Here is a 121,834-nt window from a genome sequence, read left to right on the forward strand (position 1 = left end):
ACATCTAAACAGTCAACACAAACATGTCTATGTACAAATTGTCTGAAAAGACGACATAATTATCTGACAGGACAACTTAATAATAACAATAACTGCAGTCTGGATATAACCTTGCAATGTTCCTCGCCTACCACAAGGCAGGATGTTTTACAACATATCAAATGTATGTCAGTTTACGATTATTGCATGATAGAGTTACGGTACGTTTTGTCATAATGCAATACTTGTTGTTCATTCATTTTGAAATCTAACAAGCAGGCAAATTAACAGGTTGATTTAAGATGCAACAATACCCATTCGGTTGTTCAAGATCGAACAATCAATATTTGTTTTGAATGATTGTAATTCTTTGATTGACTTTTAAACAAGAAAACTGTCTAGGATATATTTGGGGCCAAATCTAATCATTTTGGACAGTCAAAGTTTTCTTCTAACCAGAAATAATAATTGGTCATTAAATTTGGAAAATATATCTTATTAGAAGTGAAAATAAAAATTATTAAACTTATTTCAATTAGTGGCCAAGCAAGATAATTGGGTCTAGCATAAACACTTGCAGAGTTGCGTGCTAAGTTGCGGCGCTAAATATTGTTAAAATATTCTTAATGATGCCCCCAAAAAAATTAACAAATGGTTTTTCCATTCTCTATATATTTATTTTGAAATCGAATTCCAACAAACGGTAATTTTTCCCATCTCTAACGATTATTATTTTATCGTTTGTGGCCGTAAGAGACATCATTACACGGTCCACGGCACCATGCTGGACAGTAGCTGGATCTCGTGCACAGCACTGCTGATATTCTGTTTGCAAATTTGTGGCAGTTGTTCCTAAATAGCCCATAACGTCCAAACGTACACCTGTAGTTTTTGGCGCACCCCTCGATACAAGCCAGGCTGATGCTGCTGTAACCGGCTGGGCGGCTCTCTATGCCCCCGCTACATTTATCTCCCTCTAAGCGAGAGTTAGAGATGGCAACCTTCGAATTTCCTACAAAGTTTTAGAACAAGGTATCAAATCCAAACGGACGTTGCTTTGGGTAAAAAACAAATACAACATCAAATATATTCCGAGTCTTTTGCTATACATGCAATGTTGTAAAATTATTTTGAAAGAATTCTTCTCTGAGAGTTATAAAGCTTATTTTTGCAAAACATAATTAAACAACAATCGCTTTTTAAACTAGCTTATTGTGAAGATCGAGGACGATTACACTACATCACAAAAAATTAACAATCAATGGGTTTACTTCATTTTAAAAAGAAACCTAAATGATGAATTTCTCACCAAGAAAATCGAAGTATTTCCCTTTGTAGTAAATGAAGCGATGAGAAAATGCCCAAGTACTTCTTGATGGAGCCGACTCTCTTTTGCCTTTCTTTGTCATGCAGAGCAGTTTAGTGGTGCCAAAATAATACGGAGACGCTCCGCCTGTTGGAAAAACGAATAATTGTTCCTGGTATCAGTTTATCTGCAGCATAACTTTTTACTCGTCTCCATCTTTTTCAAATGAGAAATGACAAAACATGATTGGGGTGGAAGAGTAACAGACGTAATACCTATTTTTTAAGGTTACCAATTGTGATCGTTCGGGACAAGTGTGTGGATTTTTATTTAAAATTGTACTTTTAGAGATAATTTACTGGCACATTGGTGACATAGATTTATTCCTTGCAATGTGTAACTAAAATTAAACGAAGGGGTTAATGGTAAAGCGATGCATTTTGATTTTGTTCTCCCTTTTATTTAACTCTCTTTTTCTGAACCTTATATTTTTTAATTTAATTCAGTACATGCCAATATAGAGCTGTGTACAAAATTTAGTTCTTTAGGAATGAAGAATCATTTTTTGTCTTTTATAGGAATATCAATTTATCAAGATTTCAAACCCAGTAACGCTAAATGGGTTTCACAAGATTATTTTGAGTAAAAAAATCAGTAGACGTCATAACTGTTTTTAGAGTAGAAATGTAGGGGTGTACTGACTTCTGGAGGGACATCTTCTTCGACTTGTTCTTCTTCTCCTCCACCACCAAGCATCAGAATCCTCGATGAGGAGCGCACACACCAAGATGGCGACCTGAAAATGAGAAAATCAAGCACTTTATTCACTGGAAAATGCGAAGAGCTAGGTTTATAAGAGGCATAAACTTTTCAAACCCAGTTCAGTTTACGCTCATTGAATTATGTAGCTATTGTATCAAGTTTTACATGTATGTTTCAATTTTCAAAGTACGATATTAATAAATTAAATTAAGTAATAAAAAAATATTAATTGGAACTTTATAAGTCCCCTTTGCATTGTCCAGTACTAAGCACATTGACTATATTATCACATTAATTGATTAAGTGATTTTTATACAATTAATCAAAAGTTTTTTTTTTTTTAAATAAAGATTTGAGTGTTTTAAATATAAATGAATGTAATTTTTTTTAACCAACTTACCAAGAAGAATCGTATTTGCATCTTGCAAGATTTGGATATAAGCAAGAAATAACCTGCAACATGTTTCCCCGCTGATTTTATACTGCTATTAACACCGCGAAAGTGACTCTCCGTATTTCGTGTAGTGCAAGTTACATAGTACAACTCTATCATCAGCACGCAAACATTTGACATTTGCTGGATATTGGTTGTCTATTCATTTTTTTTCATTAAACGTTATTAGATCTTTATTTGTTCCCTTTGTCGAATCTAGCAAAGCCTGAAATCCAGTGTAAGACCACTTTGGTCAGTGGGAATAGATATACATGTATGGTTCATTTGGAACAGTAGTGTATTCAAAGATTACCAATTTAAGTTTTAGTTTAAACTGAGAAATCTTAATCGTTTAAAATAATAGATAAACATTTATTACATTAAAAGATAAAAGATTAGATAACCATTTAAAAAAAAATAGATTTTATACAGTGATACGTACTGATAAAAAAAGCAAATTCATACACAGCATAAATTTGTTCCTCTGGTTGTTTTCTTCAAAAACTAGCTATTTCAAAGTCTTCATATAAACATGTACATTAAGTATAGCAATGGGTATGAAAGGCTCATTCATGTCAAATACATTCTTGAAATAGTTTATTAAGTATATAACCTTTCAAGAAATTCCCGAGTACATGTATGTGTATGCTTAAATTCTTATTTTAAAAGAACAAAAACAATGTAAGCATGCTTCAGAGAGGTTAAATTTTCTACTGTACACGATGTAGTGTCCTTTTTGACATATATTATTTTTCAAATAATATCTGCAATATTACTACTTTACACGACAGTAGGTATATGACTAATCCTACATGCATAGGTGTATGACTAATCCTACATGCAGTTTGTATTGATTTTTGCAGACTACGGTACTCTAACTTAGCAACACCTGCAGCATCTAGGTGTAACGCAACAACCTGCAGTATCATATTTAATTAGCTGTGCGATAAATATGCATTTAAATCATTTTACCTTTCTCTCTCTCTCTCTCTCTCTCTCTCTCTCTCTCTCTCTCTCTCTCTCTCTCTCTCTCTCTCTCTCTCTCTCTCTCTATATATATATATATATATATATATATATATATATATATATATATATATATATATATATTTAAAGTCACTTTTTCAATGAATAATAAAAAAAACAACTTTAAACACTGTTTCAAAATATGTCGACCGTGTTACCAGTCTTCATCAGTCGGTGTTTATTGTCTAAAGCAACACAACGTACAAAAAAATGTAGTATAAATATATAATACAATTTTCTCAAAATGTTACTTGAGCGGTTATATGACACTGATACGTTGCAACGGGTTGATTTGATTTGATTGTTTTATCATTTTCTGATAATTCCTCTCTTAATTTAAAAAAAAAACCAATCTCTGCAGTTCATATTGTTTAAAAAGCTGATCGTATAAATTTACTAACATAAGAATAATGTATGTGAATTTAAAATTTTTCACATAAGCTAAGTTTGTCTATAGACGAGGAGTATTATGATTCATTCAGTATTGACACTACATGTACTCCATTACGATACTACTCCTGAATGAACTAATCATTTCTCGAAATATTAATTGTCATCCATACTATTGAATTGGCACAATATAACGAAATTTTAACATAGCTGTAATAAAGTTGATTCAGTATTGTATATACTGGTGTTTATATTTGTGTTCCTCTTTAATTTTGTTATGAATGGGTTACCGTATGTGAGTGACGAGTGTCGGGTGAGTGTGCTATTTTTAGATCGAGTATTTAAAGTGACCGGTTTGGGTGTAGTGGTCAGTAGAGGGTCCGGTAACGACATCAGCCGGGTGCCACGTTTTGCAGCTCCTGTTTCAAGATATGGTGAATATCTCCAGTTAGCTTAATACTAAGGAGAAATGGGTAGCCATTGAAATTTTGGATTATGTTAGGCGGGCACATGTTTTCCTAGCCGGTAAGGTTGTTTTGTTGTTATTTTGTACATTTCGTTGGTAATTTAGTTCTTAGTGTAATTGGTAGTATGTTTGTATGTTTATCGGGACTTTATTAGTCACAGTATGTTTTTTTCAGTGCGTAAGGGTGTTTGATACAATTACCTGAAATACAGACTGGTGTGCTAGACGGAAATTTTCCTATGGAAGGTCGTGGGGACAATTGACGAAGGTCGGGGGCGCATTCTATGCTGAGTGGGGCGTGGCTTTCTATCCGGGCAGTGTCGTAGACTGGAAGCGAGAGACCTGCGAGTCCGGGGCTTTCGGTTAGGATAGCGACAAGAGGGACAGGAAATTTGACGAGGGCAGGAGCGTCTCGAGTGCATAGTGACCTTGAGTTCATTTTCAGAGAGGTTTTAAGTGTTAAAAAAGCGACTGTTATTACAGGCTAATTTTCATATACATGCTTTTGAGCTGAAATTTGAAGAAATTGTAAATTCACGGTATTTTGAATTATTGAACTTTAATATTTTTTTGAGTAAATTTTTCAACAAGAGTTTTATTGGTTGAAATAGCTTCTAAACAACATTTTGTAGTTTACTTCCATTTTATATCTGATACAGTGTGATTTAATCTTGAATTTAGTAGGATAGTATCAGATATTTGTTCATTTGTTTAATTGAATTATTATTCTTTGTTTTTGTTATGTTCGAATGAGAGTGGTGTGAAAGGGGGAGTGAGAATAATGATTTGTTTTGTTTATTAATTTTTTTTTCAAATTAAACTTGTTTATTTTCTTTACAAAATCTTATTGTTCATTCAGCTGACAAAATCCAAAAAGAACTCATTACAATAGCGATATCCAAAGAAACCACCTTTTGCGGACCCAAACTTAGGACACTGAGAACATGAAGACTGAACGAAATCCCCGAAACAAAGCCCCGAAAACAAATTTTGAACATCAGGTCGTATACTAAAAATCGTTGTCTCATGAGTAACTTGGACAACAAATTTAAAAGAACTTTTGACTGTCGTTTTATGGAAACTATCTTGAATGTATTCATCAAAGCAGTTTACCGATGGTTAAAGCATACTTAAATTAAATCGAGTCTTAGTTAAAATCATCAAATAATCTGAAAGGCATTTATAAATCACTAATTATCAATGAAAAATCAGTCGCATCAGCAAAAATCAACATTGATATATGGAATAATAATTGTAAATCAGATTGAAAAAATATAAAAATTTAATTGAGTTGCGTTTTAAGATTAAAAGAGAATATTCGGGTGTCAGGAAGGTTTCTACGAAACCCCCCCCCTCCCCTTCATATATTGAATGGTAAACAAATTCGAAAGCAATTCCAAATTCAAAAAAATAAAATACTGAAAGTTTATGAAAAGTATGAAAAATTTATCTGCATTAAATTATCACAAGAGGTGAAACTTGCTTCCATTTGTAGGGAAACTGGGAACTAAAAAGTTGTTCACAAAACAGAGCAAACAACCTACAGAAAGAAAGAATATGAGGGTTACGGAATGTTCTGTAATTGTAATGCTGCAGTTGGTCAGAGTCCCAGCCAAAGGACAGAATGTGTTACAAAGTGTTTTTTATGCATAACATATCATCTGATGTACAAAAATTATTGCATAATCAGAAGACCGAAGTCAGAAATGAGAGGGATTAAACTGTTCATGTGCGCACTACAAAATACACACATGGCGTGCTTGAAACTGGAACACAGCAATTGGAATATCCTCTCTCGGAGTACAGAGGCACATTCCAAAGTTAGATTATAAAAACTTACTAAGTGGTTTGAAGTTAATGGTAGTACCTTAAGAGAATATAAATTAAATAGAGCTGATTATAGCAAAAGTATCCCTCGTAATACACTTCCACAAATATTTTCATGTCGTCTAGTCATTAATGTGTTGATGTTATTAAAATATGTTTTCAATTAATTAATGTAGTTTAATTAGTTTGCTTACTGCTTACTATCAACTGTTTACTGCCAAAATGCTTAAAATGCGCATGTGCTAAATATGTTATATAAGCACTGGCAATAAATCTTTATAGTCATTTAAGATTTGGACAGTTAATTAACTTAAAATGAAAAAAGCGAGTTTGATGTTTGTCGAAAATTCTGGAACTGTGGAAAATATTGCTTTATTCTACCGGTCTTAAGAAAAAGCTTCACAACAGCCCCAATATCCCCCCAAACGTGATTTTATAGCTTTAGGATGGTCTTAGGACAAGGTAGGTGATGTCTTAAAGTTAGGACAAAGTTATGGCGGTTCCTAAATTTTAGGAGAGCTTCGAGAAACAGACTTAAGACTAAGACGTATCCTAAGATGTACTTAGGACATACCATAGTCCTAAGACAACTTCGTGAACATGCCTGCAGTACAGTAGAAAGTCGAGTGGCATCCTACCGAGCTACTGTATTCATCAACTCAATCTTTCACAAACAGAGAAAATCTTTGTGTAAAATATTAACATCGATAATCGACGATACTAAAAGAAAAATTGTCGTTATATTTACTTTTTCTATGTATAATAAAATAAACGCATTCGATCAATGAAAATGAGCGTCATATGTTTCCAATAATATGATTCATCGACAAATTTAATTTTTTCAATTGTTTTAAAGCATTCATTCCAACTTCAGTAGTTCAATTATTCAATTTACCCCATAACTACATTTATTTTGAAACGTAATACAATTTCATTATCTGTATTATCTGTATGATTATTTTTTTCAGAGGAAGCTTAATTTAGGCAAAAGCGCTGTCCATTCTCAATGAGTCATTGATGAGTTATGATTTTAGCATGAAAAAAATCATCAGTGATATATTTTACCAGACGATAAGCAAGTTTAGATTTTGTGATATTATAATTAAGATTTTATGCATTTCTAATGCATTTTATGAAAGTAATTATTATAATAGTAAAACATAGATTTTAATTAAACTCTGTCCCAATTTCCTGCTTCTACCATTTTCTTCGTTATAACTAGATAATCATGAATACTAGAATGAAAAAAGTCCAGATTATCTATTTAGAAATACCCCCTCTACCACTTCAGGTTTGATTTGAACATATTTTATTGTATAAGTATATATATATATATATATATATATATATATATATATATATATATATATATATATATATATATATATATATATATATATATATATATATATATATAGATACATATACAAATGGTTCGGACACAAGCTCTGACAACTTATTAGTTGTCACATTTCACATATACACTTTACTTTTCCTGTACTGTGTAAATGATCCTCCATAGATTGGTTATGGTCTTTACCATTAAATAGAAAAATTATACAAAACTTACAACTGTTATTACATGATATAGAATTGTTATAATTACGATAAATGAAAATATATTATAAATGATAAATACGAAAATAAGAAACATGCACATAAACTATATTAAACAAATCTACCAGTTTCGTTGAGATACAATTGAACTAATGAGAATAATTGCTTGTTAATATCAAGGGATAATGACTCATCGCCCCATAATAATAGATGCGTATTAATTATATGAAAATGGTCTAGTTGTAGCAGATTAACACATATATGGTATCAAAACACAATAAACATACCCTGGTTAACATCTAAAGTATACAATATTTTATTAGACCAATTTAAGCAATCATGGTATAGTGAGGTACATAATTCTCCAGTTCAGTTCTTTATTAACTTTAAGCTATACAGCTCATCAGTACAATAAATATAAACAATATACACGTACAGGTAGGTTAACAGGAGAATGTGGCAGAAGTGTACATATGATATCAACATCTAATTTGCATTAAGTAAGTCTTTTCTTAATTTCAAACCAAAGTGAATAAATTTATCCAGATTACATAGTTCCTTTACATTTTCAACATTAAAAAGTTGCAGAAGTTTACATATTGAAGGTTTTTTTCCAGTAATAAGGCTTAATGTATTTTTTGCAATAGCCTTCGTATATGGGACAAACTAAAATGAAATGAAATTCATCTTCAATAGAATTTGAACATAAAAAAACAGTTTCTATTGTGTCTTTGAATATTATAAAATCGACCTGTTTCTATCGACAATTGATGTGAAGACAACCTGAATCTGGAAATACACTTTTGATATTTGTTTGGAATAGGTTTCCTTAAATAAAATTGTAAATTATGGGTTGCAATTAGGTATTTGAAAAAAGAGCATTTACTAGAAATATCTAGTTGAGAAAAAATATACTGTGTAGCTTGGTCAAAAATACGTTGCTTAACAACAATGAGATCTGCAGCTGTTATTTTTTGTTTTTCCCACAATTCAAACATACCCAGATTGCATAAAAAATCATTAACATGATACAATCAGTTTTTTTGCATTATGTTTTTCGACACAGTCATATAGTGTATAATAGCAATGTTGAATAATACAATTATTATGGTACAGTATTTTTTTTCCAGAACTTAACTATGTTGAACATTCTTTGGTACAGCAGAGGACAGCGTCATAATTCAGAATAAACTGCTACATTACAAGTTGACCTTTTAACTCCCAAGATATGTTTACAAAAATCATGATGAAGTTTCTTAATATTATAGGTGCTTTGAGTGAACCCCATACCTCAGAAGCATAGTTAATGACACTGCCAACAAAGCAAAAGGTTTAAATTATAGGATTTTTAAAGAGTCACTGGATTTTGAAAAGTATTTATTGACTTTGCCAACACAATTATGTAAGAAATATTGTAACTTTAGAACTGGTAATGCTAAATTACCTATTGAGATATAGGTAGATGGTTTAATATTCCTAGAGAAAACAGAATTTGTAAATTATGTACCTGTAATGAAATTGGGAATGAATTTCACTACCTTTTCAAATGTACTGATGTATATATATCCAATTCAAATGTTGTAAAATTTGAAAAACTGTTTAATGTCACAAACATAAACCAACTTACCAATATTTGTAAACTATTAGATACTATATTTGAGAGAGTTAGCTCTCTTGGTTAAATTATATCTGTTATCCCTTCATCATGCCTGTACCATTGATTTTCATCTATTATATATATTGTAGTGTGTATATACTGTACATATGTATTTTCTCTACACTGTAAATTCAGTTATGAGAATAAAGTTCATTGTCAACAAAAAAAAATTATTTCTAGCGATAGTAAAAATGGTAAGCATCTTCTGGTGATCCACACCGACAATTACCGCTTTCTCAAGTTCAAGTTCTTTATTCCAAGTGTTTGTGTATTGAGATATACTCTAACAAACAATGCTGAAAAAATATTTCGGGAGTTCTTACCTAGATTTTGTGGTAAAAAGGACAGCCTTAGTTTTGTTTGGATTGAATTTATGTAACCATCGACTAGACCACTGTTCCAAAATGTATAAATCATTATTGATATTATGTTCAATGCTAGAAAAATCATGCGATGCATATTGGATACAATTGTCATCTGCGAAAAGTCGACAAAATGACAACATATTGTTTGAGACATCATTAACATATATCAAAAAGAGCAAGGGTTCTAACACTGAATCTTGCGGTACACCCGATTTTATATTAGTATTAGATGATAAAACATCTTTGTATATTACAAAAATGTGTCTAAAAAATCAAGTTTGTGTACGTCTTATGCTTCTTATATTCAGGTGAATAATGTCAAGTACATGTTCATGTGCAGAACCTGGGTTCAATTCAACATCTCCTGACAATAGTAAAATGAAACAGTAAAAATTGGATGAAAAAATTAAGATCCAGTGAAAAAAACCTAATATTAAGCGAACCGATTTTAAAGCACAGTTGCTTCGATGTCTCAACAGGTTTCTCAATACGACATCATATTGAAGAATTAATGCAGAAGATTTGCAAAAAAATCTCCCAACGTAGTAGAAATTCCCTATTGCAGCACGATATTGGGTGAGAGTATCACCCATTATCTAAAAGTTCAAAATCTAGGTATAGGTAACCAAAGCCATCATAAAAGTGCTGCATATAGGATACTTATTCATATAACATGGTATTTTGATTGATGAGTAACAGTCAATAAGTTGTCATACGTTCATCAAGATTTCAATACACCACCAAAAAAATAGAATTCTAGGGGGGATTTTGCACTGCAAAAGACTTGAAAGTTCAAAAAAAGTTTTAAAATTGTGCGATGTGTTCCGAATTCTTCCGAATGGAGAAAATGTAAGTATTTACCATTTTGAATCTCTTCACGATGTTTGTTTCCGTTCCTGTGAAATTCTTCGGGAAAAAAACAAATAATGTATCGATGAATTTATTAAGAGATCCGGGATTTTTTCCCTTTTATCGATTATTGATAGACCTGTATGTTTGTTTTGATTAGAAACCATCAAAAAGTGATGGAAGCAGTAAATTGGGATAAACCTAAGTACTTAAATGTGAGATTAATACACCTTTGCACGCATGATATAACGCGTGTGGTATATGCGTATAGAGACGAAATTAACGAGACCGGGTCTACTTTGTTCTGCCCTAGATTTTTTGAATGAAATTTTTACATGAATTTCTTCTGATATAATTATTATTTTAAGATAAAAGACATTTACCACACCGTTTGTTTAGGGGTCATCTCGAAGTTTGCTATTTTTTAACATAGGACCCTATGGGATTTTGCTTGAAATGTATCAATTTTGCACCTTTTTTACATTTGATTAAAACTTCTGCCCAAGGGATTTTTTTCTGTTCTACATATTAAAGTTATTGCTAAAAGGCATCAAATGGTAAAAAAAAACAACCTTTTACCTCCTGGTTTGTTCCAGGGGTCTTATCAAAGTTGTTTTTTGTATGCCCAATTTCCCAGATTTGTCAGATAATGGCTATTTTGTATTTGACAAAGGCGGAAATTGTGATCTTTATAGTATTATAATATTAAAACATTCAGACACATTTAAGTAATAAATAAATATATAACATCACATATTAAGGGTAATTAATATAAAATACATTGTTACTGTCTTAAAATATATGAATTAAGCTATATTTAGGCGGGTTAAGAAAACGTGACAGAGGGCTAGGCTTGCTGAACCCTCTTCACGTTTTCGACCCGAGCCCAAGCATAACTTATACTTCGAGACATTTATGTTTATTCCACAATATAATATCAATTTTACGCATCAAACGAGCTATTTTCAACTTTCGCTGAATATCTGCAGTTGAAACTCTCACGCCATGGCGTCAACCAAGCAAAAAGATGACGTCACAATACAAATTAAACGCTGCGCGAAAGCGTGCGTACATGATCTTGGCCTCGTTATAAGGAGATTTCGTATGTCCAGTGTCGTTCGTAATTTAAAAATGTCGTCATTTTGGAGCAAATTCACTCGACCAAAATCGACTATATTTACTAGAATCGGAAACGTTAATATGTTTTACGGTGCGACCGTTGGGGCGAGCGCAGCAGGTGATCAAAAATGAATTATGATAAATCAATAAAAATAAAAGTAGTGACGTAAAGTACACGTAAATGAAGAATGCAAAATAAAATAAATATACCAATTTTCCAGTAAATTTTTTATTCATTTATATACCAATCTGATTAAAATCAGATCTTAATAACGCTCCGAAATTCTGATAGTCGCTGAACAAAGTGTAGCGACATCAGAATTTGTCGGAGCGGATCAAAAATCTGATTTTGATCAAATTGTTTATATACTGGTCGCACGCCAGTATAGAATTTATCTCAGATAAAATGTTGTTGAATAATAAAGATTTTAACATAATGTTTTAACATAATATTTCCTCTTTTCTTGCAGCAGACATTTTTCTTAAACAAATAAAAATTGACTTATCACAGAATCCCCCCTCCCCCGTTTAAAAAGAAATCAAATTTACGTAGTAAAAAAATTTGTTGATCACATAAGGAAAATGGAGCCCCCGGTAGCATTTAACACCGTAAATAGTAGTGAAAATAAAGACACTTTTGAGCAGCTAAAGAGCTAAAGGCATACCACGCACTCCCCATTCCTCACCCCGATTAGAATTTTCCTGATTTTGAGAATTTTATTTTTCTTTTTGCTTGTGAAGATTTTTTGAATGATGTTGCCACGCCCCATTTAAAAAAAACGTTCCTGGAAATTACCGTAAATACAGTGAATAAAATAAATGTGAGCATTCATCCAAATGAGAGCAAGTTACAGCTGTTTCCTATCTCTGAAGAAATGTCTCGATTCGTTAGCTCTGCAAGATTTTGAGAAGATTTTGGTATTATTTACAATAACTACTTAGAGTTGTTTCCCCTTATTGTGACGTCAAAGTTCACGTCGGTCAAGTGTAGTCTGTCTCTAGAAAAAACTACGCGAAAAATTTTGATTGTTCAAAATTTTGATTGTTCAAGAAATCCATTGTGACGTCACTCGAAAGGACGATAACTCCGTTAGTCTTTAAAAAAGTAATGGAAATTGGCGTTGTGTTATTTACAATGCATGTACATAGTCTTTTATCTTGTTCTCGTGAGAGTGTGAAATGGGAAACCATAATTACAGGGAACTACTGGGACGATTAAAACAAGGCATTACTGGTCTGATTTACTGACGCCAAAAAAATCCGTTGAATGAATGTGCAAATAGTCCGAATTTTCTATTCACACACGCCTTGCCGGTAGAGCTCGCTTCGCGCCGGCGCTGCGCGCCGGCGAGCTGCGCTCGCTATTACATGTATTATAGCTATCGGAAACATGATACTTTAAAATTTTGCAATGCACCCCCCCCCCCCTTATGGATTAGGATATTGAGGATTGCCGAAAATGTTATGAATGTGGGTTTTTCTTTTATTATTATTACGGGGTTTTTTCGGTTTCAATCACCCCCATCGGATCAGGATATTGAGGATTGGCGAAAATGATCGAAATATTGAAGGTTTTTTGAGGGTTTTTTCGCTTGTCAAAATTTCGGACAAATCCAGCCTCTCTCCCCTTTCAATTTGCTTCCGACGCCACTGAGCATAATCATCCGGCGTTTCCTTGCCCTTTTAAAACGATATTTTACTTCCCAGCAAGTAATATTTCAAAATCGTCAGAAAAGCCAGGAAAACGTCCTTTGATTGTTTTTATTTTTTTTAATTTTTTTTTTTTTTTTTTGCTTTGGTTTTTTTATCTCAAGTGTTTGCTAGAGTCTTTCGGTTTTATTTTTCATTTAAATAACAGTATACTGCATTACCTTGACAAACTAAACGTGTGCAGTTTTTAATTATTTTTTTTGGGGGGGGGGGGCATCCCGCAAACATTTCTACGTACGAATTAATATACTTTTATAATTCTAGTCATTATAACGTTTAATCATACACAGTCTTCTAAATGCAGAATAAAATCGTAAGATACATTGATGAATAATTTTTTCCTTGCGGAATATTGTACATAATTTATTTCCAGACGTAATCTGTATAGAATTATGCAAAAATATGAAAAATTAGAAAAAATAGGAGAAGGTGAGTGATTTGTTACATTCGTATCAGTATTAAATGATTGCAGATTTGTTTTTACAGCTAAACGAAGAGTAATGTTTTATCCATTTTCTGACTTTGTTAATCAGCTGTTTGTCGTTATGCTAGTAAAATACTGTGTTTGCCTTGAGTTTAAAGTTTTGTTTTAAATTTCATAAACAGAAAGTAATATGTTTTGCGGTGCTACCGTCGTGGCGAGCGCACCAAGAATTACACATACCTTGCATCATTTCAACTTAGTGTTATTTAGCAGGTTGGGACCAATCTCACAAATGGGATATAGGCCTAATAGCCCGTTTGGGATATAATAGCCCAAATGGGATATAAATTTAAAGTGCAATTTTTATTTTTTTCCTGGTTCATAATTTTGATATTTGTTTATTTTATTGTGCATTCTAATTACATACTTTGTATCCATGCCCCCAGATTTGTAGGCGTATAATATCCCATTTTTCAATATAATGACTTGACAATATGCAATATCTGAATAGATTTTTTAACTGTTTATTTTTTTCCCTTTATTCTTTTTTATTCAGTTCAAAATGACCTTTTTTTATTCTTCCCACTGAAGCTATATTTGGGTGAGGGTAAGAAAACGTGACAGAGGGCGAGGCTTGCTGACCCCTTTTCACATTTTCGACCTGAGCTATAATATCGCTAATATTTCAAGACAGTAATTAGAACGTGTATTCAAACCTCAAGGCACCATAAATTACGAGTTAAATGTTAGCCATTTGTGGTATAGCACCACGAGAGAAAACATTAAAGAGCATTATGGGACGTAGACAAAAAAATTTGTTTGATGAATATGTAGGTTAAGCTTGCTCTTTTTCCAACTCACACTGGTTCTTAGAGCTCGCTCGCCAGTGCTGCTGCGCTTGCTATAACTTTATGATAACAGTTTTAACGAGCTGTATTGAACTTATAAAAACATAGAACTGTTACAAAATATACGTGTATCTAGTCTAAACAAATTAGAAAAGGTAACAAATTACAAAAGGAATTGATCAATTTCTACTCAGTTAGTAATGATTAGCTTAAAGATACACAAATGAACATGTTGATGTGAGGCCTAATATCTTTTTCTTCATATTCAGGAACATATGGAACAGTTTTTAAGGCAAAAAACAGAGAGACACACGAAGTGGTGGCATTAAAGAGGGTCCGATTGGATGATGATGATGAGGTTTGAAAAAAATCTGCATTAGAAAATGCTCATAATTTTATTAAAGGTTTTTCATTATTTCATTTATGGTTATTTATATACAGGTTTAGCAATTTGCTCCAACTTGATATATGTTGCAGTTGTTATTTGAAAGTTTTATATTTTTTGTATTTAAATTTGATGCACATTGCCAATTGAGCATGTATGAGAGATAAATAAGTGAATGTATGAATGAGTTTTGGTGAGTCACTTGAGGATGTTGTTTACGGATTTGTGTTGACCACATATTAATTGTTTACTACTGTATTAAAGCTGACCAATAGAAATTTATGAGTGCATATGCAGGATTTACTAATTCACTTTGAATAGCGAAAATCCCACAAATCACCAATCTCACAACTTTTACCTTAAGGGTAGATACAGTTAAGTGTACCTTCACCTGTATTCAAGAAATTCATATACTGGTATTTTGTAAGCCCATAGTTCTGGATACCTGGGAAGCTTACATTTACCTTGTAATTGAATTATATATTCATGTTTATTGTATTTAAAATTACTTTTAATTCATTTTATTCAAATATTCTAAATTACCTTGCAATGTTGTGTAACTGTGAGTATGTTAAAACTGTTTGTACTTATAAGACTTAGTTTTATTTATTAATAAAATCCTTAAAATAAGAGAGCAAGTGTGGCTAAAATCAGTAGCAGGGATTCAGCATTATTTATTCACAAGACCCTGCAACATATATATATAAATACAATGACCCCCCCCCCCCCCAAAAAAAAAAAAATAAAAATATGTAACTATGATATTAAAAACACTATTTGGCTTGGGCATTTGTGAAATATGTAGTCCTTGGAAATAATGATTTGAAAACAATACTTTAAAAGTACATTATCTATATTATCATGAATAAAGAGAATGTTCTTTATTTAAAACTAAACAAATATCATTCAAAATTGTTAATAGTAAATTCTAGCTGCAGGTATTTAGCTCTTTGTAAAATTTGGGTTTATATGCTGTAAAGCTGCAGTCCTTCCCATACAAAGACTTACAAGCTATATAATGGACAAGTTATGGACCTGCAGCTATGTAAATTGAACCTGCCATCCAATATCAGTTTTGAACATGTTGAAGATGTCTATTTTTGAATTGAATTGAATTTTGACCAAAGCAGGGAGAAATAAAGATATTTACCATGATAAATGCATGAACACATTTTGTATCAAATGTTTATTTTTAAGTACTATGAATATTCTGTGACTCTTTTCCCAGGGTGTTCCAAGTTCTGCTCTGAGGGAAATTTGCCTGTTGAAGGAATTAAAACACAAAAACATTGTAAGGTAAATGATGATATATCTTCTTTTAATTACAAGGAATAGAGCATGTTTCAAGTAAATATATTTATTGTTAGTATTATATCAGGCATGTCTCTCTTGGTTGGTACTTGCTTTTCATTATGTTCGTCATAGTAGAAGCTGAAACTTACCGTTTTGGCTCCCTTTTCTGATAAAAAAATGAAGCAAGAAAAGAAAGACTAACTTTGGGTTACTAAAATTCTGGTGATGTTTGATCACAAAATTTTAATCTTAATAACATTATATTACTGTATTAGAAAAAACAGTTAAAAATTAACCAAACTTAGTTCTTCTCTCTTTTCACATAATACAGGCTACATGATGTTCTTCATAGTGAAAAGAAACTAACGCTTGTGTTTGAATATTGTGACCAGGATCTCAAAAAGTATTTTGACAGCTGTAATGGCGAGATAGATCAAGATATTGTGAAGGTGAGAACAAATAAAAAAATATTACTCAGTGTTGAATTAAACCTGTAATTGAGTACTGGAGAATGTTAAAAAAAAACTTAATTTGTACTAAAAAATAAATGTGTATGCAAAACATTGCTGAGGAAGTCTGTGTATATGTGATTGGACATGAAACAATGATCTTGTATAAATGACTGTCTTCTGAATGAATTTTGTTACTTTCTATTATGGGGACTTTTCATTTGTCAATAAACATCAGTATGTTGCTTTTTTGTTACTTATATTACTGGTACTTTTAAAGCTATGTTTTTAATTCTTGGTTGACTTAAGGTGAAATTGGACATCTTTGGATATTTTATTTGGATGAAAGTACATCATATTCAATGATGATTTCATGATGGCTAGTACCGTTTGAAATTTTGAAAGTAAACATTATTTGGTCATAAAATACATGCCAAAAATTCTTTAAAAAGTAAAAAAAAAATGTCCTTACTGTTTAATGATCTTTTTCTCCTTGATTCTACACCCAGTGACTGCTGTAGTTTTTCTGTGCTATTAATTCTTTCATTCTTTCCAGTCCTTTATGTACCAGCTGTTGAGAGGGCTGGCTTTTTGTCACAGCAATAATGTGCTCCACAGAGATCTCAAGCCCCAGAACTTACTGATAAACAAGGTAGGATGTGAAAGCCCAGATTCATAACAAACTGCTATAACAATTATGATAACAAATATTATTTTCACATACCTGTTAATTATCATGTTACATGTATGTTTTTCACAGAATGGTGAGCTAAAGCTTGCTGATTTCGGTTTGGCTCGGGCTTTTGGTATACCTGTGCGATTTTTCTCATCTGAGGTAATTTTTTTCTTCAGTTTTTGAGTAAACTGTATACAGCATTGCTATTAAGCTATTAACGTGTGTTCCATCTACAGAGTATTTTCTCCATTATTTCTTGAATATGTTTGATTCTGATTGTATGCACTTTTATTATAAATAAGTGTTCAGTTCATATACTGACAATGCTTATTAAAATTGCTACAATAAATAATACATGTATTTACAGTACTTGTTGAATGGGGTCTCGATCCATTCATCTTTATTAGGGCCCCGCAAGAATTTGCGGGTGCCCTATAGTAATCACTCTGTCCGTCCGTCCTTCTGTCCGTCCGTCCGTCTGTCACTCTTCTGTCCACAAATTTCCTGTTTTTTTCTAATAACTTTTTTTATGGTTGCCCAATCAAGTTCAAATTTGGTATGGTAGTTCAGTAGGCAGAAATACATATTTTGATGCTAAGTTTGGTTCTCTATGTCTTCTGGTTTGGAGCTGGGGTAGTGGGGTAGATTCCTAACTATGCACAAGAAAAATGGGCAGAGATAACTGCTGAGAATGAATGGGCAAAGAGAGATAACTGCTGAGAATGTTACCATTGTATACATGGAAGGCTGTGCAATATTTTTCCTTTGGGATTAATTAACCTTCCACAGGAAGAAAATCCTAAGCTTTATCTTTATCTGTCACATTGACATTAATTACTGCACTGCCTGTGTCTGCAAATGAACTTTGTTTTGAAGTTAAGGTCAATTTTGAATGATGTGTAGTATTGTGTACATTTTTTGAAATATGGATTTAAAATATAATATTCATATTTTATTTTGGTTAAAATACCGTACACAATGATTTATAATAATTTTATTGAATAGAGGCAAAGCCTAGGTATCATTGCATTGGTATCAATTCTTTGTTTTTTTAACAAATTTTATTTCATCCCATGTTAACCCACTTTATCCCGTGGATATGACTCATTGGATATTTTTTTGATATCCCACAGTTGTGACTTTACAATGGGATTTGCCTAGGCATAATGAAGTAAAATAATGTAGAGTTTTATAAACAGTGTAAACATTGATTGCGGTGTATAAAATATGGGATAAATAGAATCTCATGATTTGTAGTATAATATGATTTTTATCCAACTTGTGTGTTTTATCCCCTCACTAAGGCTCAAGAAAAAAACACTTTAATTGTTGGATGAAAATCATATCCAACTACAAATCACGAGATCCTATATATTCCAGTTCTTTACATCTTCTGCCGGGCATTTATTTTTCATCATTGTTAATATAAAGAGGATGGAATTCAAATTTTTTTTCACTTCTCTATATTAATTGTCATAGCGGGGCCCTTCCTGACTGGTCAGTTTTCTAGTTTCTGTGGTTTACTATGCACAGATTATTTTGTGATTGATCAAAACCACAGATAGAATGAGAAAACAGGCAGAAGTCATATAAAATACAATACAGTATAAAAAAAAACCCACTGATTATATTTAAATGGATTAATTGATTTGAAATGAAATGCAGGTAGTGACCCTTTGGTATAGCCCCCCCTAACGTCCAGTTTGGGGCCAAGATGGTTGGTTACACTTCTCTAACAATAAGAGAAGTGAGATTTACTAAGCTTCCAACAATGACTCATTAAATGGTGTTTTTATTCATATTTTTGTGGTTTACATACACAGATTATTTTGTGATTGATGAAAACTGTAGATACAATGAGAGAACAACAGACTGAATTCATATAAAATACAATACAGGATTGAGTTTTGGGGTTTTTACCCATTGATTTGATTTGAATGAAATGCAGGTGGTGACCTTGTGGTACCGCCCCCCTGATGTCCTGTTTGGAGCCAAGATGTACTCCACTTCAATAGACATGTGGTCAGCTGGCTGCATATTTGCAGGTTAGTTCAAGTAATGAAGTAAATGTAGGTAATAAAAAAACACTGTTTAATTAAAAAAAAACCATTTATTATATATAATTTCAACAGTTTATTATCAGTGAATCCTGGTTTTAAAGTTTATATTGTCTATTAATAAATGAAGAACCTAGTATTTCTTCTTTGAAATGTATTTTAGACCATATTTTTAAATTCACCATTTTAACCAACAATTTAGATAAGCTTTTAAAAAACATGATAAAGAGGTATAGCGCCTTTTCCCATTATTTCGCCTACACCTGTGTTTCGACGGAAAATACCTGTTACTAAAAATAGCTTCAGGTACCTCGCTGTCGCAATATGATTTTTTAAAACTTGGATACACTGTACTGATTTTTTAGTGGTGTCTGTAACAACTGATTTGTCATAAAGTCAGGAAACTTTGTGTATAACAGTAGTTATATATATTCTGAATATTCTGAACCGTGATAAGTTCAAGCAAAGCAATGGATTTAAGTGTAAATGGAGTACATTTACAGTGTTAATGAAGAAAACTGTATATATTGGGTGTACTCATACTCAGACTGAATTAAACAGGATAATTTTTTCAAAAAACCCCAGAAGATTAGATTTGTGTAACTTAACCTCTCTATTCTGTTAATGTTTCTATTTAAGTGAAAAAAAACTTACTTACTTAATTACTACTTAATGGATTCGATCCAGTGACCACAAAATCAAAAAGACCTCTGGGTTACTACTAGGCCACACATCTAACATTTTCAACAGATGCATTTTCAATATATATGGCTATAAACATGATTGTATTAGAAAAAACACTAATTCAAAATATTTGTCTAATGTTCAGTATGAAGACCACGTTAAACCAAAACTAATTCAGTGTAAATGTGTACTACAATACCTGTAGAACATAATTCTAATCGGATGTCTTTGGTTTAGAGTGGTTCAAATAGTCAAATATCCAATTTTTTATCGTATACAAACTACTTTCCTATAAATCCCTAACAAAACCTGAATATTTTAATGATGTCGTGTAAGATAATTAAGACTCTTAGAGCATGGTGATTGTGTAATTTGCATTTCTTTGAATACATTTAAACTAAATATTGAAAAATGTCTGATGTTTGCAAAAGGCTATATTTGAGGCCAAATCGTATATTAAGTGTGCTATACCTCTTTTAGTTTGTTCAGCATGTACAGTTATTTGTAAGGCATGATAAGAAGACATTGTATTGGTGATTTAAAAAAACAACCCAGAAATACTAAATATAATTATAACTTTAAAACTCTTTTGATCAACATGTATGATACGATGTATGTCATTGTCAGAAATTGGGTTTTATTGAGAACCCTCTAAGCATCTACAGTGGAATCATTAGAATTTGTGGTGACTCAATTTTCATGTTTTTCATGGGTAGCTGTCCGGCATGAATTTACATCCTCAACAAAAACAAATTTCTTTGTCATCGAAACCAACGCATCTACGAAATAACATCTCCACAAATAAGAAAAAAATGATTCCAGAGCATTTTCCCATCCACAGATTTTTAGAAACTTTTTATGGTCTCACAGTCTCCCACTATCACTACTGACAGGATTGAAAGATAGAATGACTTTTTTTCTTCCAGAAATGACCAATGCTGGCAGACCCTTGTTTCCAGGCAATGATGTAGAGGACCAGCTCAAACGAATATTCAAGTATCCTTTCCTGACCATAGATCACTTATGATAGAATAAGATGCTGAATCGTATCATGTTTGTGGGATTAGTTTCTGTTCAGTGCGTCTGTGTGTGGGAAGTAGAGAGGGAGACAGCTTTTCCATCAGCAGAAGCAAGAGAGAGAAAGAAAGAAAGAGAGAGCGAGAGAGAAAGAGGGGGTGGGGATGGGGGCTGCATCTGAAGTTACTTGAGAGAGTATACAATGTATTTTACATTCTAAATTGAAGAAATACCGTAAGCACAGTGTACATTATTTACATATTATTTACATATTAGAACAAGACACAATGGTAGAGATCTATGTAAGTTTATGTTCCTGTTGCAATCAAACACTCCTTGACAAGTGGCAGACTACTGGGGACACCTACTGAGGAGTCCTGGCCTGGTATTAGTCAGCTCCCAGAGTACAAGGTACATCATAGCATTCCACTGAAAATGTGAACAAATCTGACGCATAAAAAAGTATTCATTATAGAATAAAATATTCAATTATAGGAATTTTTATCTCTTACAGCCTTTCCCAATGTATCATATCAGTACAACATGGATGCAAGTTGTTCCAAAGTTAAATCCCAAGGGAAGAGATTTATTACAGGTAAATATATACTTTGCAATTTTGCAATTATCATGCACTGGCATTTTTTTTCGGCAGCTTTGTTTTGTGTACAGACAATCTGTGCCATATTTTGAATTGATATTATTTTGATAGTCATTCGTGACCAAGAATTTGTGACAACCCATATTCAAACGACAGATGTTATCCATACAAAATACAGTATTTGATAGACTTGAATTGTGCATGAAAATCATCATAACACAAAATGCTTGCATGGACAAAATAGAATTGAAAACAAAACATGATAGACATGTTACAAACAATGCTGTGTTTTATCCATATAAATATATATATGCTCACTGATATGTATACATGTCTGTTATTTTCTTAATATCCATTTGATATGTGCTTCTGTTAATGCTTGTCTGTCTTATTTTGCCTCTCTCCACACTTCAGCGACTGTTGATCTGTAATCCGTCTGGTCGGATGTCGGCTGAGGAGGGAATGTTACACCAGTACTTCAGTGATCTCGACCCCTCGATAAAACTCGCCACCGACAACTCGCTCATCCTACAGGGGAGATCCTAATAGACGCAGCAGCCTACCGTACACGTCTCCATCCGTTCTAGTCAAATCATGAGCAAATGTGGCCTAATTTGGGCAATTTTACAAGATATATATCTGTACTATGTGACATTTGTTTTACATGAAAGGAAAATGTAATATTATTTGTATGTCTTGATGGGTACATTTCCGTGAAGGTAGCCTCAAAGCTAGTGTACAAAATATCTGCATAGATCCTTGATGTTTATCAAGCTGAATATGGGCATGCATGGCATTCCATGTCTGTGTGCATTTGCTACATGTACTATACCCAGCGTCTACTAAAAGTTGGGGATATCAAACTGGGTTTGTCTTTCCATTTGTCTTTTAGTCTTGTTGTTTGTATGTAACACTTGTTTCCATGCAATAATTTATAGAGCCATTAACCTTTTAAAATGAAATTTGATATCACAACTTCTTTTGACATAAAGAAGACCTTAATTTTGAGGGCTAATGTTCAGAGGGAAAGATCATAAATTTTAACATTCTGTCAGTGTATAGCATTTTCATTATGTGTAATATTTTATAAAAGCCTTTGAACTTTTGCTACGAAATCTTTATTTCCTTTAGGCATAAGGAGACTCATTGATCAAGATCAGAGAAACTAACATCTCAGAGGAAAATCTAGATAAATAATATCCTTTTTATTTTGGTCAAAGTCAGGGTTATGAATTGATACATTCGGTCTGTTTAACACTTTTGGTCCCTTCAATATCCTAGAAAGTTTTTTACTACATGTATTTGCAATTGAATGTTATGCCATACCATGCCATATACATTTGACCCAAAAATTTTCTTTGAGGGCAAGGTTAGAGAAATGTTTATTGATATATGGTTTTCAGATATCACTACCGTTGTCTTTAAACTTTTGCAATTTTCAATGTTTAAAATTCATGAAATTATTTGGCTAGATGATCACACTACTATACTATATGTTTAGATATTTATTTGTCTATGTGATATGTTATATATACATTGTATGGTTATTCAAATTGTGATATATATAGAAGTGTTGTAAACGTTTAATGTGGTCATGTAAAAATATGATCAGGTAGAATTTTTATTTCATGTTTAAAAGTACTCATGTAAAACATGTAAATCTTGTGGAATTGTAAATGTAAATGTTCATGGAAACTGTAAAGGTGTGGAACAAGTAATGTGTAGATATTGTGTGTGTAAATTATGAATAATGTCAAAAAATCACCGAAAAATAGAGCATAATGTGAAATGGGAAGATAACTTCCTGCTTTAAGCTCTTTCATAAAAAAGTTGCTTTTTATGTTTACACGAATACATGGATATTTTATTAACAAACAAAATGAAAAGAGCACACGTTATGTTAATGTGGAAACATCAATATTCGGTAGCATCAGTTTTTGTGGATTAAGTAAAAATCTCAGTTTTAAAGGTACGTAAATCCGTGGCTAATGGTCCAACCCTAATGTGTTAGGAGAAATTGCATTTCAAGGAACTTTTCATTTTGTGTATCGACCAAACAAGGAAATCCGTAAAAAATCAGTTTACAAACAAGGAAATCCGTAAAAAATCAGTTTATTCAACGAATGAAAAAGTGATCAAAAGTGAATCTGTCCAAGTTTTGTAGAACCAAGATATACAAGACAATGGATTTTTTCTTTGAGATAACTTTATACTATTCCCAATGTTAATGAACGCTACGCAGGTGACATACAGTCTTTATTTATACAGTATTTTCAATGTATTCACGTATGCCTAACCAACGTATTCCCTTGTCACCACTGATTGAACAGTGGGAACAATCTGGGATTACAGTTATTTAAAAGTTTATGCGTAGTTCAGAAATATGTTTTTGCACATGCTCACCATTTTGATCAGTTACTGAAGTTCTGGACGGAGTGATCGATTGCTGTTTTCTGTGCTGTCTTTTAACATCGCAATTCTTTGCAGTTGTTCAAAACAGGTAGTACCCAGCAAGTGCCCGAATCATGATACTGATTTCCTATCAGGGGTCGTACCTTTAGTTTGAAGATATGTCTGGTTAGGGTTTTGAGAAAATGTAAGGTTTTGTCAAACTTTAAATATGTCTTTGCACTGAATTGGGATGGAAAACTTTATTTATGTTTGAAACTGTAAAGCATTCAACTCTGTAATACTTTGCCCGAATGGGTTTTATAAACTCTAGGCTGAAGTAAGGCATGTCCTCTATGCTTCAATGAATGGTCACGATTTATGTCAAATTTTAATTTTCTTTTTTCATTGTTTACAACGTTTTAGTTACGTATTTTTAATGATCAACCAAAATTTGAGTGTCAGTCGTAGAGTGATAAGCAAGAAACAGCGCTCACATTTCTTTGTTATGTAAACAAGATTCATGCCATATTTTTTTTTCTACATTAACTCAATAAACCGGGAAAAACTCTTTTTCAAGCTGATATTTCTAGTAATTTCTAGTACATAATTTGAACATAAATAAACAAATCTCGGCCTTTGTCACATTCATTTTAGGTCTAAACCTGGAATTTTCCTATCAACATTCAAAATGTATAAACGAAGACTTGACCTGGCTTTGTTTACGTAACAAAGAACTTTAAGCTCTCTAACTCACTAAAAACTGTACGACTGAAACTCAAATTTTGGTCGACTATTAGAAATGCCTTTCTATAGCATTGTAAACATTAAAAACGGAAAAATCGTAACCATGCCCGTTTACTTCTTTAAGGCAGATATATTGTCAATATGCCGTTCGTCTTGAGTCATTTTGCCATGACATATACATGAAATTATACATTTTTGTCTCGGTGCTCTGATTCATGCACCCATTCCAAAACTTTTCATTTATTTTCAGTACATATTTTCATTCACAAACCTACATGTATTCTGACACCCACTCCCCTGTGGGTTGTCTTTGCATAATGTTTTTAGCTAAAAAAGAAAAGAATTATTTTATACTTTCCGTTACTGTTATTTATGTGATGTTTATATATGGAAGTAAATGACAATAAAAACAATTTTAAAAAGAGTTTAATGATGTGTTTTTAGCACCTTTATATTTTTTACATTAAGACAGATGTTCAGATCTTATTGGTTTTTTTTTTTATTTATTGTTCGTCTTCCACACACATGCGTCTTCTTGCTACTAGTAATTATTCATACAAATTACATGTAGTTTCCGCTTTTGTTTTAGTCGCACAACAATGAATGTTGAAAAATCAAAAAAATGTCGTTTTCTCTTTAAATGCAACTTTGAACAAAAATTACTATAAAGAACTTATTGAAAACATAAGAGAATAGTTAGTCATTATATTTTCAAGACTTGGGTCATTTTGTTAAGCAAAAAATAAATAAATAAATAAAATATTTTAAAAAAGATGTGTCATGTTGTAAATTTTGAATTTACTGGGTGGGTGTAAATACAAAATTTACAACATGACAACGTTATCATGTTGTAAATTTTGTATTTACACCCACCCAGTAAATTCAAAATTTACAACATGACAGATGAATAAAAAATGCCATTTTTGTAAGCAAGGTCAAAAACCCATGCATTGTGTTATAAGACAAAAATTTGAAAAATAAATTACCAGCAAATTGTTGTCAACTGTCAACAATGCTATCCTACCAGTTTTATTGTACCGTGCTGTGAAATTTGAAGTTTTGAAAATTTTAGATATATTTTTTTTTTAATTATTTCTACGCACAAACAATCAAAGCCGAATTTTCTAATAAGTGGAAAAACTGGGAATAATCCCATTCACATCAGAGTTATTTAATAAACTTGAGTTTTCTTAATTCATTTCCAATCTTAGTGCTAATTACAGGTATTATGCAGGTATCTGGAAAAAAGAAATTATACGAGTATACAGATGTATTTTGCAATACACCGGAGTACATATATACTCGTGGTGTGAATCGACTTCGTCGGTCGGCGGAAAATGTTTGGATGCTGCTTACAGATTGAAGAAAAATAAAAGTAAGCACGCATGCCATTGGTCCATAATAATTGTGACGTTTCCTGGCTTTCTTAACGATTTTGATACTTATAAATACTACGCAGGAAAACGTCAAATATTTCGGACTAGCATGTCATGTACTATTCTCTTTTGAGAAGTGGACAGGCATAGCCTACATGTAGGCTATGCCGGTGTTGTATAGCAGTTTTTCCCCCATAGTAGCTTTTCCCCCCGGAAAACCTACTATATAGTAGCCTTTCCCCCCGGGGGGAAAAGCTACTATATAGTAGCTTTTCCCCCATAGTAGGGTTTCTCCCTCACGTTTTTGGTTCAGATTTTATAAAAAATATTTATGGAAATCCAGTAAGGATTAAAATCAATGTTTCTACACTCCCAGGTTGCATACATGTATATCTGCATTCATCTGTACAGGTTAAGTTTCGTTTTGTCTATTTATTATTTTTATAGACAATGCTGAAAGTTGAACATTTGTGTAATGGAATAACACATAGAACTTAATTTAGGTAATTTATTGAAAAAAGTTTTACAAGTTATACACTTATATGCATATTTCTGTGTTCTGAAATATATAATTGTATTAAACGAGAATGTTTTAAGAATTTCTTGATAAATTTATCAGATTGTTTGTCTGTTTTTGAAAATTTCATCCAGGCTAAACCTCTGTTTTAGAGAAATTTTGTTTCCGATGTTTCAGAGCCCGATTTTGAAAATCCTTTTATAATAATTATAGTGCATACTTTAGGGTCCAATGTCTCATAAACTAGAGATGACCATTTCACCATATTTTTAAAGTGGCAGTGGTTTACCACTTGAAGATGACTCTGAAAATATCAGCTCTCAGGGTAGAAGCCCTTGATGTTTCAGGGCCCGATGATTAAAACCCCATTATAATGATTGAATAGTGTTCTATAAGTGGGGACCCGAATCTCAAATTCTAGAGATGACCAATTAACCATATTTTCACAGTGATAGTGGTATACCACTAGTAGATGACACCGAAAATTTAAGCCCCCATGCAGGGTAGGAGCCTTTGTTGTTTTCAAGCCCGATGTTTGAAATCCAATTATAAAGAATATGTATTTTTTGGGGCCCCATATCTCAAAAACTATAGATGACCACATGAACATATTTTTACGGTCATTTAAAAGTAAACACATCATTTAAAAATACATAATCACTCATATATTTCTTTATCAAAATGATTGAAAATTACGTTTAATTCTGCTGCTTTTTTAAAATTTACGAACAAAATTTTTAAAAAAGGTACGTGGGTAAAATTCATTATTCTTCAAAACATTCAATCAATACATAAGATGACTAATGATATAATAAATAATTAGATAAATAAATCAATGAACTTTTATTCATGAAAGGAGAAACCGAAAATCAAAAATAAATAACCAACCTAAGCGCATATACGACTTTTTTACTTGTTAGTTGATTAGAAGAACAAGCTTATATTTTAAAAAAAGTCAGCTCATCACAATATAAGTGTTGGTTGTTTTTTGTTTTCGTTTTGTTTTTTTAATTACCCTGTTTAATTGTTCGAAGAAATAATATGGTACACAAGTAAATCTTTATTGCAAAAATATGAAACAAATTGTATAATTTTTTTTAGGTAATTGAATCGTATATCTTGATTTATATAGCATCGTTTTCAAAATTGTATATTTATAAATCACGTTGCAAACTTAAAAGTGGAAAAATTAGCAAATAGTGAGTGACAATATAAACATAAAGTTAGTTAAGGCTCCATTTAACATTTTCCAAAATAACCAGCAAAGATACCGACATTGTTCTAGTTGTGAAGACATTTCATTGATTTTTAAAATGTTTACATCATAATATGTCGCATTTCGTAGAAATGTGCTGAAAAATATGAATATGCGTAGCTTTTAAAAAACGAAATGGTAAACACTAATTTTACACATGCTTTTAATACATAATCAAAACACCCCTTACCCATGCATGATTTAGAACCCCATCAATCAAAGTAAACTAAAACATTTCAGTTTCTCATCATATCATTGCATCCTGTCTCCCGTTTGATATTTAGAAGAAGAGATATAGAATTGTTTTTAAGATCGTCAATTCTAACGGTATTAATTTAAAATTAATAGCCTTTTGGACGAAGGGAGTAATACATTTCCACTTTTTATTCCATTCCTCTACAAAATTAAGTCAAGATTAGTCAGTTACATGTAGTTCCCTGGGAGACGCTTATACATTAATGGTAATACATTGGAAAATTTAATTTCCAAACCGGCATATTTTCACTCAAATGTGTTCTCACGTGTTCATAACGTCGAAGTCAAAACTGTAGATAAGCATCGATTAGATGAAAAAAGATTCGAGGTATTCCGAAATCCGTGTAAAAGGTGTTCCAAAAAGGGGTGAGAACAGGTGAAATAAACGATAAACGATGATGACACATGCATGTTATGAAGGCGCATACCTTAGTTCATATTTGGGGTTGAAAAACCATGTACTTTATTCTATGTATTAATAAATGCCATAATTATCCTTTTTTTGGTGAGAAATTAATATCATTTCAGTTATTGCAAATTACTGTCACGAATGGTCCGCAATAAACATGGCCGGAAAGTAGAAATGGGGGAAAATCCACTATATAGTAGGTTTTCCGTGGGGGTAATCTGGCTATAAAAAGGGGGAAAGCCCACTATATACAGACTGATATAGTCAGCTTTCCGTGGGGGAAAAACTGCTATATAGCCATTTTTCCGGGGGAAAGAACTGCTATATAGCCATTTTTCCGGGGGGAAAGAGGGAAAAGGCACTATATAACACCGGTCCACTTCTCCAAAGAGAATAGTCATGTACATGTTCTTGCCTAGATAGAATTTTCTATCGTTAAAATGACATAAACATGTCCTACGGAACCTGGTTATATATGTTTTCGTCATATATGGTCAAATCTTGATTTGATTTCCTGGTCATATGTGTCCGCTTAATTAGGATCACGCGTTTCGTCAGAGACATAAATAACATTTATTTATGTCTCTGGTTTCGTTGAAAACGAATTTGATTGCAATTTCATAAAACTCCACGTAATTGATCTTTTATTAGTTTAGTATGGGGTAAATTCATTGAACGAACAAATTCTTGTACACTGTTCATCTTTTGATGTAGTCTCGTTACTACTTTTGATGACCCTCTTTACTTTGTAAAAGCATCGGGCTCGGGAACTGCTAATCAGCTTTTCGGCACATCCTCTAAAATTTTTAAAATCGTCAAAGGTGTTTCGAATAATTTCCCGGGAAATGAGAACAGTCATGGGCGACACAAAATCCTCATCCTCGAGAGTCCTACCCAAAAGACAGCGCATGGCACTAACACGGAATGACGAGAATCCAATGTATAGTACTTCAAGTTCATGTTCAAGTTCATCAGACGAAGACTTTCAGACTTCAAGGAGAAAATGGACGTTAAAAAAGTTAGAAATGTTTGGATTATGCTACGATTTGCAGTCTTCTGATGTTTCGTTGTTAATGGGGGAAAGTAATAATTATAAATATCCTCTTGAAGAAGACAGGAGAAAAGTCGTGGAGTCTTTAGCAGATCAAGTTGACAGCCTGGATAGGCCTGGCGTAACATTCAGAGAGGGAGAGAAATCCAGGACGTGGGTTACTTATCGCCGTATCTTGCAGAAATGCGATGAAACATTGCAGTCAGTTGATGTTCATCTAAATAACCCGCCAACGAATTCAAAGTGAGTGTAATTTTAATTAGTGATTTGATTTTGATTATATTTTATTCATTGGACAAGTTGGATACAATATACAAAGGATAGAATTATATAACTTTAATAATTTACTGTTGAAAAGATTTCGAGTGATTGTCATGCATATATATGGCTTCATAAGTTTGCTGAATGATATTTTGTTTTTTTAACAGGCTACTTGTTCTTAGCCAAGCTGCACTACACAGATTTTACATAGGTCTCAGAGAGTTCCTTATTGAAAGTGATCAGATTTTGGCAAAAGAAAAACCCATCCCCAAGCACTTGTACTTGAATTTATGCAGTAAATTCATGGAGGTTTTCTTGTTAAATGTCAGGTATATAATTTTTTTTTTATATAAGTTATTTAATTAATTTTTTTATTAAATTCAAAAGTTTAAACTGAACACTGAATGTCTTTTTCAAAGGAAAGAGCACACTATACTTAACTGAACTGGCTAATAATTATCGTTAACTTTCTGTTTTCTTAAAAAAAAAAAAGCTGGCAAAAATGAGTTGGATCAAACATCCATCAATTAATGGTTTATTTCATGCATCAAATTATACTGCTACATTCCAGTTTCATTTATTATTTTGTAGATCAGGTTTATTGGAGAGTTCAGGGATGACAATTAAGGGTGTGAAGAGTTCTAGTGATCCAGATCTGCGGGCGACAGTACCTGTTAGTTCGTTTGGCAGAATCTCCAGTGTTCTGGTCATTAATGTAGAAGAGGTAATCTTTTTAAATATAATTTATTGTAAATCAGATTCAATATTAGTGATACCCCAATAATCCAGTCATTTATCAGGAACAAAGCCACTTGCAGGAGTCAAAAAGGTGGTTGATTTTGATTTCATATTGTTTGCTGAATAGAAAACACCATGTTTAAATAACATAAGATTCAAAAACACTGGAGCATCTGATACATGTACAAAAATACATATATGATAACAAATCGATAAAAATCTTAAAGACGTGTAATAGAGCCCCCAGTAAATTGGCAGAATTAAAATTTTTGGAATTTCTGTTTAATCTTGCAGGTACTGCAAACATATACTACATGTATATTTAAAGTGTACGGTATTTGGTGGAATATGATTTTTAACAAGTTTAATAGCATGGATTTGATTTAGCGCATTTCTGAATGTACCTTTAATATTTATCTATACTTACATATATTATATTGGGCGACGTACTTGATTTAGCGGATGCAGTTTCCTGCCAGAAATGCTAAATAGAATACACAGCCAAATTTAATATGTTTCCAGTAATCTTTGATATATGTACCTTTGGCCTCATAGAATTCCTTTCCAATATAAAACATTAATATTTATGGTAGGGCAACACTGCTAAATTAGATAGTCAAATTATTGTGTCCAAATCTATATGTGAAAGGAACAAAATGGACCCCATTACTCTCATATGTAACTTTAGAAGAAAAAAAAAGGCAAAAGTCAGTTATATTCTCCCTCACTATGTTTTTCTGAATATAAAACAATAAAGTGCTAACTGAATAAAAACAAGTATTACATAGGTATGCTGCTTGCTAGCATTTTTATTTTACACAAAACACAATCTGTCTGTCAGCCCAAAACTAACGCTTTTTTACCTTAAATCACAACTAGCAAGCGAGCTTTGAGTGCCACACCACTGCATGGTCCTACTATTTATATATTTACCTGATCACGTGACTCGAAACCTATTCGAGTACGTATGAAAACCCATCGCGCACACAATTTTATGTAACTTTCTCCATTTTAAACTGATGTTAATGTGATGTGAACTCGCTTAATATTCTAATCCTTTCAAAATGTTGATCTTCTTTTCCACAGGTGTCATGTGACATACATTCAATTTGATTCAGTAACTGTGTTTGACTTGCCTATACACTCTATTAACATTCATTTATGTGAATACATGTTTAGCTTGCCTGGCTCTGATTTCTCGAGATCACTGAAAAATAACTGAAGTCAAATCCTTCACAGGAAATGGGGTTCTGCCACTAGGGTGGGGTTCTAATGATTATATAGTGAGAATGCATTAATTCTTCGATAATCCTCTCCTCTGCTCCTGGGTTTTTAGCCAATGAACTAAGTACATAGTAATGATGAGGAAGAATGCCTCTTCCAAAATAGTGAATTGTATGACACCTGTATCAGGGATTCTGTTGTTAGGATGGGCCTCTAATGATTATGCAAGTGTATATTGAAAATACAACAAATCTTTGAAATTTTTCCCCTCTGCTCCTGGGTATTTAGCAAATGAACTATTTCACTTAGTACATATTAGTAATGATGAATAGTAATGATGAAAAAGAATGCCACTTCCAAAATTATGAATTTGAGATAGCCCTTGGGTCAGGGGTTCTGGTTTTATGGCAGAGGTCTTAGGCTAATGATTATATAGGGTAGGGTGGTGTAATTTTGATGATTATTTTTTTGTACGTTAGATTTGTTCATTAATGTCACTGTGTTTTGCAACAATTTATTAATAATTTTTTAAAAATTTAGAAAGTTTTTTGGTTAAAATAATCGTGAAAAATTAAAACTGAGTTCATTAGCTCTCTAATTACAATGCAAATGAGTATTAATTAAACATTGCAAAAGCCAAACTGCAGTTACTCAGGTGACCAAGAAGGCCCCTGGGCCACTTGTTACAATCATTATACCTTAATAGCTGATTAGGCATGAGACAATGACTTAGCATGGAACAGGACAAGTTTGATTTGCCTTGGATGATATGTAGCTTATATATGTGTAAGCAGCGCAACAATAAGGGAAAGCAAAGACAATTGCAAACAAAAATACTTTTGATACTTAAATTTTAATTGAAGTATAATTATTAGTGTTTATATGTTATAGAGTTAAAGATGTGGTGTTTGTGACAGTAGCATTATTCTATTTTAAAAGGATGCACAGTTTCAATTAAATCAACGAGTACTCAACTATCGCTAGACTAAAGCCCCTGATTAATCGACATGTCTCTTCGAGTAAAATTTGACATCCTTAGTTTTAATTACGCAGCACTTATACATAAATTTTACATGTCACTATGATAAAAAAATTAATTACTTGCATACTTATTATTATAAACATATTGTCTATTGTACAAGGGTCCACCCATTCTGCTCATTATTACACTAAAAAAACAATCCGAGCTATCAACACTTGTCAGGATGTCTTTTTCACACTCTCATTTCAAAAATATCAAAATCAGGGTGAATTTTCTATGATTCATTGTATATTTTATGGGAAACCATCCTTCATATCATTGCAGATGAAGCCAGACTACAAGCACAGAGTCCCGGCGGGACCCTTCCAGATCACGGAAGCAGTCCAACACAGAGTCCTGGAACAACATGCCTCCCAGCTATTGCTTGATTTCAAGATGTCCGTTTTTGCTGACATTGGTGCCATTTTTGGAATCATATGCATGAGAACATCTGTATGTATTTTGCACTCAATTTGTTACAATTATTCAACAAGTCATATTCATTTGCATAATTTCATTCTTGTTTGGTTCAAAATATTCAATACAGATATACAGTTAAACCCCTGGAGATCAAGTTTTATATAAAATAAAGAATATGGTGTGCAATTAATAATTATATGCATTTCCATTCCCTTTTACACAGCTGATTTTCACATGTTTGAAAATGTCATGGAAGCATTATGAACTCATAAAAATGCATGGAGAAGATGTTACAAAGAAAGGAATGGCATTTGAAGAAGATAATGAAGAAGTGGAAAATGAAAGAAAAAGGCTGTGTACACGCAAAGAAGAAGAGGAAAGTGAAAGTAAGCGACTGTGTACACGCAATGAGGAAAGTGAAAGTAAGGGGCAGTGTTCACGCAAAGAAAAAACTTCTAAAGATTCAAAAACTAAGGAAAGAAATGAAGCAAAGACAAAGCAAAGTGGAACCGTTTTCTATACTAGACCATATGATTACCTTGTAAAAGAGGACAGACATCAGATAACTGAGTTCTTGTTTAGGCTAGGGGTGCATGTAGAAACTCTACAACATAATTAAGGTATGGCTCCCTGTTCAGTTGACTTGTCATGTGTAACAGTAAGTTAACTTTTGAACATTTAATAAGTGACTTAACTTTTGAACATTTAATAAGTGACTTATTGGTGACTAGTCAAGATCCTTTGTTCCAATATCACTTCTGAGCTGAGTGTATGGATATAGATACCGCCGGTACATGGTTACCCCTTACCTAGATTTTTATACCCCCGCTCCGAAGGAGAGGGGGTATACTGTTTTACCCTTGTGTGTCTGTCTGTCTGTCCGTCCGTCTGTCTGTCCGTCCGTAACAAAAATTTCTGTCGCATTTATCTCAGCAACTGTTTATCGCAGATGCTTGAAATTTTTACACAGCATTTGTTAAGGCATGCCATATCGTGGGATATATTTTTGTACCAATCGGACATCAACTTCCTGTTAAATGACGACTTTGCTTATTTTTTAAACAAAATTTTCAAACAAATTTTCGTCAAAGATTTCTCAGCAACTGTTTATCGCAGATGCTTGAAATTTTTACACAGTATTTGTATAGGCATGCCATATCGTGGGATTTATTTTTGTACCAATCAGCCGTCAACTTCCTGTTAAATGACGACTTTGTTTATTTTTTGCCAAAATTTTCAAACAAATTTATGTTAAAGAATTCTCAGCAACTATTTATCGCAGATGCTTAAAATTTTAACACACTATTTGTTTAGGCATGCCATATTGTGGGATATATTTTTGTACCAATCGGGTATCAACTTCCTGTTAAATGACGACTTTGTTTATTTTTTGCCAAAATTTTCAAACAAATTTTCGTCAAAGATTTCTCAGCAGCTATTTATCGCAGATGCTTGAAATTTTTACACAGTGTTTGTTAAGGCATGCTTTATTGTGGGATATATTTTTGTACCAATCGGACGTCATCTTCCTGTTAAATGAGTACTTTGTTTATTTTAGCCAAAATTTTCAAACAAATTTTCGTCAAAGATTTCTCAGCAGCTATTTATCGCAGATGCTTGAAATTTTAACACACTTTTTGTTTAGGCATGCCATATTGTGGGATATATTTCTGTACCAATCGGATGCCAGCTTTCTGTTAAATGTCGACTTTGCTTATTTTGCATATTCACATCAGAGCGGGGGTATCACTAGTGAGCATTGGCTCACAGATATCTTGTTAATTATAAATTAAAGCACAGCATCTGGCTAGAACTGGAATAATGCAATCAAGTTTTGCTTTTGGGATTATTTCACAAGAGACATTGAAATATTTTTTTGTAATGCATACAATATAAGGAATCTTATGGACCAGATTTTGAGAATCACTGCATGTTTTATAACAGAACAGTAGTTCTCTGATGTAGTGAGAGTTATGCATCTTACCAGATGGACTATCAGCCTTAAAATAATATGTTGTTAGATTGGTAATTTTTCATATTAAATGCCTTTGGTTTTTCATTGTTTGTTTTTTAGTTAATGCACCTTCAACTTTTTAGGAAATAAAATAATGAATTGAACTTTGCATGGAGGATTCTGTATATTTTTTAGATATGAACTTTGATATGATTGATATATACCGCGGTATAAAAATAAGAATTCATGCATTAATTGTTGTACATGTAAATTGTATATAGATAATAATAAATAAAAATATTATCATAAACTACAGTGTATTATATCTAGAATTTAAGCAATTACAGACTCGTGTAAATAAGGTATGAATACAACATGGAAAAACTATGTTTTTAAGTAAACATGAGCTTTTGGTGAAGCACCACCAGTGAGATGAGTTTTAAAACACTAAATACTTTAAATCACTCAGCTTCCATAAGACTGTCCATAAACTTTTATATTATGTTTCAGTAAAAACTGACTTGAACATATTTAAAAGGAGAGTAGGGTAGTGGTCAAATCGGCCTGATTCAGGTATAGGTATCTGAGATGGAGTTGATTGGGAGTGTTAGATGTAGTGCGGGGACAGATCTCAGTTAAGATGGAGCCATCTTGTAGTCGCCATGTACTGTTGGACTCCTCCTCACGGGACTGAATCCAAACCTCGGCAGCTGGGACATGATCTAAAATGAAATACATATTAAGTTACCGTATACCGCAGTTTGATTTTGAGAGTATGGTGACAATTTTAAAGAAATAAGAGTAAAATATCTAATTAATTTGTGTTGGTAATAAAATTGGTTGTAACCACTTGAGAATTGACATAGATGAAAAAATGACAATAACAAACCATCAACCATCTCAAAAATCCATAAAACGAAATACAAATTCAAAGCAGAGCAACACGAACCTCCAAATAGATAGAGGTAGGATCAGGTGCCTAGGAGGAGTGAGCATCCTCTGCTGACTTATCACACCCGCCGTGTGCTCTTAGTGGTAATCTGGGGAAAAAAGTCCGTAGACAATTAGGTGATTAATTATGGTCTAACAATTAGTATGAAAAACGTCAGTCAGCATGCGACCTTGTGGAAGATTGTATATGCTGACAAGGTCGTTGTATCGACCATAGAACCATCTTCCCAAGTCAAGGGTTTCTGTTCTGCATCGCTTCTCACAAACTGTGAGAAGCGATGTGGATCAGAAACCCTTGACTTGGGAAGATGCCGTTGCATGCATAGAACTTGTAAAAAGATGACTTCGTTCGAGACTGCTGATAGTCCTGTTTTGTCAACTTGTTTGTCAGAAGCTTGCCTCGCCTTAAAAGCTGTTCATACGAAGAGCATGCCCTTGTGTATCGAATCAACTGAGAGACAAAAACACCATATGCAGGTGATGAAGGTATATTGCTACATAAGTCAGGAAAGTTTACTATAGAAAATGAAAGATGTAAGAAATATATTTGTGTATGCCCCCTTGCAATCACTCGCCAAAACAGCAGTTCTTGTATCATTTTATTTCGATTTTTTTAAAATATGAAATTCTGAACAATTGGCTTTAATTTAAATGTTGGCATTGGTTCGCGAGAAGAAGATTTTTAAGACACACACAATTTTCCCTGTTTTGTAATTATCTCCCTTTTAAGAAAATATTTCGAACACATTCGCAGGGGTGTATAGGGTTAAGAGAAAAGATTTCAAGCAGGGAGGTGGATGTCATCACAAAATATTATAGTTTTCTACTCCATAATGAAACTCAATTAGAGTATAAATGCATTTATGAGACTCCTTCGCAATTTTGTGCATGGGCTATGGTACTCAGGTGACCGTTTTAAAAGGCTTGTGGTCTCTTGTTGTTCAATCTGAAGAGATCAAGCAAATTGTCCAAAACTGATTATAAAAAAATCTGGTATGACCTTCATATTGACTTGGTTTTTTCATAGAATTCTGTTATGACCTTCACATTTGACCTTGAAAATTGTCTCAAGGTCACTACACATCCGTTATTCATAAGCTCTGTTTATGTGAAGCATGAGCCAAATAGGGCTAATTGAAAATTCTATATGTTCTGGGATTTTTGCGTGGTCCGATATGACCTTGGTCCTTGACCTACAAACTTCATCCAAGGTCACTTCACACCCATTGACCATAGACTCTCTGTATATAAAGTATGAGCTAGATTGGGCCAAGGGGTACTACAGTGTAAAATAAAGGTCTACTGATAATTGGATAAGACAAAGAGTGGGGATATTTCACCTGCTAAAAATTTAATTGTACAAATAGTTGCCGTTACCGGGACATGGTGTGCTCTCCTGTGAATGGGTGCGCTACTTCATTTAAACAATAAAATGCTTCTTAAATGATCCATGCGGGATAATAGCGTTAGCGGGTTGTGTAATTTTTTTTTGCAATGATCACTACCTTCAGAACCCGAATGAATCATCAAAGAAAGCATTTTATTGTTTATATGAACATTTTTCTTTTTACTAATTAATAAATTGAGCGTAAGAGTAAATAAAATTCACTAAATTACAATAAATGTACACAAGTACGTTAGCTAAAAGAAACAGCCAAATCGTCTCCTGTGAGACTTTGAGTCATACATCATCATTTTTATTTCGTGCAGTCCGAGATTTTTCTAAGGTAGTTATAGGTCTCGACCAATCGATGAACAGGGCGTGTCAATTTCAATCCTGTCACTTTCTTGTCAGTTTCAGCCGCTGTAGATTTCAACCAATCGATAAACGGGGCGTGTAGATTTCAGTCTGGCGGTTTCTATAGAGCTATGAATTAACTACAAGTTTCCGTAAGAAATAGAGAGAATAATACTTGGTAAATGTAAATACGAGGGTTGTTAGAAACGTTCGCGGACAAAGTGATTTTGGCAAAATTACTGTGTACTTTGTAGGATGACGTATGTTTTATTAAATAACTACTAATTGAAAATAAGTATGCAAAAAGACATATGGTTTTGAAGTTATCAAAAGATACAGCGATATTTATTTTGCCTGAATTGGATTCACGGAGCACCATTTCATATTTCCACGACGTCAGGTGACGTCAAACTAATGAAGGGCAATTTAAACCTGTCACTCTCTTTCAAAGTAAACACGTGCACCTTTTAGTTCACTCACTTTTCATGCCATTAACCCATTTATTAAACGCATGTTCACACTATTATTTGTCAAATTTGTGTATAATGTCTTTTGTGTCGTATCGTAGATCATTTAGGTCCGAAAATGTCTGTCCACGCAGTTTCGACCTCAGATAAAGAAATAAAGCGAAATGCATAGGTGGAAGATCGGGGTGCTGCAAGAGTTCAATTTACAGTATTTTCAATTTCAAACCTTCAATTCCAATTGTGGTTCCAATTGGAAACCTTTGTCCTATAAAAATAGCAGCACCTAAGAACCCTTTGGTCTCCATCGGAGATTTTTCCTCGTGCACACCAAATTTAATGACGACCCAGTGCTCCAAGGTATTCATTTACGTTAACGTTTTTGACTCATTTTTCTAGCGTTGGTCGTCTATGTTTGGCGATAAAACGGTCAGAAATTCTTCAATTTAATTGAAACTCTCACCAAATGACCTTCAGAACTAATTTGATCTCATATGAAATATCGTTTATTTTATGCGCTTAAAGTGTACATTTTCTTAATAAGGAAAAACGCGTACAAAATATAAAACAATTAAAAACTTACATATGTTCCGTGAAGCATATCTTATCAAAATAATTAATCTGTATATTCTTTAAGGTGCATTTAAAATACACAAATCTTTACATATTTCTTAGAAAAAACGTCAAGATTAGATATGAAAAGTTCATGCGAATAGCCCGCTCACAATTAATTGAACTTGTCCGCGAACTTTTATAACAACCCTCGTATAGTTATATGGCACTGAAAGGATTTTTTGTTGAGTGCAAAATTCTTTTCACGGATTTCTTGAAACAGAATTTTCGATTTATTAAAAGATAAATCTGTGTTTTAACTAATATCTCTTAACGTAATTTTTCAATTTTCCACATGTTTTAAGGAATAAAAAACCATTGTTTGAGTATTATGTACATGTACTTTCATTGCGGTCGAGACGTGATGAAATCCAATAAAGCCCGAAGGATGATTACATCATAATTTCCAAAGAATGATTCTTTATTACTCATATTTATATAATTTTCAGCGATTGTACAATAAAATATTAAATTATTGTCATTTTTATGATATTTTCATTTTGAATAATCATGCAAACCCAGCTTGCAAACCAACAGTACATTTATGTCATTTGCGTCTTTGGTGAATTAATTATTGAACTATGCTTTACAAATGTATTTCGTAGTGTTATCACAGACAAGGACACTCGAAAATGTAAATATAGTAAAATCAAATAACACGGAATACTTTATTCTGATAAAATCTTTCCCATTTCAAACACCATCTTCACTAGCCAAGGGTTATCGGTCCAAAATATTATGTTGTTTTGTTATTCCAAAATGAACTATACTTTGTCCAAAATTCTTACCAATTAAGTTTTTTTTTCCAAGCATATATCGGTATCTGAATTATTTGTTATATATTAAAGATAGGAAATAATCGCCTATATATAACAAACGAGCATGGTATAGATGTACTTCGTTTATTGTTGATATTATTATTATGGTGACGCTCCTACAAAACATAATACACATATAAACTTCACAATCATAAAGCATCACAATTGATTCAATTACTATAATGACACATATGTTCAATTACGAAATATTGTTTTTCTAATTATCTTATATTTAATAAATGATGGTCATAAAAAGAAATAACCCTATTACAATATTGAATATGCAATGTTGCAGATTAAAAATATACTCTGACAATATGTAAATGCCATAGTCAATAATTTCTCAAGTACACATGTACCTACCCTAAATAAGGGTGAAAGGAACTGTATTACATGTACTGGTAGATAATATCTGAAACAAACCATTTAGACATGTAACTATGCAAAATATGCATGTCTATAATTGTATAAAAATATATGTAAAATCAATATCACTGTACCCTTTTCAAACATTAGTCTGTATTCAAATCATGAGTACAATTCACTGTGAAACCTTTAAACTTTGTAAACTTTCTTGATAATTTCAACATATACTCTCATCTGTGATACAATGATTACTTTGATATAATTACTGATAAAAAAACTAACTTTACTTCAATACAATATAGTAGCAGTACAATTATTTTACTTACAAAAGTTTTCTCAACTCGCAACTGGCCTCAGCAATGGTCACAAACAAAATGGCTATTGTCCGAAATTTATAATCTCTACTGGCGTGCGACCAGTTCTCGCCGAGTACCATTTCTCGCCAGTACATTGTGACGTCATTTTTCATCTATAATTTTATGTGTTGATAAAATGACGTCACAATGTACTGGCGAGAACTGGTCGCACGCCAGTATGATAATTGAAAATCTAACAAAATCAATTTCTTTATAAAATTGCTTTCAAGAAAAACTATTAATATCCATACACTATATGAAAAGTACCTTACATTATCATTATCAAAATAATACTAATGCACATATGTGTTCAAAATGTTCAAACCATTTTCCTATAGATTAACTAACAATATTATGATGTAATAAAATAAAACACATTTTGTTTCATAAGCATCCGTAGCCTACTGGATAAGACAGTGGTCATCACTTCCAGCGGCCAGGGTTCAATCCTCAGTAGAACCTCTATTTTTTTTATTTGAATTTTTAAACTTATATATAAAATATGTATTAAAAAATATAAGATATACAATTCTTCATCTCACATATAGATTAGCATTACATTTTCTTTAAATCCATACGCTCCAGAATAGGGGGAGGATTCCATCCCCCGAAACCCTCTCTTGATTCGCCAATGCACAAAGTTAAATTGTGTAATATATAAATAGTGCCTGTTTGGGAGGGTAACAGTTGAAATTGACACCCCGAGAAAACCATTGTCAACCGACGCGAAGCGGAGGTTGACAATGGTTTTTGAGGGGTGTTAATTTCAACTGTTATCCTCCCAAACAGGCACTATTTATTTTGTTATACTGAATGTCTTAATTTTTAAGAAAATTTTACTGCTTTAGGAATATAGGAACAACGTGAATTCTACAGCGAACCGTACGCAAATAATTTTTGCGCATGTAACATTTTTTAATGTTACCCGTTGCTAAGTGCGTTGCTAACGCTGAGGGTAGTAGAAAATATTATTAACTGCGTCTTAACCAATCAGATTTCAGTATTTAACATGAAAGTATAACAATTTCAATTATCAAATGATTAATTTTCATAACTTATTAACTATCAAGTTCAAGATTGTTAAATTCCAATTTTTATTTTTTTGTTTTACTACATTGTCAAAGCTATCAAAGGTAACGTTAATTGTTTTTTTACCTGCGATTAGCGGGACAACGTTGTATGTTGGTAGTTATAAACGTGTCCGAATGGATTCGCGAAGGAATACAGGGCGGGGCCATTGGAATGCCAGTATATATAATATTCGGTGTTAAATAGCCTAGGTCAATCTAATAGACAGTTTCACAAAAAAAGATGAAAGTTTATATTTTTTTTCTACTCACACCAGCGTTCGAACACATGTTCCCATAGTTTTGTGTTTTTTTTTCAAATACACTGTATTTCACGATGGTTTAACTTGTTATAATGGGCTGCGTTCAAGATCGAGGCTGCTACGTAGGGCTACGTAGTTGAACGAAAAGCTAACATTGCCGCTACGTAGGTATTCGTAGCCTAAATATTTCATGCTAAGCATCAAATTCAAGATTGTCATCAATAGTTACCACTTTGTAACAAACAAGAAATCTATATTTAGTGATCATTCCTTTACCTTCAATTTCAATGTTCATTTCCTTATTTTCAATTCCATTTTTTACATGGTCCCATAAAAGTGTTGTGGGGGGGGGGGGGGGGGACTTCATGTTCATTCAATTTGTTGTTACGATGCGTACTTGTGAATTCATGTCAGCTTTAACGTCAATCAAAAATCTACATTCATATAGGTTTATTTCTAAAGTTTTATGTACACTTGTGATTGATGATGGGTTATCACTCTATATAAATATCAGTTGCCTTCAAAGCTTGTCTGGCTCAGCTAAGCTGTTGTGTTAGCTGCAGGTCTGTAGCTCCCGGTTTAAAAAAAATTCGGATGGACGAACTAAAAGCTACCGTTCCGCACATATTTAAAAGTTGCACATAAAATGAGCTAGTTTTGGACTGAGTAACCTTATTTCCATACAAATTATATTGCAAAAGTGTCAATTTTAATAGCTTTCGTAGTTTAGAGAGATTACTTTTAGGTCCGAGCCTTGTCCACACCTGCCTAAATTATACAAATAAATATAGAAATAACAATATTTAGCTGTGAAATGTCAAGGGAAAGTAGAAAAAATCTTTTTCATCAAGACATCGACCAAATTTCATCTTGACTTTTTTATACCTAGTTTTAAGATAACCCTGCGTGGTTTTATGTATAAACCAATGATTGTTTTCATTCTACTATGATTTTCAAATAGAAATAAAACGAACACAATATGTAGTGCATGCATATGAGTAAAAACTTGGGCTCTTCACAAATTCGAACACACCTGATGAAAATCTGTTTTTATTTTATATCCTTAAAAATATCTATGATTCTTTTAGTATCAAACTATGTATAGAGAGTAGCATATGCTTTTGACTGTTACAGCCAGCCCTGTATATAAAACATACATAAAGAGCTAACATAGAGTCAGGCATAACTGACGAATACTGATGGGATGAGACACTTCCATACATAAATAACAATGTCAGTAGATATTTTCGATACAAGTATTTCATGTCCCCAGTATGTAAAGAAATCTATTAACAACAATATCATATGCACTGTGTATATCATATATTGTGTTAAATAAATTCATAATAATATTAACAAGTTCACACTCTAGGCATTCTTTAAGTACATATCAATGTCCGTGAGACACAAATATTGTGGCAACAACTCAGTTTTAAATAGATAAAACAACTACTGCACATAAACTATTTTCTTTGACACAAACTATCGTTCTTCTAACACAGAAACTGATGCCAATCCAGAATTTTTTTCAACCACACAACCTGCCATATTTTAATATAAAAATTCAAATATTTCTTAACTCTAATCAGAATCATTTAATATAAACATTTATAAAGTTCATCAAAATAAGTAGGTGGCCCTATGACAAGGGAATCAATGTTTATGTGGAAGTGTCATATTGTAAGCTTCAAGAAATGACTTTTTTGAAAATGTAGGCAGTGCTTAGTTTGCATTACAACACTGTCATCTTTTATGCTATTTTTCTTTACATGCAATAGAGCAAAAATGTATTTCAAGGTTTACATTAGAATTCTTTAAAGTTACGCCTTTAAAGGATAAACAGGACATCATCCACTGAAGGTTTTCTACTACAAAACAACTACCGGTATTGAGGTAACAATTCATTAGTTTATCCCCACACTCCAAAATCAGGATACTTATATTACTTCACTATCAGAATAACATGAAACACTCTTGAAAATAAAAATCTATGCAACAAATAACAAATTCATGACAATAATTTCAAAGAATTTACACAACTTCATATCATAAAGCAGATTATAAAAATGAAAATTAATAATTTTTAAAGATACAAAAAACTCTTTCAAGATCACATCCCTGAAAAACATGATAACAAAGGTCATACAATTCTTTACACTCATCCTCTTTTATTCGACACCACAGTTGTATTTATTTTGAGTGAGATTTCTCGACAGTTGATCTGACAGTGCAAGCTGTGGAAGGATTCAAAGCACCGTATAGGAAAGCAGGACATCTGAGAGGCTTGTCAAACACATTACAAGTAATCAACCATGGTGGTCCCACTTCCACTTCTTCACGACAAGACCAATCTAGGAAACGCTTGGGAGGACATTTCTGTGCATGTTCATTCTTATGGAAAGTGGTCATTTCTTATAACTGTAGCAAGCAATTTTAACTGGTCAAACAACAAACTCCCATCTGCATACTAGTACCTCGTGAAAAATTGGTCCCCCTGTGTATACATGTACTACCAAAACTGAAGGTGGTCTCTGCAAGTGTCCACATACAGTGCTTGTTTGATTTTCACAAATCTAGAACTGTATTTTCCACTGTTCAGTAAAACTCCGAGTCTGAGCTTTGATAAGAACCTGAGTGTTCCTTCACATCTTGAACGGAACTGGAGGGACTTCCTATACTAATCTGGTCCCCTGTCGGCTCCAGAGTCCTTGTGCCAGCTTTAAAACAGAACCCAAAGGTGATTACAGAACAAGTACTTTATAGTTAGTATGAAGCTATCTACAGAACAAATGGCATACAAGTACATATTCATATATTTATGAATTACATAAATATTTTTACATGTGTCATATCAAATTATTAACATGAAAATAAAAGGCATGCAAAATATGGATTGTATAAAAAAAAAAGAGGATATAAAGAAAGGCATATGCAGATTAACATGAAGAATCTTTTACATTTGCCGTACAACTCACTTTTGCAAAAGTCAGCATAAAGTCATGGCTATCATCTGTAAATGATTTCAGCTTTCTACACTTACCGAATGTATTATTGGGGGTACTGCTGTCATATCGGCCGGTCCGGGGGTAAACGTTGTTAGGGGTTGGGGAGAGAGGCATGTGAGCGAGGATTATGGCCAGGCAGTCAGCTACACGGTTATTGGGAGCGCATGCCAAGGCCGGAGTATGGCCTGAAACAAGAGATGACAGACCAATGGAAAACAAGCAGTTACAGAGCATAGGAATAGACTGCAAGTCAGAACAGCATATCCAAGTATTAAAGCTGACTTGAATCCTAAAATAGGCATTACTTTTCTTTTATCTCCATTTACCACCATATAGGTTTTCGATTTCTATTGTTATGCTCATCGCTACACATCCCCTATATAAGGTTGAGAGCACTATTCATGTTAGATCTGAAAGCAACCATCCGTAAGTTTCTCATCTGGTTTATATACCTAAGTAGCAGTTGAAATGCGATCAAAACTAATATGGCAACCAAACATTTTTAGGAATTCATGTCAGCTTTAGCTGCTGTGCAGCTGATAGCCAAAACATTCTCTAGATGAAAATATTACATGGTGTTTTTTTTTTTACTATCTTAAATTAAGCAAATATAGAGAATGCAATTATAATAACTTTCTTCATCCTAATACAACAGTTATTCATCTCTTTCTTGACTGTTAAAGCAACAGCTGTAAAGCTTTTATCCGACTGTTTACTTTGAATGTAAACATATTCTATTAATAGCTCAAAAGATTGGGCAACAGGCAAGCCTAATATTTGCAATCTCCCATGAGGTCTTGAGGTTTAATGAGAGTTAGTGCATGCTTGTAAGTGACAATACAAATCATTTTATCTTTTTTATTTGCATAAATTGCAAAAAGTTTTGACAATTGAAGTGGCCCGTGTTTTTGCAGTGTGTCCTAGCAAATGCATGGACTCTTATTTTCTGCATGCAACTAAAATCTTCCTTTTAAGCATTACAGTAGCTCTTGCAAAAAGTTGCTTTCTTTAGGAGATTAGGATCACCCCCCCCCCCCCCCCCCCCCTCCTACCCCGATTCCCATTTCAAACTTCTTTTCTTGACATAGAGAGCAAAATACACACAGTAAATATTAAAGGTGGTATGGGACACCTGTCAATATCAATGTGGATAAAAGCACATTATAATCAAAATACTTTCACTGTTTAGAATTTTCAAATTTTACAATATTTGACCAAAAAAAATAAGTGTTATGAAAAATTTTGGAAAGGTAAAAATTGTTTAAAATGGATTATTTGTGCATTTTCGATTGATTGGCCAAAATTTGAATGTTGGAAGTCAAGTTACAAGCGAGATAGAGAGGTAAGGATTCATTGTTACATGTATGTAAACAAAGCTTGAGTCTTATATTTGTTTACAAATAAAGCAAAGTAAGATTATCATTTTTTTTGACAAAACAACTTGTGACAAACAATATAAACTAATTCAATGTGTTCATATAATCTATTATTACCAGTAAAACCATCATTTGATTAAACATCTACCAAAACAACACACACATGGACAATAACAACTGAGACTCAAACTCTATCTTGTTTGTAACTCAATCTTTGAATTTTAAAAATTTGATGAAGCATTAATAATGGCCATATTAACTATTCTAAACATTAAAAAACTAAAATTTGAAAGTTTTTACTCAAATCGTGTCTAGGTCCCTTAAAATTACTTGATTTTATTGTTTATTTCAGTAGAAAGCATGTCACAATATTGAGGTGTACCATACCACCTTAAATTGATTGCATACCATCATGCACTTTTTGAATAATGAAGAAGTTTAGAATAAGTTTAAAAATCATGCTGTGAAAATCAGTTAAAATGAAAAAAAGAAAATAAAAGGATTGAAACAGTGAAAATTTCATACCGTTCTCATCTAAAGCATACACACTGCTGCCTTTGGTTATAAGATCTTGAACAACTGGGGTTAAACCATATCTAGCTGCTATATGCAAGGGCCTGAAAGAAATCAAAACTCAATTTTCAAAAAAAATTGAACGATGAGAAAAAATTTAAACAAACATTGTTCAAAACAGCTTCATGCAAATCATATGTACACTGCCCATGTCTGGTATCAATTTATGTAAAATCTTATAAGAGATGAAAATCAAGTCAGTTATGTACAACTACTTACGTTTTTAATTCACTATTTGCTATATTACAGATATTGGAATCATGAATTTTGTCTAATAGAAGAAGAGCCACATTTTCATGTTCCTGAAAAAAAAAATGAAAAAACATGTAAACGAGATCAACAATAAGCCGATTTACAGCTGTATATGAATAATTGAGGGAATATAAACAAATGATATCACAGCTTTATTTCAGAATGAACCACCAAATACAGCATTCATTTATATATGTATTTAGGAGTTGATGTAAAAATAACAAAGCACTCACCCTTGAACAAGCGAAATGTAAACAAGTATTTCCTTCATTATCAGTTAATGAAAGATCAGCATTTTGCTCCAACAATAATTCTGTAAAAGAAAAAAATGCTTTAAATACATCATCAATAAAAAGAAGGAAATCTTCAACCTCTTTGAACTTTTAAAAGAAAAGTATTCCAGTTCCTTTAAGCTGAACACTGCTCATGAAAAGGCATTGTCTGCCATCTTTCTTTTACATTGCCGTTATCCCTACAACCCCTATACCAACTGCAAACCTCTTTAAAAGAGTTCAAAGTATTTCCCTGTTGAGGTCTCGCCTGTAGGAACGATCTTACATTGCAGTGTTACTCGATTGCAATGAAATTATCAAATTTTCACTCACTTTTTCCAAGCCAGAGCAATATCAACATCAAAATATCAACATCAAATACACAAGTTACTGCATTGTTGTACAAACAGAAAATGTACATTTTGTACATATAATAAGAAATACAAGAACAAAATTTAAGACCACAAAATTACTACACATTGGCCACGAGTTTCAGGTGTGTAGTCTGGTGTACTGAAATCAGAGGGTTTATAAACCTGTGAAACAGTGCTTATTTATGAGTTGTGTTCAGCTTTAAGCTTAATTTGCATGTACTTGATGTAGAGAATATGAATAAAATTTTAATTGATACATAAACATTGTAGTACATGTACAGTATGTTGAAGAAATCTCCCCTAGTTGTAATCTAAAAATAACTCACCTACAGCTGCTGCATGCCCATTGGCTGCAGCCAACATGATGGGGGATTTCCCGGTGGTATCACAGTGATTGACAAGGGCCCCATGGTTAAGTAACATTTGCATAGACTCACACTGGTCACTGAAGGCAGCTGCATGCAATGGGGTTCTACAGAACAAATTAAAAATGTACATCACAATGGGGCTGTACAGAACAAACCAAAAATGATATTCAAGAGGGAATTAAACATTAATGATTCTGTAAATTGTTTAAAATAGCTGAAATAGGCTGGGGTTGAGCTGCTGACAAAATTTAAGCTTTAGTAAACCCAAAATAGCCTTAAATAAAATAAACATCATGGCCTGGCAGGATAAACAGCTCCATGTTTAAAAGGAATTCTCGATCACCCTGATGTTTGCGTTTACCTTACTAGGATATAAAAGCTGATGCAGACAAGATCACATACTAAACAACTTAATCTTTTTTCATAATGGACAAAAAACGAAAAATCATATTCTTTGATTCATATTAGCGGATTTCTGCTTAATATCAGAAAAGAATCATCATTGTTTAAAAGCAATCAATACTATATGCAGGTATACACTTAAATATGTAACAGGTTTTCTCCATCTTTCATCCATTCAAATATGAAGAAGCTCTATTTTTTTTTAAAATACTGATCTTTTTTAATATCATTTCTCAGTGCTTTTATGTTATCTAAACAAACACATGAACAAAAACTTACCTCCCTTTGCCATCAGTTAGGTTTACTATTTTATCACCAAATGCTTCTAATAAAATTTCTGTACATGTATCATTTCCATTTATCCTAGAGGGAAAAAACAATAATTTGAAAGGTAAAATTTATAAGAAATCAGCGAACTAAAAGAAATGTATGAAATACACTGGGGTAATTATATCATATATACAGTCCAATTGACACTTTGCAAAAAAGAAGACTAGGTTATGTATAACTGAAAACCCAAATGTCATATGAAATAAACAATATCCATTTTATTTATGCCACCTTTCAATTAAAAGTTACCTTAATATAAGATTTTAAAAATATGAGAGACCACATCCTGGGGTATTCAAATACATTATGTTCTAAACAATTTTTCTCAAAATATGGCAGGTAAGAGCAAAACTGTGAACTAAAGACCTAAAATGAAATACACTTACACAGCACAATGTAGAGGTGAGAAAGGATTCCCTGAAAACTCGCTTATTTTATCTTGTTCTATTATTGTCTCCACACAGTTGTCTTGGCCTGTTATACAGAAAAGAGGTAATATATTTAGCCATTTATTTTTTATACGGGTAAAAGAATAGGGATTGACCACATTTTATGACTTCATTAAACTAAATAAATATCAGTCCTTGTTGGATATTTAAAAATCAACAACAAATATCGCATTTTCTTATTTAAACCAATACTCAATTTTCAATATTTCTAAATTATGTTTATTTATATTTTTTCTATCAATTTTTACTTTATACTGTAAATCGTGGTATCAAGTGGCATTCCCTTCACTCACACCTATACAATAATACCGAAACATGTACTGGAATTTCACTCTGTTATCAATTTCAGATCTCACCATTATAACAAGCTATGTGTAGAGGAGTGTATCCCAGCTGATCTTCTGTTTTACTACTGTTTGGTCCCATCTGTAAAACAAATCAGACCATTTAGTTCAAATTGTTCTCTTGCAATCTTTGATCACTCTTGTTCATATTCATTTCAAGATAGCAGGGATGTCATATTGGGTTCTGTTCCCTGTTAGCACCAATGTTGACGTGACAACTAACTCCCTTTCCCTCCTTTTTTTTAAGGTGCTTTAACAAAATTCCCAGACAAAATCACTCTTTTGACTAAATTGTGTTAAAAACAGTACAGTAACCCAGTGACTGTTAGAGATTTACATCTTTTAACAGGAGATAATGTATCTTTAGTTAAAAGATTTTCCAGCATGGAGCAGCTAAAGGCTTATGATAGCAAAATCATGAACAAACTAGTTCTGCAACACACTTTTCAAACTAAGCAGATGTTCCTCTTACAATACTCAATAATAGCAAAAAGAAAATAATAGAGTTACCACAACACATCTGACAGGTTGCCAATTATTTCATTATTTTAGATGTACATGTACAGGTATACACTTACTGCCAGAAGATTGGACAATATGGACACCTGTCCACAGGTTGCAGCCAGGTAAGTGGCGACCCTGCCGCGCTGGTCCCTGACGTTGACGTCCGCCCCGTTGTGTAGGAGAGCGTCCACACACTCCTCATGTCCATTGGCAGCCTACGATCAATAAGCACAGTTACAATCAAACTGATATATCCATGGCAACAAGCACAGTTAGAATCAAACTGATATATCCATGGCAACAAGCACAGTTACAATCAAACTCATATATACAGTAGGTAATAAAAATTCAACCAATGATCCTTTTTTTTCAGTTCCTTTCTTAAAATTTTTATGTACGTAATTTGCCTTGGATTCTTCAAATGATTTGTGAATAAATATTTAGTAATCAAAATAGTAATCATGGTTTTTCACTGATGCATATTGCTGAAAATTGTTGAACTTTTCTGAAGTCAATCTTACTAAACTCCCAGAATTAGGTTTTATAGATTATGTTGTTGATGGGACTAGAGTTTGTCATTTGATCGGGAAGTACACTACTGGATTGATCCTGACCCATATTTATAGGTCATGATTTTTAAGATTAGTTTGTCAATAAGAAGTAGTTATTTGATTGAGGTGTGTACTGGGATTGCTCACCCCCCGATGGAGAGAAGTCCTGCCCTGACTGTCTTTGGCATTGACTATGGCACCATTAGCAATCAGGTAAAGTACTGTGTCCACGTGACCATTGGCTACAGCCATCATCAGAGGTGTCCTACAAAACATGGCATACAAGTTACAACTTAATGCTGAGACAACGGCATACAACATGAAGGATCATTGCAACATAATCTGGATTATTTTGATTAAATCTTGTTCTATCCTTACTATTTATATCATAATTGTTTCATATTTCTGACTTTGCCATGATTTGATAAATTTCATAGAACACATACAGGTAATGTACAAGGAACAATTGCTTTAGCTGATACAATACAAAGGTTGTCTATACCTGTCATAAACATCTGTACAATCTACGATATTGCTGTCTTCAGCTGTTTCCATTAGCAACCGTAAACACTCCGTGTGCCCGTTCATGGCTAAAAATAAACCTCTGCATTAAAACATATCATTTCCCAATTTCAAATTACATTATGACACAGATTCCTTTAATTGGAAAAACATGTAAAAACATTTCATTTGTATGAACATAGGTCATAGGAAAATGACTACATGTAAAATCTCTTATAAAAACTGATAAAAGCATTTAAGGTGGTAAGAGAAACCTTGAAATATCAATATAGATGAAAGCTCATCATTTTCAAAATACATGGACATGTATTCCTGTAGAAGCAGAAATTTTTGTTGAGGATTTAATTTCGTTATTTTTGTTAGCAGTATAAATCAACAAACCCTAAATCCATGATGAATAATAAACCCAAGTATTAATGAATATAGAGTTGATACGTGAAGCAAATTCTATTTGGATTAAGAACAAAATCTTGGCCCAATGAAAATATGTAGTTCTAAAGTATCACACTCTGAAAATGCAAAATGCAAATGAAAATGCAAAATATTTGACCATAAAATTCATTTTATTAATTCTAATTCAGAGGTTTTCAACTTGTGACTTGCAAATCAAAAGCTGATGCTTAAACCAATTACAATATAAATATCAAAATCATAAAAGGAAGAATGTGTAAAGTTAGAATATAATTTCATTGTTAACTTTGAAAGTAAATACATGTACAGTGTACACCACAATATGGATGTGTCACACACATGTACATGTCCCTCCTTAAAACCATCACATGTCACACTTTCGTACTGTGTCCGTTTCTAAAAGCTGGTATTTTTACCTGCTGAGTGGAGTGGTGTCCGTCTGGTGGTGCTGTCTTGGACCAGTATGGTGGCACCCTGCAGTAACAAGGTCTCAACACACTCCCCATGTCCCTGTAGACAGGCCAGGTCCAGCATGGTCCGCCCTGTACAAACCACACACACTCATAACACTGGTCTACACATAATCAACTACTCAGTAGGATATACATATATCATTATAAATAAATGAATCGAAGAATTTACAAATAACTGTACTGAACCAGTCAGTCAGTGTATGCCTTCAATAGCCACAAACACGGATTTAATACAAAGCATCGTGATTTAACAGTATTTATACACTTAACACATACTTTTTCCATACTTAATGCTCCTTTTTAGTTTTAAAATACCTTACTTTCATTACCGACGTCATTAAATATCAATTTCTTACCATGAGAGTCCCTAATATCAAGATTCATGATACAACCCAGCAGTATATGTAGAGCCTCGTTATGACCATTGTATGCCTGAAATCATTAACCATAACAAATAGTCAACAACGTCGACTGTTTCCTACCTTAATAATTGATTTCACATTGAAATGCACTTAAGAAGATTTGAAATAAAAATATGTTAATGAACAACATTGTCTTTTAAGCATGAGCATTTAACTGGGTGCATTTCCTCTTAAATAATGAAACAACCAGTAACTTGAACGCTCTTTCTATCTTCCTAGAAGGACAACATTTCATTATGCTTCATAGTGTCAAGGTCAGAGAGCAGATACTGACCGCAATGTGGGCGGGGGACAATGGGGCTCCACTTCGTATCAAATCCGTGGAGGCACAGTCTAATAACTGCAAAGTACGGAAACAGCAATAAGTCAGTAATGTTTCATACACATACATAAAGACTTCTGTGTATCTAGCTTAGTTTATATCTACAAGCAAATTATGTACACTGATGATATACATGTACATGTTGCTTAAAAATTACAAAATCAGTTCAAATGTTTCATTTTCTACATAAATATATTTACAATCTGTCAGAAGAGCAACATTCACTGCACAGCATTTAATTTTTGATTAACATTTGATTAAGAGTTAAACTAATCTTTTTTTCATAAAAGTATTTTTTCGACCATTCCATTTGCCAAAATGTCCCTGCTGTGACTTAGACAGCCTATCTATGCAGAGCATGTTATGAATACTTCTGAGTACACACCATTTCCAGGGTCAGTCGGTGTCCCTTCATGGCCGCATAGTGTAAGGTGTTGAAGCCATCATGGTCCCTGATACTGGGTCGGGCGTCATTCTTCAGGAGAAGTTCTACAACTCTAAAAATACACCGAAATTACAATAATTACTTATATACAACATACAGTGCATGTATATGTATTAATTAACAATAATTGTATTTTTGTTACAATCAGTAATACAGGAACATAGATGATATAAATAGCTTTTCATCAAAACTCCTAGATCTTTGGATAATCTATTCACATAATCAATGAAAGAGTGAAAGAACTAAAACATCCTGAATTCTAAACAAAGAACCTTCAGTCAAGTAATATTAGTGATTAGGACACAATACAAATATATCTTGGAGTCTCACTTAGCATCATGGTCCCAGGCTGAGGCGTAATGGAGGGGGGTACAGCCCCGCCTGTCTGTGATGTTGACCGCTGCTCGACCCGCATTGATCAGGGATGCCACACAGTCTCCGTGGGTGTGAGCACTGGCGTAATGTAGAGGTACCCTGTAAAACAAAGCAGTGTCAAATTAGTGTGTTCATGTACCATACCAACACATAATGTGGAGAATCCGTTAGACAAAACACAGTGTATTCACACATATTACACAATAATGTAGAGGTACTCTGAAAAACAAGTACAGTGTGTGTATATGTGTCAGCCAAAACACTGAGGTGCCCTGTAAATGGAGTGTTTAATCAGTTCACTAGTGTGGATTTTTATCTTTTATGATATAATTCATTATTGATTGATCTTACTACATTGTTGATCTTTCATAAAAAAAATTCTGAAATCATGAAATTCTTTTAAAACATAAAGACATGAATGGTAATATTGAAATTCGGCAGATTTACAGCTGTACATTGATCTGGTTAAAAAATGGCTATGTCATTTAATCTAAAAATAGTTTACAAAGTTAACGTACCTTCCCTCGTGGTCTGCACAAAGCACATCTGCACCCATCTTCAACAAAAGATCCACCACATCTACTTTCCTACAAATTTCAACACATTCTTAAAACATTAAAAGAATTACCAAATGATAATATATCATACATCATCTATCACCTCATATCTTACAATCATTTCAACAAATATTTTTGTTTTGTGGATATCATTTGAATTTCTTTGAAACGTCAAGTCATTTTTATTTACAACATTTCAAAAAGTAGAGCATCCCTTAGCTAGAAAGTGTATTGCTGCAAAAAACAATAAGTAGATATCAAGGATGCGCTTGGCATCAAAATTTAACCCTTAAGTTAATTACAACTTTCATTACACACCCCACAGGGGTACTTTGAGGTGATAAAGTATCTGGTCAACTCGTCTTACCCGCTACAGGCCCCTCCGTGCAGACAAGTTCGTCCAAAGTCATCGGTGACGTCAATCTCCAGGCTCACCATGGCCGCTAGCAGCGTCTTCACACAGTCAACGTGGCCGTTTAGAGCCGCAATGTGGACAGGAAGCATGCCACTGGTCCCTCGTCTGATGAAACAGAGGGGTACACAAGGGTCAGATGCAAGCATACCAGGATCAATACATAAATCCATTCATATGAGTGTATCAAAATTTTGGATAATAGATATACATTCTATCTGATCAATCAGGAATTATTTTCAACATAATTAAGTATGCATCTGTCATATTTGATGTTTTTATTTTAAATTTTTTTTGGGGGGGTGGGGGGGGGGGGGGTGGGGGTGGAGGGTGGAGGGGTGTTGCTCTTTAAAATACATTACAGATATAGGGGACTTGACAGAGAGATAGAGATTGACTTACTTCATAGGGTCCGAACCGTTTTCCAGCAATGTGTTGATTAACAGTTCGTGTCCATACCGAGCTGCTATGTGAAGGGGCGTGTTCCCAAACTTATCACAGACATCTATATCCGCCCCTGTACACAGAGATACACACTCAACAAAACAGTTCAAAGTAAAAACCTCTACCACATGTTTATAAGAGATTATAATATTAAAAGTTCTGACTCTGTAGTACATGAACCACGGCATGATTGTTACGTTACTTTACTTTAATTCAAAATCAGTAACAATTATCTTCAAATCATTTCTTCTTCATAACATCTCAGTAAAATGTTTGTTTTAAAAGCATAATCTACATGTATCTGCATGGAATGGTGAACATCTTACAGTAAATCAATTTATGTACAGGAATTCATGCTTTCTAGGTATGATATGATTTATTGAATTTTCCTTGATTTAATTCCAGTTATGAACACTTTCATACATGTACAATATGTACAAAATGAAAGCATCTGCTTAACAAAGAAAATGAGACATCATAATGAAGATGTGAGTACCAATAAACCAGACTCATATCATTTCATTTTTTCCCTCCCCCTTTTTCCATGTCTTATTAAAAAAAATATATATATTACAATCAATGATTGCACATGTCTGTCATTGTCATTAGTACATCACTTCTCATTATCTTCAACTTTATCACTGTAAAAGGCGTCACCATAGCCATTATTTAAACACAGGTTAATTTGTGACAAGCAGTTTTCTACTTCTATTGTATTCTGTGTGTAAGACTATAGTTATTATAACATTTCAAGTGCAATCAAATAGGTAAAATTATAAATATAAAATTTGGTAATTTTTTTTAGCAAATACATGCATTACATTTTTACTTGATTTAATTGTTTGTTACATTTTCATTTACTATTATATATGTTGTAATAAACTAAAGAAGTATAGGTATAAGTCATTTCAAATTAAATGAGTGCAAATTTTGTCAAACGTTATCACGGGGAAATACTGGTCAGTAAAGCCCCTATATTCATGCTTCTTTACATTGCCAGAATCTCCCAACCACCAACCCCCACCTTTTTTAATACATGAATCAAAAACACAGAATCAAGCTGATAAAAAGGGAAAATATAAGCAGAATAGATTATATCTTTTTTTCTATGAATTTTCAGGTATGCTCTAGACACTTCATAAAGAAAAGTTCTTATTTGATTTTTGACAATTTTCCATGATAAAAAATGATTATAATAATTATGTTTTATCTATATACCAGTAAAAAATAACAGTTACTATTTTATTACCATTACCCAAAAGTTAAACATTTTCACTGTTGTATAGAGCTTCCTCAAAAGAAAAACCTCAGCCTTTACATTGCCCAAAGCACCAATGTGATGAGTATGGCTGGCTACACTGTGACAAATTTGACACTCTTGAGTGCACTCACACCAGAGCAAGCAGAAATTAGTACTCGCTCACCGTGCTCGAGTAGAGTCTGTGCTCGAGTGAATCTACCATGCACTGCAGTCATATGTAAAGGGGATCGCCCATCATTGCACTGGAATAACATACACAGAAAGAGGTCAAGATAAAACTCAATCGCCCTGGATATATCAAGATAATATGGATAATATATAAAACTATATGCAAATCAACATAGAAAAACATCAATCCCAGACATGTCACCTTGTCATTTGACCACTCTGAAGCAATTCAACCACATCTTAGTTTCTGATCACACCCACAATTTCTTTTAACTTATCCCTGTTAAATAATTATCAATCACGGTATTAGGAAGATTTCCTCAGAATTTCAAATATTAGTATAAATATTGTAAACCACTTTTTATTTGCATGGGAGGGAAAAAAGCCATGCTTATGAATACCTCTCAGTTCAAAATAAATTTCTCATTGTAAATCAGAAGAGGTAAACATAAATTCATACGGACGAATGAGGTGTCAAAGGTGACAAATTTGTCATAGTGCACCACTCTGGCATCGTGTTTCCAAAAATAAGGTAGTGTCAAAATAAAACTTGGTTCAAAAGAGTTCATCTAAATGTTTTCTTGAATTTTTGTGAGTTTTTTTTTCTGATTTAAATTTAGTAATACATGTATACAGATTATATTCATATCTATGAAGTTTCTGATTACAAGACTTGTCAAGTATGAGATTGTGTATATGGAATGCTTTTCAAAATGGTCAATTGAATTATCACAAGGTTACATATATATGGCCTTGAAAATTCATGAATTTGCTTTGAATACTAATAATCTTTTTAACTTGAATTTTCAAGCCCACGAATTTTCCAGATACTGAAATAAAAGTAATGTATACATTACAGAGAAGAAAAAAAGATATGCCACTCCCTTTTTCCTCTCTCAATCCCCATCCCCACCCCTTTAAATCTGTTTTGTGATGCCCATAACAAAATATTCAACAAGTGCTTGGTTCTTCATATGCCTTTAAATGTACAGTACTTTGTATTGTACATGTATGTCAACATTCAATCTAATTTCAGAGACCTGTGGGTTAACAAGTCAACATTGTTGGCTCCCATGCAAGATACTTCCACATTTCAAATTTTGCTATTTAAGCAGCATAAACAGTTACTATATGTGTATGTAAATGAAGAAATAATTTATGCATATAAATATTCATTAGTATATGATTGGCAGCCAAGCATGCAGTTTGACCTCTGACCCCAAACGTACACTTATTCTTCGGCTCTTGTTTCTTGGTATCTGATGAATTCTTTAGAAAAGAATAAATCAAACATGTAACTAAACTTCAAAAATAAACTCAATATTGTAAAGCAAAAATGAAAATACATGTAAGTGATGACTAAAGCATTTTCAAATAAATGAATCAGGCTTTTATGATTAATGAAGAAAATTAATTAATATTTTAAAAATGAAGAAGTTACAAGTGAGCGTTAATGGATATACGCTCAATCTACTAGCAAAGCACTGTATTGACATTAAACAAATACATGAGTTGCATTCTGCACCATGAATTGGTGTGCTGATCCTATACCTTATAATAACATAAAGTGTACCATCATGTGGAGGATCAAATGAACCCATCTCCAATTATGCAGTAACAAGCATGCAAAAGTGTAAAACATCCTGCCATTTTGATAAAATTAATTGTACAAAGGTATTTTGAGTTTTAAAACATTTCTATATACATGTATTTATGTATACAACAATACTTGTCTTATTGTATTTCAAGCAATGAAAATATTTTCCCTTCAAATATTTTACATCTCTTGACATAGTAATACAACCCTTTCTTCATGAAAAAACGAAACAGATACGCTATCATATATAGGCTTATTTCAGGTCATTTTGGCAAACTTCAAGGAATGAAGCATCAATGTTTCCATAAAGTTATCTTAATTAGCTTAAATGCTAAAAAGTTTAAAACAAAAAGCACCAGAATATTCTTAATTCCTTTCTTTAAATAACTATTTAATGTATTCCTGACACCAAAATAATTTGAGATTCAGTGCCCTTGCATGAATTGACAAATATGAGCTTCTGAAATGAGTTTGTAGACTGATGGCTGTGTGTGTATAGGAAACAGACTCTACACTGTACATGTATACAGGGTCTAGTACCTGGGCTTTGGTGTTAGCTCCTTCTGTCACCATGATCTCCAGGCAGATTCCTCCATGAGTTGACGATGCAGCATAGTGTAGTGGGGTCTGTAAAAATTATCATTTCAAGCTCTTAAATTTTTCTTGACTCCAGATAAATGGCGATACAAAAAATGATATGTTGATTTACTATTGATGGTACACGTATATATGCTGAATTTGTTCTGTTGCAAAACTCTGCCGAGAACTTTTATGCTAATCACATTGTGACAAATCATACATCTATATTTTGCAAGGATTTTAAGAAATATACATGTAAATCATTTGATTTTCAATAAGTCACATAATTTGCTTTTAAATTTCAGATCAAATTTCATTACTTTCCTCAGTAAACAAGAAATGTAAACATTCACAATAAATTCTATCTCACATACATGTAATAGACAAACAAAGAGTATCTGCCTACTTACAAGTACTTAGTACTAAACTGACTAACCTGTATATCATTCCTTATATACATGTATATTGGAAAGAACAGATGTGTATTATTTATGTCGCTGAATAACATAAGTACATCAATTGGAAACTCCTGATTTACTATTGAATTACAAATAAATGTATTGTAAAGGTTGTGGTTACTCACCATACCGCGATGGTTCACCGAGTTGATGGAGGCCCCGAACTGTAAAAGCTCGGTCACCACTGGGTCCTGTCCATTTAGACATGCAATGTGGAGGGCGGTGTTTCCATGGACGTTTACTGCATCCACCTCCACCTGGTATTCCAGCAGAAACTTGACCACCGTCATCTGACCACTGGACGCCGCTGCGTGAAGGGGCGTGTACATCTGTAATAAGTTCATCTTATCATGCATTGTAGTAAATGTAAACTGTTCCTCCACAGACAAGGAACAAAAATAAGAAGAAACCACTGTTAAGGAAATGGTTCATTTCTTAAAATGGCAGAAAAAAAATGTACCATTAAAACAGAAATTGTATAGAAATAGATTGTTAAATAACACAGGGAAGCATTAGAAAAAGCATTTCAGACTGCTCACAGAAAGAGAGTGTGTAAAAAATTAATAATAAATAATTCAACAGAAGTACAGTAAATTGTATGATGTACACAAGTACATATTTAAAAATATTCTCCAAAAATTCACAAAATTGTGAGGACCTTACCTGCTTGTCCCTACAGTTGAGCTCCGCCCCGTGCTCCACAAGGATGCGCACCACTTCCGTGTGACCCATGTATGCTGCCCAGTGAACTGCTCGCCGGTCCTTCTTGTCAAAGGCGTTAATGGTGGCTCCTTTCTCCAGCAACAGTTTGGCCATCTACAGTTTAAAACAATTTGATTCACTGTGATTTCAAACATCTGAAATTTCAAAACATCTTTGTCTGTTTTGAGTAACAGGTAGCTTTTTCTTAAACAAAATGCAAGAATTTGATATGTACCATGCACATATCATGTCCATCTTAAAGAGAAAAAATATTCAAAATGAACCTAGTGTTGTAAATAACTCAGAGCACTAAATTTTGTTACAATAAACATCACAAAATTAAAATATATCCAGCTTTAGTTGAACGCATTGTACAGGTACAAAAAATAATATTTGTAACCCTGATTGACTAAGCTAGTTACCTCCTTGTGGCCGTTAAATGAAGCATGCTGTAGACTGGTTCTCCCCGCGCGGTCCGAGACATTGACATTGGTCAGGAGAGGAATAAGATACTCAGCACAGCGGACTGCATTGTTTGCTGCGGCGATGTGTAGTGGGGTCTGCCAGTTCTTGTCACGGGCATTCACATCGGCCTGATGTCTGAGTAAAGTTTCGACTGTTTCCTGAGAGCAAAAAAAATACAATCTCAGTCACATACAATGACAATATACAAGTGCCAAATAATACATCGAGAATTCAGTTGTAATTTGTTGCTAAGTTTCAGCTGATAGAATAAATATCCATTTATACAAAGATTTCTAAGTCTTTTAAGTGAGATATATGTTACCATGATCATTGATTATCTTGTAAGATTTCAATATAATAAACATCATATACAAATCATACCCTGAAACAGTAAAACAAACTTAATTTCCTTTAGGATAAAGAAGAGGGGTCTTATGGAGCATCTTACAGAATACTTGCATCATTAATACAGCAATTATCATAACAAATTACTGGATACATTGCATGCACTCGCAGACCATGAAAACTTTTAATTCTCAGTAATGAACTGTTATTACAGTACTAAGCTAAAAATTTTCTGGAAGCTTACATCACTCTTGGAGCAGCAGGCTCGGTGGAGCGGAGTCAGCCATTTGTTGTCCTTGGTGTTTACCCGGGCGCCACTCATAATCAGGAGGTCCGCTATCTCCGCCTCCCCACAGTAAGCCGCCGCGTGGAGCGGACTTCTCTTCTCTGTATCCTATAACACATTAAATTTATTCCTTACCATTCATACATTGATGTTTCTGTTTTTATTGTTATTTTATGTTTATAAAACAACAAACACTTTTTTTCCTTCAATTTTTACTTACTTGGTAATTGACATCTTCTTTCTTGTATAACAGTGCTCGCACCTCATCTGGATCACCATGGAAACAGGCTTGCACCAACTGAGGCTGTGATAAATAATATAGATAAGTCAACTTATATCAATGCTTTTGACTTTAGCACAATTTTAATATGTGTTCAACTAATTATTTTCAGGCAAAATAGAGTCCTAACTCTATAGGTGAAAAATATCAAGGTCTAGGCTTTTGATTTAGATTAAAATTAGTGATTTGATTGACAAAATCTTTCACGTTAAGTCTCTACTGATGCTTGCTTCAAGTTTTAATGCATAATCTTTAAATAGACAGAGATGCATGAATTACATTTTAGAATAAGCGTATAAATTAAAAAAGTCTGATTAACAGGTTAAGCACCAACCCCTGTATGGCGGTTTGACTCCTATTTCATGGTTAAATTGATGCTAGACCAATTTTGTGTACCAAATGGGACTCATTTTTCATTCATCTCGAATTACATTTTTCTGAAGAAAGAATGCATCATGTTTACCACCAGGGCAAGAACTCTAACATGTCTGCATCAAAATAAAATTCTATGCATTGATTCTTCCCCTCGGTTGTTTAAAGTTGAAATAAAAACATCAAGGAGGTTGTTTTTAAATAATGTATTTTTGTCGTCAAAAAGATTGATTTGATTTTCATCAAAGTATGACATGGCCTCATCCTTGGGATCTTTAGTTTTAATTAGTATCATCTACACAATTTGACAACAAGTATTCCTTTTAAAGGAATGATTGGTATGTAATATCATTGGTCAGCTCTGTTAATGTAATACAAAAGCATTAAGCTATAGGCAATAAACTATTCATGTATATATATAGCACCGTTTTCTTGATTTCTGAAATAACAAAGCATAAATAGCTTTACAGGACTGTGAACGGCGAATTATACTTCAATCTGTTAAATAATATTCTTTAGCATATGAAGAAAAACGTGATTTGAATCATTATGTTACATGTAACTGTATGAATGTTTTATTTTTATTTCAAACAGATAAAAGTAACGTTTTTAGAAATCTACGTGTAATTTACTATTTGAATGAGGTTGTCATTGCATATAGTATATAAAGTAGTGCAAGGCTCAATGCGGGCGCAAATAATAAAGTATGCCAGATGTCTCACATGGACACAACTGTGATCGGTCAAAGCCGATCACAAACATCAGCCAATGAAATGAATGATCTCTAGGTGAGCCTCAGAAGCTAAATTTAAATATGAAGACCTGTTCGCACAATGTAATATTTCTTAACTAAAAGGTACTTAGAACACAATATATGTTTTATACAAATGTTTCATTATGAAGCAAAAATGTCCATGATGAACCAAAAAAAGGTCCCATCTGGTGGGTAAAACAGGAACTGGCGTGCGACTAGTACTCACCAAGTACCATTTCTTGCCAGTACATTGTTACGTCAAAACAATGCACTGGCGAGAACTGTTTCTCGGCGAGAACTGGTCGCACGCCAGAATGTCATTCAGGCATTTATCCACCAATAGAGAGTCAAACCACAGAGGTTGGTGCCCAACCTTGTTTAAAATTATATAACGATCCAATGTCAAGTTTTAGTGTAGATTGCTGAACTGTGAAAGATCATCTACTTCAATGAGTTTAGGTGTTTAAACATGTAATTTCCATACACCTCTTATACGCATATTTTTTCTGGTGCAATCTTCAGATTCCATTTATGATTAAAATTAAACAGTTCCAATAAAGATTGTCTCATTCAAATATAATTATGTATAATGACGAGATGCTGTCATCAACAACATCGGGTTCAAACAATAACGCATGTTTTGATGGATTAGCGGGCTAATTCCGTTCTTGCACGAACAACTCGCCCAGATCGGACATCGTCCACGCATGATGATTAGTTTTGTTACGTTACCTCATCTTCTAGAGATTGCAACACCAACGTTCCTAACTTCATTGGCGATACTGATTTTTTGTGGGAATACAGCATTTCCCTGATTTTCAAACTTCTGTATTTTACAGGAAACGGGTTTTATCCCATAGCCGCCATATTTTTGTTGTTTTTATCGACGATTGGTCAAAATTTTCACGTGACAAAACTTAACTGAGTTTACCGATCCCGATCTAAATAGTTTTACGTAGGATTACATAGGACACGTAATTGCTGTCCTGATGTATTTTGAATATTTGCCGATATGGCACATACCTATAAACGAATACGACAAAACCAGATTAAAAATGTAATACAAATTTTCAATCAATGAGAAAAAGCAAGTATAATTATATATAATACTCTACAATTAGTGCTTTCAGGGACATAAACTAATCTCATACATGTCTTTTGTGCTTCTCAAAAATATTTTTGGCAATCCGATCATGAAATGATGAAACGATTTCCTAAGCTATCCACATTGTTAATCTTACAATTTATTTTTGAAATATAAACCTAAATCAATATATATAATTCCTTCAATCATGCTGAATGTGTATTGTTTTTTTCGTTTAAAAACTGTGTTCTTTATGAAATAAACCTTACAAGATGGCTCATCTTCTCTAGCCAAAGGTTAACAATCACTACTCTCCATGTAGAGGATAGGAGCGGATCATAAACTCTTGGCTAGCCAAGATGAAGATGGGTAGAACAATTATATTACAGATCTTAGCTTTATGCACTTCTGATTCATGTCAAGTTGCAAAGTTTTGAAGTTTGCAAAATTGAGGATATTTTAGTTTACATAAATATTAAGATGATTAACCCTTATTATATAGTTATGTACACACTGATATATTTGTTCAAATTCAGATGGTCATATCTCTTCTTTAAATATTCAAACTTTTGAAAATAATGAAGTTAACTTAATGCTTATCTTAGTAGATGGCGAACTATCTACCAAAGATGTCTTTCAAATGGCATGCAATATTATATGTTGAATACCGTTTATCTCACAGTGGTATACAAACATACAATCATGTACACGTCACACAACCAATAATATTCTGTCTTCTAAATGTTTACAATTGTCACTATCAACTTCATAAGATTCATATTTAGGATTTTCTCTCCAAAATGATGAAAGTAAATGACAATTCAAATCCATGCAGCAATTCCAACTTTTTTATTTAAAACACAAAACTTGTTGTTAACTATATAAAATACATGTTAAAATAGTTGCATTAAAATGTTATGATGTTCAGCAATGAGAAAACTGCCCATCCTGGGGCAGGTATCTACATGTATTAAAACAAATCCATCATTGAGACTGGTTCACATCTGAAGGTATCAAATTCAATGTATTACATCTGAAAATTACCAAGAACTTATTCAAGAGAGTTCATAGTAAAAGGTTCAACATGTCACGGCAAGTCAACTGCATTATGCTTCCCAAATTCTCACAATAATTTCCTTTTCAACTAGCTGTTTGTAATGAATGATAGATATATAGAAATTTTAAAATCTCAAATGTACTTGGTAAAAAACAAAATCAATAATTTAGAATCCTATTGTTGCCATGGTTATTTTGTTGAACTTTCAAGGTAAGCAATCAGATGTCCTCGCTCCTGGGCTTTCTTAATGCCTGCAAACACCATCTTTGTTCCAGGGATGTATTTCTTGGGGTTTTCTAGGTATTCAAATAGTGTGTCCTTTCCCCATGTGATGCCTGTAAATATAAACATAATATTGTAAATAAAAACTTGCATAATTAACCACTGCATGCTCTACAAACTATGTTTTAGTTTCATTTTTGTTTTCACATTGAAACTGTGTTTATTCTCTTGAGATAAAGATGACTAGTACATTCAAAACTAAATTAAACAAAGGAGACCTATGAAAATCTTAAGTTAACAAAGCAAATTTTTAGACAGTTTTCAAGTGACATAAATTTTGTTCAGCTTCATACCTTTGCTTTTGTTGGCATCCGTGTAACTGAAGCCTGCAGCCTGGCCGGTCTTCCTGCCAAACAGCCCATTCAGATTGGGCCCGGTTTTGTGTTTTCCTCCAGCTTCAACAGTATGGCACTGAGCACATTTCTGGACAAAGACCTTCTTGCCCTTATCAACATCTCCAGCTGGTACATCAGGCCTTAAAAGGATATGAATGGGAAAAATTAAAATTTAGAGAATATTCTTTAAAATGCTGGCTAGCTATGACAATTTTATAACTTCGGGATACAAACAATGTCCAGACCACAATTGGCCCAGAGGGTAAGTCTAGCAGAAGTTGTGTAACTGTTAATCCCCAAGGTTATGTAACCGTTAACCTCTTTAAACAACTATACTGTGAAAAACATGACCCCCAGCTAGTTTCACAGGGAAGGCACTTAATGACCCAGGTCCAGAAATGCTCGTCTAATCTGCAGAATTTGAATCTTAATTTAACATTTATTAACAATGAAAATTGCTATATCAAGATGTTTACATGATTATCTGACTTGATGAATCGCTTGAATTTCGTTGTAACATTTCAATGATGACATATTCAACAGTTAGCTGCCCTTCCTTTGTCCTTGCTATGTATACAACTTATCATAGAGACGATATACGTGGAAATCAACAAATTAACGATACATACAGTAATGTACATAAGAAAAAAGATTCCACGATTTCCCCCCAGTGCCCTTTGTTTACGCTTCTCTCTGACATACACGTGCTCCTGAGGTTTTTTAGCAGCTGATAATGGACATTGATTTGACATGTAGGCATACTATGTTTGTTTTACACCTATAGTAACTGTAAAAGATACACGATCTACAGAATCAACATGACTTTTCATTCATAATAAAGAAGAAAGTTGATCTTCTTAGCAAGGATTGTTTAATTTGCGTAGTACGTGTTCACAAGTTCATTCACAGTTAATGTCCTTGAAATAACCGAGGTGCCGGTGTCAGGCAATTTTTCACAATTTCACAAAAAGTACGATACATTTAACTTGTAAACAATAAAATTAACTACGATATTGCTACCTTTTATCTCAATGTATAAAAACATCGACTACATTAATACCAATTAAGAGATTTCCACTCACATTTTGAACGTTGTTCCTTCTGCTCCTCGGTTAGTCAGAATGAAACTTTGAAAGGGAGGTTATTTAACCTTCTGACGTCACGATCGGAAACGAACATGGACTATCTTATTATGAGAGGTGTGCAGGATGCCTATACAATATAATATACAGTATATTATATATGAAAAGCATAGTATGTAAATTTGTTATGGATAATATTATAACAGTAATAATTTTGTTTTCATACAAAAGTATTTTATTCTAGAGCAACACGTTATACATGTTATATATTCACTACTTCATAACAATATCGTAACTTCTAACCCTATATTTCGGAAGCGTCCATTAGAGCAACTGCACTGCCCTCTAGTGGTAGCTGTTGTAATTTCTTATGAAATATTGGTGGATAATGTCATTTTGCTTATATAATTTCAAAAAATTACATGTATACGGACATTTTCACAATTTTTAAAATCATTTTAATGTTAAGCAATCGCAACTTATCGCGTCTTTCCGGCAGATAGGCCCAAGAAGTTGCGATTGAATGTTAAGTTTATTAAACTTATCAAAACAGCTATATAACGTTACACAATTTTATAAAAGTATTGTATTAATAACTTTACACAAATTAACTCTCAAAAGAGACAATGTAATTATAAAAGTTGATTTATAAAACTATTCAATAAGTAATGTGATTAAATTCGTCACAAAAATATAACCTTATTTGATAGAAAAAATGCTGAGCTCGAGTATGATATGGTCTATCTATTTGCTATGCGGTTTGTGATATTAAAATAGTGTTACGTGGCATAGGCGTCGGAACCGGGGGGGCTAGGGGGGGCTTAGCCCCCCCACTTTTTTTGCCAAGTTATACCTAACCATTAGAAACATAGCATGATAGAGGGTTCAGCCCCCCCACTTTTTCTCGCAGGAAAGATTATTGTTCCTAAATTTAGCTTGAAAGATTGAGAAGTTAGATTCAGAAGCATACTAGCCCCCCCCCCCCCCCCCCCCCCCCCCCCCACGGATTAGGATTTCCATGATTTTGGAAGAAAAAAAAATATGGGTAAGAAATTTTTTTTTTGAAGCATAGGTATACTCCCCCCCCCCCCCCCCCCCCCCCCCCCCCCACGGATTAGGATTTCCATGATTTTGGGAGTTGTTTTTTTTCTCAATATTTCTGAGGATTAGTCTAGCCCCCCCACTTTCAATTTGCTTCCGACGCCTATGCGTGGTCGATTGTGACTATTTTGCACAGTGTTTATTCGTTAGCTAGTCAAGCAATTTGTTTCAAGAATTTATATTTAAAGACTTTAATTGAAATAAGTGCGATTAGACAATTAAGTGCATCCTCGTCTGACCATTCTAGCATTCCAGTACTCAACTGTGATCGTTGTATAAATGATTATGTTAAATAAAAATGAATCTCATTTTCTACACTATTTTCAGAGTAAAAGGCACAATGCTTAACAGACCAGTACACCATATAGTATCTATACGTACCGTCTCACATCTAAACTGAGCGAAAAAACAAAATGATAGCAAATATTTATAGGCATATCTAAAACTACACAATTTTCTCTACCAAAAACTGTTTTAAAAAGTATATATAAGTACGTAATTTTGGAAAATCGAAGATCTCGCTGTTCCAGTAATTTGAATAGAAGTGTATTTTTGATTTTATGTTGATCAACTATCATTCTACTCTAAATAATAAAATATTTCTTTTATACTACTGCACCAAATATTCTTACGACTGTTGTAATCAATTTCAAATACATTTCTTGTGATCCGCTCAATGTCAAAGGACAATTAAAACTGTATTCCAATATCAAATTACGTCGATTTAACATTTATATTGACTGGGTATCCAACCAGTGTCTCCACAGACTGATAAAGTTGGCGCAAAGCGATGAACCCCAAGAAAAGAACAAATCATTCTTTTATGTCAGCATTATCGATTGAACATTTTTGAGCCCCCCCCCCCCCCCCCCCCCGGATGCCAAGACAAAAAATGAAATGGCATAATAGTAGAATAGTTTCTCGTATGAGTTAAACCAAAAGTCTTTATAATTATGTATTGAAGAAATAAATTTCCAAAGAAAATGCACCCGCTTTAGCTCGTTTTTCTCCATTCTCCATAAAATTTATAGTTATCAATGCATACGTTTTAACTTGTTGGTGTACAGCTCTCCAACGTCAGCACCACCCTTATAATTTATTTAACATGCATTGAAAATCTTCTGTAGACTTATAACATCAAGCATGCAGCTTTTTGTTTGTTAACAGAGTAAGAAAATATGAAAATTATATGTTTTTGTGAAATACTAAAAAATTGCAATAATAATTTTGAAGGTTATGAAGTGTTATATTTTTTCTATGTGTCTAAACGAAATAGCCATCATTTGACATCAATTTTCTTTCAATTTGTTAAAAGTTAACTTTTGAAAAATTATTTTATTAAAACACGAAAAAACATATTTTAAAAATACCTATAGTCTCACTATTATCATTTTAATATTTAATAAGTATTATGTTTTGTGGTCTCCTTTTGAAAATTGGAATAAACTGCGGGTATTGAGCCACCTTAACAATGCATGCTTATGTGACACTTTGAAGTTCTTCAACAACATTTTGAACATACCAGACAATGCACATACTGGATTTGGGGGCTGCAAAGTATTGCAGCAGCTTACAAAACAGTATGTCATTTCGTGAAATACAGATACATGAGCTTATTTTGGATTCTGTTGCAGTGGCGGATTCAGAAGGGGGCGCACCCAGCGCGCATCCCCTCTAAAGTTGTAAAAAAATAAAGCCAAATTATACTCCTTCTGGCAATTTTAAAGAAAATGGAAAACTTGCGAGTCTTAAATATGAACTTATTGAAAACTCATGGGATTTCTCGATCTACATTAAATTGGTTTTAACGGTGTAGTATGAAAAAAAATTCCATGTGTAACGTACATAGAAAGCCCATTTTAAATTCCTCTCCTCGGGTTTAAATGTGACCAGTCATCTAACTTTAGGTAATTGGTTATACTAGGTAGTATTTTAAACGACTTTTCCATGTTTATTATAATACAAACTAGCATGGTTTTCTTTTCAACTTCATAAACATCGTCCCATTGAACTTGATATTTTAAAATTTATTAATTTACAGTCATTCGTTAGAAATTCTTATATTTCTGCATGGCAGAGGGTTTTGATGGTATTACTGCAGGTCTCACATGTATATATATCTGAAATGTTTAAAATTGTAAATAATTGTATTACTTAAATTCTAAGTATAATCACTATAGAAGAATTATCACAAAAGTCGAAAATAGAGAGTTCATTTTTACCCTACAAAATCTCTAGAATCCATGAGCTTCCAGGGTTTAGCTCCCCGCCCCCACCCCGGGCTGCCGAGACCGACTGCCTAACACTGGCGCTCTCTCTAACTTCAAATCCTGGATCCGCCCCTGTGTTGGATACTATCATTTGCATGAGATGACAAATTTTTTCTATCCGCATTGGTAGGCGTCAGAAACTGCCATCTTTTACCACAATGTGTGTATCAAGAACACAATTATCTATTTCTTTTTGAACTTGGGCCTATATGACAGGTAAAACTGCGGAAACGTACACGTATTTATGACCCAATTATATTGACTCAATTATATGATACTGAAAATTTTATTTTTTTATCCACGTAAAATGTAGTGTTAACTTAAATTATTGATAAAATGTTTGTACTCAGTAAATTGTATAAATTACAATACCCCGGTATATTATGATCCTCCAAAAATTTCCAACTAGGGATCCAGGGGATACTTTTGTTTACCAGAGGGTCAAGCCCTATTTTTAGTAACTTACACAATGTTCATGTTTGGGGGGGGGGGGGGGGGGGGGGGGTCGGGGTCCGGAATCCGTACCCCCCTCCCCCCTCCTGCGCATGTAAGTTGAGTCATTTTAAACAATGGCAACTTGTGTGCATCAAAGATTTAAAAGAAATGAATTTCTGAAATTTTAATTTTTTAACAACAATACAAACAATTTAAACATTAACTTAAATATAATTCGAACAACACACTCCAGACAATGCATGTATCTATTTATTTAGAACCTTTTTAAGATATGAATATGAAAAGACTCTCTCTTCCTCTATACCAACATTTATTATTGGCAAAAAATCTATAAAAAAGATAAATTTTTCAAAAAGACATCACTGATTTTCTAAAACCACACTATTAGGAGAAACATATATACTAAGCATAGTATATATATCCCTGCTATTAGGCACTTGATTTATATGAACCTTAATTTTCTATTTGCTGTTCACAATGTAGTTGTAAGTGATTTTGACATTTGCAAATTAAACAAAGCTGAAAGATCAAATGATATATGAATTTCAAAGGTGGTGCTCTTTCGCTAATTAATTATAATACAAATTTCAACTCTCTCTCTCTCTCTCTCTCTCTCTCTCTCTCTCTCTCTCTCTCTCTCTCTCTTTTTCTCTGAAGTATTCTAAATAAGTACTGGTAAATGTATACACATCTATACTGTCAGGACGGAATACTTTAAAATATGCCTATAATGTACAATAAATCATTAAACAGATGTATCACAGGCTGAAAATTAAAAAAAATATAAAGTACTACTGGCTAGTACACTTTAAGTAAATGTACCAGTAGTTATATACATGGAATGACTTAAATATTGCAGTGTAATACTGATTTGATAAAATTCATATGATTTACAACAACCTTTGCAATTTCAGCTTATCCAAAAACCACAAGGCACTTCTCATATAACCACATCACTTCATCCATATAAAATGTGGAACATACTGTGTACTGTCCAAATGGCAATCCAAGGCCTGTTTCTATTATACCCCCCAAACTCCTTTTTTGCCCAAAACATTTCATTTAGAATGTTCCCTTCCCTGGAATTTTCTTATGTAGTCTATATGGTAATACATGTAAATTTGATCACAGCAATGAGAGGAATATAATATTGAAAATTAACAAACGAAAAAATATCCATCTGAAACTTTGGCACCTCTATGAAAAAAAAAAATAAAGTCAGAAACCCACAGCCTTCCTTGCAAACACTGACTATATATATGGGCAGGTTCAATGAACTTTTCCTGGTTTCTTGAATATTTCATGTCATATTTCAAGTTGCTTCAACACAACTACATGAAGAAAATATTACTATAATTATGCCTAAGCTACAATGTGCTCATAAGCAGTGTCAAACACATAGTGGGATTAAACAAATGAAATGGGGGAAAAGTTCATGGAGTTAGCCGAGGGATAAAAAAGCATAATATGGTATGGAAGTTTGGCTGTTGGATACTGGGAATTGAAAAAAAAGCACATCGAACCATTGAGCAAATCGTAAGCATGTGATATATAACAAACACATTGAATACATCATGAGAAATTGATTGCCACTCCCAAATGAAAAACAGAGCATCATAATAAAAATACTTGTAAAATGGGAAAATAGACATCTACTTGTCATCTTTTAAAAATATTCCAACAAAAACAGATCTTGTGCAAAAAGCAATGAACATGCATAAAAGATATTGCTTAAATACATGTGCATTCATATGATATTTATGGGTATAGTGCAGATCACTAAGTGTACCTAAAAATATTACAATTTCTTTTAATCAAATCTGCAGTGAATTAATTTAAAATCAACAGGCAAAATCTGTATAACAGACAACATTGTTTTTATTGTGCTTGTATACAATGCACATTTACAGGGCATATCTTAACATAATACTCTGACCCTTTTGATTAAAGTAGAGGGCCAGGTAGAATAGAGCATGCACCATTACCACAGCAAATTCATATGATTTAAAGGCATTATAATAATGTATGCCATTATTTTTCACACACGCTGTTCCTGACTATCAATTCATGGCTCCTCAGTGAATGATATCTCTCAGAGTCAGGTTACTGTAGGCAGCCGTCCCTTCTAATCCGAACTCATTGGAACGTCGTCGACGCACTTCATTTTCTCGCCTTCTCTGTCGCACAGCTGACGGATTACTCAGTTGTCGACGTAACACCTTGGGTTGTCTCCCTTGTTGATCTGACACAACATTTGGACTGTTGCCAAGGTATAAATCTGAGAAGAGCTGCACAAGAAAATAAGAGATGTAAAAATATCATATATAACAGTAATAAGTTTTCATTGAGGATCGTCAACAATTGAGGTACAATTCCTTAACATTCACAACAGGCATGAATCGAAATGTGAAATGCTGTAAATCTGTTTCGTGAATCTATATTCACAGTGCGATAATATGAAATTGTTTGTGATATTTCAGATCGAAGCAGCATTATGCTTAGGTCATCTTTACAGTTATACATATACATTTATTAACTTAAACATAGGCAGGGCTCTCTACATGACCTTGACCTTTCACACATTTCCTTATAAATAGATTATGTTATGACATTTCGCTTCGTTAAAAAATTACCAGATTGGACCTCATGCAAGATGGAAATCAAAAGAAGGATTTGGTTAAGGGAATACGTGTACCTGTAGTCTCTCCATCAGCTGGTTCTCTTCCTGGGTTTCACTTCCTGTTTGGTCAGTTTCCTGGTTTGAGTGTGCTCCTCTCCTTGTGTGTTCTTTAGGAGAAAATTATGTTTATAATCTTACTTGCAACAAGTCAATCAATTGATTCATATTTATATGTATGAATAAAATAACTGAAATCTCAAACTCATATACATTCATGTACATACATTTATAAATTATATATGTACTGGTATACACTGTATAAGATGTTTAGATGATATTATTTGTAAACTGAATTTCATAAATACATGTATATAAAAAAGCAGGATGCTATTGATCTAATTTCCCATTATTTTTTATTGCTGCTGAGAAATCTATTCAAGGCTTAAGCACCAAGCATGCAATTTCTATATGCATGCACATTTATAATTTAAAATCATATTGAATTCATAAACAGAATTATTTTGTTACTGTAGATTCTTTATTTTACGCGAGTACTTAATTCCGCGATTCAACGGTTTTCCATCAAATCGCAAGAACATAAAATCGCGAATGCCGAAATTTTATCATAGTTTCATGTAGTTTACATATGTCTGAAAATTAAAAGCGAGATTTTAAAATTTGCGTGACGGGCTTCTCGCGATTTTACGCGGATATTAATTCCTCGCGTTTAATTAGGAATTTACAGTAATTTAAAATTATTTTTTTTTTTTAATTTGTTTTTATTAAACCCCAAAAAGCAGTCCCACCAAACTACATGTATTGGTATCATTTTGTGCCATGCTGTGTTAGAGGAAATGAGTAGAAGGATAAGTGAAGAAGATGAAAGAAATTAGCTACTGCAGGTAGATCATCTAAAGGTTTCACATGTAACTTAAAAATATATTATAAATAAAACAACTACACTGTACAGACACACAGACAGACAGGCAACCAGCAGAGAGGCTGTTAGCTACAACAGAATGGAAATCATTCATTATTCTGAGTACCCTGCTTGTCTCAATTTAGTCATCTACTGGAAAGTTACATGTACATGTACATGTACAAATGATGTACATAGACAGAAGTCAATTATGGATCCCTATTTTAAAAAAGAAATTTCGAGTAAACAGGTTGGTAATTTTATGATATAAGAATGTGTAATGACTAATTAAAAAGCTATGTAGCAAAACTATTCATTGTGGTTGTCCAGATTGTGTCATACTAGTAAGACTGAGGCAGAATGAAAGCTTGATACTTATCACATTTGGTTTACCACTAGAGTTCAAAGTTTATTCAGTTTCTAGGGATCTTACTATCACCAGTGAAATGGATGTCATTTCATCACCATTGAAATGATATACATTTCACTTGTGATATTACAATGACATCAAAGACACAGTTTATTTTTTGAATATTCATCTTTTAATTTTCTGACACAGATAATGACCTGAGACAAGCAAGGTGTGAGGAAAATAAATAAAATGCATGCAGAGTTAGCTTCCTTGAAATACCTGATGGTCGAGGTGCCCTGGGGGGTAGACTTGCCCTGGAGCCACCGGAGTGTCCCCGAGATAAGCCCCCCTCAGGACCCAGATCCTCAGCCACAATAATGCCATTGGCAAGGCGAGTTGAGCGTAGACTTGTATGTGATCCAGCAAGGCTCACTCGAGAATCTGGAGATGAACGTAGAGATGTTAACAAGACATCAAAATCATGAACATCAGCTGACGAATCAGCTCGACGGACTCGCTGGAATAAACCACGCTTTCCACTGCGATAACTACTCGCCCCTAGGCTTGTCACAGTGGATATTGTGTCTAAGTCAGCATTTGGGTTAGTTTCATCAGACTCAATTAAGGGAGGCAACTCCCTTGTAGGAGAATGTATCTCAGAAGGTCTACTAAGCATTAAAGATCTCACACTAGGTGATCGAGATGATCGAGATGACTCAGGTGTTGTCAACAATGAACCAGGTGAATGGCCTTTTTGTAATATGGATAAAGTTTTTCTTATAACATTATGAGTGGATGCACTGTCATTTTTCGGACCAAAAGGAAATTCTATCACAGCTGTAGATTGCATGTCATCTGAGTCAAGATCTCGAGATAGTTCATCTGAACGATTTCGCCAGCGACGAGAATTTTTTCTTTTAAGATTCTGACCTGCAAAGTGTTCAGAAGACTGGGAATGAGCTTCGGTTTCGTTTTGGTGTTCATCCGATCGAACATTCAGATCCTGAAGGCACTGATTGAGAGATGATTTCCGATTCTGTAGGCGACCTAACAATCGACCGCCAGGCAGGGAGGTAGTGCCAGACACATTATCTGACCCATCACCCCTAAATTAAAACAAAATTTCATAAATTTGTCAAACAAAACTCTTTGAAATTAAAAAAATTGTCATAGTTTGCTGATACTCTGATAAATTTTGTGAAATGACTTTACTTTATACATTATACAAGTACTGGTACATAATATAATATAAAATATTATACATGAATTTAACCATATTGTATCAAGATAAACATTCATTATACTTCTCCAAAAATCTTTAAAAGATTTAATTTTGTAGAGTGTTGTATTTTACTCCTTCGGAATAGAGATAATGTCCCATAATTCTTTATCAGAAACATGTATCGGTGATTTACCCATTAGCACCAACAGACATTCCATTCAAAGTGAAACTAGCCCGCAGTGGATTAGCTGCTGGCTCTTCTGCTTGACGCCCTTGTAAACGCCCCTGCTGTGCCATTTTTTTCCCCCGCAGACTGCTGGACTTCTCTACCGGGGTGTTGTCCACTCTTACTAACCCCACTCCTGGAATGCTGAGTTCACTTACTCCATTCCCCCTTATTCCAGAAGATTCAGTTGTTTTTTTGGCAGCAGAAGATCTGAAATGAATATTACAATTAGATAGTACCAGTATATGAAAAACAGCTTTCAACTTATAACACACTTCCAGTCCTTTTCAATCATGCTTCTTCTTTTCCTTACTTTTATTAGGCTAATGATTTATTATCATTCAAACTTATGATTTCATTTAGGGGGATTAAGTTACAATTTTTCACCAAACTATTCCATATTCTTTAAAGTGAATAAATTACAGTGGAGAAAAATATAGCTCAATCATCCAATCATAGAGATGAGCCCCATTATTTAGCAGAATAAAGAAAAACATAATAAACTTATGACCTATTAAGTTAACAAAAAGGTTACCTTTGACTGAACTCAGTAAACGAGTGTTTATACCCGTGACTTAGGAAAGTTGATGAAAGGTTACCTTTGACTTAATGAAGTAAATAAATGGTTACCATTGACTTAACTAGGTTTGTAAATGGTAACCATTGACTTAACTTAGTTTAGGAGTAGTTAGCTTTGACTTTGATATGTATAAAGTGGTTGACTTTGACTTAACTAAGTTAAGAAGAGGTCAGCTTTGATTTGATTGAGTTAAGGAATGGTAAGCTTTGACCTAATTTAGCTAATGAGTGGTTGATTTTGACTAAACTAAGTTAAGGAGTGATTAACTTTGACTTAATTGAATTATTGATTACCTTTGACTATAATAAGTTAAGGAGAAGCAACTTTTGACCTAACTATGTTAATAAGTGTTACCTTTGACTAGTTCGTTCAGCCTCTTCCTCGGCCTCTAACTGGGCGGTGACTGGGTCCCATACCACCTGACCATCCACTGGACACGTGGGGTGGGAGTGTAGCAGCCAGCTGTCTATACAGTCCTTGTGAAACTGTACACACAAAGATGGGGTAAGATTCAAGTACAAATTCACAATGAATTTACTAACATTTTTTTTGCCTGTGATATGACTGCTTATATATTTTATTGAATGCAGTTCAATGGTTGGCACAGCCACATTCCAATATGCGCAAAAATAACCAAAAGCCAAACAATTTTCTTCGATCATAACAAAAACATTTACATCACAGGGGCCAAGCCCGTTTTAACATTGGTTACATTGAAATTAATGTTAAAACGGGCTTGGCCCCTGTGATTTACATTATACATTCCAACGCTGTTTCTTTATTTTATTTGGGTACTATAGCTTTTAAGAAAGTTGGTTAACAGTGTTTGAACTTTGTTAATTTGGAATAAGTTTTCATAATTTTGGCTGAAAGCACTTTTTTAAAATGAAAAAAAAAAGATTACCTTATGTTTACACCTGGGTAACTTCCTGACAAATTGGTTGACTTCATACCCTCGTAGACAGATTCGACACTGCATGCCAGGAGCCAACAATGGTCCCCGCTCACGGACCTTCTCCAGGGGAAACTTATTGATAACAGACTCAGGAATGTCACTGGGCTGCTGATTGGCATTGCTTGAAAAATTGATTATTAAATATATATAACGCTAAATACATGCATTCACACAAAAAATCTTCCAAATTTTTATCTCCGGAAATTTCAAGCACTTGTTTCTTTCCTTTATACTTGGTTGTGCAAATTGAAACTTTTGGCTTATCAAAACCATGTTAAATCACAAGCAGTATTATCAAACTGAAAAAGGGTAAACTTAACATAGTGGCAAACTGTTTTTAGCGACATGTGCAGATATACAATAAATAATTTAAAAGATCTTTCATTTTATCTGCAAGTACTTTCATGTTAAAGTGAAGCAATGTTTACCTGTCTAACTGTGTCAGGAGTTCGTAGTCAGACTCTGTGAACTCTCTGTTTAATAAATCATTTGCCACAGCCTCGGGTAACACAGCACCATAGGTCCTCTGGGCTGGCCGCCATCTCTGGTTTCTTTTCTGTAAAAAAAAAACCCAATCATCAATTTATAAAAACAACCCTTACCAAAGTAAAATTATTGCTGCAACAATGCCGCAATATTGCGGCAATATTGCAGCAACACATTTTTGTTACCAGAAACCAGATTTTGAGACTAGTGAAATGTTGCCGCTAGCTGCAACAACTTCTGGTAACATTTTGGCAATACTGCTGGAGTGTTGCCGCTAGCGGCAATAACTTCAGGCAACATTCTGGCAATACTATTAGAGTTATTTCTGTAAAAAATTATATTAACATGCACCTAGAATATTGCCACTAGCTGCAATGACTTCTGGTAATATTCTGGCTACACTCAGTATCATACTGCCAGAAATAATTTTCTGGTAATTAACATCTACATGTATTTGAACATTTAAATTATAATGAACTAATTTATACATAATATATATAATTCAATCTGGCAATACTGCTAGCCATCATATTCGATTTCTGCTTTAATTATAATTTAAGGAGAAGCCGAGCAGTGGAGGGGGGTTAAAAATTGTCAATTATTTAGATTATGATTTCAGTTATAACACCTCAAAATTTGCCAGAAGTTTACCACAAACTTTTCTTTTTCCTCTGATTTATTATGCTTACCCAGCTTGCAAATGCTTTAGCAGAATTTAGACTTATAAAATTTTACACATTCACCACAAGTCTAAAACTGTCAATTATAATTGCATGCACACATATTTTCCCCCAAAAAATAATAATAAGTCGAAAAAATTAAATCTAATAAATATTTTATGATTAAAGTCTTATTCTAAGAAAGTCTCAATTAAAAAAATTCAGTGATATTCCCTTCAATGGCATATAACTGTTATGCATGGTTACGATGTTTCACTATAGTATAAAAGACTGTTTGAATCACCCCCCCCCCAACTCATGTTTTACGTGAATACCGACCTGTCTGTTCTTTTGTAACGGTATATTCTTTTTTATTAAGTTAAAATATCAGTCTACTTAGATTTGAGTATCTAAACTGCTCGATGCATGTTGAATTAAGAATTTTCGTATGCTGTTTGATTCCACTTTTACTTTCGTTTCAATGTTAAGTTACGCGCGCGCTGATTGGTCGATCAAATCGCTAGCCGCCAATTTTCACATTCGAAGCTGCCATGTTGTCTGCCATCGAATCTCCTGCGAGCTGCCATCACTGGAGAAGGTGAAATGAATGAAATACGGGAATTATCTGTAAACAGGGTTGAAAAATGCACTGTCAATGGAGTGTTCATCTGCAAAAAAAATCAACGGCTGAACTGAGGACGATTCTGAGTGAACGAATCGAATGTTGACATCCCCTGCACCATCTGCATGAGCACGTTTTTTAAAAAGTAAGTTTAGCAATAAAAATATATTCATTGAATGGCAGTTTAAACATGTTTGTTATAAGAATATAAAGCGAAAGACTGCGATCTACCATTACACCAATGGGTTTAACACTGTTTAAGAACCATGCGCAGATCTAGAATTTTATTCGCGGGGTGGGTGGGGTTCGACGGTTATTTGTTTGCCAGGGGAAGGGGGTCCGAGGCATATTTTTGGTAATTTTATAATTTGAAAAAATTTGAACGGGGAGGGGGTCTTGACCCCCCCCCCCCCCCTTGAAACTGCTTAAAACCTGAAAACAATTTCCAATGTGCTTATATGAAATCCATTTATCTTCCCAGTAGGTCTGCCATGGGTTACACAGACCTGAAGAAAACCATGAAAAAGCTGTCACCTTACTGATTAAATGAATGGTGGAACTGGCAACCAAAAAAGAATGATGACGTAATTTTTTTAAGATTATGGAGAGGAACATATACTCAACAGTGCTGAATTCCAATGTGGATATTGTTGTGATATTCTGATAGCTGTTTTTGTGATTGTTTATGTGTGAAATCAGAATGCCCACGAGGCTGTCAAAAAAAGGACATTTGGAATGCCCAGGACGAATGCCTTGATCAGTCGTAATACAGCAAGTGGTTGTGCAGGACTTGTGAACTATATGGTTTGAGCTTTGCTTACGGTAAACAGTGAACTTTTGTCCATATCCATCTGTGCGCGTTGTGTCAATCTGTCTGTGCGCGTTGTGTCAATCAAACTACGATACATGTTATTCTGCAGCAATGAATTGTCACTGATTGGCTGAGTACTTTCTTTAAGTCAAGTTTCATCATGATTTGTTCTATTGTATTTATGTGTTAAATTTAAAGATTATTAATTTTAACTGGTGTCCTTTATAAGCATGTTGAAATTCCAGTTTTAAGTCTCTAATATTATACATTATATTTTAATTCAATACTTATTTTGTGCATGTTACATTGAATAATATAATTTTTTTACTTCTGTAATATTGTGTAATCACAAACTGTTTTTTATTTTTTATTTTTGAAAGTCCAAATTTAATGTAATGCGAAATGTTAGTCTTGTTGTAACCTTTTTGCATATTTAAAAAAATAAAACTGTAATGGCAATTAAAGATTTTTTTTTCATTTTGGTTGTAGATTAATATAATATACATGAACTGCTTTACTGTGTACATTTATTATCTATAAATATTGCATATATTGTACCATTGATGCCAGAGCACAGAAAATGCATTGAACCAATATTTCTGCAATGTCATTTTTCTTATGCAAATGTATTGCCAGAAAGGTGTTGTCGCAACAATGTGTTGCAGCAAAACTTTTGCGGCAACATCTTTCTGGCAATATTGCCGCAATCTCATTTGCCTACGAAAAACGCTACTGCAGCAACATTGCCGCAATGTATTGCCAGAAAGGTGTTGCAGCAAAACTTTTGCGGTAACATCTTTCTGGCAATATTGCCGCAATCTCATTTGCGTACGAAAAACGCTACTGCAGCAACATTGCCGCAATGTATTGCCAGAAAGGTGTTGTTGCAACATGTTGCAGCAAAACTTTTGCGGCAACATCTTTCTGGCAATATTGCCGCAATCTCATTTGCATACGAAAAACGCTACTGCAGCAACATTGCCGCAATGTATTGCCAGAATGTTGCTGCAATATTGCAGCAATAATGCCAGAATGTGTTGCCAGAAGGTCAATATTTTGGTAAGGGAAAGTCTCTTAATTTCCTTTCAAAAATTTCTTGAATGTAGTTTTAATATTACATCTGATCATAAAATACAAATATAATAATATTATTTAGAGATATTCTACGTACCGGTAATAAAAATATAATTGCAACACACAAAAATTATTTTCTTAGGCACCAACACATTAATTCTATTGCTATTTCAAAAAGAAAATAACTCATTGCAAAATTTGCAGATTCATTTTTGTTGGCCATAGCATCTCATCTCTGGATGTTTGGTCTGATAATTGTACTTACATGTCTGTATTCAAATGGATGACTTGTGTGGATGGAAGTGTTGAAACAGGACTGACACAGGTGGAAATCTGTACAAGCAGTGCACCTAATACAACAAATCATATCTATATATTACAAACATTATTTATACGTGGTCATACTTTTTCGATCCACAGCCCATGCACATGCAGTGCTATTTTCACCAGTATTTCATTAATAATGACATTATTTATTCTCTAAGAAAGTCTTGGGTGCTGTACAGTTAATTTTGTATGCACTTTTGTCTCGTTCACTCCCAGCGGGATAGTGTAAAAGAGTTCTTATAACTCTAAATTAAAGTTTCAGTAAATTATTTATTATAATATCATATACATGTACTTTGGTAAAATTAAGTCCAAAATAGAGTGAAATCAGAGACAAGTGGAGGAGTCTAGTCCTTGCCCTATGTGCCCCTGGGCATAACAAGGACTAGGGAGGGGAGGCGGAGAATGAAATCATTTTTTAATGCAAGAAGTAAATTGCAGTTAAGTAATGTGAGGTTGAATATAACCTAGTATCAGTCTATAGAGGGACATTGATTGTACTGTACCTGTAGCATTTGCCTTCTATGGGTGAGACTTGACAACTCTGACACCTGGTGTGGAGATGACGATCCATGCGTCCCCCTGCGGGGACCCCCATAGCATTACGACTCTCTGCCTTCAGGAGTTCTATGGGGCCAAAGTCCTCTCGACAAAATGGGCACTTAATGGTCTTCTCCCCCGAAGTTTTCTGGTGGTCTGCCCAGATCTTCATACATTTTATGTGGATACTGTTACCACAACCAAATCTGTAATAACATCAGAAAGTACATAAATCACTCCCTATAAATTAATATAATATTTTAAGGGTAGGTCTTTCTATAATAAATTGTGATTTATAATGCTGACACTACTATTACTAGCTTGGACAACCATATATGAAATTTCATTTCTGCATGTAGTTATCATTTAACTATTTACATGTCCAAATTAGTGTTTAAAATGGTATAATCATCAATATCACATTACATTAATTTCATGAAACCTGTAATGAAAAACAATTTGCATCTATAGGAGAGAATTTTCATGATTTGACAAGAGTTATTTATTCTAAGAAATATAACATGTTCTGTTCAATTATTTGATAGTACATGTCAGAGAGAATATTTCTCAATCGTTCAAATAAACTACTGGTACTGCCCAGCACTTACTTGCAGAAGGTGACAGGCTGGTGTTTGCCCAGCAGTTCATCCTGACAGATGGGACAACAGTCATCGTCCCCGATTTCTCTCTGTTGAATTGTAGGCCGTCCATCCGCATTAAACCCTGTAGTCCCCGGGGGACCAGACGTTGCCCAGCGCCGGACTGGAGTTTTGCGCTGCTTGGCCGTAGCTCCGAATAAAATGTCATTGATCTCTCTCTCCACCAAGCCCAGCTGCCACGTGACTGAAAAAAAACAGATTGTCATTGTAAATTTCCTTTTGACTGTTTTCTTTGCAGCTTTAATTATGGTACCCAATGGATAGAAATTATTTAAAATTTATACCTGGATTATTCTGTGGGACACGAAACTTTTTCAAAATCAGCCAACATATATGTTTACAAAGGTCTCTGTCTTTCATGAAAGAGGTACAGGTGCAGGAATGGGGGTCCCCTAAAAACACCTGAAAGAGAGAATAAATTTTAAGACATACACATGATAGAAGCGCTAATATTTATACTAGTACATCAAAAACATTGTTTCTTAAAATCAACTGTTCATTCATGATTGTATAGTAGTAAATTATTCATTTATTAATCAATTCAATTTATCAATAAATATTATTGAGAACTGATAACTTAACCAAGGTGTATAGTACATTGTACTTGACTGCATTGTAGGTCAGATATAATATATATATATATATATATAAGATCTTTTATTTCTTTAAGGATTTAACTAATTGATACTAAAGCTATAAAATGAGCAATAACCAATGCAGTACCTTGACAGGTTTAGTTTCCCCCTCCTCTTTCAGGAGGAACCCTGTGGGGCCGGTCTCTCGGAGGATGTAGATGGTGGCATTGAGCGCCTGACATTGACGCCAGAACACAACATCATTGCAGGTCCGCCGCCATGCCACACTCCTAGACATAATTCTGTTGTAGGGAATAAAAATAAATCGTCAAATGGTTGGTCGGAGTCAATTGCATGATTTGTCATAAAAAAATTTAATTATTGGTATAATTATTTTAACACTTTCTTTTTTACAATTTTTATTTTGTACTCCTTGAGAGTTAATTCAATGATTTTTGAAGGAAAAAATTCAGTCTCAAGATTGCTCCTTTGAAATGCCCATGCACTTCATTATATGGCACGCCAAATTCACAAAAATTAGCTAAGCATGGTTTCACATTTGATAAATTAGGTTTATCAACTGGTAACTATATAGTTTATGAACCGCAATCTATAGTTAACGATTTGTTCACCATAGTTTTTATCTGTAAAACTGTATTTAACAATTGTAAACTATAGTTTACAAATGATAATCTAAGTTTATCTGTCTGCAAATAACGTTAACAATAGATTTCGCTGATAAATATAGATTCATATCTGTAAACTATAATTTACATTCGTTAACTATAGTTAGAGCTGTTAATCATAGTTTCACAATCGTGAAACTATATTTATCAGATAAATTATGTTTTGCAATCGCAAATGGTTGTTTTCAGTGTTAATAATAGTTTTACACTTCTGAAACATATAGATGATCGCGTTAACTACGGTATATGGTTCACAGATGTGAAATATAGAATATTGTCATTAACTATAGTTTTCAACCATTAAACCTAGTTTATCGACTGTGAAACTATGATTAGCTATCTTTTGTGAATTTGGCGTGCCATTCTTTATTGTGTCAGGTTGAAGGATACTACAAAAAAGTCTACAGAGAGGATGCATTACAAAGGAAATTAATATGATTAAAGAACCTGGATGATAGTAAGTGAAGTGAGCTCTAAGAACCAGTGTGCGCGGGAAAAAGAATGAGCTAAACCTACAGATTCATCACACAAATTTTTTTGTCTACGTCCCATAATGCTCTCTAATGTTTTCACCCGTGGTGCTATGCCAAATATGGCCAACATTTAACTCCTTATTTATGATGTCTTGAGGTTTGAAGACATGTTTTGAGTACCGCACAAGCTTTGGCAAGACCCAAGAGATTTGTTTCATAGTTCCATACCTTCGTATTGAGTCGAGATTTGTAAACAAAGACAAAAAAGGTCATGAATGACGTACGTCACAGTGCTCTTGTGCTATATTTCCCATGATAAATTTAGAGGTTGATCAAACACCTGTAATGCGTGTACTAGCTATTTTAGTATACCTGCCTCATTGACATATGATTTGTTTTTATTATTTTTTGATATAGAGATTATATAAATATATACTAGCAAGAGTCATACTTTACAGTGTCATATCGATCCAATTTTAAGCTAATTGTGCAGTAAGTATATGAGCAGGGAGGAAATAAACAAAAGGGCATTTTGAACATACATGTTAACCTCCAGTGATGAAAAATAGGTAGATTTTGAATTGAAAAGCAGTCGCGGTCTTTTTCGTGTATATTTCACAGCATAGATTTTTGAACTTAAAAAAAAAGAATATATAAAGAGAAAAAATAAATATTAAAAAAATTTATGCAGATATTGGATATAGTCACACCATTAAATTTGAAAGTGGGAAATTACACACCTAAAAACAGGGACCGGGTTCGTTCTCTCTTTCTCAAAAATTCTTTCAATTGATGTTCTGTGAAAACTGACACAAAGTTGACAATGATGTAATTAAGGTTTGTGTATTTCTTGCTGTGCTCGCCACAACGGTAGCACCGTATAACATATTATTGAAAAATGTGAGAGATGTTTAGTGAACTTCCAATAGAAATTAAAGCTATCAGATTTTCCAATGCTTCTATTATTAATTGCCGTTAGAAATTATTCTCTTTTGAGAAGTGGACAGGCATAGCCTACATCCACTTCGAAGTGGATGTAGGCTATGCCTGTCCACTTCTTAAAGGAGAATAGTTATAGAAATCTGTTTTCATTATTAATAGAGTGTCATGAAAAAAGGATACATGGCATTATTGCATATGCATTTCAAACAAAAACTACAGAGATAGCTTAGCGTACGTACTTCAAACCATGTCCATATAATGCAGTGCTGAAAAAATGTGATTCTCGAACAAAAAATAAACAATTGAGATGTAATTTTCCATTATATACCTGTCCTATCTGTAAAGAGAATGTTTAAATTCCCAAATATCACGTCATACGGCCATGTTGTTTATAGCCTCGGTTTGAAATCACCATGAAGAAATATTTGATATACAATAAAACCAATATGCAAATGTTATGTTTTCCGGATTTACAAAATCAAAGTATGGCAGGCTCCAGAAGTTTTAGGATTTTCGGAAAATGTTTTACATAACCTTGAAATAAGTTCGAGCATCCAAATAATCTCTAAAAGAAAATTTTTAGTAATAAAACTGAATTATTTTACAGCAAAAACAAAAAAAAAAAGAAAAGAAAAATGAAAAAAAAAAAAGTTGCCATGGCCTACACCGCGCATCCAGCACTGTAATGGCTGATGGTATGTGATAATGTCTATTCAAGATGAAAAATACATCACATCCAAAGAGATTAAGTGCTATAAAACGATTCCATGAAAAGTTGACATAAAACTGGTCGTGAATTAAGGCTATGCAAATGACGCTTTTGATAAATTGTATGAATAAGAATACTTTGTAGCTGTCTTCATGAAAAAGAATGTGGGATTTGAATAGTATAACTTCGCGGGTGCAAAAGATTAAGTAAAAGAAAGTTAGGAAAAGGTGAGAATGTCAGTGCCCAATTTAAGATGAAGAGAGAGAGAGAGAGAGAGAGAGAGAGAAAATATCTTGAATTAGAATTTAAAGAAAGCCCATTTTCAGTATTTTGAAAAGAAATTAACACGTTTTACCTGTTTTCATTAGATTCCTGACTGTTTGACATATCACGTAACGGAATTCATTCTTTTCTCTTTTTATATCTCGGATTTTGACAAATGATAGACGACTGTTCTTCTGATAACGTAAATACAAAATTGCGCACCCATTTACATTGCATCGGGTACCTAGACTGTTAGATCATTACGTAGCTTATGGAGTCAAGTTACAAGACTTTTGCGGACTTTTCAAAGAGAAAGCAGTAGCGTTAAAATGTTTTTTGTTTTTATGCATTGTACGAATCGTTGTGTTGAACTTCAAAATTAAATATCACTTTCAGTTAGCTATGAACTTTGATAAGGTAATTTCTGGTTCATCTGCTCAAGACTCAATCCATGACAAATATTCAGTCACTTAGCTTTAAATGACCGGATTTAAACACAAAAATGTTTGAACTGATACCTAATTAAGATATTTATAAATAAGGAGTATAGTCACACATCCTAACAGACAGGGGACATACAATTAAAACGAACCCTGGCTCGAGGTCAGCTGGTGGGGGTTATGATTTATGTATTTGAATCTTTTTCTACTTAAAAGCTAGCATTGATTTGCATACGGCGCAGCATGGTATTGTAAGGCTTAAATGGAAAAAAAACCTATTAAAGCAGAAAAAATATGAATTTATGAGCTGAGCAATGTTTTGTTAATCTTAATTGACATAATCTGAATCTCACATGTTTTGTTTTGTTCTGACGATTTGTATTTGTATGTATTATATATATGTTCCTCTTGTACCAAATTATTTGGTCTGAGCGAATAAACTGAACTTGAACTTGAACTTGTTAATCTTAATTGACATAATCTGAATCTCAAATGTTTTGTTAATCTTAATTGACATAATCTGAATCTCATCATATTTTTTATATTTAACACCTACGACCTTCAATCTAAATCTACTAAGTATACTTCATATGCAGGTATGTAACTATAGGTTTTTTTCCCCAAAATAGAGGGACCATACAAAATTAAGTGTTGATGCTAGTACGTTTATCAAAAATAAGAAGGATCCCAGTGGACCCTCCCCCTTGCTTTAACAAAACTTCAAATATATGTATATATACCAGAATAATCAAACAACGGACACTAGATACAATTGCAAAATTTTAGATATAACTTTAAAAAAAACCCATACATCCATCAACAATCAAATATATATACATGTATATACATATATCAGAGGAGAGGTTTACAGTTCTTATTACCTTCCACATAAAGTTATACTATTTTTTGTGTCGATATGTCACAACTGGGATAGAATTAGCAAAGAAATCATCCGCGGATCTTGGGTGGGGTGGGGGTGGGAGTCAGGGGCGGGGGAGGGCTTGGACCCCCCCCCCCCCGCAACACAATCCGCGCATGCGGTGGAATGCAAAAACTAGAATACTGTATACAGGGTTATATTTGCCCCGTGTAATTTACATCTACCAAATTTGATTCCCTCCATTTCTTATGGAAAGCACCCTTTGAAAAATTTGTTGCGGCGAGAACCCCCCCCCCCCCCCCCCCCCCCGATGCTACGTGCCTGCTACAACGACCTAAGAAAAATCACGAACTGCATTCATGAAATAATCATGATGCATGCATGATGTCACTCAAATTTTGGCTGCTTCTTTTAGCTACATGTAACGCTAATGTACATTAAAAGATAGTTAAATTAACTTACTATACACAGTAAATTTAAAATAAAGATGTAAATATAAACAATAAAATGTTTTTCTTTTGTGATTCATGCAGGTGAAATACATAACCCGCGCTAGCAATGTCGCCACCTTCATATCCCGCATGAATCACCAAAGAAGGCATTTATTGTTTCAATGTAGAGAGTTAATTGAAATTTGGAATTCGCGGCCAAGTCTTAAATTCTCCTGCTGCCAACGAGGGTGTAAGGAGCGAAATTAAAACTTTGTAATGCTTATATTTATCGGGTTCGGTATACGTGAAATTATAAAACCACAGGTTGAACTAATCAGTCTTTTTTCAATTTTGCATTTTCTCAACGTTTAATATGACTGAAACGTTAGAAGCACAGTTAGAAACGCTCACGAACGAGAATGCATTCTTACAGAAGTACTTTTCCTTGAGGAAGAAGTGTGAACAGCTTCAACAGGTATATTGCACAGCTCCCCTGCTCTCTCCCTTGTTGATGATGCATGATCACTGATGCATGATGATGGTCTTATAAATGGTCATAAGTATCAAACGCAAATTGTCATCATTCATTCCAATGAAATATGATATTACAATAATGAAAAGCAATATTTAGGCGGTTACTTAAACAGTTAAATGCAAATGGAAAATGTTTTTGACTTGCAATATGCACAGGCCTCTGAATTTCTATCAATAAGCTGTTAAATGTAAGGGAAAAGAGAGATATATACCATATCTATATATAAATACACTATTTATATATAGATAGGGTATATCTCTCTCTCTCTCTCTTCCCATACATTTAACAGCTTATTGATAGAAATTCAGAGGCCTGTGCAATATGAAATACAATGCACTGTATCATTATAATATTAGTGATGAATATAGACCCCTCATATTACACTAAATTGCTGTGCACTATAGAGAGGATCCCTAACAGGGATGTATGTATGTATGGCATAAGGGTGGAGTACAACAATAATCACCTTTGGATGATTGGATGAACCTGGATAACTGACTGTTCACAACACACTATGACTTTATATTGACCAACCATATACTGTAACAGTAACTCAAATTTATGGTTGATAAGAAGATGACAGATGAATACAAACCCTTGTATCTATGTGCAAAAATGAGACATTCTGTTTCTCCTATAGGCTAATGAGAAAATAGTCAACAGAATACAGCATGTGAAGAAGCTCATCAAGAGATACAAGAGGGAGAGAAGGTCAGCATTGCACATTGTTATGGTTCATTGTTTATTAGTTTCTAATATGGAATCTTTTTTACCAATCAGATAGGGAACAACAAATTGAGGATTTAAATAACATGCATAGTATCTATTGCATATTGCATGCAAACACTAAAATATTGTTAGATAGAAATCAGTGGAAATTTAAGATATAGAAAGAGAACGATGATGTGAAGAAATTTAAGGTTTTAGTATTAAAGATTCTTTCATTGATACATTTATTTAGGTTTCTAACCAGTCGCCTGGATGAACATGGGGACGACTACAAAGATGCACAAATTCCAGTGATGTGGGAGGTCAGCTAACAGTTTGTGAAAATCTTTGTTTGGCAGATAAATGTAAACTTGTTTGATCTTTCTTGGCTAACTTGATTTGTCCATGGGTCTTTAAGTAGGAAAATAAAACATCAATTATGGTACATATTAAAGAAAAAAATCATCTCAGGCCTTTGAAGATACACAAAATGGATCTGCAAAATATAAGTTCTTAATTACTTTTTTGTAAAAAAAAAGAAAAAAGTCAAAATTTCATTACTTAACTTTAATAAACATTATAGTTGGTTACCCTTTGTCTGACAATAAACACATCAAGTATAGGATCAATTTTTATTGTACTCTGTGATTGGTAGGAGGATCAAATACACAACCCTCTTCGTGCAATGAAAAGCAGCAATGGAAAAGCTCATGGAGTGAAACATTCATCTGACATCATCTCAGCAGTCAGTCCCCGAGTGTTAGCAGACATGGGACAAATCTCCTCAAGTTCGTAACTTAAACTTCCTAATTTGCATGTATCAGTAGTTTTTTAAATCACAAGAAATCAGTGTGTATGAAAAGTTTGTTATGTAAGAAATCTTAGGATTTCATCGTAGTCTGTATCTAAAAAATGTTGAAATGATCTATTAGAAATGTTGAAATAACCAGGGTTTTTTTTATGAAAATAAATACAATTTACAATTAAAGTAGATTTTATTGTACAACATATTTTTAGTTCCCTTCCCCTTTAAGCATGTGAAAGATGTTGGGATATTTCTCTAAGTGAGAGATGTGAAATATGTGGAGGCTTGACAAAATTTTTAGAACACTTCAACTTGATAATGATCAACAGATTATAGAAAATTCAAGCCTTTACTCTCAATAAAAAAGATAAATCAGTTACTTGAAATTTTTATGGCTTACGGCCATCTAGTTGCCGGATAATCTTTACGGCAAAGAGTTCAGTTATCTGAACATGCGCGACAAAAAATAGTTCTATTTGAATGTTGCAAAGTTAAGTGTTTGTTGTTCATAATAAATATCTTTAAGCAAGATTATATTTTCCATATGTTATTATCACTTATGTTATTGTAACCAATATGAATTGACTTTATTTAAATAAACTCGAAATCTAACGCGAATGAATATTAACTGCAGTGTTTTCCCTAGACCGTTTTTGCATAGAGGTATAGGCCCCCGCCATGCATCACACAGTGCCGTCATGCTTTCCGCTATAAGCAAAAAATCTTTTCCCAATTATTTCAGATCCTAACAGTGATAAGTAAATGTAAAGTTGTCGTTATTTCGTTCAATCTTCATAAAAACGTTTGCACCCGCAGCAGAGAGCGTCGCTAACTTCGATCGACATCGATCTCAGCAAGGGGGAAAGTGTTTAACGGTTAAAGAACTGAACTTATGATTGAGATATATTGAAACTGGGATTATAAATAGGTAATAAATGCATAAATAGAGGGGCAATTACTACTTGTTTTAATATAATGTGCCTTCTTCATTATCGAATGTTGGGGATTTTCCAAGATCTAAAAATAGCACAATGTTCCCTCGATGGAGTTACCTTGGTTGTGCTATGATTGAACCGTTTATTTGTCGTAAAAATATTGGAAACTTGAGACCAAATGTACTCAAATAAGAAAACAGTATACAGTTAAGCTTGATTGCAAGTCATATACGGAAGCGATGTCACATTACTATAACATAGAGACATCGTATAGTATGCCTCTGAAAATGACTGTGTACACATGTCTTGTGAAGAGAGACTGACTGTTAAGTTATAGTGCAGTAATTAATTTTAATTAAATTTGGTGTCAAAACAAGTTTGCTGTAATTGCATAGTTCTGCCTTTTTCTTGCCCCCCTCCCCCTCCAAAGAGTTTATTTGATCTCTGTACAAAGGGAACAAAAAAATATAAGGTGTTTATGAACTGCCTTGTGAATCTATATTTCCTATAAAAGCTTGTGAAGGTCAGCCTCTTAAAAAAGTAGATAAAACCCAGAAAAATATGAATAAATATTAATACATTTATGAAATACAAATAAAATGGAATAATACTTGTTGGTGTAGATTTCAAGAGAATTCATTAATTATAGTACATATCATGCAGTACATTTCATCATTTGGTTATATTATTTTTACGCGCAATGATTTCGCGCTGGCTGTGACGCTGTTACGGCGCACCGTGCACCAACTCTCGCGCAAGTTCATAGTGCGTAGGAATACAAGGTATACTGATATTTGAGAGCATGTTGGTTTTAAGTGTTTTTGTGTCCTATATAGTTGAATGAATTTACAGTTAATGTACTTCAGTCGTTGGATAAAAGAAAGAAACAAATTGTCTCATATTGGAGTTTGAGTCTGACATCATCATTATTATTTTATGCAGTCTATGATTTTCCTAAAAGCAATGGTGGTTTCAACCAATTGATAAAAGAGGCGTCTAGATTTCAATCCTGTCTGTTTCGGTCACTAAGGTTCGACCAATCAACAAATGGGACATGTTGATATGGGTCCTGTTAGTTTCTATAGATCTATGAATTACATGTAGCTAGTTACTTTCTATAGAGCTATAAATAAACTAAAGTTTCCGTAAGAAATAGAGGGAATCATACTCGATCCATGTAAATATAGTCATATCAAAACCGTAAGCCATTATGGCCCTTCAGGCCTTTGATTTTTTTATAAAATTCATTCTTGAGCCCCCTCCCTTAGATTTTGGTGAAAGCATGACGCAGCTACATTTAGGCTCTGTTTACATTGGAACACTTTAATATGTCCTTTAGTATGATGCTTGTAAATTGATAACTAGCATTCTAACTTTAGTTGGCTAATAGTATGTGAAGTATATTTTATTCATTGAGCATTTTGAATTTTAAAGTGGAAAGATAACTTTCAAAAGTTTTCCGGCTCAAAATGTGACAATACCATTTTAAAATAAGAGAATATATAAATTTAATGTTCTTCAGAATGGAAACTTTAGGTTTCTTTTAAAACTCTTCAAGACTGGGCTAAATGTTGATAAACAAGATATGTTTCTCCCTTTTATCAGGTAAATCCAAAAAGAAGGTAGAAAAAGCCAAGGACTTTGTTGGCCCCAAGAAACCTGCCAATGCATTTCTTTTGTTTTGTCAGCACAGGAGGACGGCCGTGTCAGAGGAATACTTCAAGGTGGGGCTTACAGGGGAATTCACACGACATAGCACATAATGAATTAGCTGCAGGACTGTAGCTCCCGGTCTGAAAAAATTCGGATGGACGACCTGGGAGCTACAGTGCCTCCCATAGTAAAAAACTGCAATTTACGGCGCACAAAAAATTGCGCTAGTTTTGGACTTATTAACCTTATTTTCACACAAATTCTGTAAAAAAAGTTAGTACCATTAAATTCTTCAGCAAATTTACTACTGACATCGTCACTTAACTTGTCTCAGATTTTCTCTTAACATGATAACCGACCTCGGAAAATGAAGTATGTTAATTTATGTCGAGATCGAGAGTCGCCATTTTTAAATGTAAACAAACTTGCACCACTTCAATTCACAGGGCTGGTGATGGTGTTTAAAAGACTATCAGAAGTAAGTGAAGTGACGATATCTGTAGTAAAATGTCCGAGTAATTTTTTTGGATCAAATATTTGTACAGAATGTGCTCGTAAATGAGATTAATCAGTCCAAAACTAGCGCATTTTTTTGTGCGCCGTAAATTGCAGTTTTTTACTATGGGAGGCACTGTAGCTCCCAGGTCGTCCATCCGAATTTTTTCAGACCGGGAGCTACAGTCCTGCAGCTAATAATGAATGAGGAAAATACGCATAGGCAAACCATTATGATGTTTAGCAATAGAATGAAGTGAATATATAATGTAAAATCAAAAGCTTGATGTATGAGACAGATTTTTTCTCACAACTTTTGTATAAATAGTTATGAAACAATTTTAGTGATCATAAACACTTATATGCTTTTGTTGTACCCTAATGAATTAAAAGGAATTTGATTTTAAAAACAGTGTTTGACAACTAGCCATGAATGCTTCAATTTATTTTTCACACCGTTCCCCCTTTTGGAATTGATTCTAGAAACTTTGTGTGCTCATGGATCTTGCAGTTGATATACATAGATCTATCTTTTCCATCCTTTTCATTTTTTGCAGGAGAAACATGAAGAAATTTCAAACCATGAGTTGACTCGTAGAATTGCTTTGGAGTGGAACATTCTAAAACCAGATCAGAAAAAAGTAGGTTGTATAATTGTTGCTAAAGGTGTGTAGAAATATCTATAAGAAATATTTTCATTAATGATAAAGGGTATTCCAAAAACATTGATGTTTTATGGTAGTCGGATCCAAAATATTGAATTACAATGTGCAATTTAACTTTTGAACCTTTTTTAAATGTAAGGGAATAAGTCTTTTTATAAAGAAACATCTCCTTAAATCATGCTGTATTGTATTCTACCAATAAAATCTCAACACATAAGGAAACAATGCTGTTTTTAGTGTTTTAGGGATAAACTGAAAATTATTTATTTTGCAGATTTACTTTGACTTGTATGAACAAGAGAAGGAGCAATATGAGAGAGAGATGAAAATCTACCACGAGCAGGAGCTGTCTCGGGGGATGGACAGAGAGCCTAACAAGGGACGCGAGAGCTCGGAGGAAGTGGATGCTGCTGCCATGGAAATGGAAGCACAGAGTGCCGTCAACGCACTAATGATGGACAACTGACAAAAAAGTGTCACAGAATCTCTACTTACACCGAGTAGCCAATAACACTGCCTTAACAATCAGCTTCCCTGCCATTTTCCTTCTTTTAATTTGTTTTCTTTTCATAGGTTAGGAATGAAGTAAAATGTGTGATTTTATTTATCTTTGGTTTAATATCGTTAGAGAAAATTTTTTATTATATATTATTTTGATTTTCATTTTGCGTCCAAGTAAACCAATTCAATTGGTTCTTCGGAATTAATTTGATCAATTTGTAAAAGAGAAAATATTATTATAATATGTGAAGTACTATTTACATGTGTATGATTGACTGATTTTACTTATTTTATTTGATGTGTGTTTGAAAATGATTGCATTAAATGCTACTGTGAAGATCATTATATCAGACCAAAAAACATTATATTTTTGCACATTATTTAACAAATACAAACAATTTCATTCAGAAATGTTCATGTTAAGCTGTTACTGTAAACTATCCATCGAATTTGAACTTCTGAACGTATATTGATGTCATTAATAAAGCTTCAAATACGAAGAAGTGTGATTAAAAAAAAAAAATAATTCATCTTCCTATACATGTATTGCAAAGGCAAGTTTTCAGTTTACTGTCACAATAATTCATGTACATGTACATATCAAATATTCATAGCAAATATTTAGCAGCTTTTACAATAACCAGTTGATCAAATATTTAAGTCATTAAATTTTACAAATTCTAAAATTTCAATGTTGTGTGTAATAAAAATCATCATTTCTACGAAAATTTATTTCTTCTGTATTATTGAATTTTGAAAATAAATTATAAATATTGTCTACAGAGGTCAAACTCTAATTCAAAGTAAGTGATAGTTGAAATAAAAAAATGCCAAGTTGGATGCTGAACAAAACAAAACACTAGTTTAATATTTGTACATTGTGTTACACGTACAGCAAAACTCGTTTATAACGAATTTCAAGGGACCATAGAAAAAACTTCGTTATAGCCGTAATTCGCTATGTTTATAACGAATTCGTAAAAAATATTATAGCGAATTCGTTATAAAATAATTAAGGGTTTTTCCAGCTAACAGATTTCTAAACTATTGTAAGTTATAAAATTAGTATTACCGTCATATACAAAAAATGTCAATATAACCATTTCATTTCAATTTTTAATATATACTATTTGAATTTAAGTATTTTATATATGCATCTTAAAATTGGATGTTTCTTCAATGAAATTTGAAATGGAAAAAATTCGTTATAAAAATGATAAAATACGTTAAAATTTTGCCAGCGGGGGTCTTAAAATTACTTCGTTATAGCCGTAAATTCGTTATAGCCGTGTTCGTTATATACATCAATTTTCTATAGGTTTATATAAGAAATTTGCCGGGACATGAATAATAATTCGTTATAGCCATAAATTCGCTATATCCGTGTTCGTTATATTCGAGTTTTGCTGTAATAGTAATTGTGTGGATTGCTGTAATAGTAATTGTGTGGATCTGAACTCTGACAAGAAAAGTAATGGTACATGTATTTCATTATATAGCCCATATTAGGTAATAATGAGTGTTAATTGTGAATTAAACAATCTCTGTATGCTGCCTTCTTATTTCAAGACTTCAAGTATTTACAGAAAATTTATAGAAAATCAAGACAACACACCATTCAATGAATAAGGATTATTTGATTTATTTCAGTTTATATCAATTCAACATAAACAGTAATATATATGTTTTAACATTTTTTTTTCTTAAGATAAGAACGTACCTTTTTAAGTACATTTGTGGAAAAACCAAGATTATTTATGTTCAGCAATGATAAATATAATTGATCAGGTAAACTTGCTCATAATACTCTGATGACTAAGTTAAATTTGACATCAAACTAAAATAGCTTTTATAAAAATTGTTTTCCACTTTTGAGGTTCTCATTGATGTCATGAAATTCCTTAGGCAAATGCTTAATGTACAGAATTTTCTTCAAAACATAAATAGGGTGGACATAGATTAAAATTAGTTACTTTTCTCACTTAATTTGCTATGTAGATGATTTTGTGCCTTTCAACGGTTTCAATGTCTCTTTCTAGTTGTTTCATTTCGGCTTCCATTCGTTCTTTTCTGTTCTTTTTGGGGGCGGTGTCAGGAACCACTGATAGACCCTGATACTGGTCATGAATTTCTTCCCAGTTTTGTTTAAGTCCCTTGAGAATTGCAGCTCTCTCGTCGGCTGTGAGAGATTTCATGGCTCCGCGACGGAAATGCTCGGCAACATAGGCATCATACTCCTCCTGTGCTCTCTGCATTTCATCCCTTCTCCTGATCAAGTATTTTGGTGTTTCTCCAAAATCCTGTAGATGGAAAGATTTTTTTAGAGCTGTTACAATCAACTGATTTAATTTTATTTTGACAAAAATATTTTGACAAAAATATGCATCTTACTACTTCAACAACATTTATATATAAAAAAAAGAAGTTGATAATCTCTATGATAGAGAGAGAGAGAGAGGGGGATAATAAATTTGTTTCATCTTAACTTTGTCAATATAGTGATATGTACCTTTTTGTTTGTGTACACAGGTTCTAAGCCTGATGGCTCCAAGAGATTTTTGTGGCCTCCTCTGGTATCCACGTAAACCTTCTGTGGTTGTCTTGGGACAGATGTAATGTTCTGGACTGCATTTGTAGTGATGAAGTTCTTGGAGGTTTTCAGGCCCATTAAGGGCTTATCATCTTTTCTTGGGACTTGGGGTCTCCTCCTCTCCTCATCGGGGTACTTGAATTGTTGGTCTGGGGGAAGATCTATTTAGAGAAAAGAATTTTGAATAAATGGGGAACACCAAAGGCAATTTTTGAGAATGAAGACCTATTGAATAGATATACTGCATTAGATTTTCATTTTACTTCAGGGAAATCAGGATTAAGAAAGAATACCTCTTGGTAATATGACATCTTTGGTGCGTTTCTTGAGGAAATTATCTGTGGTTGGGGCAGGCACCTTGGCTTGTCCCATAGTTTTGTGGTCCCCTCGACCAGACACATATTCTTGTTTCACATTATCCCGAAATTTGGAGTTGTATCTGTAATTCAATACGAATTATGTCGATCCTTTAAAAATGTATTCAAATGTATCCAAAAAACTCACATATTGAGTGACTTTTTTGCAAAGATTCAATAGATATAAACATATGATACATTCTAATAACTAAAATATCTTATAACGTGTCTTACTAGCGCAATCATGTGTAAATATACACGCATGGACAATTGGCGTGGACATAATTTCTACACTTGTTCTATGTGTCCAGTTAATAACGATCTATATAAGCATGTTGAATGCATATACGATATGTGGAAAGTTACCAAGTCCCAAATGCAAGCCTTTTAAGTCTCTTAAGCATATATGAAGATATTTGACTAAGATATTGTACATGTCTATACTGTCAACTCAACCAAAACAGATAATCGTACCTTGCTTGTTTGATTTTCTTTTCCTCCTCCGTTGGGATAAGATTGTAGATGCTTGCCTCCTCCAGCATGTTTAGATTTGAAGGCTGCCACGGGGATATAAACAATTAAAACCTTCCCAATTTGTGCCTGTCAACTGGTTGACAACACTACAGCCAGTATAAATATGTCCGTAGTAACCTGTTACTAGGAAGTACGTCACAAAACAACACCGACAACTTACCCGTCTTAACATGTTATGGAGTTACCTCCCGTGCCATAATTGCTTTTTTTTCGAGATTTTGAAGTATGTGTTCTTTGTTTCTGTTAAGAACAACCGACTTTTGACGCTTGAACTAAATTGCCGTATCAGTTAATCTTCTCAACATTAGGCCTATACATATTTATTAGTTTTATACGATATAAAATGGTTTGGGGCAGTGTACGCTAAATATAAACCGCGAAGCATTTTATGTCGTATAAAACTAATAAATATTGAATTCATTCCTTATAATTTACAAAATTCAAACGTAACGCCAGGCGGATTGATACATTTTTGACGTAGGCAACATTCTTTATACGATATATATTAATAATTTTTAACCAATCAAAAAGCGTGTTACAACCAGAATTAAAATATATTCATACATGTATAACACACTTAGAACTTTTTTCAAAGTGCTCTGAGTTGGTCCCGGCCAAATTTAATGCAGACCGTATAAAGCTAAATTTAGTTTTGATCTGTCAAGAAATAACCCACAAAAAGCCCCCCAACCCTCCCCCAAAATTAAATGAATTATGTTAAAATAATATAATATATCCACTTCATTTTAAGCTAAATAATTTTAAAACAGCTTTTAAAGTTTAGGGAATGCTTGTAACTTTATTACTAGAATTCATTGTTACACCGCCATTTCGTCCTACAGGATCATGAAGATTTTAGCGTGTCTTGAATTACAATAGATTTTGTCAAGACTTTGTTTATATTACAGAACTATGATATGTCAATACCCATAGCATTGATCATTAATACAGACGGCGATATATCGGGTTTCCGATCCCAAATACTTATCTATGTAAGAAGTACAAACCAACATTTATAAGGATTTTAACATTTTTATTCATACACTAATTTTTCCATCAATTGTAAAACATTAAACATGTCTTCAATCTATTTAAAAATCCAGGTTCATTTGATAAACAAAATACGAATGCTCTACATGTACATAATCTATATATGTACAAATATATTATAAGTTTTATGGTCATGTATAAAAATTACATACACCAAAAGTGCAAGTATGATGCTCAAAAAAAGTTATCTAAAATTGCACACTGCTAAACAAAAATAACAAATAACACAAACTATTAAATCAATCTTTCATATTCGAGAGATATGAATATAAATCACTCTATCACTTCTTTTTCTTCCCTCCCCTCCCCCGCCCCACGGGTGCGGCCTCTTCCGCTTTTCGTTTCTGGCCCCGTCCACGGCCTCTCCCCGCGGGCGCCTCTGCAGGCTCATCCTTCCCCTTTTTGGCCCCTCTACCCGCGGGCTTGGCTGCGGGCTGTTTACCTCCTCGGCCCCGCCCCTTGGGCTTTGACACCTCCTTTTTGAGGGCGGGTTTTTTCTTGGCACTAGGTCCATCCTCCGTATCCTCGCTTTTTCTTTTACCGCTGTCTTTATCTGTCGAGATTAAATTTGTTGAATAATCAAAATGAATACGGTGTTTAAAAGAACATGTATTGTTAATACATATTAGTTCTTTGATAATGGATATACAAGGAATTAGAATATGCCCAATTAATACCATTAAAAATAAATCAAAATCAAGCCAAAAGCTCCTGATAGCGATATAATTTCTAATTTAAAAGGATCTTTTTTTAATTGAAACGTTTCACCGCGCCATAAAAATCACGACTTTTCTCATAGATTAATATACTTGTTGGATTTTACCTTGAAAATTTCATTACCACAACTCTCGGACATTACTATAGTACTATGTAAAAAAAAATCAACTTTAAATTTATAAAAAAAATTGTACATATCCTCAATAGAACCAAGCAAAGGACTCACCTTCCTTCTTTGTGTAGGGTTTGTAGCGCCTCAGGACCTCGCCCCACCCTCCCCCGGTCTTCCAGAAGGACCAGTGGTAGCCGTTTGTATCAATGGCGTACTTGACGGCGGACACCAACTTGTCAAACACCTCGTCATCCCTGAGGGGCTTGATCTTCAGGACCTAGTGTAATAGACCAGTAGACGTAAGGCCAAACTTATATCAACTACAACATGGATTGTTGCATGATGAGTTTTTTGTTGTTTAGCGGCCAATGGTAGAGTATTTTTAACGTAAAATTACTTAGGACCATATGAATGAGAGAGAGAGAGAGAGAGAGAGAGAGAGAGAGAGAGAGAGAGAGAGAGATATTTAAAGTCACACAATTTACCTTGAACCAATCGGAGTATGTTTCCATGTTTTTTATGAGTTGTATTGACTCTTTCATTTGTTTCACCATCTCCTCTGTTGGAAAGCCAAGATTAGCATCGTACCGTTTGACAAGGTCTGCTCTAGACTTGCCCTTTGGCATTGCAATGTCTAGAAAGAGCACCTTCAAACGAGAATTGTTAGTATTTAAGATTCCGACTATTAATTGAAGTCACATTTCTTTTGAGAATATATAGAAAATTTCTATTTATGATAACATTGAAATTTCTGGCAACCGTCTGTCTGTCCGTTCTCCACGTATTTTAAATGTTTCTTTTTCTACGATAACCATAACATTTAATGGAATGTTTGTGCTCATCATAAAACCCCCCAGATATGGTCTTTTTTAAAATACAATTTTCACGTATAGATCTTCAAAAGTTGATGATTGATTAATTATTTTCTGACCTGGAAAGCTAACAACTTCCGGCTAACCAACGTTCTTTGCAAAGTTTCCCGGATGCGGTAGTCCTTGTCGGTATCGAGCATGCCCAGTTTGGCGTCTTCTTTCACATACCACATGACGTTCCTTTTGAAACTTTCAGACAAATAAGCCCAGGCAGCGTCCTGCCATCTGGAAAAATAAATTTACTTTCAAGGTGAATTTATCGTTGTATTATTTTCGTTGATATATATTTGCAGAAAAAGAAAATACCATAGGGCAAGAATACACTAGATCAACAAATAGAAAATAAATATTTCCTTTTGTTGTTGCTTTTTGAAGTTGAAATCTATACCTCTTTAATATTTTTTGGTAATATTTTAATATAAATTATTCAAAACGTATCGATTCGGTCATTTTTGTGCAAATATGCATCCATCATCCATCCATCCATCAAAATATACCCTTTTAGTTGACATGTGACATTGAAAAAACACATACGTATATTTGAAAGAAGCCGCCAGCAACATCAGCCATTCTCCGATGTGGGGACACGCCTTTTTGCTCCTCTCACCGACATCATCAATGAATTTCTAATTTAGATACAAAACTTTATAAGCATCAATACCATATTAAACCCATTTCTTTACACACAAATCATAAAACAATTATAACCAAAGCTTGTGTATTTCAGTATACGTACATTTACGTGTATTTTTATAGAATACAATATTCTAAGTATACCTTAAGTCTATTGTCTATCTCGCCTTGTAATTCCGGGTAAATGTCTAACGCCCACAGTAAAAGTCGATGTAAGGAGAAGTATCCGTTAAGGCTATTGTCGCTAGTGTGTTGTGTCCCTTTAGAGAACTCCACGACAGTGGCGCTCATCAGATTGGGGATGACCTTTATGACAAGTTCCGGAATCGGTGTTTTGTTCGGTTTGCATTTTGGCAAAATGGCCGCAACCTCGTTCAAACAGTTCTCGAATGTCTCTTTGATCATTGCGCCGTGATTGGGAGTGATGTACATCGGGAGGAAAAATTTGATGTCCTCTTTCATGACACTCTTGACAGTGCCAATGGCTTTCTTCATAGCTTCATAGGATTCCAGCTTGATGAACTCGCAGGGAGTGGTTAATGCTGGGCGATGTGATGGACCGGACACAATCAACCCATACCCAAACAACTCGTCCTTTGTCTTCGGTTTTGCTGCCTTGTCGAAGCGCTCTTTTGATGCATAGTCTATAATTTCAGGCGAAGTTTCATCGCTAGCTGCCACTTTTGCTTGCTTGCCTTTCTTCTTCTTTCCCTCGGCTTTTTCTGGTTTACCAACATCAAATGCTGGAAGGGGTTTTGCATACGTATGACCACAGTCGCATTTGTATCCCTTAGATAGCTTCCGGTTGTGATCCGAGGCGCTTTTCATCCACGCCGAGTCTCCAGACTGTGTTTCTGCGAGAAATGCCACAACGTTCAGAAGAATGGTCTGCACTGTGTATCCCGGGGACCAGCCCACGGACTTCTGGTCCTTCCACTCAGTATGGATGTACGCAAAGTCCGAGAAAATGTTCAGACAGACCTTTGTGCCCACTTTTCCCGCCATGGTGGCGCCACTGTTATACTGGAAGCCGACAGGAACAAACTCCGCGCTGGGCGACTCATACGGGTACTTCTCCGTGAAGAAGAGCAGGAGGTGGTAAATAATATCGTCGTGTTTGAAGTTACAGTGCCATTCGAACACGTTCGCGTCCAGTGGCATGGCGGACACGTTTTCCACCGGCTCTTTCTGTAATTCCTCGTAGTCCTGCATCAGCCTTTTCATGGCTCGCTTTCGTTGCTGATTCACCGCCATTTTGATGAGTCAAGACAAGTAAAGATCTACAAGCAATGGATTCGATATTGTATAAAAATAAAACGTAAACAATATTCCCTGTAAAACATCAACAACCAAAACACATGCAAGTAAACATCAACCGTCACTCAATTATAGCATTGGAAGTGCATGAATCCGCAATCTTATTTTTGCATGTTTCCGCTTAAATTCTCTTTACAGTGTATTATATTCACGAAAGACAAAACGAGGAAGAAATATCAAAAAAGAGTTAAGTCAGCATGGACACAGGGGCGTGTATATGCACGTGTTGGCAGGTTGTTGTGGGTTGGTATAGTTTGGTTCCCATACATTTTATTCACAAAGACTTCCAATATTTCGCTTTGCATACACTGTTTAAACGGGCAAATAAAAAAAAATCATTTACTGACTATAGAGTAAGTGTTTCAATAGGTGTGCATTGAATATCTGCAGAACTGTTATAGATCTTTAAATACAAAATCAATAATTCTAAACCTCACTAATGCGTGTGTGTGTGTGTGTGTGTATGAGAGAGAGAGAGAGAGAGAGAGAGAGAGAGAGAGAGAGAGAGAGAGAGAGAGAGAGAGAGACAGAGAGAGAGACAGAGAGAGAGAGAGAGAGAGAGAGAGAGAGAGAGAGAGAACCTGGACCTTATCACAGATCAATGATCCAATTCCGCGAAGCTTTTGCTGATTGATTATCGTATCACAGAAGTTTATCTATCTATAAACACAACAAAGATGTGTACAAACTTGTTAAAAAAAGAGTAGATTAAGTTCAGCCATTTTTGAAATTGATATTAAATGCCCAAGCCCTCCCTCATCTGACATAACGTAATCATGTAAATTTTTTTTTTTTAGGCTTTTTTGTCCTTTCCAGATATTCCAGCAAACCCAATAAATGTCAGTTAAACAATGAACAAACAGCGTTTTGAATACAATATATACATACCAGAGATACCTCCTTAAACAACCCACAACAAAGTCCGACTTCTGGCTTCCTCTTTATATATGGCGATAAATCGTCAGTCTGTGTTGTTAGACTGGCAATCTTATGTGGGCGGATCGTAAGTCTGTTATTTTTTTAAGAGGGCTGGATGACCATAGCTATTTTTAGACAATAAGAGATCTTTGTAATATTCAAATCTTAAAGCGAAAATAGGAATATAAAGTAGATTTGTTGATCATCCAGCCGTCTTGTAAGGGTATCATACCTTATATTTTTTTTTTATTACAAATTCAATTAAGCGGAATTCTTTTAGTTTTTGTTTCTGGGCTAAATATTCAGATGAAACTATTTTCAAAATCTGATGATTTCTGTTTGTATGAAGACCTGCACACTCTTGAATGGACAGTTCACTTGAATGTGTCAGTGTGTAAGTTTACGTGTGTATTAAATGAATGTTGTGGATCATTTATTTTATTACAAGTGCTTTTATTATTTAAGAAATGTTTACCCAGGTTATACTCGTTAGCGGAGTATAAAAAGCGTAAATTGCTCCAACCCAGGTTTAATATACGAGTATATCTTGGATAGACATTGAATTTCATTCCTTATAATCTAATTTTTTGTAATTTACTTTACAAATTGAGTGCAATTTACTTTTAAAAATCTAAACTCAACCGTAATGTCAAACGGATTAGTACATTTTTGGTGCATTGTGACGTGTCTCGTGACCTGCAAACCAGTTCATATAAAAAAATCAGTTTTTCTATTCGATCAATACCGCGTTACAACCAGAACTGAATTATTTGTTTTAATTGGTGTGTATGGGTTGAAAACAACTCCAATAAATACTTTTAAAAAATCAGTCTGTATGAAAACTTATTATCTAACAAAACTACCCTTGTCAGTGATGCAACACTACAATAGGTCATTTACCGTAGTGATACTTGTAAACAACAACACAACCGGTCATTTAACGGTGTGGTACCTGTATACAACACCAAAACTGGTCATTTAACGGTGTGATACTTGTATATAAATGAATGTTTATTTCGCTCAAACCATATCAATGGTACATGAGGTACAAAAAACAAAAATATTTACAAATGTACAAATACAGAGTCAAGTTAGGAAGAGTACAGAGTTAAATAAATCGAGCTAATATTTTTTAAATAAATATGGACAATATTTTTAATGAATCAATGTCACTGGTACTCTTAAGGTTCCCAAATTTATAAGTGTTAACATTTGTTGAATATTTTTCTTCAATTAATTTGTTGCGGAATAAAGACAATGCCTGACATTCCAAAATATAGTGGTATTCGTCACCCAAAGTGTTTTTATTACATAACGAACAAATTCTATGACATCTTTCTATGTTATACCATCTTCCATTTTCAATTGGTAATTTATGATTTCAGGTTCTAAATTTTGTAAAAATGAATCTTAAGTCATTTGAAAGTTTTTTAAGATAAGTTTCCTGTCCAAAGCTTTTCTTAAATATTCTGTAATTCAAACATTTGGGTGCATTTTCTACATTCCTGAACCAATCTTGTAAAAACTGATTTATGAGCGTCTCTTTAACAATAGATTTTAGGCAGTTGATACTAGAAAAAACTTTGATTAATCCAGACATAGGAAAGACCACATGAGTTAAGAATATCTCTAACATATTTCAACCATGGGTGCATAAACGAACCCTCAGAAAAACATTTATAAAAATAGCGATACATTATATGTGTAAGTTTACAATCATGTGCCAGTATAAATTTAGCCCAATAAGTTATTATTCGTACCTTGATAAAAATAATCAAAGGGTATCGTCCAGTTTCCCCATAAACCATATACAATTTGGGGTACTGGACTTAATATGCAGAACAAATTTCAAAAATTTTAAATGAAAAAATATCTGTGTTTTCGTAGCCCCACACTTCACATAAAATAAGATTGGTCTAATAATACTATTAAACAGATCAAATTGACAGTCGATTGGTAAATCAAAATATTTTATTTTTCTAAATACTCCATACAAAGCTTTTGGGGCTTGCTCAGTTAAATGTTTTTTCGTACTTTTAGAAGATCCACTACGAGACATAATAACACCAAGATACTTAAACTCATTAACAATTTCAAGAGGTACACCTCTGTATAAAAAAAAATTCTTGTTGTAACACATTAATACTTTAGTCTTTTCAATGTTTACCTGGAGTTTCCACAGATCACAATATTCAGAAAAAAGGTTCAGTGATATTTGTAAATCGTCTTGGTTCTCCGAAAATATAACCGTGTCATCAGCGTAAAAAAAGGATAAAAAGTTTTAACATGTTATGCATCTCAGTTTCTAATTTCTCGCTGAGGCTAGAAACTCCTTTTATACAACACTACACGGCTATTTACCGGTGTCAATGATTTTAAAATCATAAACGTTTTATTTTGGACAATACTTAATTTTTTTTTTTACAAATGCTTTTTTTAATTCAGTTAATTTATGTCTACTTTTAAACTTAAAAGACTTACAAAACTCTGTTCATTTCTACTGAAAATTTAATTATAAATCCGTCTTGACCTGTAGCTCTCGGTCTGAAAAAAACCCCATTCTGATTGGACGACCTGGGAGTAACAGTGCCAGCTATTGAAAAAAAATTGTATATTTATTGCGCACAAAAACGTGCGCTAGTTTTGGACCGATTAATCTTATTCATACACAGATTCTATGAAAACATCTAGTACCATTAAATTCCTCATGTAATTTACTACTGATATCGAGCTTTTATCAGTCCGGAAGCTACAGACCGGAAGCTATCTTTTCCCTTGATTCTATGTACTTTTTTCGCTTTATTCTATAGTTCATGCTGTACCTCTGATATTTGTTTTCAACAATTCTAAACCTCATATGTACCCCATTTATAGTCATAAATTGATTGATAGTGTGATTGAAATAAAGTAATTGAATTGATTTAATTGATCATCTATGCTTTAGTTATTTGTTACTTGAGAATATTAACGTGTGATCATTGACCGCTTAACAATGAATGTTTAAACATGAAATCCGATGAACAAAATATTAGCATGAAAATTTCTAAATGAACAATCATGTATTAATTTGGATAAAATTTGTCGAATTTTTTTTTTTTAGAATCTTCTAATAAAAAAAGTAGAACAATTTTGTATTAGATTTATTATAAATAATTTAATCCATAGATCATATGTTTGAAAAAATGTGCTTTATATAGTTTGCGGACTAACAAAGCAATTGTTTGGCAAAAATACATTTTATAAGAAATTAATCTCTTTCAAAACATCATTTGACTATCATGTTGGTCACATCCAGCATCCAAAGGCTGTTACGGTATAAAGATAAAAGATAATATAAAGATAAGTTCCGGAAATGTTTGACCCAAAATATACACAAATAGAAAGATTAATGGAAAGAGTAATACAAATGTAACTTTGTGTACAGAAATAGGAGTGTCTACGGAAAAACGTGTATTTTAATCATTACCTTCTGGGAAAAGAGAGTTCACTCTCTCTGTAAACAAAACACATCAGACGCACATCCTTCGTATCATTTTATTTTTCAAAAATAACCACGAAAAAAATATAACAATCATTTCAAAGCGTATAATAGATGGTTTTGAAAAAAAAATAGATATTGTTTTATCCCCTTATATATCCCCTTTCCCAGTTTTAAAAGCGGAAGGTACATATTTGGTGCATGCAAAAATGGACAGTTGGGGCAGACGACTTGTGATCAAGTAACAAGTTAATTTGGTTGATGTCAATTAATCATGAGGCATTGTTTAAGGCACAACAATACAAATATTACATACATCACATGAACAGAAAACTGAGCAATATTAGAGCACACATAGATGTTTACAATGTCGCAGAGTGGGTTTATAGATTTGTAAAGCATGGCTAAGGTAATGGCATGCAACGGGGGAACACACTACATATATTCACCTTACAAGTAAAATCATGCAAGCATGATAAACGTATTATGCATGTAAATATTTCTGAAAGATATAGAATGGGCTTCACTAGGCTAGTATCAGTTTGAAACACTAAAAGTTTTTCAAAACAAGAGACTAAATACGTACATTACATTCTGTTAATAACTTGATAAAACAGGTATTATTTTTTAGCTCTACGAAGTAAAGAAAAAAGGTTCAATCTCTTCATTTGTCCCATCTCAAACCCCCGATTTCAGAAATCACACACTTATGTTAAGGTTTTCAATTGCTACCTTAAAAAATAATCTCCAAAATATTATTCTTTTGGCAATATAAGACAACAATGAATGCAAAATGTAGTAGTTTAGAAATTAAAAATACTTTGGGAGTTATCTCCCTCATCAGGGAAGTGTTATACTATGCTAACATTTTTAGAAAGCTCTAAACAAACGGATTAATGAAGCTATTATATAGGTGTCCACATTTGTAACACATTGCAAGCTGTATATATACATTGTTATGGTTACCCGTCATAAATATCATCTATTACTTGTTATTATAATACTTAAAAATCATATTAGAACTGTGAAATCGATTTATAAATTGCATATCAAAGATATTCAAGCACAAACTTAAGGACAAAAATAAATTTCGATTTATAAGCACCGTTACAAAAAATTGATAAACAAAACCCCATCTTTTTAGCTCATAATAAATCTACATATACCAGACACATTATTATATGTACTACAAAAATAATTCTCATTCTGAATGAGACGTTATAAAACTAATTTGTATTAAAAGTAAAATTTAACCAAAAACATTCAGTATGTTAGTTAAGAGACAGACATATATAATCTACTACTATAGAGTCATTATAATTCATTAAATGGTCAGGGATTTCCGTATTTTGCAATTGGTCCTGGTGATAATTTTAGATATGTTCCTGGGTAAGTTACCTCGATATTCACAGACAGAACTGTGTTACGAATTTTAGTCTTGAACAATCGCAGTCAATATAATCGTCTGATCCAGTATGTTCGTTATAGAACCTGTGTTGTCTTTGATGTTACAAATAGCAGACGTAAGAATATTATTATGACGTGTCATCGCAATGAGTTTTGAAGACGCAAAGAATTTACCCTTAAGTATGAAAAAAAAGTATTATAATTCCTGATCATTTCAAAAAGCAGTCGCTCTACATATCACAAGTCGACTATTTATTTATAATTACATCGACTCGTCTGTGAACACATGTGTGTATGATAAGTAAGAGTTATGCGGTAGATTGGAAATATTACCATTCAGCACCCCGTTTTTATGGACATACATGGCAAACCAATATTAACCCTGTTGACAGTATATAAATCGTAATAAAAAGTACAAAAAATATAAAAATATGGAATCATGGTTACAAAATATCTGCGCACCATCGAAAAAAATCGGCAAATCCATATTGAAAAATAGGAATGGCGGTAATTTGTGGTCAATTAAATAATTTCTTCCAATAGGTCTATCAGGCTTTGTATCCCAAAGCGAATACCTGCTTTAGAAGCCAAGTCTTCTTTAGAACAGCTTGATATTTCAATTGCGTTTGCAAAGTCTATTAGTCTAACGTCGTTGCTGGACGATGGGACATTAGTATCGAAAGATGGTGCAATCGGAACATCTCTAGAGTCATTGGTAACATCGGAATCACCTTCATAGAGAATCAAAAGCGAACACGAAAAAAGCTTAAAAGCACACTGCGTTTCCAAGACAGCAAGCATCTGACGTAATTTGATCACTATGGACGCAATGACGTCTTTCCGTAAGGACATCCCGTCATGGAAGAAGTTCAACATTTCATTCTTTACTCCACTCTTGTCCAGTCCCCGCCCGTAATACTTATCATGGGACACGTAACTTTTGCTGTTATTTTTATAAACCTGTTAATTATAAAATAACAACATTCATCATATGATCACCCGTAGCGCGTTCGAAATCGTACTTAATGACCGCATCGATTGTAAGAATAAGAAGCGTTTACTATGCATCATAGATACAGTGCTTATTAAGGTCAGACGACACGTTCCTCAATTTTAGATAACTTTTTCCATGTATTTGTTAATGGTTTACTACTATTTTGACAAGCTTTCTTGCAAAAAATTAGGGTACCTTACCAGGCATTTCTGCAAAATACTAGAGTATGCAATTTCCTGTAAAATCTTCTTGATAATACACTTGAATTGCTGATATCAAAATAAATACATATACAGCACAGCAAAATTCACTTTGGTGGAACTCTATCTTGGATTTGAACTCACGACCTCTAGAACCAATACGCTTCTGGCAGTGAGCGGCCACGGTTCTAACCACTCGGCCATCTAGACCCATTAACATATCCCATTAAATTTTAATCATTTTTAAAATAATTATAAAATTAATATTTTTTATTGGAACTCTTTATTACGAGGAGATACAAAAAAGATTCTCGAGGAACGTGTCGTCTGACCTTAAGGGGTAAGGTCATGATTTTAGTGGAACATTATTTTTCCGGTATTAATGTTAACAATGCTTCAGCAAGGCATTTTTAATAGGCAACCAAAGTTTCAGTGTCATTTGTTTAGTTATAAGCCAGTTACAGATCTTACAATTCTTTACTATGTAAAAACAAAGAATTTATTTACATTTTGAATGCTGAAGTGAAAATTCTAGTTTCAGACTTAAAATGAATGCCTCAAACGTTAAGAACCGTTTCTTGTTTCTTTATGCTTAAAATAAAAAGAAGATAGATAAATCAGCTTGAAAAGATATTTTACTGGTGTATTGCACCTTAAACGGAAACAGGGCACTAGCCTTAGCTTGTTATATGACAACGAATTATAAGCCTTGCTTCTAACTCCACGACTGACTCTCATATTTGATTTGATCATAACGGAAATGCATTCCTAAAACATTACATGTATAAATACATGTGATAAAAACAGAAAAATAGAATTTGTCCAAAATCGTGACCAAAAATGCCCCTTTCGGTATAAAATGTTGTTCTTTAAAAAAAAAAAACCGAACCTGAATTCCACACATCCGGAATCCGAGGGAGGAGGAAGTCGTGGACATCCATCTTTCCTCCAGCATCCTCCTTTTGGCCTCCGAGGCGTCAGGTGACCTATGACTGGTCCCCATTTTGAGATCCATGACGCAAGGGAAACGATAAGGGGCGACCAGATTCTCCAACATTATAAACTCTTTGTAAAAGTTGAGGAAAAACAAGATAATAACAAAATATATACCAATCTATGCATCTTATATGAATACCAAATAACTTATCTTCTTTCGTTGTCCCTAACTACTTTAAATGACATAAACTGTCTAGAGCAAGGTAAAATGCACACGGCAAAAAAGTAATTTTTGTCACGTAACTGTCAAATAAGGCAAATGTGTGTGTCACCAAAACTGAATTCAAGTGAACAAGGGGGTCTAAGTCTCTTTTAATTTCATTATGGGCGTCTTTTTTACAAAAATTATCCGCATTTTAAAACGTTGTTGTTCAGATGTTCGCACATTTGTGTAAACGAGATCTGGAACGAGACTTCCATTTATCTCAAACAAGAAGGAAGCAACGCTTTTATTCTGATCAGATAAAGTTAATTACAAGTATATAGCATGTAGCAGAATTGTTCATTATTAACTCAGTTTAGCTGAATTCCCCTTCCAAACCCTATCTATCCTATGTTCATTTGTATTCATGTGCGCATCAGTTGATGCAAAAATTATAAAGATACAAATGTAAGATTAGAATTCAACAGTGGCACGATAGGGTTTGGTATTTTGATGGAACAGATTAAGGATACTTTGAGACCGCCCCTCACTCCAATAGCCGTAGCGGTCGATCTGTCTGCGCACGCACTGGTCACTCCAATCCCTCAGACCCTGCTTGCAATCACTGTTAACAGAGAATGGTCAGATTACAGATGGATAAACTTCGGTGATACGATAATCAATCAGCAAGGGCCTCGAGGAAATAGGTCATTGATCTGTGATAATGCCCAGCTTCTCTCTCTCTCTCTTCTTTCTCTCTCTCACGCTTTCTCTCATTACTGCAGGAAAATTCGAATTGTCAACATAAAGCTAAAGTTCTGTAGCCAGAGAACACATGCACCATGCATAAAATACTATGAACCTCCTGAACTTGATCTTTGAGTTTAATCTTTTTTCCAAAACACCACAGGTCAATAACCAGAGATACAGGTAGTTCATTCTTAATTCTAAATTCATTGAACCAGTCCTGGGGTATCACTTATTAACAAAATTTCTTCTTAACTTACTGGTGCCCTTTAATAAATGCATATGCTACTAAAGCCTATTTGCTGAAAATACGTCATAGAAACTTATCGATACTCTTTACGCAAGTCAAGAAAATTTAAAAAGCTTTGTGGAATGACCAAAATTAACAGAATATGTTTACTTTTCAAACTGGTCTTTGCCGGAACCTCTCGGCTTTGAGAATAAAGAGAAACGTTTTATAAAACGAGTTTTCCAATCGTTCAATTTTGTTCGTTTATTTTAAAACGAGTCAAATGATACAAAGTTGTGCGACTTTTGCCACGGCATATATACATATACAATACACACATTAACAGACTTAATTAATATAGTAAACAAAAGTTAGATAAGAGTAACGATTTAAAATAACAGGCCTGTGTTGGACTATAAAAGTTAACCTTCTAGAGTTCTTTCACTTTGCAAAGGACATTTGTGACGTATCACCTGAGTGTCTGTAAATAATGGATCCACATGACAACATCTTTAACCTAAATATACTAACTCGACTAACCACAATCGATATCTTTGTGATGAAAATTACCGCTCACAATTAGGTTTACCACTTCAAGCATGATGAAAAATCAACAAACTCTGTTTTGTCCAGAAGTAGAGAATATGACCCTCGACCCTCGTTAATTCTAAGATGATACCGACAACCCGAAGCACACATTTCCAACATCTTCTGCAGGAATCTTCATAATAATTAGGCACAGTATTAGGAGTCGCTAAAAGCCAGTTCGCACGCAATGTGATTATAAATCTTGATACATTCTTAAAGTTGCATTACCATCTGTGTTTCTTAATCTAATTTTTCAGTTAGAGAAATATCAAGGTACAGAGGTTATTCCTGATACATTTGTATTAGTATTTAGCTCGTTCTCTGGCACACAATTGAAGAAGGAATCAATTTGTTTTAAGAGAATCACTATGTATCCAGAAACATGTATTGATTTCCCCCTCTCTCTTTCTCTCATCTATCGCATATCCAGTTAAAGCAAGGTGTTTACCTTGGAAACAGCTGGGTAGGTCTAAGAGTAGCCGGGGGGGGGGGGGGGTAAATATAACACAGCCCGTACAAATATTGATATCTGGTAATATGCATGTGTACTAATGGTACTAAATACAAATGACAGAATCAACAATATTGCCCTTTCTGACAGTTTTCATTTATTTTTTATTATCTGCAATATGAGGAATATGCAAAAGTGATATTCATCCATGTATTGTAGATTATATGTACGAAAAAGTAAAATATGTCAGAAGGACGATACACTTTTACATTTATAAACAAAAAATGTTATCTACAGTTATCAACGCCCATATGTTTGTTATACATGTACTTTTATAACAAAAATATCTTCCGACATATCATATACTACCCCTTGCTGACATGTAATCAATCCCTATCATGTTTAATATTCTTTGTCTGAAAACCGAGTTTTGTATCCAATTAGTCTGTGTAAGGACCGTGTAATGTAAGTAGAAGTGTTATGACAGCAGGTTACAGCTGCGTTATAATTCCCGCGTCCGTACCTGTCCGGAATGGCGTTGTCGATCACCGGCAAGGTGTCCTCTTCTTCATAGGTCTCCAGTATGGAGCTGGCCAATCCTTTGGGAACCTCCCCGTAGAATTTGATGCAGCTATTACTGATATCACAGCTAATGTTGATCACACCTACAAAGGAACCAGGTTTTTTTCAACAATTTATACATAGGTGTATATTTACTACTCACAACCCAATGTAGAGTAATAGTATCCTTCAATAAAAATGATTTTCACAAAGAAATAAAAACCATATCAATATCTTGATGCAAAAAAATGAAATCGCCAATTTTCTATGCAAAATTTGACAGACATTGTCTTTGAAGAACTTTAAAACAGAGAAAATTGCAAGTAATTTCAACTTAAGATGATCCGGAGAGAGAGAGAGAGAGAGAGAGAGAGAGAGAGAGAGAGAGAGAGAGAGAGAGAGAGAGAGAGATGGGGTTCATACCTCTGTAGAACGGCACAAATCCTCGTAGCCCCTCTGGTAGATTTATATAAAACAGAGCCTCGTTTTCCTGGTAAGGCTTACAGATGACATTCGGTGTGACCTGCAGCACGCATGTGTGACCTCCGACCTGATGAACAAACGGGGTCACAGCCACTCGCTCCAACTCTGTCTCTCCCATGACTCCCACCTGAGGCATCTACAATACAACCAAAACGTCACACATCTACAAAACAACCACAACGCCACACATCTACAATTCAACCACAATGTCACATATCTACAATACAACCACAACGTCACCCATCTACGAAACAACCACAATGTCACACATCTACGAAACCACAACGTCACACATCTACAAAACCACAACGTCACACATCTACAAAACAACCACAATGTCACACATCTACAAAACAACCACAATGTCACACATCTACAATACAACCACAATGGCACATATCTACAAAACAACCACAACGTCACACATCTACAAAACCACAACGTCACACATCTACAAAACAACCACAACGTCACACATCTACAAAACAACCACAACGTCACACATCTACAAAACAACACGTCACACATCTACAAAACCACCACAATGTTACACATCTACAAAACAATCACAACGTCACACATCTACAAAACAACCACAATGTCACATATCTACAAAACAACCACAACGTCACACATCTACAAAACCGCAACGTCACACATCTACAAAACCACCACAACGTCACATATCTACAAAACTTCAACGTCACATATCTACAATACAACAACAATGTCACACATATACAATACAACCACAATGTCACACATCTACAATACAACCACAATGGCACATATCTACAAAACAACCACAACGTCACACATCTACAAAACCACAACGTCACACATCTACAAAACAACCACAACGTCACACATCTACAAAACCACAACGTCACACATCTACAAAACAACCACAATGTCACACATCTACAAAACAACCACAATGTCACACATCTACAATACAACCACAATGGCACATATCTACAAAACAACCACAACGTCACACATCTACAAAACCACAACGTCACACATCTACAAAACAACCACAACGTCACACATCTACAAAACAACCACAACGTCACACATCTACAAAACAACATGTCACACATCTACAAAACCACCACAATGTTACACATCTACAAAACAATCACAATGTCACATATCTACAAAACCACCACAACGTCACACATCTACAAAACCGCAACGTCACACATCTACAAAACCACCACAACGTCACATATCTACAAAACTTCAACGTCACATATCTACAAAACTACAACGTCACATATCTACAAAACAACAACAATGTCACACATATACAATACAACCACACCGTCACATATCTACAAAACAACCACAACGTCACATATATAGAATACAACCACAATGTCACACATCTACAAAACAACCACAACGTCATACATCTACAAAACAACCACAATGTCACACATCTACAAAACAACCATAACGTCACATATCTACAAAACCACCACAACGTCACATATCTTCAAAAACTACAACGTCACACATCTACAAAACAACCACAATGTCACACATCTACAAAACAACCACAATGTCACACATCTACAATACAACCACAATGTCACACATCTACAAAACAACCACAATGTCACACCAGACACCAGTTTACGTACGGCACAACTAACAATCCATCATGAAGATCAATTTCTATAGCCTACTTAATTTTTGACAAGAAAATCTCAGACTCAAAAGTTATACGATGGAGAGGTTTCCTCGTTACATTTTATATAGTTATCTCCATGATGAACTTGTTTTACATGTACCTGGTCCGCTCGGGCTGCGATTTTGCGAAGGCGTACTGTTTTGAGAAGAGGTGGCTTTGAAGTGAATTATTCACGTCTATAATGAGATTAGATCGATCACCAGTGGTTATGATAATTGGCAGCTAGATCTACGAAAGCATGTCTTCATCAACCTAGGCGACTACACTGTACGAGGTAAATGGTTGACATGTGCAGATTTTCAAAATAAAACACTGAAGATGAGCACTAGTTCATCCCTCAACTGTTCGGTTCTCTACTTGGTGCTCCTTCTTCAGGTTTCATACCTCCATTAATTCATACCGTTAATGTTTCATTTTCATTATTCATTTGTAATTGCGTTTATTACCTGTCTTACTAGTGTCTTACAAACAAAACAAAATTCATACATGAAAATTGATGTTATACGGAGAGCGAAAATAGAAATAATGGTTATTCCCTAGAATTTGACAAACAAAAGTGTTCTGTTACTGGTGGCTCACAGTTTAATAACAAGCACGAAGGGTTCCTGGAAATATGAAACCTTCGTCTTTGATAAGTGAAATAGGAGAATTGATCCTAGTTTCAATTTAACTAACATGTACACGTAAAGATTCTACCCCCCCCCCCCACCCCAAAACCATCCACTATCGTCTACACGCGCTTTTTCATGTAAACAAATCTTAACGCTTACATGAAGACGATAATGAGGGTGTTTGGAATCATGAATTATGTATAAAGCAGTCAAGTACTTACAATTTCATGTTCAAAGCCAGAAGCGATTGAGAACGAAACTTTCCCTGCACGCTTGGTTTGTTATAAATGCACCAGTAGGTTTATACATTTAACAATGTACTTACGTTTGAGTAATTCTTAATCGGTATTACCTATTTTTACCTTTGTTTATGTAAACAACTTTAAAACCGTCGTTTTATATGACAGGATCGACTTAAAACGCACGTCTGCCTTTTAGATATGGATCAGCGGAAGTTGTTATGCAAAGTTGATATGTCCCGCTATTTATGATATTAGCAATAAATTCTAACCTTACATAGAATCAAACAGTGCGTGTTCTTTTTTTATTATTTAAAAAAAAAAACACCAAAAAAACCCGCGGAAAATCGATACAAATGATTTGTTTTATTAATAAAACAAATCTCAATTGAAGAAAGAAATAATCAAATCAATACTAGGAATAGATTTAAAAAATAATAAAGTTATTCAGATTCGACATAAACAAGGAAATTAAACCTGTTCCAGATAAATTCTGGAACACATTAGAATTGATTCCAATTGAGGCAAAGTTCGTGAGTTTAAACGTGTTTTGACACTCTATTGAAATAAATGATATATCATTCTTTTGATCTTAACACGTAAGAAGTAGTTAAGTTCTAAAGGAATTCGTTTGTCAGATTTGCAGAAAGGTATAATGTTTACACGCCTTATGACGTACACGTAACTATATTTAGGTAGGGTTAATTGTCTTTACGAGTGACTAATTGTTTTTTTTCTTGTACACCCACACAGTAAATTTTAAAAGGAATTTAAGGATAATGTTCATGCTATTAAGACACAGTAATGAAGGATCGAATATTTGTTTCTTTACGTCACGGGCCTTAATGAGAAGACGGGTTTGGTGGAGGGCATGGAAGGGGGGGGGGGGGGGTAGGTGATGAAAGTAAAGAATACAGGGTCTTAGATCTTGTCCGGCCTCGATAACATGGATTGAGTTCTACATATCATAATAAAATACTTTTCACAAATCGAATTAGTAAATACATTCAATGAATCAATGAACTTAACAATATCAACGCACTAAAATCACTTTAAAATTCACAAATGTATTCAAAGTGTATATTACCGCCGCCCCTGTGATTTTGCCAAGTAAGACAGTATGCATCTTGTAAGGATTGTTTGGCAGAGAATCAAACTGCAGCCGCCATACGCATATAAGTTTACTCTATAAGCTAGTGACTGACCATGCACTCAGCAACCTAATAGTGGACTTACCGTCACACGACGGGTGAGAGAAGAGGGGTAGGGTGGGGGTGGGGTGGGGGGGGGGGGGGGGTAATTAGATGTACGCGGCCACAGGGTTAGGTTCATTGCGTGATACAATACCATTCCTCATATGCACGATACTAACACCGCTGAGACTAGATTTACGTAACAATTACACGGATGTTGGTACCATATGGCGCGTGTAATACAATAAACCGGAAGGGGGTTTATATATAATGTTTATATATAATGTGGCGCTTATTCTGTTAACTGTCATACTAGGTCATGAAATAAATGGCGACAATAAGGGCTATAACGTTAACTTCACAACATTTTAAAAAATCCTTACAAAGAAAATTGCTGAAGGAGCACAGTTTCAAACGAAAATTCTCTCTCTCTCTCCAAATTTTTAAAATAATGTAAACAAAGTCACGTCTAAAAAATGATCAAGATAAAAAAGAACTTAAGATAAGTTATATAACTCAAGGAGTCACTCGAGGTGTCGTAAATAATCAGTTACATATATCTATCAATTGTATTGTAGACGAGACTTGGTTTTGCTGAGGAAAGGCGTCAGTTAACAATTCTCGCCATCGCTTACAACGTACAGTACATGTATATATTTAACTATTTTTAACTATTTTCTTTATTGTTAGTCCATGTTTGCAGCTTAATCAAAATCAAAAGACTACACATGTATTTTTTAACAGATAGATTTTCCAATATTCCAGTGACTAGTGAAATAAGTATTATACATTATTCAAGATGAAAAATAAGAAAATAACTTACATACATGGCCCTAACTATGATGTAGGATATTCTTTCGTTCTTTTTTTGTCTATTAATGTCAATACTAACACTAGGTTATCTCAGCGTCATAAATATTATACTAGGTTTTAAGGAATAATCTTTGACTTAAAAGACAAATTTCAAAATTACTTGTAGTTATACATGGACGGACACATTTTCTTGGAATGTAATACAATACCATACTATTCAAATATTCCATTCAATAATAAAAAATGTGTCTCTGTTTTCTTGGAAATTAACTCATGCGTAATGGTTACGAGATTCTGTCCATTTTCTGCATGGTTCAAGCTCAAGAAAGAAAGACATGAATTATCGCTATCATTGGACGCAATACACAAACTTCACGCCATCCGGGATGCCGGGTGGGGTGGGAGGTGTAGAGGGGAGGGAGGGGGGGGGGGGGTAGCTTGTAAAAGGAAAGAATACATGGTCCTGGAGGATCTTGATGGAATGAGATCTACATACCATATAAAACACTTTTCACAAATCGAACAAATAAACACTTAAAATGAACGAATGAACTTCTTCATATAAATATACATTTAACGCACTGATAATACCTAATTTACATATATACAAAGATGTAGGCCTATGTTACCGCGACCCGGAGTTTGATAACATACATGTACACCTTAGAAATGAACTGCAGCCGCGGTATCTAAATAAATGAGTGACTGACCATGCACTCAGGATCTCATAAAGAACCTACCGTCCTACCACGGGTGAGGGAACTGAGGGTTGGGGTGAGGGTGTGTTTAAAAGTAAACTTTGCAACATATTTAAAAAAAAACTGACAAAGACCAAAGACCACGACTGTTGAATGACAGTTTCTCTCTCTCTCTCTCAATTTTTAAAATAATGTAAATTAACAAAGTCACGTCTAAAAACGATCAAATCAAAAGGAACTCCCTCTAACTATTTTCTTCTGTGTTAGCCCATGTTTACAGCATAATCAAACTCAAAAGGCTACCTTTTTTAACAGATAGATTTTCAATATTCCAGTGACCAGTGAAATAAGTATTATACATATCAAAAGTGAACATTATTCAAGATGAAAATAAGAAAATAACTTACAAACATGACTTGTGTGATGTAGGATATTCTTTCGTTCTTTTTTGTCGATTAATGTCAATTTCGAATCCAATATTAACAGTAGGCTATCTCAACTTCATAAATATTATACTAGGTTTTAAGGAATAATCTTTGACTTAAAAGACAAATTTCAAAATTACTTGTAGTTATATATGGACGGACACATTTTCTTGGAATGTAATACAATACCATACTATTTAAATATTCCAATCAATAATCAAAAATTTGTCTCTGTCTTTTTTCTTGGAAATTGACTCATGCGTTAGGGTGTGTTCGTTTGCTACTTCCAGATTTGGGCCTGAATATCTCCAGCAGATCTCCATTGTCTACCTGCTATTTGGAAAGTAGACAATGGATCTCCACACTTCATACTGCAAACGAGCAAATTAGGATTACTCTTGCAGCTCTCCAATCCACCAAACGAATACACCCCATGGTTACGAGATTCTGTCCAAGGGCTGCATGGTTCAAGCTCAAAAAAGAAAGACATGAATTATCGCTATCATTGGACGCAATACACAAACTTCACGCCATTTGGGATGCCGGGTGTGGTGGAAGGTGTTGAGGGGGGGGGGGGGTGAGAAGGGGGGGGGGGTAGTAAGAAAGGAAATAATGCAGGGTCCTGGTAGATCTTGTCTTGCCTCGATGATGTCTTGCCTCGATGGAATGAGGTCTACATACCATAAAAATGAACGAATGAACTTCTTCATATTATTATAAATATACATGTATATTTAACCCACTGATAATTACTTAATTAAGATATATACAAGGATGTAGGCCTATGTTACCGCGACCGGGAGTTTGATAACATACATGTACACCTTATAAAAGATTGTTTGTCAAAGAATCGAACTGCAGCCGCGGTACCCAATAAATGAGTGACTGACCATGCACTCAGCATCTCATAAAGAACCTACCGTCCTACCACGGGCGAGGGAACTGAGGGTTGGGGGTGAAGGTGTGTAGAAATGTAAACTTTGCAACATATTTAAAAATAACTGACAAAGACCAAAGACGACGACTGTTGAATGAGTACAGTCTCTCTCTCTCTCTCTCTCTCTCTCTATTTTTCAAAATAATGTAAACAAAGTCACGTCCTAAAATCAATCAGGATCAAACGCCACTGGCGATGCTATGTTTCCGTTTATGTGTAGCACACTGAGCACTGTCGTCTGACGATGTCTATGTACAGTCAATCAAAGGGACTACTTACGATAAGTTATATAACTCAAGGAGTCACTCAAGGTGCCATAAATAATAAGTCATCTATTCAAATGTATTGTAGGCGAGATTTGGGTTTTTTTTTTATCGAGGAAAGGCGCCAGTTAACAATTCTCGCCATTGTTTACAACGTAATTTTCCTAAGAGTTGGCTCATGTTTGCAGCATATTTTAATAGATTGATTATCAAAGAATATCTATTATTGTTCAGACTTCTAGTGACCAATGAAGTAGGTATTTTACGACACATGTATACATCAGACGTGTTCCGTGATTATTCAAGATGAAACATAAAAAGAACCAAATTAAACATGACTTACTTTTACTATCCTGTAAGATATTCGGTTGTTCTCTTCTATTAATTTCAATTTTGAATCCATTATTAACTCTATGCTTTATCTGACAGCGTCACAAATATATACTACCATGTAATGTTTAACAGGCACTGTCTTTTTTTTTAAATAAAAGAGAATAGAAAGTGGAAACAAATATATCAAATTACTTGTAGTTATTTGGAAGGACAAAGGAACAAATGACTAATGCAATGCAATATCCAAATATTGAAATATTACAATCAAAACTCAAGAACGTGTCCCTGGTTTTCATGGTTCACGTGTATTACTTACAAAATTTCTGTCCAAGAGCTGGTACAACGACACGAGTTATCTCTCTTATTGGACGTAATGCACAAACATCAGGCCGCGCTGTAGTATAATTGTACATCAATGGATATGCACTTATCGATGCAACAACAAAAAAAATTTACTGACAACAAACAACAAACTTACCAATAAGCAGAACACGGCGGTACTTTAATGGGAAGGTGCAAGGGAAATGTCACATTTCGACGGAGAAACTATTTTTTTCCGGTTTGTGTCGTGTTTACAGTGATTCATCCTGGTCACGTGGTTAGCTCTCAATCTGGACCAGATCAATTACTAGGCGGATCCAGATGTATCGAGAGTTTGCAGATTAGCTATTTCAGGATTTTCAGGGCAGAAACGAAAAGTCATTTGAATTTATTTAAAGTATCATAATGTGAAAACAGGTGCGTCTCATTCGCGGATCAATGATACCCCCCCCCTCCCCCAATAAAAAACTAGTAAAGCGGCATGGTACAATTTTTTGGCTTGTACAGTATCAAATAATTTTCCATACAAACCATTTTTCGTAAAAAGATAAAGAATTTTGCCTATTCATACAAGCAGAAACGATCCCCTTCATAGTTGGAAATATTCAAAGAAAATGAAATTAAAATTATTGTGGGAACCCCCCCCCCCCCCCCCCCGAATAAAAACCAAACAAAATATATCATGGACAATATAAGAAAGGGAAACCGTTTGGTTTCGTTCACCGAATGATTAGGTTTGTTCAATCCACATATTATGCATCAATTGTAAAAAAAAAACTTCATAAATATTAGCTAGTGAACAAAATATACACATGTCTATTTTTAATTTGCTAAAACAATATGACCTTTATACATGGAGGATGAACGTAAATGTAGATTCTCTTCCAGGTATGTAGAGAGGGGCGGCTCCTGCCCCATGAGGAAGCTGCCCAA

The 121,834-nt window shown here is 33.9% G+C and overlaps 10 protein-coding genes across 18 annotated transcripts; 3 read left to right on the plus strand and 7 right to left on the minus strand.

Annotated features, from left to right (window-relative positions):
* Positions 1-634: 634 nt before the first annotated feature.
* On the minus strand, positions 635-2,545 carry LOC128163666 (uncharacterized). The gene is made up of 4 exons (XM_052827293.1): positions 2,448-2,545; positions 1,988-2,081; positions 1,289-1,432; positions 635-991 (listed from the first exon to the last, which is right to left on the minus strand). Exons 1-4 carry the CDS (start codon positions 2,466-2,468, stop codon positions 714-716), a joined length of 537 nt encoding a protein of 178 aa, XP_052683253.1. The 5' UTR covers positions 2,469-2,545; the 3' UTR covers positions 635-713.
* An 11,197-nt stretch (positions 2,546-13,742) lies between these two features.
* LOC128163980 (cyclin-dependent kinase 5-like) lies at positions 13,743-25,442 on the plus strand. The gene is made up of 11 exons (XM_052827688.1): positions 13,743-13,875; positions 14,988-15,076; positions 16,332-16,399; positions 16,728-16,845; positions 17,402-17,497; positions 17,606-17,680; positions 19,470-19,566; positions 21,189-21,258; positions 21,630-21,690; positions 21,794-21,874; positions 22,292-25,442. The coding sequence occupies exons 1-11, from the start codon at positions 13,839-13,841 to the stop codon at positions 22,421-22,423; spliced, it is 924 nt and encodes a 307-aa protein (XP_052683648.1). The 5' UTR covers positions 13,743-13,838; the 3' UTR covers positions 22,424-25,442.
* Positions 25,443-29,625: 4,183 nt separating this feature from the next.
* On the plus strand, positions 29,626-35,662 carry LOC128162367 (uncharacterized). Its single transcript, XM_052825529.1, has 5 exons — positions 29,626-30,118; positions 30,304-30,465; positions 30,728-30,860; positions 33,405-33,572; positions 33,763-35,662. The coding sequence occupies exons 1-5, from the start codon at positions 29,670-29,672 to the stop codon at positions 34,156-34,158; spliced, it is 1,308 nt and encodes a 435-aa protein (XP_052681489.1). The 5' UTR covers positions 29,626-29,669; the 3' UTR covers positions 34,159-35,662.
* A 7,502-nt stretch (positions 35,663-43,164) lies between these two features.
* Positions 43,165-63,459, minus strand: LOC128163081 (serine/threonine-protein phosphatase 6 regulatory ankyrin repeat subunit A-like). Of its 3 annotated transcripts, none has more exons than XM_052826555.1 (28): positions 63,311-63,459; positions 61,393-61,476; positions 61,131-61,280; positions 60,499-60,699; positions 60,038-60,190; positions 59,500-59,703; positions 58,878-58,964; positions 56,736-56,814; positions 55,270-55,384; positions 54,823-54,975; positions 54,417-54,485; positions 53,854-53,997; positions 53,464-53,575; positions 53,031-53,096; positions 52,691-52,766; positions 52,278-52,403; positions 51,431-51,518; positions 51,076-51,193; positions 50,452-50,592; positions 49,886-49,955; positions 49,467-49,554; positions 49,030-49,113; positions 48,307-48,452; positions 47,568-47,647; positions 47,302-47,384; positions 47,035-47,126; positions 45,169-45,318; positions 43,165-44,845 (listed from the first exon to the last, which is right to left on the minus strand). In XM_052826555.1, the coding sequence occupies exons 1-28, from the start codon at positions 63,383-63,385 to the stop codon at positions 44,724-44,726; spliced, it is 3,156 nt and encodes a 1,051-aa protein (XP_052682515.1). In that variant the 5' UTR covers positions 63,386-63,459; the 3' UTR covers positions 43,165-44,723. The 3 variants fall into 3 exon arrangements, with proteins under 3 accessions (XP_052682515.1, XP_052682516.1, XP_052682517.1); XM_052826556.1 differs by lacking the exon at positions 56,736-56,814 and adding an exon at positions 57,970-58,009; XM_052826557.1 differs by lacking the exon at positions 45,169-45,318.
* A 1,036-nt stretch (positions 63,460-64,495) lies between these two features.
* On the minus strand, positions 64,496-66,548 carry LOC128163118 (cytochrome c). The gene is made up of 3 exons (XM_052826621.1): positions 66,419-66,548; positions 65,295-65,476; positions 64,496-65,054 (listed from the first exon to the last, which is right to left on the minus strand). Coding segments are annotated over exons 1-3 (330 nt in total). The 5' UTR covers positions 66,421-66,548; the 3' UTR covers positions 64,496-64,908.
* A 3,890-nt stretch (positions 66,549-70,438) lies between these two features.
* On the minus strand, positions 70,439-86,174 carry LOC128163785 (E3 ubiquitin-protein ligase ZSWIM2-like). The gene is made up of 14 exons (XM_052827448.1): positions 86,038-86,174; positions 83,021-83,174; positions 82,582-82,699; positions 82,247-82,481; positions 81,605-81,844; positions 81,037-81,121; positions 77,548-77,675; positions 77,069-77,240; positions 76,519-76,649; positions 75,552-75,794; positions 75,067-75,242; positions 74,416-74,577; positions 72,941-73,032; positions 70,439-72,533 (listed from the first exon to the last, which is right to left on the minus strand). Exons 1-14 carry the CDS (start codon positions 86,067-86,069, stop codon positions 72,321-72,323), a joined length of 2,181 nt encoding a protein of 726 aa, XP_052683408.1. The 5' UTR covers positions 86,070-86,174; the 3' UTR covers positions 70,439-72,320.
* A 1,835-nt stretch (positions 86,175-88,009) lies between these two features.
* Positions 88,010-94,471, plus strand: LOC128164335 (high mobility group protein B1-like). Its single transcript, XM_052828127.1, has 7 exons — positions 88,010-88,172; positions 88,873-88,943; positions 89,194-89,263; positions 89,596-89,728; positions 92,286-92,404; positions 93,386-93,469; positions 93,768-94,471. Exons 1-7 carry the CDS (start codon positions 88,071-88,073, stop codon positions 93,957-93,959), a joined length of 771 nt encoding a protein of 256 aa, XP_052684087.1. The 5' UTR covers positions 88,010-88,070; the 3' UTR covers positions 93,960-94,471.
* Positions 94,472-95,615: 1,144 nt separating this feature from the next.
* On the minus strand, positions 95,616-97,599 carry LOC128163042 (enkurin-like). The gene is made up of 4 exons (XM_052826501.1): positions 97,415-97,599; positions 96,878-97,023; positions 96,504-96,745; positions 95,616-96,294 (listed from the first exon to the last, which is right to left on the minus strand). Exons 1-4 carry the CDS (start codon positions 97,480-97,482, stop codon positions 95,977-95,979), a joined length of 774 nt encoding a protein of 257 aa, XP_052682461.1. The 5' UTR covers positions 97,483-97,599; the 3' UTR covers positions 95,616-95,976.
* Positions 97,600-98,521: 922 nt separating this feature from the next.
* On the minus strand, positions 98,522-103,168 carry LOC128164058 (uncharacterized). Its single transcript, XM_052827774.1, has 7 exons — positions 103,064-103,168; positions 101,003-102,138; positions 100,760-100,851; positions 100,285-100,450; positions 99,839-100,000; positions 99,468-99,630; positions 98,522-99,077 (listed from the first exon to the last, which is right to left on the minus strand). The coding sequence occupies exons 2-7, from the start codon at positions 102,110-102,112 to the stop codon at positions 98,806-98,808; spliced, it is 1,965 nt and encodes a 654-aa protein (XP_052683734.1). The 5' UTR covers positions 102,113-102,138; positions 103,064-103,168; the 3' UTR covers positions 98,522-98,805.
* A 3,445-nt stretch (positions 103,169-106,613) lies between these two features.
* On the minus strand, positions 106,614-121,181 carry LOC128163303 (inositol hexakisphosphate kinase 2-like). Of its 7 annotated transcripts, none has more exons than XM_052826859.1 (6): positions 121,059-121,181; positions 113,310-113,505; positions 112,849-112,990; positions 110,844-110,935; positions 110,062-110,237; positions 106,614-108,938 (listed from the first exon to the last, which is right to left on the minus strand). In XM_052826859.1, exons 2-6 carry the CDS (start codon positions 113,503-113,505, stop codon positions 108,501-108,503), a joined length of 1,044 nt encoding a protein of 347 aa, XP_052682819.1. In that variant the 5' UTR covers positions 121,059-121,181; the 3' UTR covers positions 106,614-108,500. The 7 variants fall into 7 exon arrangements, with proteins under 7 accessions (XP_052682819.1, XP_052682815.1, XP_052682816.1 ...); XM_052826855.1 differs by lacking the exon at positions 121,059-121,181 and adding an exon at positions 120,591-120,973; XM_052826856.1 differs by lacking the exon at positions 121,059-121,181 and adding an exon at positions 119,030-119,541.
* Between the last annotated feature and the right edge of the window lie 653 nt (positions 121,182-121,834).

The sequence above is a fragment of the Crassostrea angulata genome, chromosome 9 (genome assembly GCF_025612915.1).
Source record: "Crassostrea angulata isolate pt1a10 chromosome 9, ASM2561291v2, whole genome shotgun sequence".
Classification (NCBI taxonomy): Eukaryota; Metazoa; Mollusca; class Bivalvia; order Ostreida; family Ostreidae; genus Magallana; species Magallana angulata.

Coding starts and splice junctions, on each gene's coding strand:
- LOC128163980 (XM_052827688.1), top strand. CDS start 13,839: ATGCAAAAATATGAAAAATTAGAAAAAATAGGAGAAG. Junction 13,876..14,987: donor ATTAGAAAAAATAGGAGAAG/GTGAGTGATTTG, acceptor CTTCATATTCAG/GAACATATGGAACAGTTTTT. Junction 16,400..16,727: donor AAACACAAAAACATTGTAAG/GTAAATGATGAT, acceptor CACATAATACAG/GCTACATGATGTTCTTCATA.
- LOC128164058 (XM_052827774.1), bottom strand. CDS start 102,112: ATGGCGGTGAATCAGCAACGAAAGCGAGCCATGAAAAGGCTGATGCAG. Junction 100,852..101,002: donor AGATAGACAATAGACTTAAG/GTATACTTAGAA, acceptor TATCTAAATTAG/AAATTCATTGATGATGTCGG. Junction 100,001..100,284: donor GGAAGTTGTTAGCTTTCCAG/GTCAGAAAATAA, acceptor TCTCGTTTGAAG/GTGCTCTTTCTAGACATTGC.
- LOC128163042 (XM_052826501.1), bottom strand. CDS start 97,482: ATGCTGGAGGAGGCAAGCATCTACAATCTTATCCCAACGGAGGAGGAA. Junction 97,024..97,414: donor AAGAAAATCAAACAAGCAAG/GTACGATTATCT, acceptor ATTGAATTACAG/ATACAACTCCAAATTTCGGG. Junction 96,295..96,503: donor CTGTGTACACAAACAAAAAG/GTACATATCACT, acceptor TTCCATCTACAG/GATTTTGGAGAAACACCAAA.
- LOC128162367 (XM_052825529.1), top strand. CDS start 29,670: ATGAGAACAGTCATGGGCGACACAAAATCCTCATCCTCGAGAGTCCTA. Junction 30,119..30,303: donor AACCCGCCAACGAATTCAAA/GTGAGTGTAATT, acceptor TTTTTTTAACAG/GCTACTTGTTCTTAGCCAAG. Junction 30,466..30,727: donor GTTTTCTTGTTAAATGTCAG/GTATATAATTTT, acceptor ATTATTTTGTAG/ATCAGGTTTATTGGAGAGTT.
- LOC128163666 (XM_052827293.1), bottom strand. CDS start 2,468: ATGCAAATACGATTCTTCTTG. Junction 2,082..2,447: donor TGCAAATACGATTCTTCTTG/GTAAGTTGGTTA, acceptor TCTCATTTTCAG/GTCGCCATCTTGGTGTGTGC. Junction 1,433..1,987: donor AAGAAGATGTCCCTCCAGAA/GTCAGTACACCC, acceptor TTTTTCCAACAG/GCGGAGCGTCTCCGTATTAT.
- LOC128163785 (XM_052827448.1), bottom strand. CDS start 86,069: ATGTCAAACAGTCAGGAATCTAATGAAAACAG. Junction 81,122..81,604: donor ATAGAAGGCAAATGCTACAG/GTACAGTACAAT, acceptor TTGTTGTATTAG/GTGCACTGCTTGTACAGATT. Junction 77,241..77,547: donor CTCCTGACACAGTTAGACAG/GTAAACATTGCT, acceptor CAATTTTTCAAG/CAATGCCAATCAGCAGCCCA.
- LOC128163303 (XM_052826855.1), bottom strand. CDS start 120,650: ATGGATTCAAAATTGAAATTAATAGAAGAGAACAACCGAATATCTTAC. Junction 113,506..120,590: donor TATCTTACAGGATAGTAAAA/GTAAGTCATGTT, acceptor GTTGTATTGTAG/ATGCCTCAGGTGGGAGTCAT. Junction 112,991..113,309: donor ATTTGTGCCGTTCTACAGAG/GTATGAACCCCA, acceptor GTTCCTTTGTAG/GTGTGATCAACATTAGCTGT.
- LOC128163118 (XM_052826621.1), bottom strand. Junction 65,055..65,294: donor GGATGCCAACAAAAGCAAAG/GTATGAAGCTGA, acceptor TTATATTTACAG/GCATCACATGGGGAAAGGAC.
- LOC128164335 (XM_052828127.1), top strand. CDS start 88,071: ATGACTGAAACGTTAGAAGCACAGTTAGAAACGCTCACGAACGAGAAT. Junction 88,173..88,872: donor AGTGTGAACAGCTTCAACAG/GTATATTGCACA, acceptor TTTCTCCTATAG/GCTAATGAGAAAATAGTCAA. Junction 92,405..93,385: donor TGTCAGAGGAATACTTCAAG/GTGGGGCTTACA, acceptor CATTTTTTGCAG/GAGAAACATGAAGAAATTTC.
- LOC128163081 (XM_052826555.1), bottom strand. CDS start 63,385: ATGCTGTATTCCCACAAAAAATCAGTATCGCCAATGAAGTTAGGAACG. Junction 54,486..54,822: donor CACGGAGGGGCCTGTAGCGG/GTAAGACGAGTT, acceptor TGAAATTTGTAG/GAAAGTAGATGTGGTGGATC. Junction 51,519..52,277: donor GACACCACTCCACTCAGCAG/GTAAAAATACCA, acceptor GTTTATTTTTAG/CCATGAACGGGCACACGGAG.